The 144179-nt window shown below is 43.3% G+C and overlaps 3 protein-coding genes across 4 annotated transcripts; 1 reads left to right on the top strand and 2 right to left on the bottom strand.

Annotated features, from left to right (window-relative positions):
- Window positions 1–15350: 15350 nt before the first annotated feature.
- Window positions 15351–27899, bottom strand: CDCA2 (cell division cycle associated 2). Its single transcript, XM_065659277.1, has 16 exons — window positions 27700–27899; window positions 26070–26660; window positions 25438–25568; window positions 24718–24871; window positions 23713–23906; window positions 23515–23593; window positions 22478–22692; window positions 22025–22109; window positions 21303–21520; window positions 20749–20827; window positions 20067–20122; window positions 19090–19230; window positions 18709–18880; window positions 18048–18262; window positions 16862–17695; window positions 15351–15972 (listed from the first exon to the last, which is right to left on the bottom strand). Exons 2-15 carry the CDS (start codon window positions 26593–26595, stop codon window positions 16892–16894), a joined length of 3069 nt encoding a protein of 1022 aa, XP_065515349.1. The 5' UTR covers window positions 26596–26660; window positions 27700–27899; the 3' UTR covers window positions 15351–15972; window positions 16862–16891.
- Window positions 27900–28055: 156 nt separating this feature from the next.
- On the top strand, window positions 28056–36891 carry KCTD9 (potassium channel tetramerization domain containing 9). Of its 2 annotated transcripts, XM_065659285.1 has the most exons (12): window positions 28056–28196; window positions 29602–29723; window positions 30366–30409; window positions 30572–30668; window positions 31111–31169; window positions 31760–31888; window positions 32526–32593; window positions 32697–32792; window positions 32889–33038; window positions 33394–33499; window positions 33753–33886; window positions 34648–36891. In XM_065659285.1, the coding sequence occupies exons 1-12, from the start codon at window positions 28149–28151 to the stop codon at window positions 34762–34764; spliced, it is 1170 nt and encodes a 389-aa protein (XP_065515357.1). In that variant the 5' UTR covers window positions 28056–28148; the 3' UTR covers window positions 34765–36891. The 2 variants fall into 2 exon arrangements, with proteins under 2 accessions (XP_065515357.1, XP_065515358.1); XM_065659286.1 differs by lacking the exon at window positions 31760–31888.
- Window positions 36892–42512: 5621 nt separating this feature from the next.
- DOCK5 (dedicator of cytokinesis 5) lies at window positions 42513–116700 on the bottom strand. Its single transcript, XM_065659056.1, has 53 exons — window positions 116631–116700; window positions 101875–101958; window positions 95369–95409; window positions 94308–94363; window positions 93545–93641; window positions 90011–90159; window positions 89059–89194; window positions 88758–88915; window positions 88000–88081; window positions 87113–87242; window positions 86376–86448; window positions 85465–85607; window positions 84726–84851; window positions 84126–84250; window positions 83679–83777; window positions 83456–83528; window positions 82850–82953; window positions 82142–82334; window positions 81494–81591; window positions 80755–80844; window positions 79535–79635; window positions 78842–78976; window positions 78029–78140; window positions 76838–76908; window positions 75920–76026; window positions 75356–75492; window positions 74549–74644; window positions 73792–73890; window positions 71263–71357; window positions 70344–70422; window positions 69725–69825; window positions 68616–68674; window positions 67984–68138; window positions 66296–66381; window positions 65604–65760; window positions 65042–65082; window positions 64843–64933; window positions 64130–64249; window positions 63348–63437; window positions 62146–62250; window positions 60944–61085; window positions 58486–58567; window positions 58201–58285; window positions 57396–57482; window positions 57039–57215; window positions 55059–55142; window positions 54191–54328; window positions 53916–54082; window positions 53054–53231; window positions 51090–51228; window positions 49557–49672; window positions 47365–47822; window positions 42513–42948 (listed from the first exon to the last, which is right to left on the bottom strand). Exons 1-52 carry the CDS (start codon window positions 116671–116673, stop codon window positions 47724–47726), a joined length of 5631 nt encoding a protein of 1876 aa, XP_065515128.1. The 5' UTR covers window positions 116674–116700; the 3' UTR covers window positions 42513–42948; window positions 47365–47723.
- Window positions 116701–144179: the final 27479 nt, after the last annotated feature.

Consider the following 144179-nt stretch of genomic DNA (forward strand, 5'->3'; position numbering starts at 1 on the left):
TTTGTGCATTTGTGTACTATTTCTTTGTGCATTAGAAGCATTTCTAATGGCTTCTCATCAGCAGGCAACAGAAATCCTGCTTTTTTGTAGGATTAAGCCCTAGTTCTGCAGTGAAATCCACACAAGTGCATCCTTGTATCTATTTAGAGCCCCATTAATTTTAGCAAACAGAAAGTGAGACAAAAGAAACCACTTTTGGAGATTCACCCAGAAGTTTTTCTCATAAAGGAGTTCCAAGTTCAAACAGAGCACACCAATCCTGTGATAAGTGAAAAAACAGGGAAGTTTCATTGACTACGGAGCATGTGTCATCAGAGCTGGGAGCTAAGTTACATGTTACAGATGGAAGCCAAAGAATTGGTAGGAATAAAGATTTGATTCTCATAATACTTGGACAACTCTTTAATAAAAAGAGTATTCCATTAACTGCATCGTTTCTAAGCAGCTTCTTGTCATACTTGGTGCTGAAGTAGTTACTGCAGAAAGATCAAGGGTTAAGCTGCACAACAGCACAATACTTGAAAAGAAATAAGAAAAAAAAAAGCTTCATCCAATTTTTTTTTCCAAATTAAATCAAGAACATTCATAATTAGTTTTTACACCGGAGACATCTAGTGGGAAATGAAAGAACTGAAAGAGCCATAAGCTGCCTTCGCCCTTTCATTAATATTTGCTCCCAAATGCAGGTCAAATAAATCTAACTCACAGTTTGATATGAGTAGCTTTAAAACTGATGTATTACTTTCTGCTCGGATTTATGCCACCCATTTTGGATAATTACTCCCAATGCTTTTTCCCTATTGTATTCAAAGCTTCTTCATCAGAATGAAACGAAGTTGGGTTCCCTGAGATCTCTTCTGCTTTTAATAACTTTTCATTCCCCTCCACCCCTCCCCATCCTCAAAGATTACTTCCACCTTTGCAATTTTAAAGCAACTGGATTTGTGCTGGCAGACACCTTGCACTCATTTGTGGATGTGTTTTGTTCCCTGCTATGATAAATCGCATTGTCCAGGCACACAGTAAAAGACCATCCTGCCCTGCACCCGAGGCCCTGATCCTGTGAAAGTGTACCCATGTGCTTGAGTTTATACTCTGAATAAATTCACTGCAGCACACGTGTAAACCCTATTCTCACAAGATTTATGCACATCAATGGGGTTACGCATAGCGCATAACGTTAAGCACGTGTTTAAATCATCATGGGACTGGGAACGAAACATGCGAAGGGTGAAAGGGAAAATAGCTGGACAGAAAGGGGAATTAACATGCCATGTCATGGCAGTCGCATTCACAGGGCACAGTGCAACAACCGCCCAGATACCTGAACTAGTTCTAGTTCTTGCTGTTGCAGGAAGTGGTTTAGTCCCCACTAGCAAGCCACTCTGCTTAGCCTAATTTACCTACCAAAGCAAAGGGTGAATTAGCCTGGGCAAACCAAACACCAACACAGCTCCACAGCTTTTAGAGCATGCTACCTACCATTTACTGAGAGGTAACAATTGTGTAACTTTGGATCTGCTTAGTGCTTAATCTTCCACTTCATAATTTTCACTTCCCAGATACATCCAATTGCTTAATTATGGCCCTTCTTCTGTCGAAGTTGTTCTCCATAACCCGTGTATCTGCTCACTGCCCTCTGGCTGAAAACATCACTCAGGTGCCTCCAATCTGCATTAACAAACCCCTCACAGCTGGTGATGTGCAGCACAAAACGGGAATGAGGGGACGGACAGACAAGGTGGTTGCCCTAGTTCAGCTTACTCAAACCCAGCAGTGTCCAGGGAAAACAACCTTACCCGATTCTCCAAGTTTTTATACTAAAATCAAAACCCAGCCCTCTCCTTTTGCTCTTTTACACACACCACAGAAGCAAAAATATGCCCTCTAAGGCCCTCAAAGCTCAAATTACTGTTTGAAATTCATTCAAAGCCCAATGTCACGTTTAGCTTAGACCTTTGCTGACCAAACACCCCAATACCCCATTGTCCTAATTGCAAGCAGAGTGAAATGAGACCTTGGATTGAAATCTACGGAGAATCTGAAGGCTGTGAACCCAAGGGGAATTAAACCAGGACTACAATGAGTAAAGCCACCAGAGACTACTTAAGGTACTACTTGAGAGACAGCTTATCATGGCTGCAGACAGCATCTGAGAGTATTTTAGACCACAATTTTTCCTTTCCAGTACATGGCCAGCAAAACTTCATAGCTTCTCTAGAACCTCCCAGGAATGAAATAAGCCCAGACAGCAAGGTGAAGCCAAATGAGACTCAAAGCAGGATAAGGGCAATCTTGCTATCAGGGCTAGGGTGTTCTTTTATTTCAGGCATTATTTATTTAGGAGAATCACTTCAAGGAACAGATTCCATGAAAAGCCAAACAGCCCCACTCATTCAGAGAGCTTTCAGCACCCACTGAGCAGAGCCATTATCATTATCACCCAAAACATAGCTTTCTTCACACACAAAGCAACACCTTGCCCTATTCCTCAAGCACAAAACAGGATTTACCCTAAGGCAGCTCTGGGGTCACAGTTTCAAAACTACATTCATTACATCACAAAAACAGGGGAAAAGTAAATATAAAAAGAAATTTGAGGGGAAAACTTACCTGCCCTCTGCAAAACCCAGCACCACTGAGCCGGTTCTGAGGAGGAAGCTGCAATCAGGGGGAACTTAAAGCACCTGAGAGCAGACTGCTCCACAGGTGACCCATCAGGTCACCACACCCCTGCCCTCTCTTGAATTCCCTCTGGCTTGGCTATTCCTTTTGTTTAGGAAGAGGTTTGGCTGTGAAAGGTTGGATAAGGATGGATAGCAACATTCAAGCAGAAAGAAGGAGAAAATTAGAAAAAAGTAGTTTCTTTTCTGAATTTTAGCATGTCTGGAGTTAGAACCACCTTATTTTTGCGAAAGGGAGAATGAGAAACTTTAATTTTTTGATATTTTGGGTTTATCACAGTAATTTAATTCTTACATTACTGTTTTCTATGCATGTCTACTCATTTCTCTGTGTGCATTGCTCTGTGTTCAATCTCTCTGAAAGGGACAGGCCAGCATGCCCCAACGTTCTTTTTCTCTATGCATAGGAAGTCCTAAACCTTTAAGAAGCTCTTGTCTGCAGAGATTCAGTGTTTTGAGGTGTGGCTTTCCTGCAGCACATCACTGAGGAAGTGCACACCCTTGGCAACCATGGCAGTTTGATTTCTAGACTTGTTTATTTCTTTGCTTCCCTTCAGCACATTCAGTGAGTAATTGTGAAGGGAAAACTTGCCCTCTCCCAGAATTAGAAGCTCTAGGATATTTGAAACACTATAAAGACAAAACAGCAAAACCAATCTCATTTGCTTACTTCTCTGGAGAGATGCACTGAAGTCCTGCCAGCTGAAAAGAAAAATAACCCTAACGATTAAGAAGAGGCTGCATGGAGGGGAGGACAGGAGCATACACTTCACTCAGGCAGGCAGACTTGTTCCACCTGCTGAAGAGAGGAAATGAAATTAATTCCTCTTTGTTTTGTTTCTTCCTCCGTTACAGTAGAGTTAATGTCTTGTATTCCCCATCCCCACCTGCTGGTAGCAGAGAATTACCTATTTTCTAGGCTGGATCATAGAAGAACATGTTTAAAATGAAAACCAAAGTTGTGTGATGATGGGAAGAAGGGGGAAATTCGAGAAAGACAGAGAGATACTAAGTACTGCTCCAGTGCAGCTTTGGCTGAAGCAGGTAAGATGCATGTGGCACTTGGGCTTAATCCTGAGTCAAACTGGCCATTTGCCACAGGCCAGTGTGACTTGCAGCTGCCCTGAATGAAAGCAGGAAATTGCATTTTTGCTATTTATAAACTGTGAGAGTGAAAGAACATGAATACTGTACGCCTCTCCCAATCCCATCTGTGGGGTTTTAAGTATCTTATAAGCCCCACTAGATTGTACTTCTCAGATCTTGTAAGGGCATTCTCATCATACCAACCCGTAATATGGTTCAGCATAATTGGACCATTGTCTTCCATTATATTAAACTGGATAAATTCCCTTTTGGGTCATAGCTCCTCTACAGCTCAAACTGAAGCGGTTCTTTATTTCAAGTAGTAGGAGCCAGAGCTGGTTTATCTGCATTGACTCTGTCACCACATGGCTCATTGAATGACAGTCACAAAATCCTAATAGGGGTTACAGGGCTTATTTTCTCCCACATTTATTCAAACTTTGCACTTTAATGTGCATCAAAAACACAACATAAGAACAAAGCATCCAATCTCAGGCAAAGTCAGCCTAACACAGCAAGGTTTCTCTCTAAATCAACCCAGTTTCTATGCAGCCTAATAAAAAGATGTCTCAGGAAAAAAGAAAATCTACCAGCCACTGCAATATAGGTGTTGTGCAACACAAAGGAATGGGTCTGCTTCCACTGCAAATGTGGGCTTACTCCACCAGCTGAAGTTTAGTACCAAAAATCGCTTCTTGCTGCAAACATGAAACCTAGGCTGGCTTTATAGTAAGATGTATTCATACAGATCCTATGCCTTGTAAAGGGGTAGCTCGAGTTGCAAGCAAGACCCTTTAATCTGTAGCATTCCTGTTCATTGCAGTTTCCCAGCTGAGCCACCTACGAGGGTTTACAATGAAGCACTAACTTACCCAAGTGAGTTGTTCAAACAGATTATGGCTTGTCAAATTTCCCCAAGTAGAGCACTGTTAACTAGAGACGCCGGTGCTGCACTACCTACCAGCTGGGAAAAGAATTTAGTTTCTACTAGATATTGTGTAGTTCACCTTTTCAGGGCAGGGAAATTCCCCCAGGGATGGGAAAAGCTACAGCTGATGAGCACATCTATCAAAATAATAAAAAAGGCACTTGTGATTGTACCAAGATAATGACAGGAAATAAAAAGATTTCATGCACTGAACACTCCAGTATATTTAATCAAAGAGCTGCTCCAAAGGGGCTTCCTAACTAAGAACTTGCTGTGGCATTTTGGAGCTTCTGAAACGGGATCCCTCCTGTCACTGTTGTGTTTGGTAATCAACCCTATAACCTTTGTAAGCCTCAAGTCCTTCCATGTCCGGTCCTTTTGCCTTGTCTAGCAGAGGCTTATTAAGACTTGTGTCTCCAAAGCAGCTAAAAAAGGGACAATGCCATTCAACAATGCCATTCACAACACCTTATAGTCAGATCCCACAAAACATGCAAATGTACTTTGTAAGCAAATTAAGAGATCACCATCACTTAAAGAGGTTGGAAACTAACCTCATGTTTTTCATAGATGGAGTGAAATGGGAAGAAGGCACAAAGGAAAGGAGTTGCGAGAGTCTATCATCTGGCTCCATCCCTGGCAGTGGTCAAGGCCAGGCTGGACAGAGCCTTGGAAGAAATAGTCTAGTGTGAGGTGTCCCTGCCCATGGCAGGAGGCTGGCACTGGGTGATCTTAAGGTACTTTAGAACCCAAACAATTCTATGATTCTATGAACTGACTTCTGTCCTTTTCATTCTGGAGGCATTCTTTTAAGGGAAGCCTACAGGTATCTACAGTCTCTTTATCCTCTATCTGGCAGCATCCACTTTCAAACTGTATGGCCCCTCTGCAGAAAAGACCCAGAAAACTTTCCAGCCCGGACTCAAACACTGCCTACCAGAACAATAGAGGGCATCAGGCTGTGGCTGAGCATGCTTGATGCACCTCTGAATGGGCTAGAACAGAGTCCAAAAAAGGAATGATTACCTCCCTTCACTTAAACATCCATTCTTTCTTAATAAAGTATCCCAGGCATTGAATTTCAGGCCCAGTGTTTTCAGGGATATACGGGTTATTTCCAAGCCGAGCTATTACCAGTGCATGCGATGACATTAATATGAGTAAATGCAGGAAAAAGGATGAAATAAAACATATCCTATTGAAGGAAATGAGAGCTCCTTAAGAAAGAAAAACACACATAGGAAAGACGTGGGCATATCAGGATACAAATGGGACACTGGGGAGTGCCGGATTCCACAAGCATGATGTTATTGAAGTGTTTGATACCAGAGTAAGCACCTGCAGATATGAATTACATCCTTGTTCAGACCACTAACATCGGAGTACTGACATCTCAGGAAGTGCTTATGTTATATTTCAAATACCACTGCCAACTGCATAAATATCAAATAAATCAATCATAGATATAAAAGACATTATCTTAAGGACTTTAAAAAGCTGAACAAGCCACCTCTCTTCTCAAAGTAGTACCACCCTTAAATCATTTGGGCTTTTTCTGTCAGCTGCACCTGAAGAGCAGGATCATTAGTGCTGTTGACCATCAGACATTAAATGCTTCACTTCTGCACATGGAGCTAGAATTGGTATAGAAATAGTTAAACCCACTAACAGTTCAGTGATCATGTCAAAGCTTTTGCACATTGGAAATGTACTTTCCACTGCCTTCAAGAGGTGCTCATTTCATTTGAACACATGTAGAAACTGAGGCACCAAATTATGAAAAGACTTGTGTGATATCGAGAGAGCTCTGGAGCGTCATGAGCAACACAAGCTCAGGACCAGACCTCCTACTGCTTATTAGACCTCACAGTCTTTATTTTCAGTGTATTTTCAGAAGTTATTTACTACTAAAGATGATGCAATCTAGATAGATTCTTGTGATAGAAGGGCATTATCAGCTGCATTTATTGTGTAAAAAAACTATTAGACTCTTAGTTCATCTCATTTTAAAGAGATCTTGGGAGTTAACTGAAAGCGTCTATTCTGTGCCAAAAAAAATCAGGCTTTCAGTTTCTGCTCCAATTTTAAGTATTTTTAAAATTAAAAGCTACAAATTTGCACACAAATACAAAAAAAAAAAAAAATAATAAAGGATTGTAATAATTCCATGAGCTTTAATAAACAGATTTTACCAGTGTTCCAGAATTTTGGATTTCTTTTCAATTTAAGGGCTCCCCATAAGCTCTTATTAGATTAATTTGTTATTTTTGCTTGCTTGCCATGGGAGTCTTAATTACTATTGCTTCAAATACAGCTACAATCCATCTTAATCAAGCAGGGACTATTTGGCCATAGAGCTAAATCATCTGGTGCAATCAGGTTTTCAAAGTTTGTTCTGCAGTGAAAAACTGGCTGAGGAGGGAAGCAAAAGTAAATCTATCTTTCTACATTTTGTTAGCAGCAGCAGGAAGATGAAGTGGCCATTCTACTAGAGATGTATAAGAGCTCAGAGGTTTTAAGCAGAAGTACATTCTGAGCCACAGAATGTGGGAGATGTGAAGACAAAAAAAGGGCCTGCTTCAAAGGAATAGAATTGGAATGAGTCTGTGAATTAAAAAGGAAGCATCAGTAGAATCGAAACTTCACTACTGGTGAGAATCTCTCAAACTCCTAAGAACACCAATTTTCCACCCCCAAGTAATTTCCAAGTAGAAACCTTTACAGGACTACTATTTTCCATGGAGTACACAGGGAATTCCAGGAGAAGTTCTGGTCCAGCCTCATCGCTGTTATGCTAAGCTTTGTTTTCAGAGAAGAACACTAACATGACTTGTCAGTCACTCTGGAGATAGCAGAAGTATTGCAGACCAAGCAGCCCATCTGCTGCTTTAAAGGCTTCAGATGCTCTGGGAATTGCCAGTGTCAGAAGTCTGCACTATTATTGAGTTTGCTACATTTGTTCTGTGGCAGAAATGAAACATCTGAAGAGGTGGTTGCATCACAGTTCTGGACAACAGTTCCAAGGGCTGATCTTACAATCACACCTTTTTCCCCTACTGAAATAATACAGTACCACTTGGATGTTCCCATCTAGAACCCACTGCAGCCAACAGGAGGATTTCCTCTGATTTCAGTATGCTTCAGAACAGTCCCTCTCTTCTTACAATCTTATATAGCTACTACACACTTTGTTATTAAATTATTTCATAACCTGAATGTAGCAGTAATAGGCACAGTGTATTTAGTGTGTGTTTAATATGATTACATAATTTTAATGGGTTTTGGCAAAAGTCTTTTAAAATCCTGTGCCAATTTCCAGTCACCAGTTTCAGTGCCAGTCCCTCAGCAACTGGACAAGCTTCAGGATCCTTCTTGTTAAGAACAGAGTCTGCCTGGGACAAAACACTTCCTAGAAAGATTAGATATCAAATAGGAATAGAGAAAACACCTGTAGGGATCAACCTTCTTTTATGATTATAGAGTACCATAGCCTTTGAGTGAGAAAACCAAACTCAATTAAGCTTTTGCTTGGTTTTGTTTTGCTAAGGAGCGACTGAAGGTGCCAAACAAAAGATTTTAGATATAAAAAGTCTCTCTTTGCTCATCAAACAAATCTGGGGCAGTAGAATGTGGTTTGCCCAAAAAACCAATGGGAACATGACTCAGGAGGCTCCTTTCTAATTCAGCTCCATGGTCCAATTCAAGCCACTCATGAACCACCAAGTGTCCTGCCCTGGGGCATATCTGTCCAGGAAGTTATTCTTCTAGGGTTTATTACACCGGGATGTGTTTTTATTTTATATCCTGTAAGGTAATTGTGTGAATTAAAGATGAACAGTTCAAAACTTGCCAAATCCAACTTGCTTTTAGCTCCTTAACTGTCTGTCTGCAAAACAAACTGTGCACCTTTGTGAAACCGCAAGCTCATCAGCTTTTACGAGAGCAAGGAAAAAACTCAATCTGCTGATCTGCACTACTAAATTTAAGGATTATACTTCTCTTTGTTCCGAGATTTTCATTTGATATAAAAAAAACTTATCAAGTGCCTCCTTCATTGATTGGGAACCAGTCCATACACAAGAGGAAACACAATACTGTTAGAGCTCAGACATTGTTCATATGGCTGCTGTCCCATTGATCCACCCAAATCCCTCCATCCTCTGGTCTTCTCAGAGTTTTTTTCTCCTCTTAATCCTCAAAAAAACCCCTAAATTCAGAGTTTCCAAGGAAGCTTTCATAATTAAGATTTCATTAGCAGTTTGCATAGAAAACAAATTCATCTTTCTGCAGCTTTACTGTCAAAAATGAGACATTCCACTCCTAGAGTTCAGTTCACAAGATACAATAAGAGTGGGGAAAAATGTAATGACAAAAACAAAGGAGGTTCAAGTTTCCTTAAAAAAAGTCAAAGCCCCCCCTCCCCTCTGTTCAGCTGCAGTAAGGTGAAAGGCTAAATGTGGACAGAATGGTAATATGTAAGCGGTTTCTAAGCTTTCTGGTGGGAATACTTAACAGCCTAAGTATGTTTCCCCTGGAGACCTTCTCCACCATTTGGTCCAATTTCTTACTCCAAGAACTGAACCAATTCATGATGTAATGCTCCAGGGAAAACATTCCTCTTGAAAAAGAGTATCTTCCTAGGGAGAAGTTTGAAGAAAACATCTTAATATTGTTTAAACAGCTTTTGGCACGGTCATAGTAGTTGTGCTGCATTCAATACTGAAAGCAGAAGAAAGGCAGGCTAAAAATATGGAAAAGGAAAGTTTCAGGATTTGGTTTAAGGCTTTTCCTCAACTACCACCCCAGCTCCCAAGCTCTTGCTGATCCTTAGTGGAATGAGGGAAAAGAAATGTCCAGAAGCAGAGATTTTCTTTGCTAATAGAAGACCAATTTAAGACATTGGCTATTCCGTGTGTCAGTGTAAAACCACATATTTAATTCTGCCTAAAGCCTTATCATTTGCTTTAACTCTTATACAAAGGTGCAATTCCAAGGCACTTAACGCCACAGATCTGGCTGTGACAGAGGCTCTTTGTGGCTCTATTAAGAGGCACTATGCCAAACATTAGAAAAAGCTCCTGGCAGCAATGCTCTCATTTGCTTAGCTCGCAGTATCTTGCACACGCAGCCATTCTCTGTGCTACCAACTGCTCTGCTTCCCCCTTTGGATCCTCACTCTGTGAGGCAACTTGTCATTTCTGTGACTGGCAAGAGCTGGACATTGGGGTATGGAGCAAGAGGAGGAAGCACTGGAATGAGAGAAGCAAGGTAAGCGAGGCAGAGCAGAGGGCAGAACACTCCAAACCCGAGGCAGTGGAAACACAGTGCTTCTGCACTGGGAAACTCCACGAGGTACAACAGACCTCTTCTCCTGTGAGAAGCAAGCAGCAGGAGGTACAAAAGAGAAATGTAAAGTGAACATTTGGGCTTATATTCCATAGCTTATATTATGTAATGCTTGGAATTAAGATAAGCTACACGTACATTACCTACTCCTTATATAAACCTTACAAAGCTTTCCTGGCAAAACACACCATGGGTACTTAAGATTTTTTTCTTTTTCTTGAGGGGAGAACAAAATGAGCTTTTTATTCATCATTCATATTTGTACCCACACGATTACTTTTTCCTCAATAGCACACACGAGGATACTCAACCTATCCAAGGCACAGTTCAAATGTGAATTCCCTTACAACCCTAATAGATTTGCATTAGTGAATATTATTTACTACCAGAACTCAGCATTACTGACCTTCTGAACATGGAACTAAGTGCATTTGTTTGTCCAAACATTTGTGTGACATAGGCAGGTTATTTATGACAGAGTGAAACAGGGCTTCAAAAGTGTCTTCAGTATAACTCAGTTGAATTAATGGATGGTGATATTAGATCCGTATTTTTCACCCTGATGTTACAAGTGCTGGCAAATAAATAGAAGACAAAGAGCAAGGAAACTGGGTAACAATTTAATTCAAGAACAGAACAAAACCAAACCCATATCACAGAGGGGACAAAAAGCCCAATTTTCTGATTCCTACCCTTGTTTATTCACTACATCATTAGGGCTTTGAAGGAATGATGTCTATCCACTCCTGCAACTTCTCTTTGGACTTGGAGACCCTGTTTGTAATCTTTAATGATTTGATCGCAATGATGTAAAAAATGAGGCTCATTTATGTGCTTAAAATATTAAGAGTTTTGCATATTATTTGTTCAAAGGGATTTTTGTTTGCAGGGTGGGATTGTGAGAAATAACAGCTTTGGTTGCAGGGTGGAGGCTGTCTGGGCATGGTGGCTGTTCTGATCATTTAGTTTTACTCCTTCACAGCCTAAATTAAAAATTGTTATTATTAATATGGCTCTTCGGGCTATAAAACATGTTGCACAACGTGAAGTATCCCAGTAACACAGTGCAAGGATTTCACTGAACTGCTTAGCAATGCTAAAACCAGCAGTAAGCCTGCACCATAACAGGGTATTTAAACTAAGCTTTAGTGGAGCTGGAAGCCAGTGCATAGCAGGCTCCTGTCAGGAGGTTTTACTGCTGGTTTGCTGGGTCTTGTGTTTGTACATTTTTCAGTTTCTTGGTAGACCCTAAACTTTTAAAGCCTTGAATCACAGCTATTTATCACCCATCAGGGAGCTCCATAAAATGTATTTTCCTTCAGAGAGACTATTCTCATTAAAGAAAAAACTAATTTTAAAAAGAGACAATATGTATTTTTTGAACTCTCCAATCTAGCCCAGCTAAGAGGGATTCTTAAAACTAAATACTATGAGCCACAAAAAAATTAATGCCACCTGCAAGCTGTAAATATGTGTATTATTTAATTTTTTCCAAGTATTTTCTTTGGCTGTTACATTCAGCTGAACAAGGCCTAAGAATTGTCAAACTGAATTCTTGTTTCAGAGTAGAGCTCTAACTACTGCCAGTTTGAGTGAAACACACATCCAGGTTTAGGGAATATGTTTTATTTATTTTGGCTGCAGTGCAGGGTAGAACATTTTCCATCCCATCCGAATGCAGTCAAAAAGGTTTTGAAATATTGCACAATAAAAGCCATTCATTATATCTGTCTCCTCTCCCTTCCAAAAACAGAACTGGCTGACCAGTTCCAAATCTGTGCAGGGGGCAGGAAGATGGGAGTCAAGGGGTCACTGGAAATAACCCAAGACTAACACCAGGTTTTTCAGGTTTGAGTTAGGGAATATGTTCCATGCCCTCATTCCCAGTGCGCACAGGTTTTTCTTCTTCCCCCTCCAAAGCCTGGCTAAAGTAGTTCATTGGTCTGTTATGCACAATTTACAGGACTTAATTACAAAACTAATACATTAGCCTTCTTGTCTGCAAGTCACAGGCACAACTTCATCTTTCCCCCTGGGACACAGTGAAATTAGACCTTACCTTGTTTCAAGTGAAAGCATTTTGATTTGCACTGTTTACCTCCTCCTCTTAAAAACGTGCAATTTGAAGGAATACGCAACTACACTTTACTGTTTTAGATTGATTTCCATTGCCCACCTACCTGTTAGCAGCTTGAAAACAGGATTCTTTCACTGCCCACTCCTGCTCTGTGTGCTTAAGCTACACTTGACATACTTCAGTGGTGCTTTTTTTTCCTTCCTCTCTCCATTTCCCTGTACATGGATCTAACAATGCTTTTCTGTTTGCTTCCTTGGGCACAGATCAGTTCATCACTAAACTCCTTCCAGGTTTAAGTGAAGTATCAGAGTGCTAAAGGATTCAGAGTGAGAGGTGGAAAAGCAGACCACAATTCTTTTAGTGCATTTCTAAACAGCAGCTAGAATAAAATAACATATAAGTGTGAAATTTATATGTCACACTTAGGCGGTTCAGTATGCCCTTCTATGGCCCAATTAGTCAGAAGCAAGTAGAGAAGAATAAGCTGAAGACCAGGTAAAGCTTTAGATACAACTGACGTTTAAGAAAAAAAGCAGAAAAAACCATACAATTCTTGTTATTTTCTTTCCCCCACTTACCATGACTGTCAGGTTGGGGAAACTACTTCCATTAACTCCCATGTGAGAAAACTTGGTCATATCCTCTCCACTTTTGTGCATCTTCCTTGTGGCAAAATATTGGCATAAGACAATTCCTGGAACACACTAACACTTTCCCTTTAAAATTTCCTGAAATATTCAAATGTGGGTATTGTTGTTCTTTGTATCTCCACCTCACATTAAGCAAATTGAAGCAAAGACCATGCCAGCTGTGAAATACTCCTTACCACTCAGAACTCAGCTGAGAATGTATCAAGCCTGCACTTCACAGGATAGCACAAGTGATGTGTAATTACTCTTCCTTATTAACAACATCATAATTACAGAGCAGCAAAATAATCAGTCTTTCTAGGAGCCACACTTGTCCTTTCTGTCAGTCAGAGCATGATAATTACACAGCAATCTGGTAAATTCAATTATTGGGCAATATCCACTTAGTGCTATTATCCTACTTGAAGCCATTTAAAGCCTATACAATACAGCACTTAACATCAGTCAAGTACTTTTTAAACACAAAGTAAGCTTTGTAACAATCTTCTAAAGAGGAAAAATACTCCCTTTAGAAGAGTAGAGACAGTAGATGAAAGATGAGACTGGCCAACACCATTGGTTTGTTTAGATGCCACTATAATACACAGACTGACATGGAGCTCAATAATGCACAAAGGTCAAAACAGTGATGCAAGTCGAAGGTGGCAAAGACTAGCACTGGAAAGCACACCAACAGCCAAAAAGGACTCCAAACTTAAAATATCTCAACACATGTCTGCAATTGGCACACAATATACCTTGAATTTAATTCCTACACCCCAGTATGGCATTGCAACCAAGAGATGTCTTCAGAAAGCTCTTCTGTTGATTGAATGGGGATAGTAAAGTTGCTGGTCACTCAAAGGTTAATGTTAACTCACTTGTAGAAAAGCAAACCTGTAAGTGGAACAGCTTTGTTTATTCTGCTGCTACACTTCCTGTATAACAGCAGAGACACCAAGTTGTAGGTTACACCACTTCAGGAGTCTATACTCTTCTGAGGAAAAGCAGTGAGTCGCTCAAGATCTGAATGTTTCAAGTACTAAGAACATTTTGCTAGCCTTGCATGAAGAGCTCTCTCCCAAGTGCCCCAGTTCCTTCCCATGCTAAACAGCCCCCAGCGTTAGCAGTCCTCCAGCTCCCTATTCCATGACAGATTCTACCTCAGGTATTAGCTATTAGGCAAGTCCCAAATCACCTCTTGCAACCCTAATCTCCAGCAATCAGAAAACACAGCCAGAAGAGACCTCAAGAGGCCATCCAGGCCCTATCCCTACCCCTAGGAAGGATCATATGTCATTCCTGACAGATATTTGTTTAATCTGTTCTTAAAAGCCTCCAGTGATGGAGATTCCACAACTTCCCAAGGCAATGTATTCCCATGATCAACCATCTCTGCTGCTGGAACTTTTTCTTAATGTTTAACAGAGGCATTTTTTCTTCTAATTTAAACACATTATTTCTTGTCCCATTCAGTACAGATATGGAGAACAGATTATTACCTCCCCCTTACAACAACCTTCTGCATAACTGAAGACTCCTCTCAAGTCCTCTCCAGGTTAAGTCCCATTCACTGCAACCTCTATTTCTCTGTAGGATCCAGCTGCATCCCCATGCAAGCCATGCAAACTGCCATCAAGCATCTACATTTAATTCCTAACAGTCCTTTCCAACCTGGCAAGTTCTGCCAGGAAGAAAAGCCAAGCTTTGTTTTCTTCTCCTTATCCTTGCTCTTCTCTTTCTGACTTGACTTCACATCTGCAGTGCACTTAGCCTTCCCACTCAAGAAACCTCAAGAGAGAATTCCCTTCTAGGGCTGCAGCAACTGATGCATAGGATAGCAATATCAGGAAAAGCATGTTCTAGGCAGCATTTCAGGTTAAGCCCTCAAGCATCACACACAGCTGCAGTGCTCTACCATGTTTAAGAGCACAGCGTGATTTCTCTATGGAAAGTCATACCTGAATACAGGACAGCAGTTTCACTTTTCCAAATTCATTTCAATGTGCAGCACAGTTGCCGGCTTGATTTTTTAAATGTTTGAAGTAGCAGCTATTCTTCGTTTTCATTTCAAGGAGCAGCTATTATTAGCTTTAATCTCCAGGAGCTTTAAAGTTGAACCTTAGCTAGTATGCTATGTGTACGTTATATTAAACCATAAAAGGTCATGTCAGACTGCCCTCTCCTGGTAAACCAACAGACTGCGCTGCAACCGGTTCAACTATCACCCTTCTGTCTCCCAGTCTAAATCAGTCACTGAGACACAAAAGAAACACCCAAAATAAAACATCAAGAAAACTGGGTTTGGAAGTATTTAGATGTTTAGATGTGACACTGAGGGACACGTTTAGTCGTAACTTGGCAGCGCCAGGTAACAGATTTGATCTTACAAGTCTTTTCCAACCAAAATGATTCTGCAGCAACTTCAGTAACATTTCTAAAGCGGCATAAGATAAACAGCATTTAGGTAGTGAAGTTTCTTTCAAGTTGCCTTTAGGAGTTCTTGTCTTGGGACAAACTGATGATGGCTGCAGAGAAAAGTAAAACATGCATAAAAAAAATTAAACTGCTCTGTTTGCTTTTAACCATTATAAAAGCAGCCAAGCACATAAAGTATTTTATTCCACATCAAGAATGTTAAAAGCAAGGTCACAGCAGAGATCATTTGCAATGGAAAGCTATTTCCTTCAAGCTGGCACAGGTATTTCACTACGGCTGAAACACAACAGGATGACAAATGAAAGCTACAGCAAATGTGCAAGGAGACCACCTACAGTCATCACTTTATATTACACTGGTCGGACTAGAAAAATGGAAACAGCAAGACAACAGGTCAACTTCTGGAGGATATGCACTGTTCAGTAACACACACACCAAAGCTTGGACATAGCCAGAGATGGAGCACAGCTTTACTGTATAATGAATGTTTCACTCTCCATAATGAATTTATTTTTTTTAAATTAGTTTTAAATACAACAAAGATTTAGTTTTTTTCTCCTAATGTCCAACCTTCACAGCAGAAACAGAATTCATTAATTCTAACACAAAACTCAGCCTTACTTATAGGGCCTCTACTCTTGCTTGTGCCCGGAAGGTAAAGCAAAGTCTTTGCAGAAGATGGTAACAGCTTCCCCGCCTTCTACTCCTCTCCTTCAAGCCAGAAGTGATTTCTTTCTTATTTGCAGAGCATCTCAAGGGGTCTTTTTAGGATAATTTTGAAATCTGGAAAAAAATTCATGCAGATTTCAAAAGCAATTTATAAAGAATGCTCAAGCACATGGGAAACATCAACACTTCAAACAATTCTAGCTGGAGGAGCATAATTTACAACAGTATGATAAAACAACTAAAGACAAAGTCACATTTTATCTACTTCAACTTCAAATATATAGCAAAGGCTTAAGCTTGAATCCTGTTCTTTCAAAAGAAAGAGCCCTATCTAGAAAATAACTTGTCACCACAGACTGTCTTTTTGAACTATCAAGTTCATTCCTCTTTACTGAGAGTCACACATTTGCTGACATATCTCCAGTTTAGCAGCTTCCTACACTTACTGTGCATTTGAGTGGAGCAAATGGAGCAAGGTGGTCTGCTAAACACATCCAGTCTAATCATCACAACCAAGTTCCAAGGGCTAAAATTCCAGCCTGCTGTGCAGGTACCACAAGTGTAAAGATTAAGCAAGAGAATCCCAGACTACAACAAGCGTGCAAATGCACATCAATGTTATTTAAATTCTGTAGATTGTCTTACTTGAGGTTTTTTCTAATACTAGCAGTGTTTCATTGCTATTGGCCCTGTAGACAGCACAAAGTCTGAGAATATGTAAGCAAGGATGGAGACTATAGCAAAGGGGTGACATCAAATTCAGTTCATGACAGAAGTTTTTTATCCTCCCAATTACCTGCCATGACTGTCTGCAAGAGCAATGCTCTCAGCCAAACTAGGTCTTCCACACAGTTTTGATCTTCAAGCATTTTAGGCATCAAGACAAGGAAAATCACTTCTAAGTTATTCAGAAAAATTAAGAAAGAAATAGTAAGTAAGGAAACACAAGTGGGAGAGAGAAGAAAACAGCATTTAAGAGAGAGAACATGAGTCTAATACTGACCTTCACTTTAGACAATCAGATGAAACCTCACTAAATGTTATTTTCAAGAAGTATTTCTACTTCATCATCATGATTCTGGTTACTTCTGTCCTTCCTGTATACAGAATGTCTTCTGCTCCTTCTCCGGGTTGGAGAGTAAGTTCTTGTTTCTTGAGCTGTGAGTTCATACATGCTTTTCCTCCTCCATCTTTTGGAAGGCCTATCAGCAAGATTAACAGAGTCATTGTTCTTCCCTGGTGCTGAAAACTGGAGAAGATTTTGTCCTTTGTGGTGAAAGTTCTCAGATTCTGTAAGGGTGGATGTGCTTATTGTCCTTCTGGTTTTGCAAGCAGAAGCTACCAGGGGAGGGCTCTTCTGGATCTCACTGGGTACTTGAATCCATGCAAGTCCTTCAATTTCTGCACCTTCATGTAGTCTCATGCTGCGCCTCACTCTCTTTCCACCACTGTTATCACTCTTTTTTTTTTCTAGATGAGGAGCAGAGAGGATTTCTTCCACATTATAAGAACAAAATGGAAGACAGTTTCCAATGGGAAGAAAACACATGGCACTGCTGCTTCTTCTTCTTCTTCCTCTTGGTGGACCACTTCTTGCAGAATCCTTTTGTGGACACTGAGTTCTTTGGGCATCTGCATGTTCACTCATGTCCTGTTGGTGCAGAAGCTCCAGCCCTGTCAGCTGCTCTGCCTCTTTGAGGAGATTTTCTTGTAGTTTCCAATTTTCTATCAAGAAACCACTTTCTTTTGCCTTTTTTATACAGGCAGTCTCTTCACCTTGTTGGAAATGGTCAGATGTATCAAAAGCACACTTTGCATCTGGCACAGCATTTGAAAACTGGGGAAAGAAATTGTTTTTGTAAATATAGGCAAATGTAACCCACAAAAACCTGGTTCCAAAGAGCTGACAACTAAACACATGCAGCTGTTTTCCTGCTAAGTCTCATGATTCACAAAACACCTCAACCAACACACTGAATCCTGAAGGTTGAAATGTGGGACTAAACTTCTACTGAATGAAGCATTGCTAAATTCTGAATACCTCCTTCAAACGCTGAGGGTTCCACAGCCTCTCCGGGCAGCCTGTTCCAATACTGAATCACCCAGGTTTTTAATTCCCCAAAATATTACTTGTTTTATCCAACAACATCAAGCACAATTCTGATTTTCTAGCAGTATTCTTAAGTTACCTCCTTTTCATTGCCAGACACAGGCTCCAGATCACCCTCTGGCACCTGGAACACTTTGTCACTGGGGCTGCTGGCTTCTCCTGCATCCAGGTCCTCAGAGCCTGAGGATGTATGAACCACATGGGTGCCTTTCCCTCCTATTTCTTCAGCCACCAGCTTCTGTTGAACATCCTTGCCAGCATTTCCAGATTTGGTATCCTCTAAAAGTACATCCTCTGGATTGGAATAAAAGCATGTGGTTACTTGATTCTAATGGTGAATGGACAAAGCCTTTTGTTAAATATTACAACAAAAGTTTTATAGTATTTTATTTACATACAAGTAACCCTCTAAGCAACCATCCCACAAAAGCAGTGTAGAAACACTTCACTATTCATGCTCAACGTACTACTTTTAAATACTACGAAAATACCAGCATCAAGTCAAAGTCAGCTTTACACTGGAGTCCAACAGGAGCTAAACTTACACAGTTGGAGATTAGCAATCTGTTAGATCCTCTGTACACTACTATTACAAAAGCAATTAAAACTAAAACATGTATTCTGGGCCTTTTACCTATGCACAGAACTCAACCCTCAACAGTTTTTCTATGTAACTGTTGAAATAAAAAATTAGAAAGACCATGAAGAGTAAGGCAAAACAAAACTCAAAACCGTATTACCTGAAAAAAATGCAGTTGCCTTTGTTGAGTTTGAAGATGAGGCAGAGAAAAGCTCTGGAATTTCAGGGATAGGGCTGAGAAGAGGTTTCTTAGAAGCCATCTTTCTCTCCCCGTATAAAGACTTTTTTACTTTTTTCCTTCTTCTTTTCCCATAGCCTGTATATTTTACTTTCTGAAAAGATGGAGAAAGCTGAATAAAACACAGTGTAATTATAACATTCCTGTACAAGAGAATGTTGGCAGCAACAGGAAACAGCACCCTTTAGAAAACCTTTATTAAATCAAATTAATCACTAGAACACACAAGAAGAGACACTTGGATTGAGTGTCCAAATTCAAAGATAAAGGCAAAATCACCAGCTGCAACTGGCCAACACTTACTTGTGTCTTTTTGGCAGCAGACGTGGTTATGTTCCTTTGTCTTTGAACTTTGTTCTTTCCTGGATTTTGAGTATCCTTAGCATTCTGTTTACTTGTGGCTTTTGAGATACTGAAATCTGTCTCCTCTGAAATGGTGCTACACTGTTGAAGAACACGAATTTGAAGTTGTTGGGTGCATGTGTGTTGTGACACATGAACCATGTTTTAAAAATAAGCACAAGAATCACATTGCAATAGCCTTGTTATTTCACAGATGATGCTGTAAGAACTAGACACTGACAACTGGAAATCAAAGCTTTATAGAGCTAGTCTTCTCACACAGTACAATACAGCCCTGTTTGTCCAAAGAGGAGATTCTAATGAGAAAAGCAAAAATGTTCATTTTCAGCTATAAGAGATTCCCATCTGATACTGTGTCTGCCTTATGGCTAACAGCCAGGGTAACAGGAATGAAGAGCTTCAGCACTCTGCTGGGAACCACATTTTCAGTGACACCTGAAGTCATCACAGGCTGCACAATCACTTTGATTTTATCAGCCTCCACCTCATGTTCCCAACTCAAAGAAATTCAACCACATAGAAAAGTAGACATAAAACTTTTTGTCCACTCTCCCCAATTTTCTGTGATTCTAAGGTTTTAGATTCCCATGAATGAAGACCCTAATCTTACGAATGACTGTCTATGCACAAATCCTCTAAATATTGTCAGACTATTTAAGAAAGTTCCTGGAAAATTCAATAATAAATATAAGCATTAGACCATAACAAAAAATGTTTTTAATAACTGGAAAACGACTTTCACTCAAAAATGAGATTTCCTTAAGATATTATCTGCATTAACATGATATATCTCCATATACCTGGATAAAAACAACCATCATACCTAAGCCTGTAAAACTCTTAAAAGCATCAGAAGCTATAAATGTAACAATTCTGCCTGAAGAAGTTAAAAAATAAACCATCATCACTAAACTCACCTTCCTTTTAGTAGAAGAAGGAGTGTTTGTCGTATCAGATTTGTCACTTTCTGCTACTATATATGAAGAAAATAAGATTATTGATTCAGTTTCAACACAAAAAGTTAATCACATTTTGAGGAAAGTATCCATATCACTTCCAACATTCTGCACAGCATGTTTATTCATCTTAGTCTTGATTAACCAGCAACAATCTTAAGCTCTATCAAACATGGCAAGATTAAAAAAAAAAAAAAAAGCATTACAGCTTGCTTTACAAAGCAGAGGAAAACAAATGTGGTGAGGATTTGATAACAAAGTCCTTGCACAACTCGCATTGAGATATATACATACACATGCACAATCCCCCTTCAGCTTTCTGTTGTTGTCTTGCTGTTAAAACCTCCAAAATTACAATACCAGAATCAAGACAGTAAGCCAAAATATTTAAAGCACGAAGTCTAATTAGATCAGCCACTTTCAGAGAAGAATATAAAGTCAAGTAACTTCCAGTTAACCAAAAGAACACGTAAACACTGCAGCTACTGTAAAGACCACTAGAAGAAAGCAAGAGCATTTCCATTTTAGCACAACTGAAATAGACCCCTTTGTATGAAAAAAACCCCCAACCCTTGTGTCATATCTCAGTTTTCAGAGACAGAAAGATGTATTCGCTAATGACAAAAAACCAAGTTGGGGTTACCTTCTGCAGTTTCAACAGGTAAAAGGTCTTCTGCAGCAACAGAAGCCTCCAGTGACTCTTGAAGAGGCTCAATACATTCCTTTAAACAAAAGGAAAGTTAATTTTAGCAATATACCATACCAGATATACACTGAAAAACACCTTTTCTATCAGTGCTTCAAACAGACAAGTGATTTTACTTTCTTTACTTAAAGAACATGACAGCTCACTTGCCGTATATGGCAAAAAGAAATACAGTTATCAAAAGATAGCATCAAAAGTATATGAACTAGTGAAGTGAAAAATATTTCATGTGCTACCAGTACTCAACTTTAAACATAGCTCTACAGGCCAAAATGCTACTTAGAATTCAGAAACCAAAAGCAAAAGTTCTCAATGCCATTCTAAAGCTTCCAGAAGGCTCGATTATAATATTTTAGCAATTTCTTTTCAAAATGAAGCAGACTGGAGAAAAAAAATAAACCAATCCTGAACATTCAGAGAGACCAAGAGGCTGGGTTTATGGCTTAAAAAAAAAAAAAAAAAAAAACAAAAGACTCCAACAAAACCCTTACATTGCTGCAATCAAAGTTCAGCTGCGGGAATGGTTCCTCAAGGAGACTTGACCTTGCAGAAGGGCTGTTGCTTTGTAGGCCTGGATGTCTGACCGGGGTTGCTCCTTTGCGCAATGGAGTATTTGCGGGTAAAGCTTCATCAAATATTTCTGGGCTCAGGACTTCTCCAAAAGTGACTCTCTTCTTTAGCTTTTTGGAGCTCCATGTTTCTGTTTTCTCTATTGTAATAAAATACACTGGCTGCTTAGTGGGCTAAGACTGTCAGAGAGCACACTTTTCAAGGGCTTTTTATGGGTCTTAACATTCTCTTAAAAATCAACACCCCCCAAAACAAACAGCAAAATACCACCTTTTCATGTTTTGGGGATTCCACCAGAATTTTCACTGTAGCTTTACTACAGTACCAAGAATTAAGGAAGAAAGAAGACTAGGAATGACTGGCTGTTCCACAAGTTCCAGCTGACAAGTGTGAGATATCTTGAACACCAGGTGATTCTATTCTGGTGTTAGAGGTCAAGTTTCAGAGTGTGATTTTTTTAGTTTCTTTTAATAGACACTATTTTTCTTGCTCACCTTATTTTCTCCTTCACACAGTAGGACGCCACACTTGAGCTACTTCAGTGGTGGTTAATGCATATCATTCTTCAGAATTAGCAAAGAGGCAAAGCCTTATGATGCCACAAAATACTTCACCTATTTAAAAACCAAAATGTGAATCTGACCTGTTTGCACTGCTTCAAAGGTTTCTGCACAACTGGAGACTGCAAGAGATTCACCTCCTCCTCTGTCAATCACACTTGAGTATTCCTATCAAAATCAAGTAGTACAATCATCTATTCAATACCATTTAATTAAAATATTGTCTTTGTGCAAATCAAAGGAGAAAATATCTTCTATAAGCAACATTTAATAATCAGTCCTAGTGCTTACAAAAACCTACTTGTTTCCTAAATGAATAAAACTCAGCAACATAATATGGATCTTCTCTCACCATGAAAACTTCAAGCAAAGCTTCCAAGATGACCAAACAGCAAACAGATACCCACTGAGAGCATTAAATTATTTCAAAATGCATTTTAATTAGTAAAAATTATCTTCAACAATTCAACTCCTGGCAGTTCAACGATGACTGCAGAAGTTCATCCTTAGATCTCCACGTGAGTCAGTTAACCTACCTTGGTCAGCGTTTTCTTCAGCACGGATCGCAAGAGGGAGCCGCTCTCTCTGTGCTCAGGTAGGGTACCCCTTCCTAAGTGCTGTGGTGTGACTGCTGCCTTGCTTTCATCGCACATTCCCAGGCTGGGTTCTTCTGCAAAGCTGACTATCCTTCTGCTTAGATCTGACATAACATTACTTGTAATGTCTTTAGTGATGTGCTCACAACTGGAATCTTTAGAGCAAGTAGACAGATATGACAATTAAAAACTGAAGTAAAATTGAGAAGACTATAGCATTAGCAACATCAAGTATAAGTGTACACATGTCCATAGAGTCTGCGCATCAACATCACAAAAAATCCATGTTTCTAAATCTCTGCTATTATTGTGCTACATTTACATTTCATATTTTGAGAAATTTACAAACTATACAGAAGTAGAAAGGGAGCCCTACAGAAGGAAGGGGCATTTTACACAAGGATTTCTCTCTCATCCATGTAAATTGGGGGGGAAATACATATGCTCTAATGTACACAAAGGGACTCTCTACATTAACATCCCTCTCTCCCTCATAAGCATTAACTATGCTTTTCCCTATAAATGGCCTGACTAGCAAAACTAAGGGAAACTCCAAACAACTATCCCCTGACTGTGTGTCAGTTTAAGCTCGCTTTTCCTATCAGAATCAAACTGCCAACACACCACCCACAAGGCCCTACCCCACCTTTCAAATAGTTCCTCCCCTAAAAGCTATTTCCTTCCTATGAATTGTGCTTAAGTAAAAGCATGTTTAATGCTAAGTTGTACTGAATGAGCTCTGCATTCAGTTTTAAATTTTGACTTGAGCCTCCTCTGTAGCAGCACTTGAAAAAAGATCACTATTTTCAGTGCTATGCCTTTATGTCAAAGCTGGATCAGGTTTCTACTGCATCACTAATTGTAGACAAGATGACAGACATGGAATGACTGCTTGTGAAACATTTCCTTGCAAATATTCTAAGTATTTTTACTTTCTAATAAGAATATAACATTGTAATAGTGATGAATCCTCTTACCATGGCCTGTTTCTAAGACATCTTTAGTTGCAACAGTCTCCAACGACTCACTAGGATTGTGTTGCTCATAAACCCATTCCTAGAGAAAAAGTTACAGTATTTTATATGTGTGTATATATATATTCATATATATACACACACATATATACACACATATATATATATATGTTCTTTGCCCATACTTATATAATAAAGTACCTTTGAAACAGCAGGAGCAGGCTCAGTGACAGATGCATCTTGGCATGAAGACAAGATCTCGGTATCAGGCTTACTGCTGCTGGTCAAATTTAGTCTTGGATTCTCTTTCAGATCAGCTCCATTGTCACCAGACATTAACTTTTCACCGCACTGATCCAGGTTCTGCTCTTCTGTAAAACATACTTTGTTCTGAGCTGTATCAGACAAAAAACAAACAAGAAACCACAAACTTTAGGTTTGTGAATGCTCTTTTTGTGGCTCTTCACCCATAGGGTGGTAAGATTCAAAAAGCTTGGTAGCTTTCTAGTCAGGAAAAAGAAAAAAACCACGCATTTTAGGTTCTACTTGGAAAATAACTTTACCAAATCTTTAAAACAAACCAAGTTTGCTCTTTTCATAGAAATGTTACTAGGCCCACCAATACCAGAGAAGCATTGTAGTTCCTGCTACCAGAGCAGCATTGTAGAAGCATCCACACTACTATTTTCTCACAGTAAAACCGCAGTACTGCCCTGACTTGCTTTTGCAACACTTGCTATTGTCGTTAATAAGGATGTCACACCTCAGTAATGTAATTGCATTTCTAAAATTACTGTACTTGAAAGTTATTAAATAAGTCTGTGCATCGTGATTAAGAGAGATAAGTTACCACAGCTAAAACCAGTCATCAGGAAAACCATTCTCAGTTTCACAGAAAAAGTGTGAAAACACTAACTTATTTTTCACTAGGCATTAAAGGGTATAAATCTAGAAAGTAACCCTTAAGAAAACAGTTCCCCAAAAATACAAGTGTTTGGGGTTTTTTTCTGGGGCTATTCTGAGAAACCACTATTCAGGATGCACTAAGAAATGACATGGGTTTAAACAAACAAAACCTGTGCCAAACCTTACAAAAGAGCATTTCTTTTGCTGTTTTTATTAACTGTTTGTAGTTTAGTACTTTTTGGCCTAAAGGCAGACCTCACGTTTAAAATAAATCATTGACCGCAAATATAACCAACTTACAAGAGCCTGTTCCCTGGGAAGCAGCATCCACTTGTGACAGTCCAGAGGAGCCAGTTTCTGCTTCAGCTTCTTGTACTGATTTAAAAGATGTTTGAAAAGCATCTATCTTGTCCTTTAATGACCTGGCAGGTTTGTATTTTAAAGGACTAACCTGCTAAAACAAAATTAACCACAAGATGGTTTGTTTTTTTCCCCCAAGAGAAATGGTCCTATTACTTTCTATTTGTACCTTGGCACAAAAGAAACTCTGAGAAGAATCGAATCTTGTATTTAATCTGGCTTCAATTTGAGTTGTGTGATACAAATACACAAAAAAAAAGGAATTGTACTGAGAAATCTGTTAGGTTTTACTGCCTCTCAAAATCTGCCCTCTAGATCGGATCCATAATTTGGTTTCTGACAGCCTATGCTTACTTTAAGAACGTCTGATTATAAACCAAGTCACTTATGCTAGCATTTACTTCACTTTAAACTATTAACACTTTAGTCAAAAAAAAACAAGCATGGCAAAAACAGGTTATAGTGCATACAAGTGAAAATATACAAGCAAGCTGGGCATGAAGAGAAGACTGCAAACACTCAACAAGCAAACCCTCTAACATCCCTCTATTCCAACATAAGGTATCCAAGGGAAGTCAATAAAATGATTGTTCCTCCTCCTGGCTTCTTCCGGACTTCTCCTGCTGCCAGCATATGTCGATATTTGAGAAAGACTCTCACCTGTGCAAAAGCTGCTTTTTTCCTGTTGCTTCTCTGCTGGGCAAGATACTGAATAAGGGTGTTATTTTCTGGTGACCCCCGTACTCCAATTGTTGATCTTCTGCGAAATTTTGATGGAGTTGGAGATTTCCCTGAAATAGAAAAAAAATAATAATAAAAAAAAAAACCTAAAATTCTTTTTGGAGTAAGACTATCTAAAGTTTTAAAATGGCATTTTTGTTTGTTTAAGAGTGATTTTTGTTTATGAAAACTTCTAAATAACTGCTCAGCTCAAGAATCCTTCCTGAGCAAAACCAAATTAGCTTCCTAAAAGCAAGTTAATATTTAACTAAGCTACATACCAAGGAGCTCTATTTCACTTTTCCCATTGGTAATTAAGGAACTGTCTCCCAATATTTGCAGGATTTGTCTTAATACTGCCTTGTGAAACTCACTGACACCTCATTCACCGTACAGAAAAACATTCAATAGGGAAATACAGCAACATCATATCACAGTCGTATCCTTAGGCATATTCCAACTCAGCCAGACAACCTGAACCTGACCTGAATTGAAGCTTTAACGAGAGGTTGGACTAGATGAACCCTAGATACCCCTCTGAGGAAGACAACTGTCAGGCACTCCAGCCTTACCAAGAGATGGTACAGTGAAGCTTGCTTGAGTAATCCCAAATTCACCAGTTGTTACAGCTGCAAAAACAACATTTTTTCCCCGTTTCTCTGATATTCCACAATCAGATTCTTCTGCTTTGTTCCTATTAGGTGTCACGTAGCATTCACCACCCAAAGAAACAGGCCTATTTCGTGACAAATTTTCCTTGTTGTTCAAAGGCAAGGGAGGTTCAATGACCACATCCCTTGTTGGTGCATCAGGAAAGCTCTTAGTATACGGACAGCTACCATCCTCTTTCTTGCTGTGGCACGATTCCTTCCCAAGGCCTGTGCTGTATCTCAGGGTGCATTCTTGCAACTGCGCTTGGTCCCAGTCACTGACTTTCTCCTTCTTGGATGCCTTGATGACTTTTGATTTAGTCACTTTGCAAACCTTCCGGCCTTTTGAGAGATCAGGGCAAACGGCCTCCTCCTTCTCTTCAGGACAGACACTCTCATTTTCTTTAACTTTCAGGGGAACATTTACATTCTTAGGTCGCCCGCGCATTCTTAGTGATGTATTCTAAGGAACATTCAGCCAGCCTTTGCTCTCCCGTAACTACACGTACCCAGCTAAAAGGAAAAGAAGATATTTTAATAGGTATAGAGTAAGAGCAAGAGTTGGCCACCGTTCTCAAACTTCTACCCAATCTAGGTTTTTACCTCCAACCAAGTGTTTAATGGTGGGGTGAAAGGAAGAGCCTTATCTCTAGACAGCTCCACAGAAAGGACACAAAAAGACACTATAAATATGCACAGCAGAAGTGCTTCACACTACACATCCACTGCTCATCAATTCCATGTTAGTATGAAGCTGTTAAGCACAAAGTATGTGTGAGGTGTCCCTGCCATGGCAATGGTTTGGAACAAGATGATCTCAAGGTCCTGTCCAACCCAAACCATGATTCTATAATCACACTGTGATCGTTTTGCTGTAAGCGTTGCACCAAGCATTAGCAGTTTAATATGAAGCAGAACATTTAGGACGTTAAGTTTTCTGCACGTAGCTCCTTGGATTTTAAGTTAAGCATGTAGAACTCAGCAACGTCAGTCTGAAACTTCGGTTCCACATAAACTTTGGTTCCACTTTGCGCCTTTTCCCGCACTTAGTCTAACAATTAAACCCTTAAATACGCCGTGCACAACTTGCTTTAAGCCCACACTAAGAAACCGGTGCCTTCCTCTACCCGGTTGTACCAAGGAGACGCGGCTGCGCCAGGGAGAACCTCCCCGTGCGGACTCATCCCCATTACCTCAGGGCCCACAACCCCCTCAGCACCCCCCCAGCGCGCAACGCTCGCCTCTCGAGACCCCTCAGGTACCCTCCCAGCGCTCCCCACTCCCTTACACCCCCTCACCAGCGCTCCCCACTCCTTTACATCCCCTCACCAGCGCTCCCCACTCCTTTACATCCCCTCACCAGCGCTCCCCACCTCCTCCAACTTCACCTCCGGCCCGGCTCGCCCCACCTTACCGCGGCCCCCCTCACGCCCGCCCCAACGCTCCCCCTCAGCCACCGGCTCGGTCCCGCCTCAGGAGTTCAAACCGAGCCGCACTACCGCGTATCCCTCCGCGCCTTCGCCCCTCTCGTCCTCTCGCCCCTTGCGCTCACCGCCTCCCATGGATAAAGGCGCACAGAATGAGAGCGGGTCGCGAGGAGAGGCAGCCTCGCGCCGGCTCCTCCCCGGTCTCAGGCAGGGCTCCCCGGGACCGGGGGACTCTTTGTCCTTTTACTCGCGGAGGGATCACAACCGTTAGCGGCGCGCTGAGACGGCATTTTCAAATCGCGAACGACCCGCGCCCACGTGACAGCCCGCGACAAATCAGGGGGCGACTCCGCCGCGCCTCAAGCTTCATGCAAATAAGGGGTTCTACTCCTCCCTTGATTGGCTGCAGCCCGCCCCGGGGGGGGCGTTCCCCCGCCCACCCTCCTCCCCGGCGGTGCGCGCTCGCTATTGGGCAGCGCGCTCGGGGCGGCGCGGCCGCCATTGGCCGCGCTCATGTCGGTCAGCGGCCGCCGCCTTCCGGGTTCGGCAGGAGGAGCGCGGCCGCCGCCGCAGCATGAGGCGGGTCACGCTGTTCGTTAACGGCAGCCCCCGGAACGGGAAGGTGAGGGGCGGGGAGGGGAGGGGGGGTCCCCTCGCGAGCCCCCCCCCCCCGCTTCCTGCGTGGTTCCCTTCTCCCTTCCCCACCCCTCAGGCGCCGGTGCCCGTGGCCGGACCCCCGCGCCGTGAGGAGAGGCCCTCAGCCGCCCGCTCCGGACCGCGCTGAAGGGCCCCGCGGCCTGCGGGTGCTGGCCCAGGGAACGCCGGCCCCTGCCCGCCTGCGGGGCCCGGGGGCCGCGGCTGCAGCCGCCGCCGGGTCGCTGTCGCGTTGGGGGTGCGGGTCCCGCCACGCCCGTGCTGGGGAAGGGTGGGAAGCGAGCGGGGATTGTGACCGGCCCCGAAATGTCGCTGTTGAAGCAGAAGGAAGAATGGCTTCGCTGTGCAGCGCGTTAAGTGCGTGGATGGCTCAGCTCCCGCTTCTGCACGGCTGCCTCACAGAAACCTGCAATGGTTCGGGTCAGAAAGGACCTTGGGATCATCTAGTTCCAGCCCCCAAATGAGGTGCAGGAATGTGCCCACGTTAAAGCCTTCTTTGCTTCTGAGCTTCTGATTATTACATGATACGACACAAGGCTACTGAAAGAATAGACCTTTAGTTTCTTATGATGGGCTTTTGCTTGCTGCCCTTGCAGCCTGTCATTTCAGATAGTGCAGGATGTCCTGCCTTTCTGGGTGGTTTTATGTGTATCTGGTAATGTGAGAGCTCAGTTTGATATACTGCAATACTGCGATATAGTCTCAATTTACTGCGATATATTTTCATTCTACTGCAATATATTATCCCTCAAACAAAAGTTACTACGTCAGACCCTAAGGAAAGTCTTCATCTTGCAGGATGTCAGGCCTCTGCCACGTCAAACTAACGCTGCTGGAGAGCCAGCAAATAATCCTGCTTAAACTCTCTTTGTGTGTTTCAAACCTATGAAGTAGTGTTTCAAGAGGGAAACTAGTGATGTTTCTAGGCACAGCCAGCATAGGAAAAGGCCCTGTGGTTCTACTAAATGCTACACATGGTCTCCAGTTCTTCCCATCCATGTCTGGAGCGAAGACAGTTAATGGGACTGTAGTTTAACCTTTGGTTTTAGAGAGGGAAATAAATTCTGGAGGGGCTTAGGGCAAATAGCAGTATTTCTTCAGAGAAATAGAGAACTGAATCATAATATAGTACAAAGACTCATTCCCTCACTGCTTCCTCAAGCACCTTGACTTGTGGTCACAGATGTGCAGGTCACCCTCTTCTAAGGCAGGTCTGCTTCTAACATCAAAGTTGTTGTGTTTGTTTCCTTTTAATAGTAAAGATGTGTACATGATCTCCCTCCCTCTATAAGAAGGTATTGATAACCTGGTAATCAGTCGGCACTGACAAGCCATACGAACACAGAGCCTGCAGCTACTTCTCTCTCCCACAGGTTGTGGCTGTGTATGGGACTTTATCAGATTTGCTGTCTGTGGCTAGTAATAAGCTTGGAATAAAAGCGACCAGTGTTTACAATGGAAAAGGTGGACTCATTGATGATATCGCTTTGATTAGGTAAGGCTTAGCCAATGGAAGTCAAATCACGGGTATGGATGAAGAGACTCACTGGCCTGTTCATCCTCTGACTTAATAACCAGTGCTTTCCTTAAAAACAGATAGTATCATTCCCAGGCAGTAAGCCCAAAAGTGCTTTCATGCCTCAAGGTAAAATAATACTGGCTTTTGAACTTAAAAGCATTTCTACCTTGATGAATCAGAACTCGATACTGATTGAAGCTGCATTTTATGCCTTTTCGCATCCCCCTGTGTTGATTCATGGTGTGATGTATGTACCAGGAAAATCCCAGTGTTGTAGCCTGAACTTGGATGAGGGTTTTCCAAAAAGGAGACAAACTCCAGCATTGCCTGGGCTTTATAGAATAAATACTCCCAGAGTGGGGAGAAAAGAAACTGTTTTGTAAAACTGAACTGGTTGAGTAACAGAACTGATGCCTACCTGGTTGGTTCAGATAACATCTCCAGTAACGTCAGTCACTTTACAATCCACTGGACCCTGCAAAATAGAGATGGAAATCAGAAGCTCTAAATAATGGCAACTGATTATCATTGACCTGAAACAAATCAGGAGGGGTTCCCACTGTGAAGGAAATGAAGAAGAAATTATGAGTAATCTTATTTTTCCTCTTTCTCTCTCAGGGATGATGATGTTCTGTTTGTCTGTGAAGGGGAACCATTCATTGGTAAGTCTCCAGTTCTTATTCTCTTAGCCTTTTGTTTAATGGAAAGAGGTTTTGTTTTGCTTGAATGTAGATCTAGAAGTTTATTTTCTGGTGTTTTTCTTACCATATGGAGCATTCAGAAATGAAACCATTTCTCTAAGAATGACTTTCTCCTCCGTGTAGATCCTCAGACTGATGGGAGACCTCATGAAGGACTGACAGGGTCCCACACGGACTGGTTAACGCTTAATGTTGGAGGCCGATACTTCACCACTACACGGTAAAACTGCAGCTCATTGGGTTTGTTCTTAAAGACTCGAGTTCAGTGAATAGGTTATAAGAGTTGGTGAGGCTTCAGGTCCTCTTGCGAAAGAGCTAAAACATAACAGCATGGAGTTGGAGGTCTTAGACTTCTGATGCTTTCTCTGGTTTTTGTATTTAGTTTTGCATATGAAGTAAAACTGGTGCAAAGGCTTAACAGGCCTGGATTTATCCTTGGAGTATTTCAGTTAACCAAGTGCTTTGTATTTAAAACATGATACGTCGGGGCAGAAACGTATTTTGCTATCCCACTATATGAGTTAGTAGCATGGTAGCTGTTGGAATGTGTATCACACACCAGCATTGCCTTCAGGCTGTCAAGGGCAGAAAATACACACGAACCCCCAAGTTTGTCTTGTGAGCAAAACATTCACTCAAATTGTGCTGCCTTTGTTTTCTAGGAGCACTTTGGTTAACAAAGAACCTGACAGTATGTTGGCCCACATGTTTAAAGATAAAGGTTAGTATATTGAAATAAGCTTTATTTGTTAAGGAACAAATTAGCAAAGTAGGCCAAAGGCACTATCAAGTTGAGACTCTTGTTCATAATTTAAAATATCAAAAGTAATGAAGTATCATAGCAGAACATAATAACCTTTTTCAACTAATTATTTCTCCATTGCCCATGGAGCTTATCTCCCAAACTGGAAATACAATTTCCATCCATAGTTAAGATTTTGGGGTCTTTGATTTTAAGTTTTCATCTTATTGTTGCATCTTGCTCACTTTTGTCAACGAAATCAATGAGCAAACACTGCACAAGAGCCTTTAGGAAATGGGGACAAACTAAAATCTTAATTCTGCTTTGATTTGAGCAAAAATTCTTATGTATGTGATAAAACATTTCAGTTCTTTATAGCAGGAGGAGCAAGTTCATTTTAAGGTGATTTGCCCCCTCACACTCCTCTCTTCCTTCCTATTCTCTAAGAAACACCCTTTCAAGTGGAATGTTTCATAATCCAGTTCCCTTTGGTAATAAAGTTCTGAAGCTGAAGCAAATGCTCTTCTATTACTACATCAAATTTAATTATATATATGTTGTGGAAACAGATGCTTGGGGAAATAAGCAAGATCATAGAGGAGCATTCCTAATTGACCGCAGTCCAGAGTATTTTGAGCCAATTTTGAACTATTTGCGTCACGGACAGCTCATTGTAAATGATGGCATTAATTTGCTAGGTAGGTATTACCTGTATGACATCTCCTAAATTATTACTCTTTGGAAGTTAAACTTTGCCCTCAGGTAAAGGTGGTAAAATGAGTGGGACTTTTGTATGCTCATCTAAGTGTTTGGGATTCTTCTCTGGTGAATTTATTCTCAAGCATTGCAATTCCTCATGCTTGGTTTAATGAAGATAGGCTGCTTAAACTGATTTCTCTTGAGAACACAAAAAATTCTCCCTAATGGATTAATATCTGGCTGTGATTCTGGATTTGATGTCTTTAACCTAATACTGGTACTGGAAACATCCTTTCTGAGTTATTTTTTCCTTTTAGCTGCAAGCAAGATCACTTTTCCTCTGTCCAGTTCCATCTATTGTAATGTATTGGTTGTCAGTGTGATGAGTTTATGCTTTTCTTTGAGACTCCTTAAACTTCAAGTGCTCTATTTATTCCTCTTTGTTAGTGTAGCTAAAATGTGTAAAAGGTGTGACAAGTAGGGAGAGTCAGTGAATGGATGCTTCTCCACCAGTAAAGACGGATTAACCCAAACTTTCTGGCATGTTCTTAGTGTGGCTTTCTCCAGTGAGGGAAGAAGAGTTCTGTCTTGTTTAACACCTCCCTGTGCATAACAAATGCTGCTTTGTTTTGGTAGGTGTTTTGGAAGAAGCCAGGTTTTTTGGTATCGATTCACTAATTGAACACCTAGAAATAGCTATTAAGGTAATTTGTTTTCTTTAATACACAACTGCACGTGCTCTGTCCTTCCAGGCAATATATAATGTTAGTCCTATCTATATTAGCTTTTAATCAACTCTCTCAACAGAATTCACAGCCAGCTGAGGATCATTCTCCTATATCTCGCAAGGAGTTTGTCCGATTCTTGCTGGCAACCCCAACCAAGTCCGAGCTGCGCTGTCAGGTAAGAAAATGCAGACTCTGTCTCGCTCTGTAGTGTTGATGTTCGGTGGGGAAGTATCCTGCAGCATCATTCTGGGGTTTCTTGCTTTGTTCTTAGGGTCTCAATTTCAGTGGAGCAGATCTCTCACGCCTCGACCTTCGATACATCAACTTCAAGATGGCAAACCTGAGCCGGTGCAACCTGGCGCACGCCAACCTGTGCTGTGCCAATCTTGAGAGAGCTGACCTCTCCGGATCAGTGCTTGATGTAAGAGCTGCTGTGTCTTGGAAAGTCCAGGCTGTCCTTTACTTTAAGGGAAGAGGAATTGGAACACGCAGATAAGTGTAAAACATGTAGTTCTTCAGTGTTTTCTAGTTAGATCACAAGCTTTTCGATGCTCTTAGGTAAGAAAGGGGGAAAAAGGGCACTGAGTGATAGCCATCTACCTTCTTGATGATAGAGAAGTAATTGTGTAGCAAGTTCTTGCACTTCCCCACAACAACAAAGCTATTGTGCTTTAATAGGATTCACTTCCAAAACAAATGAAAACTCTTCTCTGCTCATGCTTGGTACTGTTCATCTTTGAGCTTTTATCAATCTCACTGATGTGTCTCTCTACCAGTGTGCAAACCTTCAAGGGGTGAAAATGCTGTGTTCCAACGCAGAAGGGGCATCTCTAAAAGGGTGCAATTTTGAAGATCCATCAGGCCTTAAAGCTAATTTGGAAGGTAAGGAGGTTTTGTGGAAACTGAACCACGTGTTTGTAAAGCTACACGGCATGTGAAAGGTTTGCTGTGGTTTGTACAATCCATGTCTTCATGAAACAGGGCCACAAATACAGAAGTGTGTGACCATATAATCATTAAATTCCAAGTTCTACTTTGATCTCTATCAATTTACATGGTTCTGAGGAAGCATTGTTCTGGAGCTGCTGTGATTCTGACTGTTTCTCCTCATAAAACTACTCTTTGTGTGTTTTAGGTGCCAACCTGAAAGGTGTGGACATGGAAGGCAGTCAAATGACAGGAATTAATCTAAGGGTTGCAACGCTGAAAAATGCCAAACTAAAAAACTGTAATCTCAGAGGAGCAACTTTGGCAGGAACTGATCTGGAAGTGAGTTATGATTCAATAATGCACTACCTAGTCAACTGATAAAATTGGGGCCATTGCTGGCTTTTGGCTGGGTCTCCAGCTTCAAACCAGTTAGAGTGAACTGGTCTTTTTTCAGGCTTAGTGAGCTATAGATGATGTAAGCAATCTCATTCTAGCCTCACTTTGTCAGGCAGGTCTAATGTCTTGGATTTGCCAGCACCCCAAAGCCACAGGAATGGCTTGTCTCATCTCAAAAGTGATGCATGGAGATCATGCCATCACTGAAGAACTTCAGAGAAACTCAGTTGCTTGGGTTTGGGGGGGACTTTTTTGATCCTGAGCCACCCTTTGTAAAGCAGTGATGGAATCTTACCTGACTGGTGGTGTGTGATACACTGCTATCACAGTTAGAAAGACAAACTAGCTGGCTCTACAAGCTGTGTACGTGGCTGTTCTTCCTCGAGTCCTAGAGAAGTATCCAGAGTAATGTTTGGTGGGAGTGCAGGAGGCAGCTTCTCCCTGGTGGTGTTCAGCAAGCATTAGTAATGCCTGGAAGAGAATTTGACACGAAGAGTTTAAGTCTTAACAACATCAAAAATAACTCCAACTGCTGCTGTGGGAAGGTACTTGTCACAAGAAGTAAATGAAACGCTAAACCTGAGGGATGGAGGAGACGTTTACACTGAAGTGTTTGGAGGTAGATGTGGTTTCTGGGGAAATGTAAAGTTTTGAACTAAGTTCTGGGTGTATTCAATTAACATGGATTTCCTTCTACCCTTTAGAACTGTGATCTATCAGGTTGTGATCTCCAAGAAGCTAACTTGAGGGGATCTAATGTAAAAGGAGCTATCTTTGAAGAGATGCTGACACCTTTGCACATGTCTCAGAGCGTCAGATAGGGAAGAGAATATGCTGAAGAGGAAGGAATCAAAACCTCTGTTGTGACTTTCTTCACCTCCTCCCCTTGTTAAGTTAGAAGTGATGATTATTAGACAACTTACATTTGCAGTAGTGCCTAAGTAAACTCTTCTTTGATCACTTTTGGGGGAGGGAGGGTTTGTTTAAAAGATAGAAACAGAAAGTTTCTGTTTCTACCTTTATGAACAGAGTGAGGAAATGGGCTGGTTTGCGGGGGAGAGTTGAATAGATTCATTGTTTAGCATTGCCTCACTTTGGAATGCATTTTAATTTATAAAGCACAATATATGCAATTCTATTTATTAAATCTGTAGCTGCAATATGAATAGAAAATGTTATTCATGTATAGTAGCAACAAAGTTCAGGTTTACAGTTAGGCTAGTGTATTTACAATTAGTTTCTTCATTCATGCAGTGTGTTAAATGACACGTGGTTTAGACAATGTCCACAGGATGTTTTCAGGTACTCTTCTGGGGTGAAAACAGTAGTTAACTGTCGTCACTGTCATATTGCCTTGTAGTAGTTTGAATGCAGGTATAGAACAGCTTTATCATCTTCTAAACTGTGCAGGGGAAGCTGCTTCCACTGCAGGGATCTGCCTACACAGCAACTCGAAACACCCCCTGCTCAGAAATTGGATGTCTTCTTTAATCCTTTCCGAATTAGTGTGAAATTGCACTATCAATCACAGCTGGTAAGAATTCTCTCGCTTTCAGATGTCCTAACCACTGCAAAGTGGAGTACCTGTAGAGTTTTCATTCTTTGTGGGGAATTAAATGTACACAGGAAAATACAGTACTGTCACCAAAGTAGAGACAAGCATTGTGGCCACAGCACTTGCTCCATCCTCCATTGTTACTCCAGTATATGAATATATAGCACCAGTTTCCCCTTAATGTACTATGCAAATACTCCTGTACACTGAATCCTTGAAAGCATGGGCATAACCCTTTTCCCAGCCAGATCTTGTGTTCCACTTCGGACCTGCTTAATGTGGCTTTAAAAGCATCTTGTGTAGGGCAAAGTACCCTTTCCACAGCTGCTTTACCTGTGAGCAAATAGGGAACTGTGTGACTTCTGCAGTGCAGAAAGCCTCACAGCATCTCTTTAAGTGGTGGGGCACTTCATTTAATAAGCTGTTTCCACTGTAGTGTCAATCTAGTTCTCATCTAACACGTTTATTTTATACACAATCAAAAAGCACATGAAGAAACTATACCAAAAAAAAAGAAGGTGCATCAAGAACTCTTACCTCAGATGCTTACTTAAAACACCCCAAAGTTGAAACTAACCTTGAATCTAAGCAAATACAGCTACTACTGGGAGTTAAGAACCAGAGTATCCTAAAACTTACAGAATGTGACACTGTTGGCAGTAGCTTGTCACTTTGGTGGGTTGTCTTTTACTTGCAGTGCAGATTTCCTGTCCTCTGAGCAGAATTCTTCTTGTCTCAGTAGTTGTTGTGAAAATGCTGCTTTGCCATTGATCTAGAAAGATTAGTTCAGGACCAGCATATGATTTGTTGGGGGGGGAATTGCTGGATTCTCCCTTATTTTCAAGTTGGGTTGACTCAGGCATATGACATGAACTTCTGGGACTCAAAATCCCAGTGTTCTGTGGGTCAGAATTGGGATTTTCCTTCCTCAAGATTCCCAGACCTCTTGATCTGGCTCCAGGACACCACCAAATCCATGGTGAAATACAACTATAGATTCAAGAGGAATATTTCAGCGTGAGTTCGGAGTCCTTTCTCCCACCTCATCGCTTTCATCGAGAGTGATGTGTCTGTTGCAGTAGAAGAAGATTCCTAGGGCTAGAGAAATAAATGAATTATTTTTCTTTATCATATTTTGTAGTTAGCAGAAGTAAAATATTGTATGGAAAAAAAATCTATATTTTCATAATCACTGTGTATAAACTATATTTGAACTTCCACTGATGCACTATGTTTGGAATAATCACAGCACGTGGCATCATTCATTCACAGCTGAATTGAAGGTACCTCTTTTGCTATGACAAAGCTGTACGAATAGCCCAGGGTGGCCTATTCAGAACGTGCAGGTTCCAGCCTAATTTAAATTGCATTAATAAAAGTGTGAAATCTAAAAGTGTCTGGGTTGTCTTCTTGTAAACTGGGAATCCGCACTTTATGAGCTGTCTGTGGTTTAGGTGTCTTTACTTCTGCACAGACAATTGGGGTTTTAACTTGTCATTCGTCTGCAACACTTCTCAGCTTGCCTTTGATCCCACCCTTCATAGTTGGTTACTAAAATAGCTGGAGTCAGAATTTACACAGGTATGGGCACCATTCAGAACACTTGGAGATGATCATCACACAGCACCAGCAGCTCAACAGGGAAGTGATAAAGCACATTAAAATACCCTGTCCTTGATTTTGGTCTGGAAAGTGCTCACTATAAACTATGGTGCAACAGTAGATATGCAGCACATCTGCGTAAGTGCATGCTGTAGAGGACTTCAAGAACAAAACGGGGGAAAATCCAGTCTTTTCTTCAGTTTCTCACCTCCAGGACACATCTTCAATGCTAGGAATGCTGCCATATCAGAGGGGTTTACTACTTTCCATTGTACTGGCCCTTAAAAGTATTGGTGGGCAAACAAAAGCAGCTGTAATGTGTTCTTGAACCTCCCAGCTCCTTCATGGAAGTTAATAGCTATGGCTTAGAGTTTGAGAGATGTGCAGCAGCTCACTAGCACCACAATTACATGCCCTTCCTGCCGCTCCTTGGTAGGTCAGCTCTGGAGCTAGAACAGAAACCTGTGGAGAAACACAGCAGTAGAGAGATGCTAAGGCCAGAACATCATTAGACGGAGTTAAAGTGGTGGGTTAATAAGAGGTGCAATTACTGGGCTAAGCAGCCCCCTTCCCTCTTTAAACGCCACCCCTCAGGATGAACAAATCTTCCGTTTGCATTGAAATAACCTTAATTTTGGGGAGGCCCATCAGGGAAGAAAGGAGTTACAGGAAAACCTCCCTTCTAAAGCCATGTGCCTACGCAGGGGTGATGTTTCTCCTACTGAAACCCACTATTTTCACAGCTTGATCAGTTTATCAGCTGAAGTTAAATGTTGGCCACTCTTGCTGTGAGTAGGAGGAGCATTAGAGCAGGAAGGATTATCTTTGCTAGTCACTAAATCCTCCTGAAATGATTTACTTTTTAAATGACTTTGAATCCATTAATGTCAAAGAGGTCACGGGAGCAGGAAGAGAGGATGTTTGAAGAACACTGACCAAGAGAGATTCAATTCTGCATAAAACAATGCAGAGCAAGTAAAATAGCTGCCAGGTGGGTAAAAAAATACATTTCTGCAGGCAAAAAACATCTTTCCGCAGGCAAAATTGCTGACTTTAACTCCTGCCTGCAAACAGCTACCAAGTCCATACAGCTGCAAACATTCTCAACACTGAAGAGCACGCATCCTTAAACACACACACAAGATCTTGGAACAGTCTTCCAGTATTTAAAGGGGTGACAAGAAACCTGGAGAGGGGCTTTGGGCAAGGGCCTGTAGGGACAGGACAAGGGGAATGGCTTGAACCTGCCCAAGGGGAGACTGAGATGAGCTCTTAGGCAGAAGCTCTTCCCTGTGAGGGTGCTGAGGCGCTGGCACAGGGTGCCCAGAGAAGCTGTGGCTGCCCCATCCCTGGCAGTGCTCAAGGCCAGGTTGGACACAGGGGCTTGGAGCAAGCTGCTCCAGTGGAAGGGGTCCCTGCCTGTGGCAGGGGTTGGAGCTGGAGGAGCTCTGTGCACATGTGCAAGCCCAGGCTCTTGTTTAAGCACGGAAGGTTTCCTTCATGCCTGATACACAGGGGTGGGCTAAGCTGAATTCCTCACCCATTTCAAGACCTCCCCAACAACTTCCAACTTCACCCAAAAACTTTTACTTACAAATTAGAACCCACTGCAAGAAAAGATTTATTTTCCATGGGGCAGCAGCAATCAGCTGGATTTGAATGGCAGCTTTACAGCCTCTTAAAGAAAGGCTGTTACTTTCATTGCTCTTTGAGAAACCAGTTGAATTTAATAGCTGCACAGGGGTGTTCCAATTATGTGCTTTACTCCCGCTGCATTACAGCACTTTTAAGAACAAAATTGCAGCCTGAGGGATAGAATTAGGTAAAGTCACCTGCTGTGAAGGGTTTGGCCTTGGGATGGTTGTGTATAAAACCTGAGAGGACAAGAACACTCACAGGGCACTTTCAAACGGAGGAGAGTTGGAGTTCCTCTGCGACCTCTCTCAGCAAGCAGGTAACGTGACTGCACAGCGTGCCATGCTCTTTCTTACCTGTTCAGCGCTTGCAGAGGCTTGTATTAGAAGAAACTTGTGTTAGAAGGGGCTGCAAATAGCACTTCTTAAGGAGCAGGGATAATAGAACAGAAACTGGCTAAACTTAACGCATCTGTCCAACCTCCACAGGGACTCCCATGGAACCTTTGAGGTCCAGACATTCTGGAAGCTCTGAAACAGGGATCAAAAATCCTAATGTAGATCCTCATCCAGATTTTTCAGCTATTAAATCTCTTTATAAGCAGCTAATCCACATTTGGAGAGGCTCAAAAGCCAGCTCCCACATCAGCACAATGCCACTGGGGTACAGAGATCCAGAACGGCAGCATCTCCCTAATTCTGTAAGATCAAAATGGAGCTGTGATGTTGTTATGATCAGAAAGATGCTGTGTTCTCTCACAGGATGGAGAAGTCCAGGAAGATCTCTGTCAGCATCCTCCTGTTTGTGCTGACTGTGGAAATCTGCTCAGCTCAACACTGGTCCTATGGCCTGCAACCAGGAGGAAAGCGGAGCGCGGAAAACATGATGGGATCATTTCAGGAGGTGGGTAAAACCCTGCAGCTTTAGCTAAGATCCCTTGTCTGTAAAAGATGCAAGCAAAGAAGAGGTGACATAGCTTCACTGTATATATGTCTATATATCTATATATCATTATGTCTATATATTTATCTATCTATACATATGTATATACACACACACACTTCTTTAAAGTAGTAGCTGGAAAGTAACTGTTAGGGTAAATGACATTTGCCAGCTTTACATGAAGATGGAGAGACCTGGGCAGGCTGCTCCAAAGGAGAGATGATGGAGTCTGAATTCCAGGTTAAACCTGATTTCATCCTCTCCCTACATTTCAGCCTCTGATGGGCTGTTTCAGACAACATTCATCCAGAGATGTGGCAGGGGGTGGCTGTCATATGGCAATGAATTAGAGGGTAAGCAGTTGGATGACAAAGCTGATGTGGAAGGTTCTGTCCCCCAGTGACTTTCCCATCCTTTCTAGTACTTCCTATGTAGTCCCTTGTAATGGTAGTCCCAGCATCCTGATTTGAAGCTGGCTGTGGCACCTGGGAAAGAGCTGAATGGAAGTTGTGCAGTGGAACAGTTTCCTCTTCATCTGTACTAGGGCAGCGTTGCTTTAGCAGAAATAAACCTCCTTTCTCCAAGGCTGTGTCACTTCCCACTCCAGATTGCAAGTGACATGGAAAAAATCGGGGAAGTGCAGAGGACGGAATGCCCAGGCTCGTACCAGCGGTCCAGGCTCAGTGCTCTGAAGGAAGCCGTGGTGAGTAATGGATGTAACTCTATCCCTATGGGGAAATCAGGGGATGGGTGCAGGCTGGGAATGTACATGGAGGGAAGAGAAAAAAGGCTGGCAGAGGAAGAGGAAGAGGCGTTAAGTTCAGTTCATATGTGGCAATGCTGGCTCTGCCCCAGTGTCTGCATCATCCTCAAGTACCTCAGCCCTAGGACGGGGCTACGTTATCCTTATGCTCCGGTGTAGCAATGTCATTACCCACTAAATCAAAACCAAGTCAAACACATTCCACCTTAATATAAATCTATGCAGCATTCACAGATGCTTAACTTCAAAAGGCACTCTTTGCCAGCTGAAGGATCAAGCCATATGGAAGCTGCTGCTCCCAAGGTCCCTAGGCTGGGAAATGGATTTTCCATTAGATGCTCTAATGCCATGACAGCAGAGACTTCGCATCCAAACTAACTGCCACAGAAAGAATACTCTCAAGCCAAAATGTGCTCTTTAATTAATACAGCAACACCTTGATGGGGCCAGATGGTCACCACTTCCTGGGAAGTGTCTCTGAGCTGTCCTAGAAGTTGAAACTCTCAATCTGTACTTCACTTGCGAAGCCAAGAGCAGAAGTTTCAAGCACGCACTGCAGCTTTCACTGAGGAACCTGGCCCGAATGAAGGCTCATGAATTGAGTACCAGTGCTGCAGGCAGGGCAGAGCTAGGCTGCCACTGGATTTGCATGCAGGAACTACCTAAACTACCTAAAAATGAAGTGTTTTTTTAGGTTATCTTTAATCCTATTTGTCCTGAACATAAAATGGAACATGCAGGTTGCACGGGGCTTGGAGCAAGCTGCTCTAGTGGAAGGTGTCCCTGCCCGTGGCAGGGGTTGGAACTGGATGAGCTTTAAGGTCCCTTCCAACCCAAACCATTCTAGGATTCTTCTTCCAACTTAGTTCTTAGGCTTGCTCAGAAACTGCTGCTGATCTTGCACATCAGTACAAAAGCTCCTAAACCTCAGCATCAAACCCTTAGTTTGCATGTCTTACTCCTGTAGCACAGCCTGAACGATGCGGCCTTCTTATTTCTAGCTGCTTAATGACACTGAAAACAAAGTAAAGCTTTTTCCAGATGCAGCTTTTCCGATGTAACACATTCCTGGAGTTGCTACAGGAATCTTGTGCAATGAAAGGGGAGGTGTCTGGAAATGGTCCACCCTGTGGAAAAACACTTCCAATTACCTTCATCATTTCCTGGAGAAGCTGGTAGTGAGCACAAACAAGAATACACCTAGCTAAGACACATCAGGGCATCCATCCAAAACACATCAGGCTTTTGACTCTGAGGCAAGAACATACAGAAATAAAGAGATACGAGACCAGATCCAGCAGGATGTGACACAGGAACACAGTTTCCATTCAAACAGCACTAAGCTACACACAGAATGCTAACAGGGCAACTGTGCCACTCCGTAATGACCCTGTGATGCTTTTGCTTTCTTGTCTCTGCTCTCTTGGCCAACTGCTCAAGCTCACAGAGGTGTTGCTTTGTTCAAGTTCATGCTTCTTGCCCTGAGCTGCTGTCAATGTGTGGTGCTGAACAGCTGCTGGGTTACACTCCAAGAGCTGCTGCGGTGCTGGACCCACCAACAGATGTAAAGTTGGTCACGCACTTTGGGATGAAAAGGGCCATTATAAGTGTCAGTTACATTATACTGGATGATCAGATCCCAGGGCAGGTGGCAGAGAGATCATGTCAGGTCAGATTTATGTCATTCTAATCCTCCTCCCATGTAGACCATGAGCATTTGAGCATCTGACCAAGCCTTAAAATTCCATTTTAAAGTTATTTCTTCTCTTCAAAAGAAGTATATGATGTGTGTGTCTACAGGAAAGTCTGATGGAAGAAGCCAGACGAAAGAAGCCTTAACCCGTGAAGCCAAAGGGAACAGACCCAGAATAAAATGTCAAAGCTATCAAAATTCTCTCCCCAACCCCCTCAATTCTCTTCAAATGGACTTTGCTCAGATTGCTGTGTGTGAATAAATCCTCTGCAGTTGCATGTAAATAGAAGGAGATAATTGTTGTGTTGATTACCAGCTTGCATGTAAGAGAGAACACGTTCCAGTCCAGTGGTGGGGACTCAGCAGCAGAGGGTCTGCTTTGTGTCCTGCAATGAGAACTTGGACGTGACAGCTTTTGTTCCCCATATGCAGACAATGCCTGGCCAAGGGCTGTGTCTGATCTCCCTGGTCTCTGGATAAAACAGTAATGCAACATTAAAAACCAAGGCTAAACTTACAGTTGGGATGTAATTCCACTCGCGCTTCTGTACTCCTTGCATGAAAGACCTTTGTATGCTCTTTTTTTACTGGTTCACTCATAAAAACTACATTTATTTTAAAAAGGTATTTACAAACTTTACAACAGTTAATACATTTTAAAAACCACGAGAATTTATACACCTTGCTTTACAGACTTAGTGAATCAGATGTCATTTACCCAGAGAGACGCAGACTCCCTTTCCAAAGCTTAGCTCCTGCTCTTTCTTCAGAGCCAGTTCAAAAGCTGTATTTTTTGCTGATTCAATTGCAGAGAACTAAAAGAAAGAGGAAGAAGAGAAAGGTCTTTGCAGTCTGCAGAGGTGCGTTTTGGAACTGAACCATCACACCCAGGATCTCAAACCACTCACAAAATACTGTTACACAACATCCATATTCTCCTGAATTCAAGATGAACAAGTCCCAAGGTTTATCATGTCATTAAACCTTTGTAATGCCAACAATGAAAAACTACATCAATTAATACCATGCACGTTGGGGCTCAATTTCAGAGCTGCTGAGGATTTACACCTCTGCTGAAGGAAACAGACAACTGCAGACCACGCATGTGAAAACCGGGTTTGAAGTACGCAGTCAGGCACGTCCAGGGGTTGACAGCCTTAAATCAGGACAGTCAGACCAATACAGCATCAACAGATGCTTTTCACCTTTATTAAGCTCCTCAATACTCCTTTGTGTACCCTCTGTAGTGCCACAAAGTCCTAAAGGTGCTTTCATGTTAACAGGAGCAGAGTTAAGTGAACCTCCTGTGCCTTTGAATGAAATCACATTATGCCTTTTCTTTTTCTTTCCTATGTAGTCCTAGGAAAAGCTCACCCTGATCCCCTACGTAATTGGGTCTGCAACAGTAAATATCAAATAGAGAAGGTTTTTAATGACAAGAATTAAAAGAAGGCAGCAGTACTGGGTCAGGAATGCTTTCACCATAAAAAAGCTTACAGTTAAATTACAGACATCTTAAACTTGCTATTTCCATTTACACTTATAAAAATAAATAAGGAGAGAAAATCTGAGCCATCATCACTCCAAGTCTAACTCACTGTTCATGTGTGGAGCACACACTGGGCTGCACAGTGTGAAGGTCATTAGATGCAGGTTCTCCAAACCCACTGCATAGACATGACGGTGTTGTCTGCCACTGCAGATCACAGAGCTGCTCTCACTGGAATCGGTGTCCTTTCCTAATCCAATAAGCCACTGCAATGGAAAGCTGTCTGTTTCCCTCCTCCCTGATGTGGATTAGAGCCTGTATCATTTTTAAAGGAATTTATCACAGCATGACAAGTTTTAATTAAAAGCTCCAGAAAACAAGTGTTGAGCATATTTCTCCAAAGCAAACCAAAATCCTCTAAGACTTGACATGTAACACTAGCTTTGAAGAGCACAGCTATGAAATGGGATTAGAGTTTTGTCTTCTCTGCAGACTCGGTATTTAACTTGGAGGTTTGTTTTATTCAAAAGCCATGAATTGGGTAGAAACGCTGCTGTTTGCTTTCACTTCTGGCGTGCAGAGACGACAACGTTAATGTTCTACTCCCATTTCTAGCCCTCCAGTTTAAAAGGCAGTAGATGACATTTCCAAAAGCACCTAATGGACATGGAAAGATGATGCTGATTTTGAAAATGAAACAGTGAGACCTTAAATTGACTCTGAAAGTTAAAACCTCAGCATTTAAGTCAGGGAAGTACCATAGCAAAGAGCAGAACACTTAAATCACCAGTGGTCTGGTGGGATTTCTCCTAAGTGTGGGCACTTAATTTCACTTAATGAAAATGAGCCAGGCCCCATCCTTATTCACGCACTTCAATGCCCAACTGCCTTGAAGAATCTGACACTTAGAAGACAATGCTCTTTCCTGAAACTGGCACAAAGCCCCAAAGCATCAGTACAGAAAGTCCTTCTCGTACCTCTAAGCAGCCTGTGCTGACTTATATCAGCTAAGAACAGAACTCCTCACACACCACAATGTGAATAATACGCCTGTCAAAACGGAACACCTATTTGTGAGTTAGTTTCCCAAAGGCAAGAAGGGGAAACAGGGAGAGTTTACAGCACTTCAGACTGGAGAACAAAACTAATGCTAAGGAAGGAAAAATCCCCCAACCTTAAACCCCTTTCTGGCAGATTTGTCAATGAAATGCCCAAAATATACCAGGAAGGAAACTCTTGCTCTGTGCTCTTTAGGCATCAGCTATTCCTTTCCTTCCAGTTTCCTTCAGCTATAACAGTCTCCAACTGGCCAGATAACAGAGGCAGCAAGGGGAAATGCCTGACCTGTGCGGACAGCACACCAAGACTGAGTTTGAGGAACCTGCCAGGTGAGGCAGTGGATTGCAAGGCAGAGCACACAGGAAGGTAACACCTGCACTGCTTTTTAAGGAGTGGCTCTACAGTAAAAGCCAAAGACCAAAACACAAATGAAAGGCCTGTTCATAATATATAAAACTGCAAAAGAACACCCGAAACAGTGAGAACCAAAGAGCATCAGGAAAGGGTCACTGAAGAGCAGCTGAACAGCTCCTCCCAAGGTCAGACTTCCTCCAGTGGGGTTTTTTTTGCATGGACTAGTTCCCTCCTCCAGGGAAAGAACCCAATGTATGAGTTAAAGTGATTAAAGCAGATCAGAAGAGTAGGGAAATAAGACTCAAAAGTCACTTGGAACCAGAATCCCCACAGGTGACAGTTTGTATCCCCACAACAGACAAACCCTTCGCTGAGATTCCTACACAGAGTCCTTTGTTTCTGCTGGCTAACCACAGGAGTTAAAAGCCAACCTGCTCTGAAAGAGAAGTGCACCCAAGGCTGAGGTAACAGGCAGATGCAGAATGGGGGAAGGCACTGAATTAACAAGAGGTGGAGTTAATACCCACTTTGCTACAATTCAGACCACATCCTGATGTTCTGCCTCCAGCAAAAGACACAAAGTTCTTGTTCAAGTGAAGAGTTTCAGAGGACCTGAACCTTTAGTTGGTGTGTGCAGCAGAAGGAAGACAGTGGTTACAGAAGGAGGAAGTGGGCAAAAAATGAAAGACAAGAAAACCCTGTGGGCTTCAAGTCAAGCAGCACCTATGTCCAAGACCATAATGTGGAGCTGACAAATCCTACAATGCACCAGAGAGAGGGGGGGAACCATGGTCAAGTTGTCCGGGAAGGTCTCCAAGATGTCCCCTGAGAAGGCAACAACGCAGAAGGCAGTTGTATGTGTGCTAAAGCAACAACAGGGCTGCAGATGTGTGTGATGCGACTGCAACTTCCAAATGGCTCCAGCCTGTTCTGTGATGTGAATCCAATAGGATCCTTCCATGAGAGCGATCTGTTCCACAGGGCCATGCAGGCACCAAAGCAAATGCAGCTTCTGCAGGTTTCTTTAACCGCAGCCACACTGAAGCCAAAGGAATGTGTAAGAACCAAAGAAAGGGCTACTTCAGTCTGAACAAAAACCACCCTGGGGTTGCTTTGGTTTTGCTTCTCCATGAACAGAGGAGAACTGCACTGCAAGGGAGTTTGAGTTGTCTTCTGGCTTCCCACCTCAGGGCTGCAGCACAGAGCAAGCAGCCCTGAAAGGTGCCAAAATGAGGAGTATTGATCATAAATGGGGATGTCCTGGTTTGTACCAGCCAGAGTCCAGTGTGTGCTCAGGCCCAGAGGAATGCTGTGTCTAAGGCCCATCTGGTGCCATTTCTTGTCTATCCAAAGACTGATGCTGATATTCAGACAGAGCAGGAAATAAATAAGTAAAAAAGAAATTAAACACATTATCTCATCCTCCAAGGAAATAAAAGCTGCAGAGAGCCAGAGGAAGCAACAAGAAACTAAGTGGTGAATAGTTAAGTCTTCCAAATGCATCCCAGATCTAAACAGCTTCTTAAAAGTCCAGTGGCTGTTAAAAACCCAGATCAAGGGAGGCTGGAAAACAAAGTGAGAGAACTGCCACAAATGGGTGCAGGGAAAAAACCAGGATGAGAATTAGCTATGGTTTTGTGAATTTACCCAGCCAAAGGTAACTTTCAGACTCTGGTTCTGAGCTCAGGATGAGGTTAGACCTGTGCCCTCCATCCTCTCAGGTGCTGGCACCAGTACAGTGCTGGTCTCAGTGCAGCTTCTATTCTTCTCACATATTCACTGGTGTGAGGCGCGTTTTTGTACCCTATTAAAAAGCACAAGATGAAACATTCTACCAAGTCCCAGACGCAAGCACAAACCAGGGAGGTAACACAGCTCAGGGTGGAGTATCGACTGCTCTGTAGTGTTAAAACCAGAATCAACAGGGAAATGATGACAAAGTCCTGGTATACCTAAACTCTCCATTGGGAATGAGCAACTGCCACTACTCAGAGCAGAGACGGTAGATGTACGTATGTATGTATGTAAGGCAGAATGTCTGCACTTCATCTTCAATACATATGATGACTAGCAGAAAAAAAAGACCTTATTCTGCTAACAATGCTCAGGTCTCTGCCTGCAATCAAGAACCTTTGGAGACTGCACATCATACACCAGCACCTGACATCCCAGGAGCTGACGTTTCACAACTCAGGGCTGGCTGTGATCTGTTTCACTTCATGCAAATCAGGGCTGGGCTATGCCACAGGGACAGGAGGAGGGAAGTGCAGCTGTGAAGCGTAATGAACTTACGTGAAAACGCTGCAGGACACACGCTGGTGTGGCTTACCTTGTTCCAAACACTGGTGCAAATCACTACTGTGACAGATCTACACTAGGAATGAGCTGCTGACATTGCATCAGTGAAAGAACTCGGGACAGACAAGACTAAGAGAATTCCAGCAGGGTGACCTCTCCTGCGATGTGATTAGTGTCTCAGTACTGGAAAGGTAAACCAGAGATTAGGGCATACAGTCACAGTATCAGTTCCTTTTGGTATATCCCAAAGCAAACTCCAAAGGGAGTGAATGGAATGGCAGGCGAGATCACCGGGGGGTTTGGGGCAGAGAGCCCCAGCACTGTCAGTAAAAAGCAAGCAGGCATTTCACTCGGGGTGCTTGCTGCTGCGCCAGCGAGCGCTGATCCTCGCTACAAGCCTTGCTCTGAAGAGACAACGCTGGATTTCCTGGTTTTTGGGGGTGGAGGGGGAGGTTTGGCTTCACGTCTGCTGGGGAGTGGTGGAGCAACCTGAGAAGACAGAACAAAAACACACCTTAAAATAAACCACTGCCAGCAAGTTAAGGCATTCTGCTTTATCAAACCAGAAAACCCAAAGGTCCCGTACTGCCTGATGCTTCTTCCAGGACCAAATCTTTGAATTCAGCCTCTCGGTACTATGTGCAGTTGACCATAAGGACAAACAAGGACAGAGGCCCAGGAGCTAACAGAAGGTACATTTTAGCTGCAGACAGACTTTAGCTGCTTCTGACCTGACTTCAAGTCGAAGCCCTCTATCCCTCTGTCCCACTCCTGTTTATCAGTAGAAAGGCAATCAAATCATTTCCCTTATGGTTTCAAAATTCACCTATGTTTATCTTGCTGGCTGCATGAGTTCCACCAAGTAGGGGTCAGAAGGATGCAAAATGCTTCCAAATCAGAAAGGTATAAGGAACTGCCTTAAATAGCAGCAAGTGGTCTACTAAAGCAAGCCACAGCCTCCTGCCCAGCACAAGGGCTTGCAGGATGCTTCTTGTGCTTTGCTCTAGTGGGTTCTTTCAAGAAAACCCTTCAGAAAATACTTTTACAATCTCTCTTTAGTGCCTCTGCATCCTTTTCATTGGGCTGCAAGCCAAGGTCAATGTTGCAAGCCAGAACATGTCAGTAATTAGTTTCCTTACAAGACTCAAGGGAAGGAGGGTCTTTTATTAATCCTCTTGAACCAGTGACTTCCACAGCATCCCTTGAGCTGTCATAGTGCCACCATTCACACCACCTACAGCAGCTATAGTGCTGCTTCTCAGTCAATTCTGACCAAATGAAGGGCAAAGTAGAAAGCCCTCCTGTTTATCCCATGCTTCAAGGCTTTATGGCAGTGTTGTATTTCTCTCTTAGCAGAATTAAGTGATCAGCAGGTTTGCTGTCTTCCTGTGCTGTCAGAGCAATCATTCTTTACATTCTTTTTGGTCAAATTCCAGTTCATCTCACTGAAGTACTCCATAAATCCTCTTGGCAAATTGGACTGGGGAAGACATCCAGCCCTTGCACAGTTACAAAAGGATGCTTTCTTTTGCTGTGCACTGGTAAGCAATTACAGTCTCCTATTAGGAGCACCAGTTCAGGGGCAGATGAAACGATTCTGACACAATGATCAGAGTATTTGAGCATGAAGTATCTGCAAGCTGTCTGGAATCCCGTAGTATAAGAGAAACATTAGTTGAGAGCATAAAAAAGGTGGCAATTTGATGTTCTTAGAAGTAAACCAACTTCATGAACTGGAGAAAAAGGCTGTGACTAAGATGGTGATATAATACAGACTGGTTTCAGTGACTAATACACTGACAAATTAGATTATTCTGAGCTGAGAACTCAACAGCAGACATTTATCGTTTCTGAACATGTGTGAACTTTTTTCCCTTCTCTTCCAGGACCGGATTGCAGTGCTGGGTTATGCTGATCCTGGTTTTGAAACGTTTCAATCATTGTGCTTGTTTGTTTCCAATAGATCTTCCCACCCCCAGACACAGTTTGCCTAACCCAGGACAACACAACTCCTGCTTGGAATCCAAAAACAAGGGATTGCATTTGACAGCCTCCTCCTGAAGCAAAAAACCCTCTTATTCTTTTGTGGTTTCAGGGAGTGCACCAGTAAACCGAGGAGACAAGTTTCAAGTAGCACCACCCTAGAAGCAGCTTGGAAAATTCCGCTGGTGTCTCTGTCTCAAAAGCTGCTTTCCAAAGAAATGTCAGCTCTCATTTCCTTACCTCCACAGAATTCCTGGGGTTGCTGTTCTCATAGGGCTTGCTCTTGGGCGGAGGGGGAGGTGGGGTGCTCTGTAAGCCAGCACTTGCCAGTCCATCAGCTTGCAAGGAGGGAAAACCTAGAAGCAACAACAGTAATGAGAAAAGACATTCAAGTAGGTGGAAAAGGAACGGGAAATGGGATTGGCCATGAAGAATTTTAAGCACAAGGTATTAAATGAATCTCTCTTTTGGTCCGTATACAGTTCTCCGCTTTAGCAGCTAAACCTGAATGGGTATGTCAGAGTAGAGGCACAGCTGGATCTCCCTTAAGTTCCGAATGCCCAGAAGAGTTCCATCTTCATCCAGTGCATCTAAGCTTCTGTGAAAAATGCATGCCTGAGAGAAAATTGAATCCATTATCACATCTGCAATGTTCAGTGGGGTTTCCTTTCAGCCTGGGCCTCAACCTGAGAATTCACTTTGATTTTAACTCCAATTGATGGAGCAGATAAGGACCAAACTTCAGAAGAATTCCTGGGAAGCTGCCCTGCTACTGAAGGCAGTTAAAACCGCCTGCTAAGTACAAGAGTGAGGTTTCAAATTCCTTTCACAGCTCTTTCTTCACACAGTACTCCTGAAGTTGTTTGTGTTTCTGGTTGTCTCCCCACTCCATCCCAGCCTGACATGTATTCTTTGGTTTTAATCCTCTCATAACAGTTTGAGGCTAGTTCAGTTCATATTCTACAAAGGATGTTGAGTTACATCCTTCTAGGAGGAAGGACAGTCAGGTCCTAGGTATGAACTTCAAACAGAGCAGTAGTGTGAGAAAGGCAAGAGCAAGCAAGGAAGCTGCCAGTGGTGACACGACAGCTGTATTTTTACCTTAGCCATGTTGCTCTGTTGTTTCAGAACAAACTACAGAGCTCGCTGGATATGCAAGGAAGGGAAAATGCTCATTTTGCTAATGATAAACTCCACCTCTTTCAGGTATCACATTTATCAGCTGAGCCTCCGAGCTGCAGAGCAGCTTCTCCTGAAACTTTCTGCCATGTGATGGGAGTCCATGAATTACCAAAGCCTCCAGGGCTTGCTGAGAAAATCCATCCACAGAGCTGATGAGAAACACCATGCTGGACTGATGCAGTTCCACCCAGGGAATCCACAGGAGACACTCCTTTAGTATGTGCTGTAACCTCCTGACCTGATGCATTTACAAGCGTCTACATTGACTGCATGTGATGTTCTCCTTGGGGTTTAATATACCTTCCCTCAAGTCAATACAGGAGGAAACAAGAAAGAAACTGGAAAAACTGTTCTCTGGAGTTCATCTGATATACTGATTGCAACAAGTGATACGGAAGTCACAAGTATGATTGTAGTGCCTTTGATAGCACTGCCAAACTCTGTTATTCGACAAAAACGTCTGCACATATTAGGAGCCCAGAGTCACTTTCTGCGAGGTACTTCAGAGCAGTTCCTCCCTCCCTCCCCAGTGAGGTTACCTCAGCAAATACACAGCAATTCCTACTACTGCCCTGAAATAACAGAACTTACTTTGGGTTCTTGGGGTTTTGGGAGTGATGGGTGGTGGGCTTCGAGGTGTTGATTGCTGGAGCGAGGAACCCTGAAGCAAAGTCAGTCTGTTGTCTCCTAATTGAAGACTCTTTGGCCTTTGTGCTTTTCCTGACGTGCCCTGGTTGAAACAGAGAGTAAACAAACCCCTTAGAAGTCAGCAAGGTTGCTGCACACGCATGGGATAACCAGACCTGTCACAGAGGCATCAAGGTGCTCCAGAAAAGCCATGCATAGAGAGAAAGGTGCAGTCAGGTGAAACGTTAAGAGTGAAAGCACTGCACGAGCTGAGCCGTGTCAAAAGGCATTCACTGTGCTCCTATGACACGTCCAGTTCTCTGTGGGACCTTACTAACTGCGTAGCAATAGTAAACCGCTTTTAATGACCTTAGTGTATTAACCGAGAAGGGAAGACGTCAGGCTAAAGAACTGCTGCATTTGACCTGCAGTTCTGTGAACAGATTTGGAAGGGGGTAAGTCTTTCCAAGAAGAAAACACGGATGAAATCTGGGCGCAAGTCAGGACCATCGGTATCATCCAGCTCCTTAGGGCTGTGACTGTTTCAGGCTTCACAGAGCAAACCCCTTGCGTATGGGACTTCGGAGATATTGTCCCAGTTCCTCCCAGTGTCACACACGCCCTCTGTGCTCTTCACTCAAATAATGAGGTCATCTGAATATGGCCTCAGTGTCCCAGTGAACTGGTTGACACCACGGGCATCCTCCCAGATCTTTTCCCTCCAGTTTTACTTCATCAAGTGATCAGCAGCTGATATCACAGTTTGTGGCTTAAGCCCACTGAATTCAAGGGCAGCTCTTACAGAGGCAGAAAGCCAGGTCTCACGAACCACTAACATTAACAACCGCAGGCTTTCCTCTGGGGTTGAAAGCCTGTCAATACCAAATGACATGATTCTAGAACCACCTTCCCCCTTCTTATAAATATTCTGCAGGCTCCAAGTGCTGGCAGCACCACTCAGATTTGACGAGAATTCCTGAATATATAAGCAGCATAACCTGTTCCTGCCAGATTCAGCTGAGGTCTTGGGAGAAAAGGGGAAATGGAAGAACTTGTGTTTCTCATTGTTTATGCAGCCTGTGTTAAGTCAAATCAGCATCACTGAATCATCAGGTTAACTACTCAGGTGCCCAATTCTCCCATGCTCTCTGACAGGGTAACACAGTCTTTGCATCAATCAGGATAATACTCCAAGGTCAAACAACTCTAGTTCTGGGCTGAAACTTATCCGCTTGTATTAGGTGTTCATTCTAAATCCCACTGTCAACCTTAATGCCAAACAGCCTCCACCACATTCCCCATTACAACACTCCTGGGGGGATAGAGATTCTCTTTTACTCCTCTTGCAAATGATCTGCTCAAGGAGTAAACACTCCTGCCCTCCCGCAGGAGGTCTGCAGCAGAGTACGCACTGGAAGAACCAGTTTATCCAAGTCCCAAGCTGGTGACCTAAGTACCAGACCTTCTTTATTCAACTCCCCAATCTATCAAACCGATCTTCACTGCGCACTATGTCTGATAAGTGCAGTGGTGCTGACTGATAGCAGCTGAACATCTGGTTTGACAGCTGGATTCTTTGAGTGGGCTTGCACTGTCTGCTTGCTCCAACAAAAACAGAACAATTCTACATGGGGCTGAGCACATCACAGAGTCCTCCACTCCTACAAGAATGGAGGGCACTGAGCACCTAGATGAAACATCAGTGTCTCATGCTTCCAGTGTGTACCTAAAGCCAAACTGCAGTTGGGTCTGTGACACAAGTTTTCCACATAAAAAAGAAAGCCAGAATGACTCAGATGACCAAAGCTTTTGGTATTTGAACCCCTCCCACTATTTAATGAAGTTCCCAATGACAAGCATGGCTGATGGAAACACTAAAGGCTCCTGCTAGGGATTTTACTATTGATAGGCTTAAAAGGCGCTTTTACCATTTTGGAAGTCAGTTCCATTTCTCGCTCTTTCTCGACAATAACCTGAGACCTGCTAATGCTCCACTCCTTCCGCTTCAGTTTGCTAATCCGGTTATCACCATCATCTTTCACGGGCAGCTCCTCAGCTCTGGAAGCTGTTGATATTCTTCTCTCCAAGAGAGGTTCCAGAATAGATCTGTGGCCCACACCGAGAGTGAAAACACATGAAACGTTAGTCCGTCAGACATGTAAAGTGCTGTCTGCTAAAAGCTGTGATCTCTTAGTTTGAATAACAGATTACTGCCAAAAACTCAGCTCTGACCAAGGCATTTTCAGTGAGATTTGTGCTCCAAAGTTACTCCAGCTATTTGCCAGACCTGCATTTTCTTGCGACCTTGAGCAAGTCACCCAGACCCCCTGGCTCTCACAGATGCAAACTAAATGCACAGAGAAGTGACATCAGGAAATCTTTCCATGTGTGGCAGCTACAAATAGGTAGGAGGAACAAGTACTGTACGACTGTGCGTCTCTTTGCAGACCCCATCAAACTAAATCACCTTGCAGTATCTTACAGCTCTGTTTCTCAGCATTCCTGGGGAAGAAACATAGTGTGCATCTGAAATACACTGCCTCCATCCCTCTTCAGTATCATATAGGCAACTGGGACTTCAGAAACAGTCAATTCCCAGAACTATCCCTAGCTGAGCTTCAAACCCCCTTTCTGTAAATGGGAATAACAACATTAGCTTCCATTTGAAGTTTGACATGTGTAAGAATTCCTACAGTGTATGGAATAAATCTTCTTTTTAAGAGTAATCAATTCTGGCAAACGCATATCCCCACCCAAGTACACCCCATGTAAAAGCTGATGATTACTAACCCATCTGAACCCGGTCTGGAAGAAGTGCTATCAGATGATGTGGAAGATGAAGAGACCACAGAAGAGGCCACAGATGTGACAGAGAGCCGTCTCAGCGTGGAGGACATGATATAGGGCAACACCACAGAGCCTGACCTGCTCGGCTTCCTTTCGGTGAGGGAGGGAGGCTGCAGACAAACACGCCTGGGATAAGTCATGTAACACTCACTTGCAAGTGGGCAAGGGGAGAGTTGTGTTTCGTTAAGGCAGGACACTAAACACCCAGGTATGCTCACCAAAGTGATCACACCATACTGCTTCTCCACCTTCTTCTTCAGCTCCTTGAAGCAGGCTGTCAGTCTCTCATGCAGAGGCTTCAGCTGCTCTGTCAGCTTCTCACCATGGATCCTAATCCCTTCTGCCAACAATGGCATCTGAAAAGAGGAATAAAAAGAAGCTACAAAAGGACAAATCAGGTCTCCCATTCCAGGAAGGAATTTTCTATGCATGTTCCACATCTCAGATACACTTAAAGGACATAAATCAATGTGGTTTGAGTTTGTAGAGGCAAAAAAAGCAGCCACACAGTAAAGAAGCTAAGCCACTGGCTCGTATCTTGACTGTTCGAGCTCCATGTGTTCAAGAAATGTGAACACTTTCCCCACCTACACCTATGGCTCTCTCTTCCCCACTCAGATTCTATATTCTGCTTTAGAAAACAGAGCATGTTAAATGTTGGGATACCACTTCACAGCCCCTAAAGCTGTGTGACTGTGCGGTAGCTTTAACTGGGCCCTGTTGTGTAGGAATATATAGGGTTGCATGTGGAGTGCAAGAAAACAGGGCAGTTTTTCATTGCTATGCAGGCCAAGAGAGACAACATTCAGTGCTCAGACTGACAGAACATCAGGTCTGATGATTTCCTGAAAAGGTAAAAGCTATTTTGTTACACTCATGAGGGAAGAATCTATGCCACAGTGGCAACTATTTCAGAACAGGATTTTAGAGCAAGGCAAGGCACATGGAACACTCTAGGCCACAATTTCAGAACACAGCAGCTTCCAGATTGCTCTTACAGCGTTATCTCCATTCAATCTCCAAAACAAATGATGCTGGAAAAACATCTGCACATACAGTGCTCCCCCTTCTTCCCCACTCCAGTACCTGTAGAGCAATGAGTTGCTTGAGCAGTTCAATTTTATCTTGATCTTCAGGATGTTCTTGAAGATACTTCTCTGTGAAAAAGGCCTGAAAGCAGAGACAGAAAATGAGACAGACACTACATTTCTTCAGTTCCAGCTCCTCATAAAACAGCACTGATGTGAATAATCCACGTTACATCACTTCTTGCACAAGTGCAAGTAGCAGAACCCATCTCTTGAGTTCTCACTTTCAAAAGGCTATTTTTAGCACTCAGTGACCTACAGTACACACCAACCACCGCAGCAGCAGAAAGGTGAACAGGGCATCTCCTGCCTGCAACTTCCTTAAGCTCTGTGATTAAGCTCTTAAGTCCAATGTTATCACATGAAGCTTGTCACAAAGGCACAGCAGAAATACAGGCTGCGTTGAGATTTTTGACTCATGGCTTGCTTCAACAAAGCACCTTTAGTCCGTGCTTCTTATGTGTTTAACCTTCAATCAACAGAATCTGCTCTCGGTTTAAAGTTGGACAAGCACAAGTACACTTTTCCTGGATTGAAGCCTTAGAATGGTGCCAAGTGTACATTGAGTGTATTGAAAATGTATCACAACTCCTGGTCAGAAGAATTGCATTTTTCTTTTTCCTAGATAAAACTCCTCATAATTTTTCATCTGGTTTGAAAACAGTCTCTGATCTATTTCAGCCTCTGCGTTCCATTAACCGGACTGTATGTACCAGTGTTTATAGGCCTAGAGGTACGATTCTGAAAGAGGCTGATGTCAAGAGGAGGTCAGCCTCTGGGAGGACTGCTGGGTAGGTCCCAGAGGATTCTTCTTGAAAGTGTTTAATTATTGCAAGAAGAAAGTGCACGTTAGAAACACAGACTTTGGCTTTTGGCTACAATGAAACAATTAAAACTCAAGATTTTAGCCGCCCACAAAAGCCAAAAGTTCTGCACTGATCTGCAGCTGAAATAGGAAAATATGAAGCAGGAATGAGTATTTCCAGATGTGGTTGGGATACTTTGTGTTTCCTCGTTTTAACTGCTTTCCCACTTTCGTAATTCTAAACTTTATGTCAACCTTAATTCATAAAATGGGAGGGTTTAGGGCCAAATTCAGCCCTGGCAAGGCATATGCGACTCCTCTGGAGTCAGCAGAGTTAGACCCCAGATAAATCAGACCCTCTCTCATACAACTTTTGCACTTCATTTCATGTGACTGGAACACATCTGAGTGGAATTAAATGTGTTTTAACACCATCCACTCAGTTTATGGAAATAAGCAATGTATTTTGTGCTGGGAATACCATCATCAGATACTGGGAGTAAACACCTTAAGCTAAACATCACTGAAAGGGAAGAACACACATTGTTCAACTGAAGTCAACTGAATCATAGAATAAACCTGGATAGGAAATACTGCTTTTTTCCTGAAATATCTGCTCTTTGCTGCAATACACCAAAGGCAGATTATCTGCTGGAAAGAGACATCCTCATTTGCCTCACCACCCTATAACAGTTCTATGGAGAAACACGAGCTCTTTTGCCTTCCTTTGTTACTTGCGATTGTGCATTGGGCTGACCAAGCACCTCAATGCCCCCATGAGGTAGGATCATGTTATTAGCACTGCCATAAATGAGGCCCAAAAGAGCTGGATCATTCATTTCTGTGGCAATGCACAGCAGTAAAAACTAAGCACTAAAGACGTGGATGTTTTCCACCTTGTAGTCTAGGGGAAATCTCTCATCTTTGTTCTTTTCTCCTTTTCTTTGAGCTCTGAACACACAGATACAGCTACAGAATGCACTGAGTAGTAGCTGAAAACTGAACTTGAAATCTTCCATAGAATCATAGAATCAACTAGGTTGGAAAAGACCTTTAAGATTATCAAGTCCAACCTTTGCCCCACCACTAAGCCATGTCACTAAAGGCTTCAATCCAGGTCTTCACCACTGCAGAGGTCAACTGACTGCGCTACAGATAAAGCGAAAAAAAGACCTTTTCATAGTTGGTATATCCTCCCATCACTGCTGGGTCCACAATCCCATTCAGGAGCATAGAGAGAGGATGTACAGGAAGACTCCGGTCCCAGACATGCTGCTGCACGATGTTGCTGATTTTCTCATTGGTTAGCTCCATCGTTTCAATGGCGTTCTCCAAGGGGCTGATCTCTTCCTGATGGAAAGAAGAAACAGAATAAACCTTCATTTGTCTCCACTGAATATGAAGTTAAGTAACTCCTCGTATATGAATGGCAGCCTAACAGTGGAAGGACTACTTCTCCTCACTGTTGCAAGACTCTTTGCTTCATGAAAGATTAGAAGGGATTAGACCCAAGCCACGGGCAGAACTCACCGTTGTAATCTGTTTGACTTCAAACCACTTGAGGATGCCGGGAAATGAATACGCTGTTGTGTAGGTTGTCCTTTCTATCCACATGTTCTAGTTAGAGAAGGAAATAAAATTCCAAGATGTAAAGAAAATATTGGCCTTGCAATTTAATTCTCTTCTGCAGCAGAGCACAGAGCCAGGCTTCCAGAACGAGCTGGCAGGACTTACACAAATTCTGGGGTGGAATCCAGGGGTTTTTTCAAGAAATACCAACTCTACTGCAATGGTGTCAATGTTAGCAGCAGTAGGCTGTTACCCTCCGTGTGGACCACTACTAGCAGGACTGCTACTATGGCATATTTAGTGAGAGTTACATGCAACATGCCCAAACACTGCACATGAACAACAGTACACCTCATAGGCAGCAAGGACAAAGGTGATGACACTGCATCCAAGGCTCACTCTCCAATTCAAACCTTAGAAGTTGGCCTGAAGTTGAACTGATCCACCACGCTTAGTGGCTGGCCTCCCCATGGATGGTTACATCACTCACAGCACAACAGTTACAGATTCCAGATCAAGGAGTTTGAATGTTATAACTTCAGCTGTGGAGCCCCTTGACATTATCACATTGACTTGATGTGATGATTGCCATGTGAAGTACAGCCCTTTGTTTCTCCTGCATTTTTAATACCAAAACTCCATTGCCCAGGTGGAGGGGGGAAAGTGATAGTGCTGCTCAAAACGCCACCAACAAAATACAGGCATAGAACTGTCTGCTCATAGCTCAGACACTCAAGACAGCTGGCATTGAAAGCCAAGGACTCACAGCAAACTCGTTGTCTGGATCTTTTTCTCCTTTCCTGACTGGTCGGGAGTGTGTGAACTGCTGCACCTCGTTTGCTCTGTAGTAGCTAGAAAAAAGCAGAGTAAATGGTGAGATTTCTCACCTCCCATCCTCCTTACATAAATGCTCTTCTGCTTCCTCTCAAAACCAACCCAGTTTAAACTGGGCAGTGAAGAGATTTACACAGGACACCAGGCACCTCCTCCTCTGTGCCTGGGCTAGTTGAGAAAAATACAGAGGAAAAGAGGGAAAAGGAAAAGAAATTACTTTAAGATCTGTTCAGGAACAGGTTTATCTTTATAATTAGGTGGCAGGTTCATCACAGGCTTCACAATAAAGCATTGCACATCTGAGCAGCTACAGTTAAGGATGAAAAACTACTGGAAACCAGGAGAGGGAGGGAAATACCCTCCCTGTTTTCCTTAAATGTCAGAGACCTCTCAACAATTCCCTGTGCTCTTGTCACATTTGAAGAAAAATACTTCCTAGCTCATCAACAACCATGAGCATCCTATTGCTTCTCCTAGTTTGTCCTCTACTTGTGAACTAAAAGCCACAAAGATAAGGGCTGTACGAATACTTCCAACTACTGAAATTCCCTGGCAGGATGCTTGGGAAGCCTGGGTGTTACTGATTTCTGCTCTGGAGACAGGAAACAAGATTCTGTCCTAGGTTCTGTAATGGGTGCATCTGTCTCTCTTCTCTCCCTCAGCACCCCATGGTTATTTGTCAGATTCTTCCAGAACAGTGAAGGAGCTCCTCCTTTCCTCCCACTTTTTAGATGGATAAAGCTAACTGAAGAAGTTGGCTGGTCTGAGTCAGTGAATATCTACTTCATCTTCAGCTTTTCCACCTGTGAACCATGACAGAAAGCAAAAATAAATTAGCAATAGCATCCCTAAACACAACAGCTTAACAGTGTTGTTCCTCCAGAGTGGAACTGAAGGCTTTGCAGAAGTAAAAACCTGTATGGAAAAGTAAAGCACGAACAATTTGATTCTCATTCACAGATTATTCCTGTGAATCACCTGCCAATTGCACCCTGAAGTGGCACTGATTTGCTGGTGGGCAGGGTAGCCCTACACATCGTTTATTTCACTGAGGGTAGCTCTGAACAGTATTGGGAAAGCGAAGACAAGGTCTTTCTGCCCACACTGATGAGCCAGCTGGATACCAGGCAAATCAGAACCCAAGCCTCATAGCCATGCTAGATCAAGCACTGAGCCCAAGCTAATACATTCTTTCTCTCAGGAGAGTTTATTAGCTTGGGCTTCATGCCATGCGAAGTGTGCTATACAGCTTCTAGTTCAGAACGAGTGGAATACTCCTGTTTAGGTGAGGAGGCATTCCTCAGGATGGTGCAGAGCCCACTTGGTATCTCCAGGACCCTATTCTGAAACAACCAAAGGAAGAACGAGACATTTGATGGCAAAGGAGTGAAAAAAGATTAGAAGCAAAAAAAGCCTGAGGCAAAGGAGGTTAAAAAAGCATGAAATTAAACCACACTGCAGAGCCACCAACGCCTGCCTAACACAACAAGAGATTTGGGCACTCAAACTCCTCATCTTTTCTGAAGGTGTTTGTAAGAGTCTGAGAAGAACCTGTACCAAATCCAAACTATGCAGCTGCTCCCCTTTATAATGGGGCTATGCCAAAGACCCGGAACCAAACACCCCCAAACTTTTGGAAGAGTTCAGATCTGGATCCAAATTTTGCAGTTCAGGTTCATCTTGAGCCAAAACCATTACAACAAACACAAACAGATGCTAAGGAAGTAGCTGAAACAAAGCAGCAACAGAAGAGGCATTTTTTGATACCAAGTTTGGTCTTGAATGACTTTTAATTTCCTATGTGGATTTAGTGCTTGGCAGGCTTATTGCAAGGGAAGCATCTGGTATCACTGCTTGAGCTGTGCCTTTGTGCACAGACTTTTAAGGCCAAAATGGACCATCAGATTCTCTAGTCTGGCCTGTGTAACACTGGCCTGTATAAGAGAGGCTGGAAGCCCAGTAACTTGGTTGTTACTGATACACAACTTCCAGGAGCACGCCTCCTGTCAAATGGAAGTCACAAACAAGCCTCTTGCTAGGTTGTACTTGGTCATGCTCACAACTGGGAGAAAGAGGATCTTAAGCCTTAAGTGTGCTCTGGGACACACAGTCTGGAGTCCCACCACCGTAAGGAAAAAATAGTAATAAGATCTTTAGAAGTGCTGTTCATCCAGCAACTTCCACCAGCAAAATCACATCACACTGCTTACAAAACGGCTGTGAGGGAACCAAAAACCAAACCAAACCAACAGCTACTTCCTAAATGCTACTTCACCACAAGCAAGAAGAGAACATACTTCCATGTACTTTACATCTCACTTCCACTGCCTGTATTTCACCTCTTAACCTAGAAGGACCAAACTGGACCACAACTATTCTACAGGAGTGAACATCACCTGCTTGGGAAGGTGGCATGAGAAATCCTGACCTGCCATTTGTTAAGGTTTCATCCTAACAGCAACTTGGTTGACAATATCAAGCTGTCTTTCACTATGTTTTAAGGTCACTACTGCAATTCTGGATAGTCTTATTTTCATGCCAGTCCCTGCCTTCAAGGTCCCCCTGGTGCAGTAAATTCCCTGCTTATTATTGTTTTTTACCAGTTCTAGGAATTGGTTATTCTAGGCAAGAGGCAAACCATGACTGTGCCAAAATGTATTTGAACCAAAAGATACACTGTTTAGGAGAAGACTTGATCTCTTCTCCTGGAGGGGCAGTGCTGGTCATCTTCTCCGCACTAGGGAACTGGGTCAGTAGCTTCAGGTTGAAGTCCTCCCTTCGTTCATACTCTTTGCCACGATAGATGAAAATCTTATTCTGTGGGTAGCAGAAGAAAAAGAGAATTAACAGGAAACAAAGCCATGAGCAAGAGCATTCCAAACACACACAGAGAATCTCAGGTCTAGTTTATATGAAGGGCGCTCTCCCGGCTTAACAACCAGAACACCTGAGAAGAAACACAGGCTGGAGTGAGAACAGGAGCAAGGCCCTGCAATGGCAACCTCGTATTTGCATAGGAAGTTCACTGTTCCATACACGTTACTGAACACGTTCGTCCTTTCTAGCACTCTAAGCACATTCAACGCATGAAATCTCAGTCAGAGGGCTGATTTTAGGGAAGATAACGTGTGGTTTCTGGAAGGGATGGATTCAAAGCCATGACCTGGAGATGAAAGCCTCCAATGCCATCTGGTTACACAGTTCCAAGTTAACATATTTCTTTTTTATTAAGCTTGGCTTCCATTTAAGGCCAATAACTTCTAACAACTCCAGTCTGAAAATGGGAATGTTCCTTCATTTTAAATCATAATCAGGAATATTTTCTAGTGTGCTGCACCCTGCCCATCTGACTCACTTTGGCTGGATTCTTGTATTATAGCTAGCATAGATCCAGCAATGCTTAGCAGCAATTTCAAACAGGAAGCACCTTTTCTTTTAATCCTTCTGCGTGGGACAGACTCTCACTAATGTGCTTGAGCACTGAAATGATCCCTGTCCTGAAAATAAGGTTGATTCAGGCTGAAAAGCAACAGGATAAATTCTTCACAAGCTACACATAGGCACAAATATGTATGTATGAATGGCAACAATCATACTTCTGAAGAAGCCTCCAGGGCACAAATACAAAGGTAGATTCTGTTTAAGTCCTTCTAAGAACATACCACTCATCTAACAAACCCTACTGCAACACGCTAACTTTATTAAAGCTGGTAACACAAAGATCTGGTCTCTTGCTTGTCTCTTTTTATGCACTGAAGTGTTTTTAAATACTTCAGGGATTTCTCTCGAAGGAAAAGGAGTTTGCATCTTGGAAGCTCTGCAAAAGTACTTTTAGGGTACCCACCAGCGCAGAATGTGAGTGCTGAAGAATTCTTACCCGGAGGAAAGAGGGGAACCCCTGACCATAGTATCCAACAGCGAAGTACTCTGGCTGAGGCCTCATTGCCTTCATGATGTTCTCATAAAAAGTAGCTCGTTTCTTCTGAAAAAGAAAAAGGCCCCAGCGTTTTCCCTTTGGCGTATTCAGGGACACGGCCAGACTGCAGCAACATTCCCAGTGGCAACTCCTGATCTCTTAGTTCTCCCCTCCGGAATACGTTTTACAACCGTGCTTTGATACAGTGTCTCGTACTTATCCATTTACTTGGTTAAATATTTGGTTTTTCTGGGCCAGAATCAACTTCATCTCCTGGTGTGCAGACATGAGAGCAGTGCCATGGCTTTCAGGACACCAGGAGGATACTGGAAACCCTGAACTACAGCAGCACAAATTAAAACTAAATATGTTCTGAAACTGAGCAGGCACAAATGGTGACAAATGTCAGAGAACTGGCAGAAAGAAACCTGGGCAGATGACTCTCATATGAAAGAACATAAAGACCATCTGGCTTAACATCTTTAACTGCTAAAAAACATCATCCAGAACCAAGACAATTCTATAGTGCTGTGTTCATGCACAGCAGTTTTACCACAGAACGAACGAGGTGATGAGATTTATGGAGGCTGAAAATACACCGTGCAAATGTTACCTTATGTGATTAACACCAAAAATGCCAAACATCTGCATATGATGTTGTCATGCTAATTACGAGGTCAAAACCACACACTGAAAAAAGAGTAAGAAAATATTCTTCTAATACAAACCCATGGAGATTATGTTGGTTTGTCATAGAATCATGGTTTGGGGTTGGAAAGGACCTACAGATCATCCAGTTCCAGCCCCCTGCCATGGGCAGGGACACCTCACACTAAACCATGCCACCTAAAGCTCTGTCCAGCCTGGCCTTGAACACTGCCAGGGATGGAGCATTTACCACGTCACTGAGCAACCCATTCCAGTGCCTCAGCACCCTCACAGTAAAGAACTTCTTCCTTATATCTAACCTGAACTTCCCCTGTTTTAGTTTAAACCCATCACTCCTTGCCCTATTGCTACAGCCGCTGATGAAGAGGCCTTCTCCAGCATCCCTGTAGGCCCCCCTCAGATATTGCTGTCTTTAACATAATGTATTTTGGGCTTATCCTGCTCAACAATATTAATTTAAGCAGTCAGCAGAAAATGGAGAAAAAAAGTCTTACCAGGAGATTCCCAAGTCCCTCATAATCAAAGACCTTGTTTTCATACATGTCAGCCAGCTCTTTGCTTAGTTGAATGGCTTTTTCCCACATCTCCATGGAGGGTGAAGGGAGGCAGGTGGGGGAAGAAGAGCACAAGCAACATAAAAGGCTCAGTTAAAAGCATTCATTACCAGAGATAGGTAAACAAAGCATTCAGCTGATTCTCATTCAGGCAGCACTTTCATGCACTGCCAACTTTCCCTCAGCCTCCACGCTCTACGTTTCTTGCAATCATTACAGTCACACAGCTCTTTTGATTTGTAGATCTGAAAGCGATTTACAAAGGTTTCCACTGCTACTCCTGATAGAGAAAACGGAGGCACAAAGAGGTGGAAGGACATGTCTAAACTAAACAGCAAGGGAGAAAAGCCCAGGTGGTCTCCTCCTACACTAAAACTTCATTCACTGCATCACGCTTCCTTGTGTTTGTCTCATTTAGCTCTGGTAGAACCATCTATCCAAAACGCAACTAGCGTAAGCTCAGTATCAGCCAGACAAGCCATTCTTACTGCAATGCAAAAGCCATTACCCAGAAAAAGAAAGGAAAACACCAGTAGGTTTTTTTCTCCTCTCTCCAGTATCTTGAACAGGGTTTTCAGTCCCTATTAAAAAGCCAGCCCTAAGCATCAAAGGCCCATAATGGAACCACGTTTGCTTTTACTGTTGAAACCAGCTTCAGCCAGCTACATTCCCCAAGGCAAGGATTTACCGGTGAAGGGTAAGAACACTGCAGAGACACTCACTTTGCCCCTGTCGAAGAAGGAGATAATTTCTTGGTAGAGTTTCTCCTTGAGTTCCTGCTGTGAGTAGACACAGTAGCTGTCCCTCTGCAGAAGGTGAGCGACGCACGGCTCTTCAGACCACTGGTACAGGAGAGAAAAAGGCAAAGCTGAAAGAACCGGAACATTTTGAGATCAACAAATCCTCGCAGTGGAGAGACTCTGCAGGGATGCATCCAAGACAAATCCATCAGCAATGCAAAGGGAGAACAAAGAACTTTCGCAGTTAAATTCTATCTGCAAAACTGGTGTGATTTTGGCTTAAGGTTTTATGCAGAGCACTAACTAGATGTGTATGCTCGATTCATCTGTGCAAGACATGAAGAGGTTGACAAATCCAAATGAAGACTGCTTAGGCTAATGCTTTTTGCAGTGTTCACACAGAAGTGGGAAAAAACCTGTACTATGACCCCAAACATGGACATTTTCTCCCAGCTCACTACAGCACTCTGTTGCACCAAGAGTATGGAACAAATTGATGCCAGTAACATCTTTATTTCATCCCTTTAGCTATGTAGTCAGAACATGTGAGAGAAGAAACACAATGAACATGAAGACCCTAGGGAATGCAAACTCGCGTTAACAAAACCAGGTGAATTGTTTATTCTGAGCTATTTGCACTTGGTTTCAAACCCGTACCCTGACAGCGGAAACTAAAACTGGCTTCAGTGTAATACCTGGAGCAGCTCTGCATGCAGGAGGAGAGTGTACGCTGCCTCTGTGTAGTTCTCACAGTCTGTGTGCAGGTCCCGGAGTTTATACAGGTACCTAAGGAAGCAGAAAGCAGTTGTTGATGTGAAGGACACTGCATCAGTGTACAGGACACCAAGAGAAAGAAAGGCTACACATAGAGGCTTCTGGAGGGAAACAGCCTACCTGATATAAATGTCTTCTCGTTTCTTCTCCTTATAAAAATTCTGCCAATAGAAAGAAGTCAAACTTTCATGATGTGAAGCACCATGGATTTGTGTGATCGTCTCTAGGTGAGTAACTTACGCACCAGGTTTAGGTATTGCAAAGGTCTTTGCTGTCATTTTGCCTACTTTCATCTATCCCTGCAACCACCCCTTTAACATGAGGTGGGGCTACTATCACCTCTAGAAGAGGGGTGAGTCAAAGAGACAAAGTGACTTGTCTGAACTTATACAGGCTCTCTGTAGTGGAATAGCGACTAAGCCCACATTTCCCAAAGTATCAGCTAGCCATCTTTCCTGCCTGTATTTCAGGGCTTCAGATTACCATGTAGACAAGGACTTGATTTTGGACTGTATTTCTTTATGTTTTACAGCTGTCGATAGCTGGTAGCCTGATTTGGGCCCATCATTAACCAGAAATGGCATAAAAAATAACTTAAAATCCTACAAAAATACAAAAATCCTCCAGAAGCCACAAAAGCCACGTCAGTAAAGCAGCACTCCAGACCCAGCCTTCCCCATACCAGCACATTGACAGTGCAGCTCATGCGGTTCTCCTTGCTCTCATCATGCATGATGGTCCTGTAGTCCAGCAGGTTCTCCAGGAGGCTGCTCACCAGCAAAGCAAACACTTCTCCAGATGCAGAGAGGTATTTATGCTTCCGACAGTGCTCCAGGAGGCTGCAGATACACCCAGAGGGACAGAGGGGTAACCTCAGGCAAGGGTTTCAGTGATGGTAAGTAGAACTTCAGTGTAAATCACCCAAACAGGTACTCAGCTACGAGTCAAATACAGTCCCTTAAGAGAGACTCTTAGTGCCGAACAGCACATCACACCCACAGACCTGAGGTACCCAAGTCAGGCAGGTCAAAGCGTGTCTTACTGATCAAAAACCTGGGTTCTACTCTTGGTGTTAAAAGAAGGCTCTGGTTCTGCTTTAACTCCAAGCCTCCTGTTCCCAAGCTTTTCCACTTACAATCTCCCTGCCAGTTTGGCTCCTGCCTCTGGGCTTTCAGCACCAAGTTTAGGGTAGCTGTGCAAGTTATTGCTCCAGAATAAAAGCATCATTTTAAGGCAATCAGTCTCAGAATACCCACATAGCATTAAGACCACTGTCTCCCTATTCACTGCAGTAATGAATTAGAGGGTTTCTGCACTAGAAAAATAGCCAACTGAGCTGTGAGAAAGTGTCCCCACATGCTTTATAAGACTTACAGTTTCTCCAGCAGAATCTTGTACTGTTCATCCCCTCGGCCACCCTCCACTTCCTGGTCCAGCTTGGTTATCAACTCATTTTCGAACTGAAAAGACAAAAACCCACGGTCCAATAGAGAGCAGCTCTCAGGAGCGTGGTCTGAGCATTAGCAGTGCTTGTGGCTGGTGTCTCTGAACCGCCCCACCATAAGATGCTGGTGTTACAAGCCCAGCTAGAGGACGCTTTCATTGCTGGACCACACTAAAAATGGTAAGAAAGCAAGATAAGATTGGACCAAAGAAACACAGTCCTCCCTTTCTCATCCTACAGTCACCAGGAAGTCATACTCTGGGGTAACTCTTCCTCTTCTGCCCCACCATTAACAGTTCAGTTTTGCTAGGATGGAGAAGCATTCTAACAGCCAGCTTACAGCATGGTCATTCCCTCACCCTACAGGAACTGAACTACCACCATCAGCTAAGGGCAAGTCACAACTCTTCACCCATCATAAACACTTGTAACTGCTAATTAAAGCAACCTCTTATGATGCAAGAACCAAGTCCTGTGTGACAGATTGTCTAGCCATGAAGGTATGCCCTGTTATGTGCAAGCAGTCTAAGTACACAGTCCCAGTTGTAGCTGTAGCTAGTATAGAAATAGCACTGGAATGGAAAATCCATGCCACACACATCCTGCTTCCTTCTACTGATTCCAAAAACCCCCAAGACCCTGGGGCCAACCACACCAAAGACGGATGACCCCAAGGGAAGAAAGATCCCACATGCAGACTGAAGCTGGGGTCTAAGCCGGTGTGAGGATAGTGCTTAGGGAGATGCACATCACATTTGACAAGAGTCTGAAATGCCAAGGTGGCTGCCTTTTGGATGGATGGCTTCTACCCATCTCCAGGGAGAAGACTGTCTACAGCATAACTACAGTGTCCCCTGCCTGCCAGTTGAGATGTTAATGTCTGATATCCCCAGAGGAAAGCTGGAAGAATAAGTCCTTCGAAACTGCAGTGAAAGCTTAACCTCAGGGCAAAAGTGAAGCTCCTCTTTCCTTCCTTACTTTCTGGTGCTTTCTCAGTAACAGTAAAAGGTAACTTCTGAAGGAATTAGCACAGGGTTGGAACTCAGGGATCCAGGTCCCGTTCCCTGCTCTGTCCTTTTACTTGTGTATCCTCAAGCAAATTGTGTCTGTCCTTTGTACCCCTGTTCTCCTTTCCATAATGATGGCATCAGTATTCATAAATGTTCTGTCAAATCTGAAGTTAATGAGGGATTAGTCAGGACACAAGCAACTATGTAGTCCTAACACTTGCCCATCCAGCCATTTTCTGTAGAGTCACATTTACTGCCAAAGATCTGTCTTGGGGGAATTCATACTGTTATTATAAATGGAAATAGACATTATCTTTTAGAGCACTCTCTTAGGGGCTTCAAATTGCTTCACAATCTAGATGTGGGCATTCACACATCTGCAAATGCAGAAAGTTATGGAAAACAGGAATTCATTCATTATCCAAGTCATGCAAAGGTAGTCAGGGACAGAAGAATCCTGACTCCTACAAACCACAGAACTTCCCACAGCGCTTGGCACAAGGCTTGTTTTGTGTGGGGTTTTTGTACTTGGTTTCTTTTTTGTTTAAATGTTCTCTTCTCCTCGCCCAGTGCAAAACATCTGCACTGAAAATACCAGGCTCCCTTACCATATGGAAGTTTCCGTTGCCACTGAAGTTGAACTCGCACTGCATCATATCAAAGAAGATAGGAATGGTGGCTTTCCGTAGCTCAGGCTCTGGGACCAGGGTTACCTCCAGGATCGGGCCTACCATTGCTGGGATGAACTTTATTTTGTGGGGACCTGCAAGAACGTCAAAGGCAGACACATCTTAATGGCAGGATTTGGATATTCAAATGTTTAAGCACCTTATTCCCATAAAGTAAAGCCCATAAACCACAGACATTCTACTTGGAACGTGTATTTTATGTGGATAATGGCTACTTAAGGTAGAATCAACATGTACAGCTCTAAAATTCAGCAGCAGTCCAAGGAAATAACTGAACTGAGCTGCGCAGTGCTGCAAATCACAAAGGCTCTCTGGAAAATCATACTCCTGTCATTCACATGGCAGCACATCCTTTAAAGGGAAGCTAAGAAATTCTCTCAGCAGCTTCTGCAAGCTATTCACAGAGAAAGGAAAGAGATTTTGTGTGCTGGAACAGCTGAACCTTCAGTGTATTTCCCCACATTGAACATGAGCAGCTTTCATAAAGTAATAAAGGATGTGAAACACAGCTTGGGAGCTTGGATAAAGACAATTCTTTCGCTGGAACTCACCCAGGTTATACCACATATCCCTTATTTTGAAGCCAATTTCTTTTCTCATGTCCCCATACCTAGAAAAAAAGTGTTAGAAAAAGCTGAAAGAGGCCTGAACACTGAAATTACCTTTCAAAGCTGCTGAAGAAACGAATGGCAAACCTGAAGATCTATTACCCTCTCCTTAAAACAAACAGCACACACAAACCTGAATATGCTGAATAGCAAGGGGTCTCACAGACTGTCTTCACTACTAAAGGTCTACCAAGAAGGTCCTCATTATTACAGACCTTTTGTCAGATGTTCACCTCATCCTTTTAATTCCTTACCCTGCCCAGCACTAATGCACAGGGAAAGAGAATGGCCATGTGCCAATGTGACAGAAGACTGCAGAGTCCCTGAGAGCAGAAGAAAGCTGCAGCCCTGCTGCTCCGTGCAGTTCTACTGAGAATTTTGTTGTATTTCATGGTTTTCTCTAAAGCCTTAACTGCTGTTATTGAGTCAATGCAAGAATATTGAATCACCAGGCATCCTAAAGCTGCCATTACTGCAGGCAAAAGATGGCAAGCATTGACTGTGTATGCCCTAGCAAAATTCCATGTCAAGTCTACAAAGACATTTAGGCACTTGATTCCAGCTAAACGCAGAAGGAACAGCTGCTCGGCGTCTTTGTGAATTTGGCCAAGTTACTAAAAATGACTCCTTTTGGGTTGATGAATGACTCTGAAGTGCTCTTCTTTCAAAACAGAAAAAGCAAAGAGAGGGGACTAAGAAGTTGCAGAGGATTCTTCTAACCTACCTCCTGAAATGGAGGAGGAGTTGCACAAGGCATTGCTTTGGGAACTATGGCAAGACTTTTACTGCAGACCTTACAGTGGAAAGAATCCTTTGGCAAGGTGCTGAAGTTCAGCTCAAACAACTTAGGATCTGCCTGACCAGACTGATATCCACAGTGTAAAGACTTGATACCTGTCCTAGTCACACCTCCTCCCTTTACCATTATTCATTAATCAAGTATCTACAACACGCTTCATCTCATTGTAAGGTTGTACGGGTACGTCTGGAATGGTACCGATGAAGCTCCTTCAAAGCAAAGAGATCTGGCAACTTTGTACACGGAAACTCACTTCTTGATGATTTTGTTGCGTTTGGCTTGGGAGAAGGTCTCCAGCTGGAGGGATTCATGAGTGAGAAAGGCCACTGCCAAATGGAAATAGTTGTTCCAGAGCTGTGGAAGAGAAACAAATCTAAAAGAGGAGAAGACAAAGGAAAAGCAACAACCAGCTACAACACAGCTACACAGCCCCAGATGCTGTAGTGTTAATGAGGAAGGGTACCCACAGTGAGCTGGCAGATGAGTGTGTTCCCAGTCATCGCAGGCAAGCCACAAGCACACAGCAACTTCCACTTTCTCACTCCTTTTAGCTTGTACTTGCCAACTAAAGGCAGCGACAGTGGTATCCCCATACAGTCTTTTTTCTTAACTAGTCAAGCACAAATCAGCTGTAGTCAGCACAGTGCTAAACTTGACCTTGGAAAGCCTGCAGCAGTTGCATTTGCTTGCAACTTATTGCTGCACTAACCACAGTTCTGTCATTCAGAGCTGCTTTGCATTCTCCTGCTTCGCTGTGAAAGACTACAGACATTTTCCATCTCTACATATCTCTTAACAGGGGGGTTTATTTGTTCTTCCTGCCTTTCAGGACCAGGGTCCATAAGAAAATCCAGACACAATGGAACTACTACCTGGAGCTCAAAACTGGTTTGATCCAGAAAGAAACGGTTGAGTACAGAGGTAAACTGGTTCACTGCCCGCAGGAAAACCCTGGAAGAGATAAAAACATCAAGTAAAAGGTGGCTAACATTGGAGCTCTGGGTTTAGGACTCCTGTGTAAGCTCAGGAGACAAGAACAGATGCTCACTACTGTCTCGTTGGATAGCAGGTTTGGGCCGTGCTTTGCTACCCAGCACAGCAGACAGCGAGGCAAAGCCATTCAAACTGTACAGACTTAGCAGAAGAATGACTCACAAAAGGCCAAACAAAGCCCACAGCAAAGGGCAGAAGTGAATCTGCGCAGTTCAAGTTGGTGAGGCACTGGAATGGGTTGCCCACAGAGGTTGTGAATGCTCCATCCTGGCAGTGTTCAAGGCCAGGCTGGACGAAGCCTTGGGTGAGATGGTTCAGTGTGAGGTGTCCCTGCCCATGGCAGGGGGGTTGGAACTGGATGATCTTAAGGTCCTTTCCAACCCTAACCATTCTATGATTCTATGATTCTAAGTTCACAGGTAGCACACTAAACCCTAGAACACTCATGTCCAACTCTAGCTTTATGATTCCCATGTGATTCCCTTAGAACTGAAACCAAAAAGGCTTCTCTGGTTTATGTTGTGCTCTTCAGCAGGTAAGTGACTGGCTGAAAGACTGCATGGTTTTCATCGTGTGCCTTTGGGCAGGAGAAGAAAGAGCTCCAGTTCCAGCAACAGAAATGGCAGTGCAGACACTGCAATTTACTGAAATCTAATTTAAATCACCCTGAAAGTGTAAAAGAGAATAAGGCTTTGTGACCCCAGGGACTCACAGGCCTGCTCGGGTGAGTCCCCCCACCTTCAGAAGAAGAAAGGCTCCAAAGCAGTAACAAGACTTAAAATAGCAGCAATTTGGTACCTGCTCTGCATCATATTCATGACCATCCAGTCAGCTGCGTAGACATTTTTTCCAATCAGATCCTTAAACATAATGAATGTTTCCATCAGGAAGTCCTGTTGGAAAAATAAAACCCACAGCCCATCAAGTTGAACATGGTACTCTTTTATCCACAGGAAAATACAGGGAAATGCAGATGTTTCAATTGCATTGATGAACAACTGCACTGATTAGCAACCAATATGCTGTACCTCCTAAGAAGAAGCTCTTATTGTGTGGGTATATCCCAATAACTAAATTATTTCTGACATCTCATCCATTCAATTACAGAAGGAGGAATAATTCCACAGAACATGTTCAGCCGTTTAATTAAATCTGTCTTTACTGTTTTGCATTAAACTGTGTTGTAGGGAGTTCTGGTGCACAAGTCAGATTAAAAAGCAAAACTAATATCCAAGGACTTGTTTCCAAATGGCTGAATGAGGACAGTACAACAGCCCTATGCAGTATCTTCCACAAAGATGGAAATCAGAATGTATTTTCCCTTCCCAATCAGTTAAGTGCTTTCTGGTCCAGCTTAAGAAGGATCATTTAAACAAGATAGAGAACACACTGTCAGACACATAGTTTAGGACATTACTGGAGGAAAAGACTTGTTGCACAAACACTAAAGTGCTCCAAACAAAGCTATATCCCACCTTAAGACTGGGCAAGGCAAGGCTGAATTGCAGAGTAAGAAAACAGGAAAAGGAAAAAGAAGAGAGATAAGCAAAAGGAGGTAATATCAATAGTATTGATCTCTATATTGTGGTTTCTACAGATACAAATGGTACCTATGAGCATATAAATGGATTCTATTCCTTACAAAGACATAAGCATTCAAAAATGAGAGGGCCACAGACAAGGTCAGATGAGACATCACCACCTTGCAAAGATCATCAGGAAAATCAATCAATCAATCAATCCATTTGTTGAGCTGGAAAGCTTTCTCTAGAGAATGGCAAATGACATCGATGTAGAGAGAGAAATGGGCATTTGGTGCTGCCTCAGTAAAAATCCTTTAGGCACTATTAAGTCAGAGCTTGATGGAAAGGTTTGGACCTGACATGGGGCACCTTGAAGGTATGAATTAACTTCTAACAGTGTCAAACCAACCAAGTAACGATGCCCTGGCAGGGCTGAAAACACCAGAGCAAACTCGAACCAGCAACAACAACAAAACCAAGCCCAAATATTGCAGCAAAGCCAAACGCAACGTTCTATTGGTGCTCACAACACATGGGCTTGCTTCAGAAGATGTAAGATTTCACATTTCAGAAGGCACCCATCTAACCTGACACTGGATTTCAGTTATGATGGTCTCCTACCCAGAACTGCTCTTCAGGAGAAGGAAAAGCTCTGAACTGAGGCCAAATCAATGTGTAATTGGTTTTCATTCTGCCTCGAATCCACCTTTATCAAAGTCCACAAAGGATCTGACTTCCTAGCACCCTTCCTCCTCAGACACAGTGTTTCTACAGACCCCCACTGAAAACCTTCTCACCCATTTTCTTCATGAACACTAACAGAATTCCTAAATCAACTTGGTTTTGTCTGCTCTTCCTTCACAAAAAATTACTTGGGTAATAGAACAAGCAAGTCTAAAACTGGATGACGAGTGCTCTACAGACAACGCAGCTGAGCGGCCTTTTAGATGCAGAAGTGATAAAATGTGTGTCCTGTAGGTGGCTATGTTGCCCAACAGATTGCAGTTCCAACTGCACAGGGAAACAGAGATCACCTTGCCATCAAAATGAATGACATTGTGAGTTTTGGTCTGGCTTTTACAGTAAGAACACAACTCCAGGCCCTCCCTCAGCCTGTATTTCAATAAGCAAGCACTATACTAAGCTGCACAACAAGGAGTAAGGGGACAAAGAAGCCAAAGAGTTGCTGTGTCATGCTTCACAGACTTGCATAAATACTGGGTTTAGTTCTTGTTCTGGGCAGTCTGAAGGCAAATCTGGACACAGCTGTTAATTCTGAGGGCTTCCAGAAACATAAAAACTGAATGTCTCACCTGGTTTCATACTGAAAGTCTCTGGAGACATGAACTGGACACAGTTTTCAACACAAAGGGAACTATTTGCATTGCTGCCCACTAAAGCATTTAATTAAAATCTAGAGGAGCAGAAAGAGGTAGATAAAGAGAAGAGGACCACAAAGAGACACAGTGAGAGCAAGAGAGGGGGAAATGCTTTTCCTCTTCCATCTTCATGCACTTTTCTGGTTCCTAACTTCTTACTTGCACAGACTTAGATAGTCACTAAAGATATTTTTACTCAATGCTACAAACGCTGTTCTCAGGCTGCACTGAGTCAGCAGCACCCACTGTGTATACCCGGTGATGTCAGTGCACCCGCAGTGGCAGAGGCACTAGGTGCCCATAAGTCATTGCTGATGAATTCAGTATAATCACTCCAAACTGAGCACGATAACTTGAAACGACCTTTCAGAAACAGAGTGTAATGCTTTATAAACTGAGCTAATTCCCCAGCCAGGCTGACTTACAATAATGTCCTGCCTGGTTTTGAAAGTATTGATGTAATGGCTGTAATGGAAGTCATCCATCTGCCTCAGGATGGCTGTCATGCAGGCCACAAAAATACCCTGGAATAGGAAAAACAAAACATTGGATTATTTTCCTACATGAACCACTTCATCGTATCTTAAGGGCCGTTTCCAACCTAAATGATTCTATGATTTTCAGATTTACTATGTCCAGCTGTAGTTCTCATGGCTGATATTGGGAATAGCATTAACCTGACCTTAGAGTTATTAAAAATAAAACATAGTTATATATGCCCACCTCTTGATTTTTCTTTCTGTAGATGAAGCACAGGGTAAATTAGAACATACCAACTTGCTTATATGTTCTAAGATGCCACATAGTGGCCAAAAAGGCCCCTCAGAGATGCTTCATTTACTCCTATTCAGCCAAGGTGACAAAACAGCATTTTTTCAGCAGTGACTCCTTGTGTATTAGAAACTGCACTGAAACCAAATTCTTTGTGCACAAGCACCCAAAAGAACTTGAAATCACAGCTGACTGTGACTCACTTCAATCTGCTGCTGGAGTAGGACAATGTGTATCCTAATACCTGGTCTCAGAAACCCACCAAAAGCCATGTTTTAGTGGCACAGAAGCCCTGCAGGATATGGAAAGATGACTTCATAAACCACTGCTACACGCTGAAATCTCCCAGGAGATTAAATTCCACTACAACAAATGGTAAAGTAATAAGTGAAGCAAGTAAAAGGCTCTCACTATGTGCGGAGACTGTCTGCTCATTCCAATCACCGTGCGGTTTATTCTCCTCAGCAGGCGTTCCATGATCAGCTGGATGTGGACAGCAGTGGGCCCCTGGGGACAGGCAGTGAGGAAAAGCTGAGACAGTTCTTAATGTACACTCTTCTATGCTGCCCTGACAGGGGTTAACTGTTATTAGAGGATGCATAAAAGGAGATCTGAGAACACAGAAGCAATCAATTTGAATACTGTAGGTATACACTTGGTGGAGAGCTAGCACAACCGAGCTATAGCAGCTTCATTAGTTCATCCTGGCACAGCTAAACCAAAGCTGGTGCTTTGCTCTGGCTTTGCTTCCTCTTCATTTCAAACTATTCTTTTCATAGCAACTTTGAATCAATTTCCATGACTAATGTGAGGTATAACTGTGTTCTCCTAACTGAATAATGGTCTTTGTCCCTATTTCATTGCAAAATCCAAGTATTTTTACAGCTTCCTCCAAATAGTTCAACAAGCCACCAAAATACCCAGGAATAACATTCTGGTTCCTAGAAAGGAAAGTAACTGCTTTTTATACTGTGTGATACTCATTAATTCAACTTTTCATGGCTCCTTCTCAGACACAGCTACTTTATGTGCAAAGAGATTCAAAGAGCTCTACAGCAATGCAACCCAATTTCTGCGAACATCAGCGATTTGGCAGTTCCTTAGAGTTCTTCAGAAAACTTGGTAACTCTTCAAAGCATAAGCTGAGAACACTTCTTTGCCATAACTTCTCAAAAGAAGAATTAGCCTTCATTCGCACCCTTGACAGTTGATGCTCACCACATCTTTCCGATCCAGGACTTCAAGAACATTGCTAAGTAGCTGTGAGCAGGCCTCATGGTCAGGCTTGTTTGAGTTGTCATCCAACTGGCCACTTAGCTGATCTATTAGGAGTGGCAGAAGAGCATCTCTGCACTCTAAAAAATGAAACAGAGCACCGCATCTTGTTGGTCTCAGCATACTTGGGTACCACACAGTAGCTTTCTGCTCAAAAATTTATCCTGAACACCAAAACATGCTTAAATCTGCCTAAGTTACCACTAACAGACTAAACAGTCATATAAAACCTGTAATCACATGTACTGCTTCAAACAGCACACTCAGGCCTTCTGCCTCCTTCTAAATCAAGAGACTGCATTAGGATCATATAGTATTAGGCACTATATAAAGACTGAACAGCAAAAAAGGTTTTGGCTGTTCCATGGAAAGGAGCATGTCTAAAGGGGGATTTATCAGTAGACTACTGCTGATGACTGATATAAAGGACATGGGAACTTGAAAGACATTTCTGGTTTTATGGGTGCATGGCCCCATGCAGAATCCAGAGACTGATTTGCTACTTACCAGCCTGTTTGAACAGATCACTCTCGACTATCTTGGTCATGCAGTTCAGCTTCTGTCGAACTAACTGGTTGTCAGGAATACTCTGGATAAACTTGCTGAAGAGGACACTGGTGTGCAAACCACAGAGCAAGCAGATGGTCAGCGTTTTCACCAAGGTGATTCCATCCTACACTTGTGCTATCCTGCACCTCGGCAAGTCAAGTAGTTTTGTCACTGTGTGGATATGTTACCTGCAAGTGGGCTCCAGACAAATTACTACGGAACCCAATCTTTTGCAGGCTTAAACCTCCTAAAATGAAGCTTGCATCCCAAGACACATTAGAAATGAAAGCAGAATTGTGCAAAGCTTTACACTTGAAACACTGCTATATACAACAGCAAAAGCGCACCCTTCCAGATGCCCCTTTCATCAAGAGTGATGACTCATTTCAATCTCAGATTCCATTAAATTAAATTCCATGTACACTTGCTGTCTGTCTACTGTTTAGGAGCAAATTATTTGTGTCAGAACAAGAGGCATGACTTGGAGGTTCTGGGCAAAGCTATGAGCACCAAAGAACAGAAATCCACATAGTGCTATTTCCTCAACAAATACAACTTTTGTTTTCCTGACCAAGGCTTTGCCTTTGCCACACGCTTCAGTTTACCTCAGAAGGACTCATTAAGAATGGAACCTGCACATTCCAATCTGTCACTTCTCAGGCCTCAAATCTGAGTTTCCAGTTAAATCTCGAAGTGTCAAAGAGATGCACAGATTCCTCTGAACTAAAGAGACTTCCCTTAAAGCCCTGCAAGTGCCTTCTCAAATTCACACAGAGTATGTGCAGCATCATGTCATAATCAGAGTGGCTGTTCCTAGGAAAGTTTCCAACATTCTTTCTGACAGACAAGCAGGGTTTAGAGGACAAACAAAGTTACCTGAGCTCAACAGGGTCAAATACTAGTTTGACATCATTTATGATGCTTGGCAAATACTTTAAAGCTGCACCCTGCAAGAAGAAAAAACAAGGACATAAAACACACACAGAAACTGAGTTAGATGAGTCAGTTCATTCTAAAAGGGTGTAAAGTCTCATCAACAATGCCCATAGTTCACATAGCAAATCCAGATTTTGTCAAGAGCAAATATGTGGACACCTGTAGAGAACTGGCTTAAGATCAAATTTATGCATCCAAAGAGCCTCCAGCAACCAGACATCTGCAGCGCAGGGCGGAAAAGGTGACAAAGGAAGGACCCAAAGCCAAGTTCTTTTGTTTCTGCAAACATCCTGCAGTCCCAGGGATTAAGCTCCCTGCAGCCTCACATGAAAAGCACTACTCAGAACTAAGTGTTCTGTGTATTTTAGTACGTACACATACACAGTAGTAAGTTATGTAGGTAGTAGTATGGCTTCCATAAGTGTAGCATCCAGACAACTAGGTGCAACAGCAACGAAAGGTCTCTGTTCTATGGCTGCTGCTGGATACTCTGACTGCCTGCGAATCAAAGCTGGGCTTTAAATTACCCAAGTGCTAATTAAAAGTTTAGAATCAATGTTTCCTTCAAGCAGAGAAGAGCAGGTTGGCTACAAGAACTGAAATAATGCAATCTAAAGGCCTCATTGCCTTTAGCAATTTAGCAGCCTCATTGCACGGCTGCTCTCAGAGCACAAACAGAAGGCTCACAATCCAGTTGACACCACATGAACAAGGCTAAAATCTAAAATAAATTTAGGAACCATTTGGTTTTTCATTACTTTCATTCCCAGCATCACTACTTTTTGCACTAGTTTCACATTTCTATCTCCATCACCTTCAAGCTTGGTGTTACTGGTTGAGGTGTCTTGCGCACTGCAGTAGATGACATCTTCACAGGCTGTTAGCTTTCACCCTAGCAGGTGCTGAAGGGCTTCCAGCAAAGCCATGGCTCTCATCTTTATTTGATAAACTTTGGGGCTTAAATATTCCTTTCCTGCCACATACAGCTCATTAGAACAGACAGTCAGAGGTGGGGTGTGACTCATCTGAATGGGCTTTATGTGCCTCAAAGCTTGTCCCTTCTTCTGGCCCCGCTCCCCCAACTGTACCCATTAGTAAAAGCTCTCCCCTTGCCCTGCACATCATGCATACCTTAATCTTGACAGCCTCCTCTAAAGGCCGGTCCATGAGGACATTGAAGGAGAGGAAGAGCTTGCGTATTGCATCATTAAATTCATCCCCAGCTTCGCTTTTCCCATAAAACCTGCAGAGACCAGCAAGGGGTAGTTACACACATAAATCTAGGCTAACAGTGGCGTAGTAGCTGAAATATGATTTTATCCTATGGAACAACATCTTAATGCAGTCTCCTTCTACAAAGACATGGGTGTAAAAATGGCATTAGGGATTCTGCAGTGATTTCCTGCTGAAATCTGTTCTAAGGGAACACTGCACTTTTCAAACTGCCATTGCATCACATTCTGCATGGCTTCCAAGAATCAAGTAGCTCATTCTCTATGAAAGAAGAGCCAAAATGAACATGAGCAAAGGATTCCAAACATTCACGGTAAATCTCTGAAAACATGTTTTGAGGCGACCGCAAGAACACTGTCATTGCCCATGCCCTGCTTGGACATGGTATCATCACCACCTCTCAAGTAACTGGGGGGCATTTGTTTCTCCAAGTTTCTTAAAATGAGGAATTCATTCTATGTTTTGATTATTTAATACAGAATGGGTTCCTTTTCAGCACTACCAAGATGCTACTAGAAGGATTCTCCTCTTCAGATTAGGTATTTCAACTTTTATTTAACTTACTTTCTCCAGCTACACAGGGCAGAAAGATACTCTAAATTCAAGGATAGAGGATATGCTCAAGAATATCCCCCTCCAATGGTGCTGACTGGAAGCAACTCCACTGACTTCCAAAAAGAGACATAAGGATGGCAATGACCTTGGTCTCACCTCAGGTACAATATTCGGGACTGCACAATGAATCGGAACAGGTACTTCAAGGCTTTCAGGGCAGCAAACAGCAATTCTGTCTTGCTGGAGTCATCAGCATTTCCCACGTAACAGTTCAGCACTTTGGTGAGTTTCCTTTGGAAATAAAAGAAAAAGGAGAACTCATACAGACACAGTGAGGTTTCTGTGGAAGTCCAGCTTCCTTATTCCAGAGAGGAACTGCAGTCTAATAAATCAATAGCAGACAAGGGTTCCTCTTCACAGCCTATTTCCTTCCAAAATTCTTGGCTGTATGGGATGCCAGATCTTCCAGCAGCAATACTAGACCAAAGCACTCAAAAGTCGTAAGGGAGAGATGTACAAAAACTGCACTAAACCTGTTCCAATAGGAAATCAAGCTGAAAAACATGAAGATGCTTTCTGCATCACAGACAGAGGACTATGGGTCAAAAGAAAGTCTGAATCACAGAGTCTGGGACAGGATTTTCCACAGTAGCTGTGTTTTTTCCTCACAGGAAAAAAAGGAATCCTGCAACAGAAACTTCTTACAGGGGAAAAAGAGTAATTATAGAGTTTCTTTCTCTCCTGAAAGCAGAGAAGAGGGTGGAACACTCTTGTCTGGTCAATGCTGCCTTCATCACATCAGCGTAGTTTACCAAAACCATCTGTGGGCTTGTGGCTACCAATACTTACACATATGCCAGGGTTGCACTGAAGTGCTTGTAAATGTAAGTTTCAAGTACAGGGTTGAAATGCTGGAACTTGATGTCTCCAATCAAAGAAATAATAAATACCTGCCAAAAACACAAAAGGAAACAGATGTACAGAGCCACAACCTCTAACTCACTCCAACAGAACTCAGGCTCTCATTGCCTGTCATCTATTTTGCTGGCTCATGGGTTTTGTTTGTTTTCCTAAAAGCATTAATGCTGTAGATAGTGTTATTCATATATTATTATTTTATTATATTATATATATAAATATATATATTGTATTATTCTGATAGTGACTGAATACTGTGGTGTGTGTGACTGCATCATTTCTCAGAGGGAAGGCAGGTCATAGCAGCTACTTAAAGGGAGCTGCTTCTCAAAGCTACAGCAGTGATACAGGAAGCAGCACTACTCACAGCCTAGGTAACACTGTCATAGCTGCTATGCGCACAGCTGCTGAAGGCTGGTTTTCACACTAAGAAATGATACTTCTCAAGCTAGACCTTGAGATTCTGATGATCATGGCAAACACTCAGTCCTGTTACTTACAACGACATGCATTAGAGTCAGGCCATTCTGTTCCCCTGTATTGCTCCTCTGACCAATGCCAGCTGGATGCATCTAACTTCATCTTTCTTCCTGAACTGTCAAGTACGTTTGTTGATCAGCATGAAACAGCTCTGTTACTGAACACCAAAGCTGGTGCCTTTCACACACACAGCACACAGCCTCTCCAAAGGCACAGAAAACTCCCTGTGAAGTCTTTTACTCAGTCATTACAATCCTTCTCTCAAGGTTCTCAGGAGCAGTCATCCCTACTGCCTAAACCCTGGGCTAGGATTTAGGGTGTAGAGGTTGCAACTGCAGCCCCAAGTCCTCCACCATCATGACCCCGAACGTTTCATTTAGGGCTTCAGACAGATAATAGGCTCTTCTCTGCTGTAAACTGCCTTAAATGCAGATAACTTAAAAGTTATCTGAAGAAATTACTATGAATTATGTAAACATTTATTCCTGTTTTCACTGCGGTTACTAAAAAGCTCGCTGCGTATCTCAGTCCTTAAGATGCCTTAGGAAATGTTTAAATAGAATTGATTTCTTGGAGCAAATTACCAATCACTCATCTGAAGGAAGTACCAGGAACAGCCTGAAAACATGGCTGAAAACCAACTACTCTAAATGCACAACAGACTCACTCACCAGTGCATCAAACACGAGGAAGTCATAGGTTTCATTCTCTGACATTTCCATCATGATGTTGAAAAGTGCATCGAGGGTGTCTTGCAAAAACTGGAGAGGAAAGAAGTAATAAAAGGGTGGGAAAAGACAACATGAATCCTGCACAAGAGCCTACTCTTCTGGATGATATTCCCACTTCCGGCCTAGCTCAGCTGATCTGTAAAAGCTGACCATGAATGAACACTGAAAAAAGGATCCTAGTCCTGTGTTCATTCACATTCTTGTCACGGTCATCACACTATTCTCTCTCACTATAGCAAGCAGGATCTTTTCTTACCAGCTCTGAGTGGCCCCACTTTTCTGTTCCATTCCCTTTTTATCTAGCAAGAGACCTACTGCACACAATTCTTTATAGTTTAAGCTTGCACTGGGCCAAATCAACCACATTACACTGTACTAAGGCATGACACTGTACATAAAGACTGGCTTTCAATGACACAACACTTACTTTAGTTGTTCAGAATACAGGGGAAAATAAAGTCACCACTATCACCCCAATCCTGGTAACATTTAACTTGTGTAATTCCACTCAGGAGAGCTCTTGGGGCAAAGTATAACTTCTGCTCTATTGCTCAGCAGCTAGAACGGTTCTCACAGCCTATATAGAGAGCTTTCAGATACAGCACAATTACAACCTTTAAGGTCCACATCAAGCACATACCTAAGTGCATAACAAGGAGACTCACACCTCTCTGCATACCTTTACAATTTCTCCTCCTTCCACCTCCATTAGCTTCCTTAGGTTGTGAGCTATGTTCTGGGAGTTAGAACGCCAGTTCAACAAACCCAGCAGGTCAACTAGGAAGACAGAACATCAGCACTTAGACACAGATTACAACACCACAGCTGACTTCATGGCTGCACAACAATACAGAACAAGGACTAGAGGTTATTTTTAGAACCAGCTTACAAGGAAAACTCACGCTGATGTATAGAATATTACCTTGAGATGGCTCTTTTGTCTTGGCAAGAAAGTTGAGTTTGGCTAGGAATGGAAACCTTGGTGTAATTTGGTAACACAAGGCACTTGGTGGACAATTTTGCAGGCTTCTCATGTACTCAAGAGAGTAGGAATTTTACTGGAGTGTGTGACTCTCTTAGTAGTGCTTGTGTTTACCTTAGAGCAGTCTCCTGGAGGTGGTTCTTATAGTTAAAATTGAAGCCTCTTGTATAAATGACATTAAGATGCGGACATAGTTTCTAGTGGCTGTGTAACATCAGCTTGTGCTGGCGACATGATTCCATTGGCACATGGAACAGCAAGATTAAAGCTAATTGCATAAAGAAAGCATCCTCCTTATTTCAAATATCCAGGATGATACAGCTCGGCTGCTCATGCAAGACCTACCATTCTGGGTAAGTTTGGTGGAGCAGATCAAAGTGGCAATCTGGAAGCTGTCTTTCGTACTATCTTTAGTGGGTGTGAAGTTAGTTAGATGGTGCAGATTCTTCCCCGAGGGGGTCTCCTTCTCCTCCATCTCCGTTTTGGTACAAGGAAGAGTTAAGTAGCATTTAGCATCTTCCATTTTCTTGTTATCACCCTGTTGTTAAACACAGCAAAGGCAAGGGTTATCTCTCACTGAGCACACCTCATCTGAACTCTTGCAGTTCTCATCTGCAGACACACTTCAAGACAGCCACAGGGGGCTTTAAACGCCTTTTCCTTCAAACACCTTATCCAGGCCTCTAACTTTAGGGAACAGAAGTTGCCCATACTGCCAATGCACTCAGCTCTTTTCAGAGCTGAGCCACAAAGTTTAGGAGGGCTCCTGCTCCCCTCACTTTCTATTGCAATGAATTAACTTTTTCCTCTTATTGTGATGCAAGGCACCAGATCTTTCTTCTCATCACACACTGATCCTCCAAAGCAGGAGTTCACCTGCCCGCTTGCTGCACACTCTTAAGGTGAATATCTATGTATCTACCACCCTATTATCCTTGAAAAGTTATTTAAGATCTCTGCAATGCTGGTACCTACATGGCTAGGAAAAAAGTCAGCCAAGAGAATTGTTTTGATTAGTCAAACAGAAGTGAAGGCTGCAAATGCCCGAACTACCTTATAAACAATCAAATTGTGTTTGCCATCTTGCAGTGTTGTTCCATCTGCATTCATCAACTTCACAAAGCCCATGCCAAAAGCTCTCTCAGACTTATCCCTAGCTGCAAAGAGAAGGGAAAAGCTTCATTAGGAATTGTCTTATTTATGCTCATACTAGCTATAATGCAGCTCTCTAACTACATGCAGCTTCTTTATTTAACAGCATCACACATGTGTCTTACATTGCTGACCTTGTTTCAGGACTCTAACTTTCTCATTGCCTTTCATTACCCTAATGAGAAATCCTCCTATAGGAAGATCATTAGAAGCCCACCAGACTTGCACTGAATTTTGAAATGAATTAAAACCAACACCACACACACAGAAGCCAAAGCAGCAATGAACAGTGACAACTGGCTTTCAATGGGGCTAATATGTTCCTCCCCATCTCATTTCAGGTTTAGAACAAAACCTGAACCAAACCTTTTTTAAAGGCTGCTTGAAAGAAAATGCGCAACACTGGAAGCAGGTAGACATGCAAGAGCTACAGCTTTGGTGGATGCTCAGAAAACCTTAGTGAGAGTAGGAAGAGGACAGGACTCCTGCAGATCCTCTGGTACTTACATTCCTGGGACGACCGATGACGAAAAGTGAATCTCAAATGGCAACGACTGACTTCTTCTATCGCAATGGACACCTGCACGTGATAACACGGGGAAAAATGCAGCACCAGCATTCTCCACCTCCAGTCAATTTACAGGACATTCTGTTACTGATGCACATCCTGGTTTTAAACTAAGTCCCTTTCTACATGAAGGAAGCAAGACTGTAAATTCCACACTCCTACCTTCACAGTTTCATACCAGCAAGGTTGCTTGACTTGATAATAAACAACAGACTTGTATTCGGAGACACCTTCATAACCAGCACCAGGATGGATAGCTTTCTTTGGACAAAAAGACAAGGATGGGGGGGAAGAAGAGGTAAGGTCTTGAGTGAAACCAAGAAGTATCTTGGGTCTGAAATTTTCAGAGCCAGAGTTACTCAAGTCTGTGCTTTCTGGTCAAGGGAGCTCAATGCATGTTAACTCTTTGAAACTTTAACAGAATCTCTAAAGATCTGCTTACACCTCATTGATTATAAAAAACCCAAATCAATACCAAAGCAAGTATTCAAATTGGGTCACTGAGATCACCTATAATCTTTCTTGTTTGTTACCAGACAATTCTTGGATACATACAATACTTAAGATCCTATGGACTGGAACTAACATCTAGCAAAGACCTCCTCCTACCTCTTGGAGATTTCCATCTTCATCATGGACGGACATGGTGACTTCTACATTCTTGGGAGTCTTCTTCTTCCCTTTGTCAAACTCCCCTTGTATCAGGGTGACATAGATATCATTTCGAACATCACCTAAAATTCACAGCCCTTCCTGAGTTGGGTTTTCTCATACAGTTTGATGGGTTTACAGAGCCTTTAACCACCCCCAAACATCACACCATTTCATCTTCATCTCAAATGATACAAAACCTTTTAAAATCAACCATTCTCCTTTTAATAAACCTCTGTCTATGTAACTTCTATTCAATGTACTGAGCTCTATAGGGCTAAATCCACTTTGAATGGATTAAATAAAGCAGGGTCAAACCTATATGCAACAGGAATGTCTCTCTGACTAAAGAGAGGTTTGCTTCCCCAAAGTGTACACACTATCAGTTCTCAATACAAAAAGGAAGCTGATGTTTTCACTTCTTTGATGGAAATAAAAGATCAGCTGGAAGTTCAAACCAAAATGAACACAAGTTTTCAGACAGCTTTAAAATAAGTCTGTGCATAGCAGAAAATGGCTCTTTCACCCCATGGCAGGGGAGAGGCACATGGGACTTACCAGGAAGGATTATCTCAGGGAATCCCATTTTGCGAGCCACAGCAGTTGATCTGTCTACAAGGTGGGAAAAATCCTTTTGAACCTGTGCTAGATCACCAGGAAGCAGCTTTAGGGAGACCCAAAGACCTAAGAAAAGAAAGGCAATGCTTGCTTACTGAAAAACAGTATGAAAACATGACATTTGAGGTTATGCTTAACAGAAAACTTGCTTCACATGATCTCCATGCAAGAATGCCTTAAATATCCCAGGCTGGTTCTCACTTGCCCACTTCTCTAGTTCCTAGAATAAGACCTTACTGTGCAAACAGATTCTCTGACATAAAATACATACTTTCTGAGCTGAATCTGCTAGTATATTTGAATAAAGTCCAGACACACAAGAGCAGAAGAATCCTGAATAATGCAGCTTAAATCCAGAGCCATGTTCACTTAAAAACATCTGGTGTCCATATAAAAAGTAGTATTGCATTAGTGGCAAATAAATCATAAGCAAGAGAAGCTGTTCTCACACAAGTCAGAACAGATCATAGAATCATAGAGTAGTTAGGCTTGGAAAGGACCTTAACATCATCTAGTTCCAATCCCCCTCACAAGCATTACAAAGACCATCCACTGGGCTCAGGGAAGGGAGCAAACTCCTGAGTTCTGGACTTTCACAAGCCATTTATTTGCCTCTGTATGCCAGGGGAACCCTTCCCTGCACCAGTTTTTCCATTAGCTTCTCATCCAACTGCTATACCTTGCCCTTTGTGATTCACTTCCTTTGCAGCGATGACTTTGTTGAAGACAGAAGTGAGGGGCTCATTTTCTCCGATCACATGGGAAGTTATCAGTGGGGACATGATGAGCTGTCGCTGCCTGATGTATGTTTCCATGGCGATCCTAGAAGAACAACAAGAGGGACCAGGAAGCAGACAGACTAACAGCCAACATGTGCTCTGCAAGGAGAGGGCTGGCAACACGGGCTGTTTTCCAAAGAAATTTATTCTTAAAGGATTCCATGGGAATCTTTTTACTTCTTCACCTGCACAAACCCAATGAAACACATTTAAACTCTCAAACTAGGAAATGCACCACAGTGCTAGCTCAGGCTTAGGATAACTAACACTGACCTACAGACCTGGTGACTACATTTGTCTATAACAGCTTCCAGGACAAGCATAAACCCAGCCAGCTCCACAGCTCTTGTTTTCCATCCACAGACCTTGCAGACCTGTGAGAGCAAATCCAGCTGCGGGACTCACACAGGAGCAGCTCAGCACATACTCGAGCTCTAAGTTCAAGTGTTTCTGAAAGTCTTCCCTTTCAACCCCCTAAGAGTTTTGAAGGTCCCATCCCTCAGACCCCACAGCGTTCCTCTGTGCTCTTCTTTCTTACCTCAGATGATATGGGTACCTAGCAATTTCAGCTGCATTGCCACAACTCCCTAAGCAGTTTCTCCTATCGTGCAGACATGCAAACCAAGGGGAACAAAGGCTTCAGAGGACTGACAAAAACCTTTTCCTTCAAAGAGCTGACTACTGCTGTAAGCTAATCTATTTGTAGAGCCCCTGGTACACTGCCAGGCTCCCATACAAATCTGTCCTTCTCCAAAGGACAACTGCTTTAAATAAGCCAGACATGCGATGAACTCTGAAGTCCAGTACTTACTGCTGAAATGGAATAAAATGCTGCTTTTCCTCATCATCCACCTTCCCATGTATGATATCAGTTATGTCCATCACTGCAATGACACAAGTTCATCCCATAGTTTTGCCAAGTTGCTAAAGAATACAGAGAGAACTTTCTGCTATGAGCCCTGAAACAAGAATTGCTTATTTTGGGCCAATGCCACTCATAACAGCATCACTCTCATCTCAACTATTTAAAAGGCACTTTTCAATGTGAATATACTCTGATAAAAACCTGGTGGGACTCAGGCATTTCAAGGCAAAGAAATTACACTTAGATTTCAAATGCTGGTTATATTGAATTTGTTTTCCACCACAAATTTCAAGCAGGTCTCTTCACAAGATATCACAGGAATTGAACCGGAACTGGATGTCTCATTCACCAAGGCTCCTTTAAAACCTCCAGCTTTATCCCATTAGTCCTGAGGAGCAAATCCCTCCTTGATAAGTGTCTGAAAAAGTCTACTGTGCTGATGGCAGTGAGTTATCATTCTAGGGAGTGACTGAAGAGAACAGGAACAGTATTTCATCTTCATATACAACGTTCATTAAAAGGTCTCAAAGGGGTACTACATCCAGCTCAGTATCAGCATCTCCATTTGGAAGCCAGAGATGCTGATACTAAGAAGTTAGCAGGCTTTGCTGACACACAGCACACTTCCCAGTTGAGAACCTATTGTCCCTTGCTCTTTTCTCCAGGGACGGAATGTGTCATACCTGCCACACCAAAGGGCCTCCGGAGTCCACAGGTATGTTTCTTCCCATCTTTCAGCTCCATATGCCCCACCCTCACAATCTGGCACACCAAGCTGATTTTCGGCCTGATCAAGTCAGAACTGCTTAAATCCTAGAAATCATTTAAAACCCAGGTTACATCAGTCTGCTTCAGCAATGGAAGCGAAGAAGACAGAGGGAGTTTGACAGGTTTTGTTAGACTACACACACATATAAAAAGAAATCTATTGGGTTTTTACAAGTAAAAGCTGTTCCCTTTGAGCCCCAGTGGAAAAAACAACAAAACACTGGCAAATTTCACACAGCAATTTCTAACCCTCTCATTCCTCTCTGATAACACAGTACTGGAAGGAGAGTAAATGATGTCAATCGCCAAAATACCACATCCTGATGACCAGGCAGTTAGTTTGTGCCACCTCTGCTACTTGTCAGAAGTTACTCCATTCATGTACAATTCCTCCATTAACATCTTGTTGTAAGTAACAAACTCCAACACAGAAAAGGATCAGCAAAGCAATAGACTGAAAACCAAACAACTGTGATCTCAAGCCTAGACTTTCATTGCAGTTGGGCTCCAACAGAGAAGGGCTTAATAGGATTTTCAGCAATGAATGGGTGAGCAACACTCACTGGGAGTACTATGCAAAATAATACACCTTTACTGCTGCTTTGACCATACATAAACCCCCAAAATGTTTCAGCATTTCTCTGAGGCCACCTATAACATCTTAAGTGTTCATGAAAACACCCCAAAATGCTGCATGTGACCCTGTTCCTGCTCCATGGGAAGAGGGGAGAGGCAAAGAACCCAAAACTCAGATGTCTGCAGGATGGGAAAGAATCTCCAGGGTGTAAATACAGTAACTTACAGTAAAGACTGCTTGAAGGTTGTTCAGTTTCTCAATTTCTTTAGGCATCCCATTACTGCCCCAACGAACCAGGTAATTTTCACTGCAAATAAAGGAAGAAAGTTAAATCAAGCAACACCTGAAATTCCCATTTCCTGGCAAAAGCTCAAAGGCATTTGGATCTCTTGGGAATATTTGAAAAATTCTACCAAAAAATCTTCTATCTCAAAGTGGTTCTGAAGTGACTCACTGCAGCGAAGGCAGCAGGCAAGCAGGATGTGAGCTACCTCCCTACGGAACTCTGACTTCATGTCCACTCCTGATAACTCCAGTGATGGAGACAGAGTGTGCCTGACACACACACGCTTCTCTGATAAAGTTCTTCATATCTTCCCCTACTGGTAAAAGATGCCCAATTCTTAGGTGTGAACATGCACTGACTCGACAGCAAACATCACGCATATATACATGATTCAACTGGAAGCAAATGTATCAAGTCTAGTGACAACAGTAGGGATAATTAAGAATATAAAAAGAATCTGGGATGTCGACTAAATAGCCCCAAAATGCCCTGTTCTAAAAGTGCATGGGCTCAGAACCTTGACTTCTCCAAAATCTCATCTGAAATTAAATAACCCCCTTCCAAATCTCCACTGAGGCAGCAACCAACAGAACTGGAAAAATGGATCTGCTGGATCTTCCTTTCTAACCTCTACTTGCTTCTTTAGAATGACCCCCGTGATGCCTAAATTACTTCTGCATCTACAGAAACCCCTCACCTGATGAATTTGGAGAGATCAGGATCATAGAGGCTCATTAACAGCTCTGCATCTTCTCCAATATTGCAGACAAAGTTCTTGAAGTTTACATACAGGCTGTATGTATGTGTCGTGTTGAATATCGGCTGCCCTCGGAGGTCCAAATTCTGTTGCAGGGACTGCAAAGGAGAGCATTTCCATTAAAAACAAACAGAAGAGTTTAGTTCTGCTGCCAAAGTAGCACAATCTCCTTAAGAGAAATGTAAAAATACAGTGGGTACTAGTTAGTTGAAGAGGACAAAGCCAATGACAAGAGATGGACCTTCTCTTCCTGGATCCTTTCATCGATCCTCTTGGATGCAGTTTCATGGGACTTGAAGAGAGAGATTGTGCTGGTTTCATCTGGGTCCAAGATGTTCCCATTGTCATCTCGTACAACCAGGTCCAAACCTAGGATCCTGAATAGCACACAAGTCAGAAGACAAAAGAAATGACAGGATCTAAGAAGCAGAAGCAACTGAGAGAGCACAAACCAGAGCTCCAATTGTGGACTGCACCAATGCAAACCAACTCCATTCACACAATAACCACATTGCTGGTTTTCCTGCCTCAAAAGAGTTATTCTCCATTTTCCTATTATAGGGAAAAATAATTCATCAGGTAACTTAATTTTAAGGTGACAACTCCTTTGTTCTTGCTTAAAGGCTGTTTTTTAACAAAACACTACGTGTACCTATCAAGCTTATAGATTATGGCTGATTATTATTCTTTACCATAAGCTTTCTTCTTAATTGACTTAGTTGACCTGAATCAAGTCTGACAGGCAGATAAATGAGTTCTGGAGACAATCCCTGTTCCCTCCAAACTAATGAAAGGTGGAGTTTTGGTGGCCTATAGAACGACATCACTCAGCTGCTGAGAAAGCAGTTCACTTCATTGCCAGCATCCAAATCCCAGCTCCTGCCAGCCAGGCACAAACTGTGCTCCATGGGAAATGCCATCATGTGCCAGCAGTTATGCAGAATGAAGACAGGTAAGGTCTGCCAAGTCAAAGAGATTGCTGGCATATGAAGAACCAACTGCCACAAGCCCACCTGCCAGGCTAGTTACATTGTGATGGGAACTGGAAGCTCTAATCGTCCCCCTTTCCAGTGGACACTTCATTCAGTGCTCGCCTCATGTGGTCATTTCCATTATTTTCCATCAGCAGCCATCTATATCCTTTCCTGGGATTTGGATTCTCCTCTCCCCTCCAGACCCAGTCTGGGGTTTACCTGTTGCCGTAGTCAATCTTAGCAGTGACTTTCTTCTTGAGCTCAGCAAGCTCATCTTTGGGGAGGGTTCCAGACAGGATCTGTGACCTCCACTCTATCAGGCTGTAAGTCATTTGCTGGACATGCCGGAACTGTGTTGTCTTGTTAGTCTAGAGGACAAAAAGGGACACTTTTAAACAATGAGCTCAGTGATCCTGCTGAAAAGTGCTCAACTGAATCTGTCATACGAGTTGTATTTAACTAGAACTATCTGAGAAACTGGCACCCTAAAACACTACAAGATGAGAGCCACGGAACAAGTATTTGCACTGCCAAGGTTTAAGTGTCTCAAGATTTGGAGTCTTCACCTTTTCCTCAGGACATTTCTTCAGACAAACTTCACAGACAAAACCAGATTTCTGGCTCTGATGGATGATCTCAATACACAGGATGGATAGATGATGTTAAATGACTGCAACTGTGCTCTAGCAGACTGAGACAGGAATGCCAACGTCATATACAAAGGCTTTCTCCCCACCTCTGCCGTTCCCAGAACATGTGGCATTCAGCAAATCAGTTCTCCTGTCTGTTCCCAGGCTTTTTTGTCTATTTAGTTGTAAGACTGATGCAAAAACTTGATTTGCTTTTGCAAGTCTAAAGGTGATACCAACACATAAATATTAACCACAGATGACCAACACTGAAGCCCACATTGGATTCTTCTCATGTCTGCTCCTCCTCCGTTTCCATGACTGCCTGCTTTCTTATCCTGTCCCATCACACTCCCAAAATCCATTACATTAAGAAAAGTGGTAGCAGCACATGCAGCAGTATCTGGGATACACTGCTTCCCTGCCAGTATGCACGTTGTATGTCAAGGTTCATACTTTACCTGCTGGGAACTCACACATGAATCACTGTGCGCACGTGTGATCTGCAGACGAGAGTTTCATGGAGATCAGAGTAGCTCTGTAGAAACCCTATAATCTCTCTGGCTGGTGTCTATCAGTGCATAAGGCTGAATATCACCTTACACATTCGTACAGAACGGAATGAAATCAGTCTTGTCTCATCCCATGCTTTTAAGCACTACTCCACCAGCAGTTGCTCAGCATCTACCATGCCAGAGATTGCCCACGAATGCAACAAGAAGTTCATATGACCGGATTACCAGGCACCACCTCCCCAGTCCACCCAAGTACTCGCTCCTGTTTGCTGCAGTCATCGGGCACTGCATTTCCATCTTGTGCTATAAATGCAGCATCTGTAATTAGAAAGCACTGACTGAACAGGACACCAAAACCTGCTTCGTGAAGAGTTTCCTCCTGCCATTCCAACTGCTATCATCTTTAATTCATGGAAATACTTCTCATGCTGTTTATTGGTTCCACCCTAATGAAATCACTCACACCTATCACCTCTTTCCCACAGTGTCAGGCTCCAAGGCTGACTCCATAATTAAAATGTGGATGGCTATGTGGTAACCTGCCATATTTATATGCACTTATGATAAGCAACTAAGCCTTTGGAAGTGTCACCTAAATCATTTATACCACTCAAAAGAGAACCCAGCCCCTACCAGCACACAGCGAGCCAGTTATTGGGATGATTCTGACCTGCACTGAGTGCCAAGTGCAGCTCATGTCCAGAGGGAAGTGCCACAAATCAGAGGACATTAAACTTTAATGTTTATAGTTATGCAGCTCCAAAATGACCGTCAAGAGGTTCTTGACTCTCACATCTCACCCAACCGCCAGCAGGAATTGGCCAATGCTTCAGGCAGCAGCTGACTGGTGTCACTTCCCTGTAGCAAAGCTGTTAATGTTTAACCATGAACCCCAACTGCTCCCACGCAGCCAGAAAGAGAGGCTCACTTCAATTATTTCCCCACTCTGCTCTCTGCAAAGAACATGAATGATATCAACTACTCCTAATTTGCCCCCTGAGAACACAAATCTAAAGGGAGTTATAAGTAGTCATCTTCCTTTTGATTTGGGCCACGGTGCTGACAGGGGCAAGATGAGCCTTTTACTTCCTATGGGGAAGATGTTAGAGACATTTAGCAAACAAAGAAAGAAAACATGTCCTTAACTTGCATAAAAATAATGATAAAGAGAAGGCAACCGGTGTTAGCTTCCAGGGAAACACAGAGCAGGCCTCACTATGACTGCTGCCTAAAGCTGAACTATCTCCCCAGCTGTTTACATTACCTGGCTCCTATGAACTACACGAAGTTAAAAACTCTCACCCATTTTTACACCTATTTTTGCAGTGGAGATAATACCCACTGGTGTTAGAAGCGGGTTGTGAAATGAACAAGTGAAATGCTGCCAAGGAGAAAAAAAAAAATCAACCGTGTTTCCTTCTTCTCCTCAAATACCTCCTTCCTCCTTTAGCCTTTCTTATTCCTCTTTTCTTTATATACATACTGCAGGGGAAAAGAAAATAAACTCAAATCCATTTCTAACCACAACATTTTCCAAGGCTATTTTAAGACTTCTGTTGGTTAAGCACAGGGACATGAAAGATTTTTGCTCTTAAGAAAAATAGATTCTGAGGCTAGGATGCTGAAGTTACCGAGGAAAAAAGAGAAGCCAGGAACAAACCTCTCTTTTCACACAGTAATACCCTCACATACAGCTTCTCATTAAATTAAGAGGGGGGAATAAATTCTTGTGGTTTCGTGGCACACAAGATGTACTTGTGGCCTGGTGAAGTTCTCAAGAGGAAAGCTTGCTCTGGGTAAACTGAATGGTTAGAGATCATTTAAACCCATCCCCTCATCACAGAGCACACACAACACAGGCTGAACTCTACTAACCCAAGAAAACTCAAGTTTGATTCTCTTTAATACGCCTTAATAATCACCTTCAAAAGAAGGCAATTCATTGTGAACTCCAGTTGAGTTTCTTTGACCAAGAATGCACCTACCTCAGCAAAACCACCCATTCTATGTGTTTCCTTGGCTTCTGAGTTCTATGAGATGACTATCATCTGGCCAGGCTACTGAACAGACTTAGGAGACAAGAGGCGTCTCTGCTGCCTTATTGAGAACTAAGTATGTTATCGTGACTTTGCCCTCCACACATGGCCCTAATCCTCTTCCCATCCTTTGGCCATCTTGCCTGTTTGAGCTGTAGGCACTCTGGGGTGAGGATCAACCATTCTGCTAAGTACCTACAATACATCTAGAAAAGCAGACCTCATACTTGTGAAAGGTTCTGTTAAAAGAACATCACACAAATTGCCCTCAACAGGACAGACACACAACAAGGCAGGAACCTTTTACTAGTGAGCTGTGACACACACAGAGCCCCAACCACCTGACATGATGACGAGTGTGACTTGTGCCAATCAATGCTGCATCACTGCTGTGCCATCACAGTTAACGCAAGTACATGGATTAAAGTAGAACATTTTTAGCCTCTTAAAACCAATTTGACAATACTTATAGTTTTACAGTTCTGCATAATGTTCTATTCCAAAGCCTTCAAAGCCCAGCCTCATCTCATCTGGGGTCATGTAATAAAACAGCAACCTCTAAAGAAAACTTACCACATATAACTTGTGCCAGATAACTGCCCACTCCCTCAGGGTAGAAGTGAGCTCTTGTCCAAGGGGCAATTCACTTGGAATCACTGTTTCATGTTGTCTAGATAAAAAAGAAGACGACAGAAACAAAGGTGTTACACTCGAGATTAAAACTTAGTGGTAAAAGATCCGGTTTTGATAACTATGTAAATGGAGTTTGAGAGGTATATTCACACAGTTCACACGATGCTAAATTGTTCAATTGGTTCTCCAACACATACAGGCACATTCATTATCCATTTTTAATGCAAACATGTTCAGTTAGTGAAAGTACTTTCTAAAGTCTCTTCCTCTGCAAATGCTGTTTTCCTTTCACTATAATGATCACAGAATTAGCTGAGAATCAAATGAGGAGTCATTTCCTCAAGCGTTTTCCAAGACAGGAAGGAATCCACACTCCTGTTGGCTACTTGGCTGTGAGCAGGAGCCAAGTTATGACTTGCAGCAGTCCCTAGAGGAGCTAAATGTAGCTTGATTGACCTGCCTCCCTACTAACTTATCTAGCAGAGCTCTCTCATGCTTGCATATAATATTCTCCTGCACCTATACCTACAACTGGCTTGGTATGTACAATGCTCTGACAAAAAGAAGTTACACTCGCACAGGTCCTGTGCGCTGCTGCACACACAGAGCAGTAGCATTCATTACAACCACCACTAAAGTTGGTTGCTTGTTTATTGGTTTCTAAATGCTACCAAAAAGTACATCTCAGGAAGTGCCAACTTACCCCCGGTCCTTCACAATTGCCTCTTTTAAATGGATGTATGTTTCTGGGAAAATGCCCTAAAAATAAACACAGAAATCAAGTAAATCAACTGCACCCTAGGATATAACATGACAAAAATGTATTCAGCAGAAAGCAGGGAAAAGGGGTAAGAGCACGACCAGAACAGGAATTGTGACTGATGCTTGCTGTTTAAATGTGTTAGGTCAGACAGCCCTGGTATTACAGGAGAAAAGACAGTCAAGAGCATCAGGCTGCAAGCTTGAGTATTGTATTTGATATTAGCACCACAGAGAAGCAAAGTCTCTGTTTCACTATAGCAACCCTCATCTTCCTGACTATGAAATCCTATGAACTCTTGCAAACTATCACTTGTACTCATCTGCCCTTGCAGAACATTGTTGGAGTCATTTGTCAAGCTGCCCTGGACCTGTGGGTCTCTAGCAAGCCTCCTAAGGCACAACACCACTGGGAGACATTCACCTGCTCCAAGTTTCCTTTATTTAAGGGAAACCTTCTAGGAGTGCTGGAATCCTTTTCTGTTTTCTTTTCACTCCCTTTACACCTGAAAAATGGAGGCTGTGATGGATGTTACCACATGAGAGGTGCCAGGATCCCTATGGGAAACCAGATTTCCATGCAGTTTTCAGACTGGTTCCACAAACCTCAAGCAGTTTGGCTGAGATCCATGCATGCACAATTTTGGGGAATATTTTCCAAGTCAAATCTAAACTCTTATCTTAGCATTACATAGAACTAATGCTGGATGTGTACAGGTCCAAGACCATAATATTAAAGCAGTAAGCTAGTGTATGCCGACATGCAAGTCAATGTTGCTACTTTAAACTCCCTTACGCACACTTACAGTGGAAGGGTACTCAGGGAATGGTTCTGAAACGTTTAGCTCAAGGACGTTTCTTTCTATCACTAAGGAAAAAGACATGGAGATCAGGAGTCCCGCACATTAAGACAAGAAATACAGCAGAAGCACAGCTGATTCCAGCACTGGGTAGGGTCTGGCAAGGTGCGACATCAAAATCAGCTCCTGAAAAATGAGCTCTTACCTTCTTGGATTTATTCCGGAGCGTGTATCCACGGTACCAGCCTGTCAAAGGGAAACACAAACATTCAGACTTAGTTCTGCCTATCTACAGCCACTGCCATTCTCACCATGCTTCTATCTATTGAGCCTGCTTCTTTGAGATCTACTGCTGAGAAGCCACCTCTGCTCTATTTGGGTCCTCAGAGTAGGGCAGAAGGTGTCTCCTCCTAGCACAGACTGACACCCTCACATCTACTCTAGATATCCATTGGGGTTGTACTGACAGGGCACCCCATGCTATGTGTTTTGAAAGGGGCAATCCTTGCTCCATAAAGCTCACACAGCACAGAACTGTCTGATCATTTGACAGATGAGGCAGACACACAGACATGCACACAGAACTACCGGGCCAAGGTCATACAGCATCTATCTGGCAAAGAGAAATACATTCAAGTGTCCCAAGTTCAATTCCACTTCACCCCTTTGGAATCTTCTTTCTCATGAAGTGCATTTTCACCCAAATCATCTTCTGGATTGTGCTTGAGCTCCACTTCGTACAGGTTCTTTATTTTCTCCTGTGACTCAGTCTAAAACCTTCCTTCAAAGGAAGGCTGAAAGAGAATGTTTTATCAGATAAGGCAAAGAAAGCCCCAACCCTGAGCTGCTTGCCCTGGTACTGCCATTCTTCTATCTATTGAGCCTGCTTATTTGAGTATTACCTGGACAAGATCTAGTAAAGTATAAGGTACAGAGTAATAACTGTGGTCTCTACAACTCAGAAGCATCACTTTGAGATGCAGGCTCCTCTCTCTTCAGCACCCAGGTTTTGAGCAGTATTTCCATTTCAAGGTCACTGAAATGCGAGTGTATGGGACTTGCTGGATTTCTGCTGTCCTCAAGCGAGCTTTGCTTAATGTGCAGAGAGCAGAGGAGCAGAGCTATAGGCAGGGCATTCCCACTCTTCTTCCACCGCCTCAAACTGAAGGACAAAGGGGTTTTTCTCTCCCCCCTCACCGTGTCATTTGTCTGGGCCGTGTACGAGCCGTGCATGCTCAAGCACTCTTTCCGCTGGGTGCCTGTTCCTTGCCATAAGCAACAGTTTCGGTTCACCTTGAGCTCTCCAGAAGTTACTGTACTGAAAATAACAAATTGAACACTCTGGAAGAATAATCTGCTCCATTTTACATGCTGCTGCGCAGACATAATGTCCCTTGTACCACCCTGGGACCGGATGCAAGCTTGCACTTTCTCACTGACTCTCAGCCGCTAAAAACATCATTCCAAATGGCAGGATGCTGCAACCCCAGCTCTCAGTTAACTCTGCTCCTAGAGCACTGGTTTATGCCTCTTCTCCTAAGCTTCTACTTGAATTGCAACTGAAAACACTGACTCTTAGCAAACATGAAGGGTCTAGATTAAGGTCTGTAATGCATGAATGATATTCAGAGCTATCACAACAGACATCACCGATCCAAGACGATTACACTCAGCCAGCTGGCCGAGGGAGCAGCACCAAGAGGCAAAGGGATTTAAGGGAATAATCAGGCAAAGAGGAGGGGAGGGTGGGTAGTTGTTTGCTTGGTTTCTTCCTCCCCCATATATATATATTTAGCAAAGAAGGTTCCATGAAGAATCATGGATCTGAGACCCCTTGACCATAAATCACAGCTTAAGGTGGGACTTGTGTGGTTTTGATTTGCTCTGGGGTTTTTTTTTGGGGGGGGTCGGGGTGGGCGTTATTTGGACGGTGTTTGGTTTTGGTTTGGTTTCTTGGGTGGGGGGGTTAAGTACAGCTTTGTCCCCTTTCCCCAGCAACGAGAAAGTGAATCGGCCCAACCATACAACCCCAATTATTCCAGTGGTAACTTAGAAGCAGAGAAGAAATTCCATTCTTTCCACAGGATGAAGATGAGATTATCCATTGATCATGGACCAATGGATAAGGTACTGGATTAGGTATGAGAAGATTTAGGCTCTATTTTTGTCTAAGTTGTGATTAATTGAATGGCCAAGTACTGGTCATTTACGGTGTAATACAAAGCTCATGGAATTTAACAAGAATATTTTGCCAGTGATTCCCATTCCATCTGACACAGCCTCTCAGCTTCCTCATATTTAACGTGACCTCTCGGCATTAACCACATTCCTGTGTAATATTTTGCAATCATTGCATAAAAGCACGCTGTATATTATTACACAAAAGTCTTCCAACAAGGATCCCAGGCAATTCTTTCAGAATCCTGCTCCAACTTCCAATTCACTTCTTCAGCATTTCCAAAGGAACAACAGCTTTTGCTGGTGGGCAATTGATTCCTTGATTTCTTCTTCAAAAAGAAACCAAAATCTGCCTAAAGCTTCATGGGACTAACAGACTATTCCAGAGTTTCTCTGGAGTGTTTCCTGCAGCAGAGAGGTGCTAAACGGAGCAAGGCTCTTCAGTTGGAGATGACAGGGCAAGTTTTGGCTACTACAACACTCTTTCAAATGGAAGCCCAATAAAGAATGTAGGAAGAGCAGACTGTCTGGCAAAGAAATGTCACCAAGTTTGGCCTTTGGGGTTTGTTTTTAAATGGAACACTTGTCCTCGATTCCACCTTTGCATGTAATGATTCAGAAGACAACAGTGTAGGTGATGAAAAGTTATCCGCAATGATGCAATCCCACATCACGTGCTTAACCACAAGGTCTCTGCTCCTCTTCCACTGCGGTGTAGCCTCTCAGAACCACAACACACACCACTGCACTGAAAAAACAAGGGAATGTAAAAGGTTGAAACTGGGATTAAACTGAATGCAAACTTATTGCCATTGGGAGAAGAAAGTGCCAGGAAGCACAGCCATGTGGCACACGTTCCTTCTATCCACTACTTGGCTATTTCCCACAGCTTGCATGAGATAACAATATATAACTGCAGATTAGAGAAGATTCCCTGAAACAGAAATGTATCCTCCCCAGCTCACGGCTCAAGGACAGATTCCCAGTGCAGTAAACCCTGCACTGAAGCAGCCTTGGGTGCAGCAAGTTTCCTTCTTCCCTTGGATTCTGCAGCATAAGCCCAGTCTTAACAATATTTGGCAATCCTGCTGGACAAGCGCGCTCTGCTTATCTTATTATCAAGTGGATAAATTCATTTTGCACAAAGGCCTCATGGCCGCCTGCAAGCAGACGGCCAACCAGAGAAAGGAGGGGAAAAAAAAGCCCTTGCTTTGCAGTTTACAAGAGCATAGCACGAAAAAAAAACCCTAAACCAAGAAAACCATCCTTCACAGAGGGTGTATTTGTTTTAAAGGGAAGGCAAGTCTAAGAAAACTGGTATCCACTGGATCTCCATGTCTAATAAATACACCAGGGAGTTTCAAAGCGTGCTTGAAGCTCTGAGGTTGTCCCTGTACGGATCCAAGCTGCAGTGGGCATCAGCACATTATAGCTTGTACCAGAAACATCTGAAACCTTTACTTCAAACTGCTCACTCTGTGGTTTCAGCTCTGATGACCTTCACTTTACCTTTGTCCAAGCTGAAGGTACTGGGGGAGGTATGTAACTTCTGCTTATAGGGATGACCACCTTCTGATGGATCCTTGACACAAGCAAGCTGCAGTCCAGCAATATGGACAATCTACCACAGTATCACTCCCTTCTCCTTTGGTGCACTCACAGTGCCTAACTGTGTAGTTAAAACTGGCACTTATAAAACATTAGGCAAAGCATCTGCTTAGGCATGGAAAAGAAAGCTTTACCAACAAGTTACATGGCAGAGACTCACCTCAAATTCAGCCAGCTTTCCAAGGACTTCCAGCCTTTGCACCAGGCCTCAAACTCCTGATAGCATGCACTGGCATAAATGAGCAGGGAATTTGCAATTTAAAGGTGTTTTTTCTCATTGTGAGGCCATCAGGCAGTGCAACAGCACCTGACTGCAGGCAATCCACCTAAGAGTCTGCAAAGCCATGTACCATTAGAAGCTTGTGGCCTGCACCTAAGTGCATCCACACCTTCTGGCTTGCACTCTACTTCCTCTTTGCTCCTCACACATGTCTCCCAGTGGCTTAGCTGTATCAGTGTTATGTCTCAAAGCTATTCAGCTAGTTGAGAGTCAGATAACAGTTATTGTTAACACCAAAACCCAGCACAAGCTTCAACCTTGCTGCCTTGCTGTCAAGGAACAAACCCTGCACTTCAATTCTTACAGACAGAGCGGAGCCAGCCAAAACCTCAGATGCAGAATACAAAGAGCTTTCAGGTGAGGGCTGGCTGCTACACAGAGAGCCTCCCCTGAACTGAGGAATGAATACCTGCTGGCTTCAACCAGGAGGAAAAAGGAGGCACGTTCTAGATGACTGCAGAGCTGGAAGCAAACAGTGGTTCAACAGCACGGAGAACCTTCTGGTAACTCACAAGAGATGCTCCTGTGCATCCTGAAGTAGGGAACAATAGCAGGGAGTAAGATTTCCCAAATGGCTATTACCACTACATGACAGCATCTGGACAACCCTGGAAAGCTCCTCCTTAATTCCCTAAGGAATGTTCCGATAGCCTAAGGAATGCCCTCGCTGGGAGCTGCAGGGATAACATACACACTAAGGAAAGGACTTCACAAGGCACCCCAGAGCCTTTCTTCTTGCAAAGCCAACGCCCTGGTTAAATGGAACCTTTTTCTAAACTGGGACTTGTGTACCCAGATAAGAGCAGTGATGAGTGAACAAAACCCCACTTCTATCAGCCTGGAGCTGTATTTGGAAGTTCACATCATCAGCAAGAGAAGAAAGCAAATAAAGCTGCTTGTGGGAACACTAATCCTCAAAAACACAACCCACAGATATCTGGAAACAAAGCTGAAAGCTCATGTCCCAAAAGAAAGGAAAATAGACACAATGGGACCTAAGAATTTCCCCACAGGCAGACAGAGTATCAGAATTTGGAGTTCTAAAGATGAATTTATGGGAAACAAGACCAGAGCCACAGCAGAGCTGCGGTCTCAGAGGCAATCTGCATCTCTTACTCCGGATTCACACGTGTCTGGCCTGGATTTTTGGCTGGTCTTCCAGGAGGGGTATTCAGTTATAGTGCAGTAACTCCTAGGTGCTCAGTCACAAATGAGGATGTCACACTGATGGCTCAGCATATGAAAACAGTCAAAACACATTCATCTGCCCAAACAGTTTACAATCAGTCTTCTCCAGCTGAAGTTCCAAACTGGGATATTTCAGGTAGAAGAAGGGATGCCATTTGGGTATTCACTTTCTGTTCTTGACTGTCTCTCCATTAAACAGCCGATTAGAAACCAAGCAGTAAGACTGAACAACGATGTTGCTTTAAAAAGGGACAAAAAATTAGCTCAACGTTAAGGGAAGTACAAGATGCAGCCTCTTCATGAGGGCAATTTTCACCCCTGGTGCTCCCTCTTCCTTGTGTCTTTTCACAAATCCAGTCCCTAAGTTAGTATACAGAGTTTATTCCCTTTCTCCCTCTCTCTCTACCAAACACAGTCACCATTATCACACAAATCAGTGTAAAAACACACTTCAACACCACAATATGCTCTGACATGTAGGACTTGGCTGTTTCCAGTGTCAAGGTCAAAGAGAAATGGAAAAGGAACAGTTGGCTACGAACAAAATGCTAAACAAGCAGCCTGCTACTCCCAGCAGAGCTACTGAAGAGGTTTTGTACATTGAGTCCTGATGCTGCTTGTGAAAACAATTGAGTTTAGATTTTGGAAAGAGTGTTTAAATTTTGGAGAGCCTTCTAGTACATTCTGTAAAATAACTCAATGGCTGTGTTCCATTCCTAATACTGCAGGCTTCGTTCAACAGAAGCAGATCTGAAGCACAAGTGTGATTTGCATCTTGTTTAGAACAAGGCGGTTGTTTTCCTTTCTGCAAGATGTTTTACATTAAGGTATGTATCATGAAGAACTTCCCATTAAAGTACTGGGAGAAACAGCCTAGAAAAGGCATGGGAGCTCTATAACTGGAGGCATTTTAAAACACACAATGCCAGCTCGTGATATTATGGCTTAAACCAACATTCCTTTCAGAACAATTAGACCCGGCCTCTCCTCTTCTTTCATCCACTGCCTCCGCTGTCTCACATCAAAGCAATAATTGAGGTTAAAAGCTACTTTTCTTTTTAATTATTACTATTTTCTAGCTGGATCAGTTCATCACATGACTCTAGAAGGAGGCCTGGCACAAGGAGGAGCCAGGGTAAGCAGGTGTGGGGTGAAAACAGGAATGAACAGCCAGAAGAAAGTGTTTCTCTTGCAGTGCTGCCTTGGGATACCAGTGGCATCTTACCTTGACAAACCTCTGCCAGGAGCAGTGTAGATCTGATTGCTGCTTCTGTGGTTTATGCCCTTTTAATACAGCTTTAACAATAAAGTGCATCCAGCAAGCTTTGTGCTTTTGGACATACTGGAATTTGAACATCTAGATCTGAGATTTGTATTCTTTTAAAAGAATTATCTGAATTTGTTACATTTACTTTCAAAACCCACTGCAAAGTACTTGGAAGTGAGCTGCGACCTACCTTCATACATCTCCAGAATATGAACTGTATCACCAACTTGCAAGGAGAGCTCCACATCTTGCACAGCATCGTAATTGTAGATGGCTAAAGAGGAAGAGGGGGAGAGAGAATGAGACCTACAGTCATGAAAGCTGTGAAGTGATCAGATAATGAAAGCTGGTATCATGGCACGTGTCAAAGGCAGAACATGATTTTGACAAAGCACTCTGAAGTCCCCTTGCTGTCCTGTGTATATAATACACCAGAAAAGCATGTAGCAGATTTCCAGACCCTGTCATCATCTCCTGCAGGGATAATAAACATCATTTAACAGCCAACAAAGTTTGTCTTTTACCTTTGAGAACACAGATCTGTGACACTCCATGAAAAAGCTGCCTCCTGTCACTTCACTGACAACCCGCCCAGCGAAGGTCACCACTGCCTCACACAGAGGTTAGGGATCAATGCAGTAATGGTGATTTTCGATCAGCATTTCACAGCATTAACTGCAATGTAGCACTCACAAGCCCTGGCAAAACAAAATCAATTGGGTGTCCTATGGAAAAGTGGCACTATTCTATCCTAAATGTCTCCGACTAGTCACTGCTAAAGGCTCTTCCCAGACAAGAACCAATCTTAGCATGAAAACTTGAGATTCCCTGCAAATTTAATCCCTACCAAAGACAAAGCTAATCCAAATGCTTATCGGCTTCCCAGTGGGAATAGGATTAAGTCCAGAAGCCCAGGCTTCTAAACTGCCTTTTACTGGAACTTTCTTGAGGTGCACAGATTCACTGGGCAAAGCAGAAAAGCCTTCCTCAGAGCTGCTGCAGGCTTCTAAGGTGAGACAGTTTAATCTGAGTTTGCTTTCAAACCAGTGCAGGTAAAAAGAGAGAGAAAGCAGATGGGACAATGCTTTGCTATGGTTCAGTGAACTGAATCAGAACACTCCACTCCTCCACCTAAATGAGATTATCTTACTTCTTTCTTTATAACACTGCTTTAAGCACAGTTCACATCTTAAATGCAGCAACACAACCCCCTCACACACACAAGTGCCTTATTTACACACCCCAATCTGTTTCCTAAGGAAACCTAATACTGAAAGAAGCACAAGTGTTAAGAAGGCAAATCAATGATGCAAAAGGTTTGCAGGGGGCTCTGGGAAAATCCTGCAGATTCAGAGGAGCTGTGCTTGAAGAACTCTGAAAATTCAATAAATAAATTCAATAAATGGAGCTCTTCTGTCAGGAAATTCCCATCCAGTGCCTATCATTTCCATCAGGAGGAGGTATATTGCCTCCTGGAAAGGATCCAGCACAAACAAATGACTGTGGCTCACCACACCGGAAATTCCCTCACATACACCAGCTTCTAACTATAAATAATCCCAGCGAAGCAGGCAGGAGACGTGAATTCCCTGCAGGATCTGAAATAGACCCTGATCACAAACACATACTTCTTTTCTTACGCTGCAGGGGCCGTGTTTGTTCTCAGTGGCTCTAACTCATGCCTACTATAACCCCAGTGCCTGCAGAGATACACACAGAGGATGTGTTGAATCCATGATGTTGTTTTCCAGTGGGTCACAGGAATGTTGCTGGACTTCTGCTCCTAAGGCTTTGACATCCAGTTTCCTCTCCCTCCCTGCAACAGTGTCATAAGCCAAGATATAAAAACTTGGATAAGTTTAAGAAATGAAGAACTTGGTAATCTGGATATTCAGTTTAGACATCTTAAAGGCCACAGAATAGGCCCAGAAGTAAAATCCCATCAACATCCTTGCACAAAAATCAGGATGTTTATGACCAAAGACAACCATGAACATACACAGGAGTAGGTCACAGTAACCCATTAAAACGACCTTGTTTTGACAGACGCCAACACCAGGAATGGTCAGAAGCAGTTAATATTGTATTTGGTCCAGTTAAAGGGAAACTGTTCTGCCAGACAGAGAAAATAACCCTGCCAGGGTTTGCAGGAGTCAGCAGGAAAGTGCAGCGCCCACCCCAAAGGGAAGTGAAGCCCTGTGGCCATGCCTTCCACTGCAGCAAACCTGCCAAATCCCCAGCACTAAGGAGTGATGTCGCAATCCATGACTTGGATGGGACATCTCCAAACCTCCCCAAGGTGCAATCCAGGCTTCCTTTGGAGTCACTGCCGAGCTGCTGGCTCCTGGGACGCTACACGACCCAGAGGTGCCATTCCCCAGGTGAAGTCCAGGCATCACACACTCTATGGACATCAATAATCCCCCAGCACTGTCAACAGGCTTCCAAGATTTAAAGGAGAGCATCTTTGCCAATTTCTAACTCGGCTGATTACACTCTGTCTCCTCCTGTGGTTACAGCTGTCCTAAAACACTGCTTGGGATTCCTGTCCTCATTCTCCATGAGAAACGGCTCCTGGTTACAAATGCATGTGTGCTTGTATGGAGAGCGATTCCTCCGCTCAGTTTCTAGATGCCTTGGGTTTCTGTGGGACAAACAGACATTATATAAATACCAGGCTGTATTTTTCCATAAGTTACTGTTTCAGCCTCAGACAAAAGCAGTCTGAGCAGCACCCAGTGTCCCACGGAAAGGTGGGCGGCCATCAGACAAGCCTTTCTTTTGAGAACACACAGCTAATTCAAACCCCAAGCGCACAACAGCCCCAAGAAGAGGGGGAACTGAACAGTGCAGTTCCCTTCCCCAAAGATCACAACAGCCACAAAACAGAACTGAACACTGCAGTTCCCTTCTCTTTCCCTTCTCTACCCGAAAGGTTTCAGATCCCACGTGTAGCACTTAGAAGCTAAAGGAACACGGTTCTGCACATCCAAAACAAGGCAAGACTGGTAGTATCTTGCTTTGCTGGACTGAATTAAGCAAGAGCAGAGGGTCACTGTATATAAAATCTCCTACCCAATGGTTATGCACCAAGGTCATAAAAGACAAATTGCTGGCATATTTTCCCTGGGAGCTGTACTGATGCTTCCTGCTGCCTGATGTCACTCCTGTCCCAAAGAGTCCATCTGCAGTTATTTGAACTGCTTCGCCTCTTCTTCCTTGTGTGTATTTAATCTGACCTCTCACAGACTTGAAAGGAAAAGGAAGCTGCACGTAACAAGCATGGTCGTGGCATGAAAATACCAAAATCCTTCATATAAATCCTGACAGCAACAAGAATGGAAAAGGGAAAAAAAAATAGAGACTTTTGTCCCCAGATTTGCAGGAGTATCTGAAGTTAAGTCTTTCTGCTTCAAGCTAAACTTCAGTTGAGACTGTCTCCTTTGAAATTCACTTTAGAACAGTGATTCCTTCCTTTTATTATCCTGAATGAAAAGCAGCACTCAAGTCTAGCAAATTCAATACAAATAAAGAGGCAGAGGTGGAGAACATGATCCACGAGAAGGAGATAGTGGGTTTGTTTGAGAGATCACTTTCTTTTCAGCGTAACTAGAGGCAATATAAGGAATTATTTCATTTACAGTCCCCAGTTTGATGAGTGGAAAGTTTAAGAAATGGTTTTTTCTACAGCGCATCCAGCCCATGGAATTCATTAGGAGGGAAGGTCAGAGGAGTCAACACTGGGGCTGGTTTGAAAAGGGCAACAGATAACTTTATGACTGATGACAGCAGCCAGAGTAATGGAGGTGAAGATAAGGAGAAGCGATTTTCATGCTTCAGGGCAGAAGGTGATTCCTCAGAGCAGATGGAGAAGGAACTTTAAAGGCATTGCACAACAGGGCATGCACGCTGCATGTGGGGGTACACTGCTCTCCTCTGAAGCATCACACAACAGTCATCCCAGAACCAAGGGCTACACAAAAGGGAAGCAGAGGCAGGAAACCTGGGCTGGCAATGACTAACCTGGGCTCTGAGCAATGACTAACGGTGAGCTGGATGTTTCTGAGAAGGCACGGAGCATGATGTGGGCTGGCACACAGCAGTATTACGATGGGAAGAGCAGGTTTAGATATGCCACTCCCTCCAGTTGCATGAAGACAGCAGATTACCCACAGCCCATTTCTGTGGAACACCAGAGAGTGGCACTTAAAGCCCCAATGTCATGCATAGGGTAGAAAATGAGAAGCAGCAAAACTGTTACAAAGAAACCCCAAAACCGAAACACACTCTGAAAACCCATGGTGCTTCACTTTGTCCAAGAGCCCTGGGAGGAGCCTTCATTTCCAAGAGGTCTGTTAAGCAACTCATGGAGCCTGCTCTTGTTTTCAGTGAAACCAGATCCCACGAAAGTCAGGCTCTTTTCTTCAGTGCCTGCCTACAGCATCCACACGGAAGGAAGGTGGTGGTGCAGTGGGCTCCAGTGCCACATACACATCTGGCTTTAGAGAGCCAGCACACACCTGGGTGAGCGATCGCCTGCACTCATACAGTGCCTGTCACACAGTACCACTGATGCAGGGCAGAAAGCCAGCGACCGGTCCCTTCTGCATGCGGAGAAACTGGGGGCAGAAAAACTGAACATCGTCCTGTTCATCTGCAGCACACTCAGAGGTGAAAATCAAGTATTAATTCCTAGACCCATTTTAACCCCAAGACTAACTCATTTTCAGGACAGTTCTGAAAGCGAAGTGAAGCTAAACCATCTGAAACTGAAGTGAATGAGGCAGAAACTGTCACGTACTATTTTGTGCGTAATTCCGAGCAGAATGAAATGGAATCTTCTCCTCAATAACTTGTTCAAATGCATTTCAAATGTGGATTATTGGCCTGAAAGCAGAGCCACTGCAAGATCCATTATCTCTAACTTGGCTCAAAATAACCACCCCTCCACCCATCACAGACACGATAACCGCTTCCAAATACCATGTCCCACTTCTCTGCAGCCTGCCCTCACCACTATCTGATAGGAGAGGGCTGTGCCTTGCTTCCTCTGAACAAAGAATCACATTCAGAGCTCTTGCAATAACCAGACTTTGTCCCATTACATCTTTCAACTGAAGAGTCAAGAACTATTGTACAGAAATAGAAGTATGTGCTTTTCTGCTGCAGACCCCTGTATTAAGCCATGGCATTTCTGCTGGACGCCCCGTTTGGAGAAGCCTGGTATGCTCTCTGCTGCCAAGATGTAACCAAAAAAACAGTGGCTTTATTTAAAAGACAAGGAACTGCCCAAGGAATTAATTCTTAATAGGAACAAAGGCTTTTTGATGTTGGAGCAAAAATGTTCTTGTAGCTTCCCAGGAATTTGTGTCTGAAGAATTGAGAATAACATAATGAAGATTCAGATGTCAGATGACTTCAAAACCAAAAAAGTAAGCCACAGTTCACCACTGGAAACATGCACATTAACTGGTTATGAGAAAAATCACTCCTGAACGGGTGGATGCCGAGTTCCACACAAAGTTCCAAGTGACTGCTTAGCATTCTGAATGCAAATAATGCAGAACAGCAGGATTACACGGATGGAAATGCTCTCATTAACAGCCATCATGAGACCTCAAACACATGATGAGCTGGAGGTGGACCTTTAACATCTTCTGTACTTCAAATTTCAGGCTGGCCTTACACACAGGAATACACCTGGAAAGACTTTTACTTATCCTTAAACTTGGTTATCCCATCCCTGGAAGTGTTCAAGGATGGGACTTGGAGCAAGCTGCTCTAGTGGAAGCTGTCCCTGCCCATGGCACGGGGTTGGGACTGGAGCTTTAAGGTCCCTATCCCATTCAAATCATTGCAGGGTTCTTTGATTTTGAAAAAGGGCATTAAATCAATGGAGAAATCATACCACCTGCCTATGCAGGAGGATGTGGCATCATCGCCTGTCTAATTTGGGTTCAGTAACTATCCAGTTTGTATATTCATTCCTTTCCTTTGAGAACCAGGAGAGAAGCAGGAACAGACTGTCCCTGACATGCTTCCTACACTTGCAGGTCCCACCTAAACCTATTCTAATAACCAAACCCAAACAGGGTGCTACCTGCTTATGTGCCCAGGACAAGGACGGGTATCTGCCTTCCTTCTGATGCACAGTGCACCAAAAACCTGGTAGGGTTTTCCTGATTTCCTCTGAATAACAGGATATTACCCTGGGGATGGGATGGGCAAATAATGTTTTGCAGAGTGTGCCATGCACAGACTGATTTCCAAACTTGGGACTGAGGAAGACTCTCTCTTTCAGTCATGCCATCATCAATGTGTGGATACTCGCATCTCTCCATCACACACCATTGGATCAGATTCTAGGATCAATGGTTTCAGCTCTTAAAGCCTGAATTGCTTTAAAAAACCCCAACTGAACAAACTCAGCCCCTGGGAATAGGGATGGCTTCACAAGCATCATCCAAGTGCTCCAACTAGATGATCTAATGGTCTCCTGTGTCTTTAATCTCTACAGACTCCAACCGCAGTCAGTTCCATAACAATGCTCTGGAGCAAGTGGCAGACCCAGTGACAAATTAGTCCACATATTTTAATTAGAGCTTCACAGATTCAGATCAGGCAAACTGAGATGATTCAGAACTGCTGAAGCAAGAGACACACTGATTATAAAGGAAAAAGAAATAATGTCCATCTTTTCATGTCTGCAGAATTCCCATTGGTCATCTTCTCCTTAAATATTTATTGCAGTGTTTATACCACAGTAGCTATACGAAAATAAGGGAGATTCTGTTCTCAACGTGCGTCTATACTGCAATAAGGACAGAGATATACACCCGAAAACAAGTCTCTCTAAATACACAGACACCCTGGGCAGAACCCACTCTGCCTTCACCCTGAATCAACTCAGAGCTTCCAGGATTTGCAATAACCCATCCTGCCCTCAAAAGTTACACAGCAGCCCCCATCTCCCAAAGCTCAATTTTCCTTTCTACCCATCTTAACATGGAGTTAAAGCTCTGCTGTTTTTATACACACAGACCATCTTACTGCAAACGTGTGCCAGAATAACGCACAGCAGAGCCAGAGTACACAACAGTTAGTATGCATTTACTGTACATATGGGTAACCCACACACAAATCGTTGGCTGTGGCATCTTCTTCACTAGGCTCTCTACTTCCTTTTCATATTTCCTCTCTAATGGCCCCTTAGGGATTTTAAGCTCAGATAAAGAATTAATCTACATTATCTGTCTCAGCTTATGTCTGGAGTAAAAGGGAGTGCTGTGAGCCAATGGAGAAATAAATCAGTACTAGCAGTGTAAGAGCCAACCTGCTCCTGAATATACCCAATCTGGTGCTTCACAGAAGAAAACATCAATGAAACCCCCCTAGGCCTGCAATTCCAGTCTCCTTGGATCATGAAATGTCCCCTTTTGCAGATGCACAGATGGAAAAAGAAAACAGCCCAGCCTCTCTACATGAAGATTCACATGTTCATGGACTTTTATCAGGCTCTCTTGATACCTCTTTACACAACAACCATGTAGGGTTTTCTGCAACATCACTTCGGCTGTGGTTTAAAGAAATGCCCTTGACTTTGGTTCCCACTGCATTAGCAGCCTCCATCTACTTCCTGCAGTCAGTGAGAACACTTCACAGTGCTCAGACATAAGAAGGGAAGATAAAACAATGAGGTGTTAGCCACAGTGTAAAAGAGTTTTTAAGGCTAGGGCCTGTTTCAGCTGTGGCTGATTCCAGCTAACCAAAAACGCAATAGCATGTCAGTGTTGCGGTGGAATGAACAGACCTAGGAGTACCCAGCTTGGAACTCGTGTGCCAAAAGCAGCTTCCAAGTGCAAAAGGATGACAACACACTGCTTGTCCAGTCTGGAAGGTGGTCCTGGACTTAAGGGTTCTCAATCCAGCTTGCTGGCAGATGTTGCAGTTTCACTGAGCCACATCCTCCAGCTGACACAGAAGCAGGCAGTGATGCTGAACTGCCATTCTGGGTTAGTGGTGCTCAAGGCTGAGCAGTGTAAGTTGGCTCAAGGAGGAAAAAGGTGCAGCCAGAGCTCCCAATGTTGCTTTTGCTACAGAGAAACCTCAGATCTGGTGCTATCAAAGCTGATCTTCCACCAGCTCTAATTTCACAAAACATCTATCTAGTGTGCTTAATCACTTCATTCCTTCACTAAGATGTACATTCAACTGCTTTCCCTGTAACACAGTGACCTTCTCAGCATGCAGGATACAAGACTAGACTGCTCCTTTTCATCTTCTGGCGAGGCTACAAGAAGTAGATACCACAATGACAGGAGCCTTATAGATCTTATTGGGTTAAAGGGTGCTTGATATTATTGTAAGGTGCATTTCTTCCAAGCCCTGGAGCTTTATCCTGCCTCTTTGAAATCTGAGCAGTAACATCTAGCCTGAATGATTAGTTTTCTCCCCAAAATGTATTAAATCATAGTCTTGTCTTTTAGAGCAATCATTTTAACCCCGTTCCAACTACCATTTGAGCAGAGAAATCAACAGGACTGCACTGGCTTCAGCTGAATCAGAATCTGGTTTGCATTCAGGCCTATTGGTATCATGGGAATTCAATAAACTTAAGTGTTATCCATCTTCTCTGTGCTGTGCATTTTAGAGGAAGAGATGCAGAAGAAAACAGGCACACAACCAGTCTTTAGGTTGTCCTCTACAGAAGAAGGGGTCCATCCCTTTGGTCTTCTGAGTATTGTGGTACTTACATTCTGGCTTTAACAACTGCATATACCTACCAGAGGTCTGAAATCCAGTGTCCACAAGAGTAACCTCTGATGTGGAACATTTCCATTTCTATGGTCTGTGAAGGAACAGATGCTCATTTACAGTACAAAGGCTGCAAATTAATTTTACCAAGTCTATCTGTAACAACCTTTCTTTTCCCCTCTAAGCCTGCAAATGTGCAACTGGTGTTCAGATACACGAAGTACAAGAACTTTTGCAATGAAATCTTCAAGCAGATTTGTAAGAGCAAAACCCCATCACTTGATAAATTGGACATCTCAGCTAATTCCCAACTTGAAAGCATGTGGCACTTTCAAAAGAATTAAGTAAATTTGCCACTGGCTTTAAATTACTGTCCTAGTTCTTACTGGGCAAAACATCAAAGGGAGTAGAAAGAAAACCTGGAAATACTACTGTACAGAACCAAGAGAGCTACTATCTAATGAGTTCTGCTGTTTGCATTCGTTCCAGGGGGGTTAGGGTGAAGAGGAGGTCTAACGAGTACAGCACTGGAGCATGGAGCCCAACTCTGCCTACAGGCTGCTCTTGGCTAGCATCACACCTACATGCATCAACTCTGAACTCAAGCTGATAGACCCACAGAGAATATAAAGCTAAGGGATCCCACTTCATCAGCTGCAAACAAATGTGACTCACCAGAATTCCAGCCATAAATCTTTGTTCAACTGTTCTCAGGCCTTCAACACCTTCCCCTTCCCATCCATGTGCTCAGAAAGAGACAGTCTGAATGAGAAGAATTCATAGCATGGCTTTGCCCACTGCAGTTTAAGAAACGTGGAACATGCTGCCAAGAAACTCTCCACCTCCACTGGACAGCACCTCTATGGAAACTAGCACTTGAGCTAACTCATGCTGGCAGGGCTGAGACAGGCAGGATTTCTGATGTCCACAGGGATTACAGTTGGCTTCTGTACCTCCAGTCCTTCCCATTCCACATAGGCTTCCTAACAGATTCCTCTCCCATAATGGATGCCTGTGGTTTCATTGATTCACGCTTGCAAAATGACACAAGCCCCACTCAGAGAGCTGGCACTGCACAGAGATGCACAGCTCCAGACACCTTTCATTCCAAAGCGGTTTTATCTTGCCACCTATCTCAGGTAACAAGCAAATGGCAAACAGGAGAACAGCGCTGAAATGAGGAACAAGAAATCTTGGCTGGGAACTAAAGGTCTTGCTCTGGAAGAAAAAAAGCCAAAGAAGAATATTGATCCTTTTGCCACCCAGAAGAATGAGGAACAAGCTACTCCCGATCTGAAGTAAGCACATCAGCTTTCATTAAACTGCACGAGATGCAAGGAGATAAAGAATTTGGCACTGCAGCTTTCCCTCCACTTTCTACAGCTACTTCATACCTTTCCATTAAGCTCCATCTCTCTGCAGCTTGATACCCCCACTGAGAATGGAGGCCTGCAAGAATCAGGTCTCTAATATTAAAGCTACCTACTCTTGCATTAAAAAAAGGAAAAGGAAAAAGCACTCTCTCAGCACTAATTGGCCACTATTAGCCCATGACTTTCTGAAACGGCATCAGAACTTTAGAGCTGAAGTGATAAACTGTCTATTATTAGAGGATCAAAGTACCAAGCTTCCCAAGAGCAGGAAGCTGTTATTACCTCCACTGTATCTCAAGGAATTTTTTGCCCAGATTCAGCACTTTCCAGAATGGGATCCACTTTAATTGCAGCAACACCTCCAGAAGTCACCAGACACTTCTAGAAATGCTGGTTTTCAAAGTAAGAATAGGAAAAGGAATGGTGACACGTCTTGCTCATGTCAGCAATGCCTTTGAAGTCCACAGGATTAGTTTCACAGGGAACTACTTAAGGAGTAGAGTAGTAATCACAAAAAGCAAGGGGAAATAGACTCAGGATAATGCGGATTAACAAAAACTAGGACGGACTGTGGAAGTGAGCAGCAGCACCGCTAACCTGGACATCAAATAAACCAAGACACAGCAGTAAAAACTGGGGAACCAAATCAGAAAGAAAGCGTTGCCCACTACTTTGAAGAGTCAAACTTTCTGCCGTCAGCAATGCCAAGATTTCACTTTTCCCTGACGGAAGCAATGTTGGGATTGCCATCAACAAGACAATTTGGACTCAAATCACAATAAAGCAAATGGAAGGAAAAGTGAGTATAGAGTGTTTCTATCAATAGAAAGGAAGACGCACACTTCTGCAGTAGGAATGGGCTCTTCCATCCTTCTAGAGCCCTAGTCAGGTCCCAGTGCACAACAGTGGACTTGAGTTAGAAGCATCCTGCAGGAATGGGAGGCACAAGGCAAGCAGCAAGTTGAAACAAATAGAGTTGTGCTCTAGTCTGACCTGATGTGCTACTGTCAGGCCTGTGAAACTCCTTTGATCAGACTGCATTGAGCCAGCTTTGCAGAAGATATATGAGGTTTGAACATGAAGCCAAGAGCTGATGCCTTCAGCACATCAGAAGTTATCACAAATCAAACCATTAGTAAGAAAATCGTATTCTGCAGCACTCTCTCTTCCTCTCTGCTCCTTTACATTTCTGCTCCCATAAATCACAAGTGTAGCTGGCAGGCACTGGTTTACATTTGAAAAATTACTGCCATTCCTAAGACATGATGCAGCTGATTGTAACTCAAGCACCACATGGTATTCTGACAAAGTAAATACTTCTTCATGATAAGAACAGTCCCATGCTCCGGTCCCTGCAGCAGGGGAAGAGGTAATGACTTGAAAATGACCATTAGGGGTAATTACCTCCTAGCTTAGCAAAAAAAAAGACAATTCAAAAAGGGAAAAAAACCCAATAAAACAGAAGATAATGGACTGAAACTCAAACGCTTTCTGCCACCATAACAAACAGTTTCTTTGGTCGCATGGCTAAGGTATTGCAGCCATAGTGGCCACACTTCTGCCATCAGATCAAATCAGGCCATTCCTTTTCTAACCATCACCCGTGTATGCAGACACTTGAAGGGCAAAATGGGAATCCCTGGAACAGGATGTGAAGAGGCCAGGAAAGAAGCTGTCCCAACATTTCTCAACCTTTCCCGACAGTATCTTTCCTTCCCAAATAAGAGGTGAAGCACATTGCAAGGAAGCTTTGTGAGACCCAGAAAATCCCACTGCTTAAAGAGGCAAGATGCTGCCCATCAGATGATCGCAGTGTTTTTGTCCCTCTACAAGGCTGAAGCTTCCAAAATCCCATCTGTTACTGGGTTGCAAACCCACTGCAAGTGAGAAAGTGTAAACCATTTGTCTCTCACGTATGCTTCCCTAAAAGTGCTGCAGCTCCCAATCTTGCACTCTCTGCTGTCTGCCATTTCAAACACAGTCCATATGCCATCTGTACTATCCATAGTAAAGGCTTAACCAATTGAGGACAAACAAGAAGGCAGCAAATCAATCTGAACTCACAATCAACAAAATGTGTAGAATATAATCCAGGACACAAACCATCCTGAACTGAAAAGCAAGGAGCAGACAAGTGACATTGAATCACACTGGAATCACACTTCTTGGAATTTCTTACTGCTTTGGTATGATTTACAGGGTTAGGTTTAAAATAAATGCAAGTAGTTCCACGTTTCCAAAGCACAGATCACTGACAGCCACAGTGTGTTCAAAAAGAACTTCACACTTCACAACTAGCAACTTACCCATACTACCAGCAAATATGAGCTGTTACCATCCCACGGCCTGTATCGTACAAACCAGAGGCATTACCCTCATTACAACCACCCTGCTAACTGGCACCAGTAGGTACCTTGGTCAGCAGGCAGATTACTGGCCCCAGCAGCTCACACTTCCCTCTCGATCCTCACCAACTGCTTTGAAGTCAGCACAGAATCAGCGAGGACTGGTACCTGAGCTTGAGCACCACACGGGATGCAACTGCAGACAGGAACCTGACAAGTCTGCAAGCCTTAAGTTGACAATCATAGCATCAACTGGGCTGGAAAAGGCCTTAAAGATCATCAAGTCCAAGCACTGCCCCAGCACTGCCAATGCCACCATCTCACTAAGGGCCTCGGCTACACTATTTCTAAGCGCTTCCAAGGGACGGTGACTCCAGCCCTGCCCTGGGCAGCCTGTTCCAATGCCTGAGCACCCTTTGGGGCAGGAATTGCTCCTCAGCTCCATCTAAACCCCCCCTGGGGCAGCTTGAGGCCGTTTCCTCTTGTCCCATCCCTTGTTCCTTGGGAGCAGAGCCCAGCCCCTCCTGGCTCCATCCTCCTGTCAGGCACTTGTAGGGAGTGATCAGGTCCCCCCTGAGCCTTCTCTTCTCCATCTGAGCCCCCCAGGTCCCTCAGCCGTTCCCCATCATCGCTGTGCTCCAGGCCCTGCTCCAGCTCCATTCCCTTCTCTGGCCCCCCTCCCACCCCTCAATGTCTCCCTGGGAGTGAGGGGCCCAGAGCTGAACACAGGATTCGAGGTGCAGCCTCACCAGCACCCAGTGCAGGAGCACAATCCCTGCCCTGGCCCTGCTGCTGCACTGGTGCTGACACAGGCATTATTACTATTCCATTAACGCCATATATCAAACGCTGCCTGATAAAGCCAGTCTCTGCATAAATACTTCTGTTGTCTGCCTGTGCATTAATCCTATCAGTTCTGGTTGCAAATTAAATGCATGAGCTGAAGCGTTACAGACTCTGTGTCAGTTTGGTTCACGTGTCTGCATACATGGGCAAGAAGTATCTGAAGCTGCCTGAACACACAGGTGTAAGGGGACGTGCAGGCAGAGGCAGTTTATCCTCCACCCTGCTTACCCACTAGCTGGGGAGAGGAGCTGTCAGCAGCAGCAGTTGGCTCAAGCCAGCACAAAATACCACCCCGGAAGCTAATAAAAAGGAAGCCAGAGGAGTGCCTCTGATTCATCCCACTGCCCAAGGCCATTCTTCAGGTAGAAGAGCCTTGCTCAAAGCTGTGCTTCAAAAACCCATTATAATCCAGCCAATCATACCAGCATTACAGAGTTTGATTCTAACAACCAAAACCTTTTAATTCCTGAAGCTCAGAGTAGCCTCAGCAAGTCATACAAACGGGCTCCCCTACATGAACAGCCTGGGCTGTTACACGCACAGAAGAAACAAAGTTCAGGGCGTACAATACTCCACACCCTCCCAGTTACCAGAGCAGAAAGCAGATAAGGTTGGGCTGTGTGTAATAGCTGGGAAGCTCAAGCCACAGTCCTGCAAGAAGCAGGCTGCCTCTCTGCAAACCCACTGTGAAATCACGTGGGGAACCCATTTCAAATGCACTCTGAAATACAGCGCAGGATGAGGCTCTTTAGCTTTAAACTCAAGGGCTGAGCTGGAATGACCAACCTCAGGGGAGCTGGGTGGTTAACACTTTGCCTGCATGAACATCAGCATTTTTCTCACATCAAGAAGCCCACTGTGGAACAAGGAGCACAGAAGATCACTCTTCATTAAAACAATCCTAAGTTGCTTGTGCCGTAAGTGGTTTCCGGTCTGTTGTTCTCTGCCCAGCCTCACAAGCAACCTCGAAATTGGGCGGGTTTCAATCTGTCAAACTCTCAAGAAAAGGAGAACTTACACCAACACCACTGGTTAGGTTCCTCCTAGAGGAAAACGAGCCAGCACCCAACAGTCTCCTTTTACACATGAGGCAGACAGGGCAGAAGGTGTCAATCAAGCTTCCACCATGCCTCGCCCTGTGTCAAGATTTCCACCCCCTGCAAAGGTCTCACCCACAGTCCTGAATTCACTCATTACTAGCTTCTTATCCTGTCAGCACATTTTCCGGCCACATCTTTACGAGAAAGCAGTCATTTTTTGCTGTGTTACAGCACTCCTCACTGTGAAACATGCTGGACAGACAAAACTCGAGAGGCCACTCCTGAACACGCATGATTGCAGCAACCCCGCGCTCCCGGGGCGCGACCGGGACACACAGCCCGGCCTCCATCCCTGCGGGCTCACAGTGACCACCCGCTGCTGACCCTGGAAGAGAGCACCAGCCGAAGGGCGAAGTGAGGAAGTGCGCGGAGCGAAGCGAGTCAGGGGCGTGCAGCGGCAAAAGAAGGGCTGGAGATGGGGGAAGGACCCGCGGAGGGACGAAGGAGCCGAGCCGCGGAGCAAGACGAGCGCGGAGCGGACAGGCGGCGCTTGGAGGGGGGGCCCGAGCGGCCCGGGCTGGCACTCACCGACCCCGTACTTCTCTCGCTTGGTGGGGATCCAGCGGGCCATGCCGGCGGTCCCCGCGGCGCCGCTCGGCTCGGCTCGGCTCAGCGCGGCTCGGCTCGGCCCAGCGCGGCCGCCCCTCCGCGCTGCCGGGGCCCGGGCGCCCCGCGCCGCTCCGCCATGGCACCAAACTTCCCGCAGCGCTCAACTTCGGAGCCGGCCCCGCCGCGCCGAGCGGAGGAGGAGAGGAGAGGAGAAGAGAGGAGAGGGCGGGCAGCAGGAGGAGGGGAAGGCGGCGGCTCTGCCCGCCCCGGCGGGGATCACCTGCTCCCGCCCCGCCCCGCAGCGCGGCCCGGCGCTGCCGCAAGGTGCTGATGGGGCACCGGGGAGAGAACGGCGAACACGGGGGAAGCGGTAACGGGGATGCGCCCCTCGCTGCTCCTCAGGACACGGGTGGGAAGAGGCGCGGACACTGCGCCGCTGTTACAAACACAGACCTGTAAAAGGCAGTCATTAATTACTCGGAACAGTCTTGCGATATCTAAAGGGGCGACAGGAAACCTGGAGAGGGGCTTCGGACAAGGGCCTGTAGGGACAGGCCAAGGGGAATGGCTTGAACCGGCCCAAGGGGAGACTGAGCTGAGCTCTTAGGCAGAAGCTCTTCCCTGTGAGGGTGCTGAGGCGCTGGCACAGGGTGCCCAGAGAAGCTGTGGCTGCCCCATCCCTGGCAGTGCTCAAGGCCAGGTTGGACACAGGGGCTTGGAGCAAGCTGCTCCAGTGGAAGGGGTCCACTGGGGGTTGGAACTGGATGAGCTCAGGTCCCTTCAACCAAACCAGGCTGTGATTCTGTGAAAACAAAAGGGTTATTTTAAAAGCACTCCAAGCGTTTAGCAAAATGGTCACAGGACGGCACTCTGCTAAAGACACAATGTTCTTGTTTGTAAGATTGACTTGGCACTCAATGACGTTAAACCTCCACTTGAGCGCGGTGCTGGGAACTGGGACTTGATGATAAAGTATTTTCATAGCCTGGGCTCCTGCAGGGCAGGGCTGGTGCTCTGACCTCGACCAGACCAGCTGGAGAGGGATAGCCACTAACACCTACTACTTGGGCCCTGAATTATGCAGCAGCATTGCAAATCACAGCAGCAGATGGTTCACAAAGAGTTAGGTCCGAGCTGAGCAGACCCAGGTTCTCACCAGATCTCTGGTGCTCCAAGTAACTACATCTTTTCTTAGTGCCTGGTCTCAGCCCACATCACTGGCCCATGTTCCATACTCCAGACTCTCCCGTTGTTTCCAGTAAGTTTAATTTGCCTTGATCTTCACTGGTGCCTCTAAGTGGCAGAGTAATCAGTAATATGTTACTTATATTTGCTCTAGCAAATAAACTTGTTCTTTGCAAGCAGAATGTTGAACATAAGGACACTTGATATCGCTATTAGCTACAGCATCATTGTATAAGGGTTTTTCTAACAATATGTGGTGATCTGTCATCTGTCAAGAATGTGTGGCCCATGAATATGTTACACACACAGCACGTTACTCATCTAGCTGTCATGTGCAGAAATGTTACACCCAGTTTCCACCAGAAAGCCAAACCCTTCTCTAAAATGATGCTTGGATCTTCTCCCAGGGCTGCTCATAACACGACTGAGATGCTCCCAACTGCATGCAGACGTGTACATCTGAACCACTGCACATGAGAACTCTACTGCTTAGAGGCTAAACCTGGGCTCCTCCACTACTGAAATGGCACCTGAAGCTTCACACAGTATGTCAATAAGCAGGATAAGAAAGTAGAAGAGATGTGCAACTAGTTAACTGGAACAAGTTATCTGTTATTTATAAAACACTAATTCAACCCAGCCAACCATGATCAGATGTTGTACTGGCACATATTTGCAGTCATTGTTCTTATGCACAAAACCCTGCAGCTCTAGCTAAAGATTTAGCACTGCCCCAGTCCGTGGGGTGGTTTTGTAGAGCTGGGGGCTCAGAGAGAGCACAGGGCACTGCCTGGAGCCCATCCCCTTGCCACAGCATGGGCACAGCAAATACTGAGATATTTTGGAAATCCTTTTACTCTGGAAGATTCACCCAGACTTTTTTTATGGAAGCTTAACATTGGCAAGCACTTTTGAGACGTTAACATGAAGAGCAATGTAGCCAGGCTAGCAAGCCAAGTGAACAAGTTGTTCTAGACCTCTCTGCTCTGATCTTGGACTGTCTGGATTCCCAAATGCTCCCTGCTATGAATGGGATATGGCTTTTCTGTGGCCCTTGCACAGAGCAAGCCATGCTGGTTTTGCATTCCATCCTGCTCTGGGAACACTCCATCCGCTCCTGGAGGGCTGCTCTAGTGATGCCCGAAGTGTTTCAGTGCTTCAAGCTATCCATTCCTCACTGCAATTCAAGGTGCTATGTGTGTGCTAACACTTCAAGTTAGTTAAAATGACACATTCACCAACTTCCCCTACTTCAGTGATAAAACCAGCTACTCTAGTTACTACTTGCCCATCTTTCATGCTTTGCTCTGGTTTTCATTTGCTGCCAAGAATTTGCTTTACCTGGGCTGGAAAATACTGGCCCAGCACAGGGAGCTTCACTACAAAACCAGGAATCCTCAAGTGAAATCAAGATTTGCAAATGTCAGGAGCAAATGAAGGAAGCAATCTCAGCTATCACTGAAAGGAGGGTTTATTTCAGAAGGCCTTTAATGTAATTTTATAGCACCAAATACATTTTTCCTTCTCTTTCTTTCTTTTATTGCTCAAGTGCTGTTTAACAGGGCTGTGTGAACAGCCTGGACCCTGTTCTTCTCTGCCCCAAACAGGAGCAGGAGATATAGTTAAATTCTAATCAGAGATTAACTCGCTATATATAAACCCCACATCAAAACCACAGTAGTGAGGTCATGTTCCAGATCAGAGCTGGAGAGAATGGGGGTGACCAAGGTCCATTCTCATTTTAAGTGCATTTAAGGATGTCATATTACTCCTGGGTGTTTTACTTCACAGTTGAAGGAACAGTATATTTGCAAATTATCAGTCTGATGAAGTAAAACTTTTATCTAAACTCAACATTTCAATACGTGAAGTTAACAGAGTCATCACAAAATCCGTGGCTTAGAAACAGTGCTGAAGTGCTTACTTTAAGACACGTAATTCTAGTGCCCTCCTGTGTTCCAGATAAGAACTACAGCAGCTAAAGAATATACAGACCTTCACTGAATGAATGGAAAAGGGAAGAGGTTTTTCCTATGATCTAACACTTCAGAACTCTCCTAGTCGCCAGCCTGAATACTATCTAGCTTGGATCTCTGCATATGCAAACCAGAAAGCTGGCACTGGAGTCAAGCGGTTTACTTTCAAAGCAAGAGAAAGGATGTGGAAACAGTGTGGAGAAAAACCTAAACTAATAAAACGAAACCCTAAACTAATAAAACCATACTGTTCAGCAGAACAGTAAGCGGGTTTAGCACAGCAACTACATAACTACCACTGCAACTAAAGCATCTGTTCATTCATTTAATAACTCAATCCCAGTAGCTGATGAATGATTGGCTCTGGATAAGAATTGGACTCTTGATCACCAGCAGAAACCATAAATACAAAGCAGCAGATAAGCCAGAGAAAGCAATTAAATATGCAAATACACACATGGACCACAAATAGGAGAAAAAAGTGGCTTTAGGCATCTGCCTGCACATGTTTTATCATGGAACAATATTTAACATATTATCTGAAGATCTCATATAGCTGAACATTTCACTGCAAATCCTTGTATAATAATGCCAGTTTTTTTGGTTTGACAGAACTGCTCACTCATTTTGTTGTTCTGTTAAAGTAGCAGATATTTCTAAACCATTCTTCAACAAACCCACTCTTTACCTGCACCAGTTTCACTGCACTCTTGTTTTTCTGGATCTTTCCACACTAGCACAGCAAGCATTCATTAACTGAGGTTTACACCTCTACAACCCACCTTCTGATCATCACATGGAGCTAAGGTATGACAAACTTGTACAGCTAAAGAGTAACCAAAGGACTGTGGAACCAACACCAGCTCATGTATTATTGCAAGATCTCTCTCTTGCATGCATACATACCAGTATGCTCCATCTTCCTACAGTGATGGAAAGAAACAATCTTTACTGGAAGAAATACATAGCAGCTCTGTGCACACTTCACTGACCCAAGGTCTGATGTGAATGGGTGTTCACTGTTTCTTTGGTTTATATGCAGTATAAATATATAAATATATAAAGTATAAATACATGCAGTATAAATTGCTTCTTAAGCAAGGCCTAGAGTATTTCTCTGAATAGAACAGAGGAGCAAATTCCCCGGGAGGCTGACAGCATATGATAACACACTGTTATCCTCCACGGACAGGAGATTTCCTGTCCAAAACTGATGTATGTCTCAGAGACAGATCTGCAAAGGTATTCAGATGCTTAATGATGCTGAAAGGTGCCTCATAGGAATTTAGAAGTAAGTCAAAAGCTAATTCCTGTTGAAATGAATCTCAAGTTTCTCAGAAAGCCATTCAGGCTTAGATGCACTAGTGTGTTATCTAAGTTAATAAAGACTTGAAACTGCATGTCCCCAGCACTGTGCCACACAGGTTTATCAGCTCAAATCCAGAAGCTGCATAGACACTGCCTTCACATGGTTTTATTCAGCTGGGTTCAGCAACATTCAAAGTCTTCCCAGTTCTAATGACTTCAGGATCTGCATTCAAGTAACGGGCAGGCACAGATTTCCTGGCGAGGTCAAGAGGACCTTCCTTCTCCTGAGCAGCACCAACTGCCACGACTAGTGTAGCATGGGACACGGCTGCAGACAGCACCACGTAGTTTCCCTGGATTCCCTCCAAGTCAGTCCTGGGGGGCAGAGCTGTTGATTCCAATCCAGTTTCACCGCTGCTGACTGGGGTAATCTGGTGCGGAGCAGGGTAACTGTTAGACAGGTTTATCACTATTTCCCAAGAGGAATTCTAGATGAAATACAACCATTTTTGTTTCATGATTTTGTGCAAGTATTTCCAAAGCCATCTGACTACTGAAACCTGACTCCTTTTCAATTGAGCAGCAATGGGGACTATAAGAACCCTCAGGCAGCTTTGGCAATTTCTGCCTTATGTATTCTTAAGTCAGATGAGCAGGTTCTGAGGAATCAGTTAGTTGGCTTTCCATTTTAATAGCGTTGTATTTTTATGTCTGAGTTTATTAACATTTCAAAGCTTAGCTTCTCTACCCCTCCTCCATCTGTTTCTTTTTAAGGCAAGATAGAAGAATCTTCTCATCTACTCTGCATTTTATCCAGATGGTGATCTCTCCCCTTTGTTCAGACATGAATTCTATCCATGCAAATGAAAGAATCAATCACACAATCAACTTGTGCATTAGTTGCAAAGCTCAGGAGGAGATTTGCTTCATTACAAAATGCAAGGAGTAACATCACATCTGCACCATTTCAGAGTACGTTCAGAGCTGCAAATGACAGCACAATGCATGCCTTCGTTTACCTGTCTGCACCACCTCCATGTGAGAAGGCCAACGGTACCTACAGGAGTAAGGTATTAAGTCCCAAATCCAATATTCCTGAAATGAACACAATGGGAAATGATACTCATGTAGTAAAACATTCAGAGATCTCACTTGTAAAACTGCTTTTAACTATCTTCATCATCTATAATTCACTTGAGCCCATTTCCTACTGCCACGTGGACTGAGGAAGAGCCTCACGGGCCAGCAGCAAATCCAACTCTTCAGCTCATGAATTACTGCTGGAGCCAGACTTTATTCTTCCTGTTAGTAACTCATTCAGTGCTCATGCTCCTCAAAACGTGTAAATCAGCACAGCCTCAGCGGAAGAAATCAGTTTGCTTGCTTCTCACATTCCATGCACCAAATGCTGGTCTCAGTAATGTCAGAAAGGGTTGTGACACCAATTTCTGCTGGAGAGCATCTGATTGATATATTTCAAGTCATGATGCCAAGATTCTTCCCAACAGCTGGATATTAAATGGTTTTATCTTGCTGTTGAGCTTCTTCTAAAGAGGTCAGCAGAAGGTTTAGGCAGAGGTTATCTCGCAATTCCCTTTGCCTGAAGGACTGCTGCATGTTTGATGAAAGGTTTTACAAGTCAATGGCCTTGGGTGAAATCCCATAATCAAAACTGCTGGCCTGGAATTTGTGGCTGTTTCTAGGGAATAAAAGAACAAAAAAGTTGGACAGAAATAGACTTCCAGTAATGCACACTTTTGTTACAAAATCTGTGATGAAGAAAGATGGAGATCTCTGACACCTTGTCCTGACAGCAACTGAGCTGATGAGGCAGGAGCTACCCAAATAAAGCCTGCCAGAAAACACCACAAGCAAAGTCAGCAGATTCAAGGAATCAGCAAAATACACACTGCCAGCTGCTGCAAATGAGCAGTTCTCCACCAGGGAGAGTGTTCCGACAAGGATTTGCACTAACACAAGTTCTGATGTGTGGCCAGAGGGGCAGACACAGGATTTCATCTGAGGCAGAACAGAAACTTCCACAAGAAATTATCATTATCAACTCATCAGTAGACCACTGGAGAAGGAAATCTTGTGCATGTGTTCAAGTCTGGTATCTAGGCAAACTCACCTATTGCTGTGGGCTTTACAAATGAAGAATGATGAAAAGCAAGGAGCAAGGAACTCTTCCTTCAGAAATACTGAAGTCTTTGTTGGTTTCTACTGAACTAAATAGTCACAGGGTTATAGTTCTGTCCCTTTCTTCTTAACTAGATTAAAAAATGTATTCACACACTTTTTAATAACGTTTTCTGTGGAAGCAATTGCTTGTAGCAGCTCTGTGAATGGTTTGGAACTGTGAAAAGGAAGCAGAGAATTTGGCTAGATTTGGAACAGCAACAAAGTGTCCCTAGGGCAGTATCTGTTTAATGGCACCATTCACACGGTGAATATGCCCCTTGTGCTCTCGGATGGAAAAATTACTGTGGAAATGAATGTTTTAGAGAAATGTATTGCTGATCAAATACTTCATTTCAATGCTAAGGTACTGTGGGGCTTATTATGTGATATTGTTCCCATTTACTATGGAAAATTAAAACTGGGCTTATAATCACGGAGATACAACAGAGCTCAGCTCATTTCCTGATAGCAGAATACACTTTGTCATTGCTGCCATTGTGGCTTTCTTCATCAATCTGTAAGAGACATTTCACTGCAAAAGAATGAAGGATAAAGGAAAAGGTTACTGAGTATGTAATTACAACACGTGGACCAGCAAGGAAAGCTGTGACGAAAGTTTAGCACTAAAAACAGATAGAAAGGTGTTTTGCCAGCACTTGAAGAGGTGAGATGAAATCAGTAGTAATGTTCAGACTAAGAAGATGAAGATTTCAGCACAGATCTGGGTATAGCAGCATGAGCTGCAGGTAGTGTTCATCACTGAAGGATACTTTTTTCTCTAGCCAATAGTTTAGTAGCTTAGGCAGAAAGTCTGCTTAATTACACCAGGAGGAATCCAGGTTGAGTTTTTCTTTTCCTTATTGCTGCTTCTCTGCTATCATACAGGCCACAACTCTCAAACAGAGCCACTACAACACAACTACACTGGAACAACAGGTAGCAAAAGACTTGCAGACTCTGAATTCATCTTTTCCTTTTGTGCCAGTCATCCTGCTCCTCCCTCCTCTTTGACATCAGGTGAGAGATGAAAAGGAGTTACTGCTGGCAGGCATTTTCATTAAGAAACTTGGCTAATTCCAAAGTGCCTGTTAGCAGAAGGCCTCGTGCAGTGCTGGTGGTATCCATCCATCACAGCTGAATCACAGCTATCGACTGCTTTATATTTAATGTACATCTTACATCTTTAATGTCTGAAGAGCTTGTTCCCGACAGTGTCCTCAGCAGGGGTGAGGTGGTCAGATTTAATCAACATTTCCAAGGCTGGAAATGAGCTTCCAATAAGTCTTAGGGGTTGTCTTCAGCAGACTGCAATCAATAATTCCTTTTTAAAAACCTGTCCTCTGTTTCTTCCTCTGCTCCTGGGAGTCTACATAAAAAGTATTACTACAAAAACCAAGCTAAAACCACCTATTTCAGTTGGAAGCCTGTTACATGCAGGAGTAGAGTGGGTTTTCCTAAGGAGTTCAAATGCATTCTATAAGAAAAGGTCATTGTTTTGCCTTGGTTCAGAGGCTGCTCCTTACAAGAAAAGTCACCATTCAGCTGGTGATGGAAGATGTAGATACAGGTGGACAGACAGCAGCAACAGTGGAAGGATCTGCCTCGGTTATCACAGGAGTTTGCCACCTGCTTGTCTCTGTTATCTGCAAATTCTTTCTCAAATAATAAGTCAATGCTGATAAAGAGAAATATAAAATCAAGATTGTAGAACTGATGAGCTCAAGCTAATGTTTAGTACTGCAGTTTCTAATCACAAACAACAAAGGCACTAAAGAAGCCCCCCAGTCTAATACCCAGACACATATTCTGTGACTCAGACTAATCTCCACTCAGTATGGACCAATAAAGCTGTGGTTTGTTGCAAACAATTGATGGTTATATGCACCTTGTCAGAAGCAGGTATCTACAACTGGAAGGTTCTGGATACAGTGTATTCTTTGCATCCTCAACAAAGACAATCCCCCTATACTGACTTACAAGGCTTGATTTATTTGCATAAGCAGCTTAGAGAACTCTATAGGGACTGCTCTGAACAAGCACAGTTTTATTAGGTGATGAGCACTTCAGAATAGAAAAATAAAGACTGTATGCTTGTGACTCAGTTCCATTTGCAGAGGAATAAATGAGCACATGAATGACACATTCATAGTCCTAAGAATTTCTCCATTCATCTAATACTGACTCTTTTTATGAGTTTTATCTTGCTAATTTTTCACCTTCATCTTTCTTATTTCCCTTTCCTCCCACTGAAAAAGAGGAAAGAGACAGATTCACAATATGGGGAGCCAAAATGAAGGAACAATACCCACACAATAATCCAGGGTACTGCCTGATGCATGCAGTACTGCTGATAAGAGACTCTGCAGAGCTTTAAATGGCCTCTGGAAATCAGTTCTCTCTGGCTTTCTTTTTAAAGGGAATTTATTATAAAGGCTCATTCAGTTTTGATTCTCCAGAGGTTGAAGACTTCTCCTGGGAACCCCTGCATTCTAGAAATCAAAGGTTAGATGACATTCAAAGTCTTGCACCCCTCTTGCATATGTAGACCTTCAAGAGAGTAGCTGGCTCTGTGCAGTGAAGCAGTCACATAATACATTGAATTCAGGGCTTTCTTCTTGTCTAAAGGGGAGCAGGAAAAAGGGCAGCAAAGTAGGCTTGGTTCTCACTGCTTGCAGGAATGGGGTAGAACAGACAACGCATGAACACAGACACCGTGTTTGTTGCCATCAAGGTTTGTTCTAACAAAGAATCCACTCGATTGTTTTATCCCCCCAGGGAAGCAAAACTTTTACAACTGCACTGGAAGGAAAAGAAATCTAAGGTAAGCACTGGAGAAGGAGGGAGTTAGAAATGGGTTCTTTTAAAGGTCGAAGCCCACAGCCCTCATGTGAGCAGATATTCTGCATGAAGAGAGATCTACATGCTTTCTCTCAGGAAGTCCTCAAGGTTACCGCAGGCCCAGCGTTTGCAAGAAGACGCTGTTACATGCATTAAACACTAGATGCCACTAAGAGATCAGCATGGAAACCAACAGTGCCAGCCAAGGCGCAGCAGGGAGAAGTCCAAGCTCTGCTCTTCACTGCGGAACGCGAACAGCCCTGGACCGTTTCATGGCAAGCCTACAGCACAGCCTGTGCTATTTGGGACCAACGGCTGGTTCCTTGGCAGCAGCAAGAGACAAGCAAACGAAACCAGCTCCACATGAATCCATGAAGGAGCAATTTGCACTGAAGAGTTAGTGTGCAGTATTTCCGTTTCTGCCAAGCTATCTCCTACTAAAGTCCTTGCCTGCCTCAAACACTTCTGCAGCAAACACCAACAACAAACAAGAAGAGACTGAATGTTCTTCTACACAAAAAACTACTGTAGATGAGAGAAAATCATCATTCAGTTATGCTCTCAGTATTTGCTTTGTGAGAACAAGTGCATTTGCAGAGTCATGCTCTATGAGGATTCTCTATAGGTGTGCACATCAGCTACAACCCAAAGCATCCTCACTTTCCAAAGTATGTATATATTTTTAGCAAAAGTTCATGTGAGAGCCCAGAAGAACCAGGAGTCACTGAGACAAGATGCTGCCAACTGGCTGACTGGTAACGCACTCCAGTAATGGCTCCACAAGTCCTATGGGAAGGAGGAACCGCTGCCTTGCACAGAACAGCATTTGGCTCTATGGAACACAGTGTCTCTGGCACATTGCTGTGCACAGAAGTTGTCATTGGGTGACAAGAAGTCACTTGTTCCAATAGGGAAACAGCTACTGCTGTGCTCAGACCCATGCCCTCAGCACATACCCACCACCAGCACTGTCTATAACCTCCCCCTCTAGCCAGGCCAAGCACCATGTTGTCATTTCTCTGTGCAGTGAGGCGGTCTGAGACAGTGTCTATCCCTGCACTAGCATCATGTAGCTCGCCTTCAGGAACACGATGGCACGTTGACTCTATTTCTGTGGCTCAGGAGTATGTCTGGACTGACGTCAGATCACTGTTGCCAGGCATTTAGAAGTATATTCACTGCCTATAGCAAAGCAGAATCAACCAACTAAGCAAAAGAAGATAAAATTACTTGCCAGCAACTGGTAAGTCTCTGTAGTAGGTAGGAAAAAAGCTTCCCTCTGTCTTCCTATTCATCTGGATTTTAACTACTGAGTTGAGTATAGACATCGAAGAGGAACAGATTGTCAATACCCTGCCCAAATACCACTCATCTGTTAATACAGCAGTCTAAAAATGTGAACTAATTTGTTCACCACAACAAAGGCAGAAGACTTAATTGTGTTATTGCTTTACTGACATCAAAGACTAATCAGAGTAAGACAAAGTGCTTGGTGCAACACCAGCTTTCAGGGTGGAGGATTAAGCACCGTGGGAGTTCGGAATCAGGCACACATTCTTTTATAAGCCTGTGAAGTAACAGAAATAGAGAGATGACAGGCTGGAACATTAGTTCAGTGCTGAGATATAAGCAAGACACACTTACAGTACTTAAGAAATGGAAAAACTCCCCTAAAACTACACAAGGATAGAGCCTTTTGTCCTTTGAGAAAACATGTGCATTTCTTATGCATGCTCATGTACAATCTGTAATTACTTGTCCAAAGGCTGCATTAGAAAGCAAATGAGGACGCTGAATCTGATGTACATCAACACCACTCTGCTGCCTTCAGTGACACACGGACACTGCTCAGGCCTTTGTATGTTTCCCACAACTCAAGATATAAATCCATCAATTGAAGGACCAGCTCTGACTCTTTTCAATGTGGTGATTCAGCTCTCTCTGGTTTCAGTGAGTACCAGATGGGATGGCTGATTCAGGAGCAGTTCCGTGTACTGTTTTATGGGAGGGGAGGCAGAAGCAGACTTGATCTGCAATTTGATGAAGCCATCCCCAGCCCTATGAACATGGAAATGTTTGTTTCAGCACTGCAGGGAACACACTGATCTCTTGGCGAGGAGCACGATCGTCTGCCTGAGTGAGGGGACTCTGCATTCTTTCCTCTAAGATGGAAATTATCTATGACTTGGCTACTTACAGTTTTCACCCACTTAAGAAATGTCAGTTAGATTCATACGCAAGTACTGAATAGAAAATACACCGTAGGGAACATTCCTCTCATGGGGTACAGTCCCCACTCTGAGAGGCATCTTCTGCAAAAGACTCCGGGGTATCTACTAATGCAGGTTTAATCTCTTATCCGAGTAGTCCAGTCTGATTAACAGGACTGCTGTACTAGAACAGCATAATTAGCCAGCATAAAACCTTCCCAATTTTATTCAAAAGAAATCAAGGATTAAAAAACCAACCCAGCTCTTGATAATACACTGCCAGAGATGGTGAAATTCAGTAAAGACCTAATGATGGGAAGAGAACAGCGAGAGTTTGTATCACCTGAGTTTAAAACCAGCCATTATTCCCTTCTCATAACAGAGCAGAAGGAATGCAGGACAAACCTGAATCACCTTGAGTGGTATAGAAAAACAAATAGCAGCACAGTGAGTCCTGGCAGATACAGTCCACTTGAGAATCAAAAGAGTATATAACTACAGACGTTCCAGCTCTCTATTTACGTCAGCTCTGCTTCTCCGGTATTACATAAGATTAATGCATACTAGTGTATTGTCTCACCCATCCTGGCTTTAAGGCTGCCACAATTTCATGCTAGTCTCCTTTCTCCTTTCCTTTTCCCTGCAGAACTAGCACTCCAGAGGCCTACAGAATAAGCTCCTTTCCAGTTCTTTCCCTGTATGCAAAATCCAGCCCAGCAGCCTCACATTTCAGGCCACCCCTTCATGTTTTGGCTGAGAAATCTGCTGACTCTCTGGCTTGTAAGGAAAAGGACATGGTCATGAAAACAGCACCTGGTACCGTTTGGGGCTAAACTGCTCTGTGGAATCAGTGTCTGGTACATTAACTATTGAACTATCAATTCTACCATTTCAGTCAACAAGTTTAAGCTGACGGTGTGGCTAAATCAGCTATTAATACCTACACTACAGTAAGTTTTAAGGCTTTGGAAGAATCCATTCTATAAGACCCAACTTTAAGCCTTCCTATTTCTATGTTTCAGAGATTATTTTCGCTCTGATCCTACCTGCTGCAGATCACTGCATTCCCTGAAAAAGCCCGCTTGGAAGCTCTTTATCAGGCAGGGCTGTTTCCTTCCTGCAGGCTGGCGCTTGGTGGCACCAGAGTTCACACAACGGAAAGTAAAGGTAGAGATGAATCAGCAGCATCTCGCTGCTCTGGAGCTGATGCAGTGTCCCCAACACCGCTCAATGCGCTCTGAAGGCTCTGCGCTCTCTCCAGACATGCATGTACTGTATAATTCCAAGTGAATCGCTATCTGCTTTGTTTTCTGCCACCTTCTCTCAAGTCTCCACAGCATTTAGAATTGTGAATTTTCACATCAGAGGAAATTGAACAATTTCTCTTATTTGCAGTGCCAAAAGTACAGCGAACACTTCAGAGACAGGCAGAAATTAGGTCTGCCCTGTTAACACAGGACTGCAATCAGTCTTTAGTATTAGCAGGAAGCCAGCTCCTTTTGATCTGGATTCCACATACTCTGCAGGAGCCCATGCATACACATGAGCTAGCAGCATTAATCTGTATGAACATGCAAGTTGCTATTCAACTTATATCTAAATTATAGTTTTGGCTTGGTTAAATATTACTTTTTGGGTTTAGGTTAACAAAATACCTGCCTCTGCTTTGGTTTCTTAGAAGAAAGAAGTCTTAGATGCATATTATCATCAAAACAGCCATTAAAACAGGATGAGCTTTGAGCACAAAACAGCAAGCACGTTTGGTGACATTGGAACTCTTCTTAGAGCAGCACTCTGGCAGAGTAGTAATAAATTACGAGGTAAGCTAAGAAAGAGTCTTCTTTGTACATCAAAATAACTGCAGACCCTGTTTACCAAGTTCATAATACACAAATTCACAAGATTTAAATATACTATTTCTGTTACAGATGGATGTTTTCATATAAACAAGCACTCAGGAGACTACGGAAAGCTTTGTGTAACAACTAATATGCCAGCAGCAACTGCCCAGCACAGAATAGCTGGCACTGCAGTTGTGAAGGCAGAGCAGACACTTCCAAAATCACTTCTGTCCTTTAATCCTCTAAAAACTGCTTCTCAGGACCTTTAAAACCCAGCATCTTTTATGACCTCACATAAAAGGAGTTTAAGGGACTGTCAAAAATCTCGAGGAAATTCAGCAGCTTCTTAATCTCCTTCTTGTAAGTGCCAAACTGATTCAGCAACATTCAGCAACCGCTGCAGAACATGCTTGATGACTGTGAAGTTACTAACAGGGTAACGTGCTACCGAGTGCTGAAATCTTTTTATATCCCACAGAACTTTTTAACTCACTAAAACACAGAATCAGGGAAAAAGTGTTTTTTTGGACAAAGTCAAGCCATGGGTGACCAAGTTTGGGGTGTGCCGTACAAAGGTTCCATCCTTCACAGGCTGGTTTCAGATCAACAGCCCATACTAGCACTGTGTCTGGACATGGTCCTACCTCCCATTACCAGTAAATCAAGGGGGTTAACAGTCAGAGCCCAGTATTAACCTCACTGCAGCAGAGACTGCAGCAAGTGGGTTGGACACACCCCATTAAAGATGCAGTACATCATTTCTGCCCTTCAAGCTTACTTCATCCCCTTTGCTGCAGTGCTGCAATGGGTTTGTCGACAAACACAAAGCTTAACTCTTTTCAGAGCAAAGTGCCTCAAATCTGTAGGTATCAAATTGTGCACTGTTTAAGCCAGAAACTTAAGATATAAGTGATCTCTATGCACTATAGATACCTTCTTTCCTCAAAACAATATTATAATACATACAGATGCATGCATACATGTCAAGAATAGTTTGGTTTGCTGTTTTTCACATAGAAGTGCTTGCTGCACAGAACAGAGTTTGCGAGCATCTGCTTAGGAATCTTAATTCCTGGTTCTTCATTGCAAAGACCCAATACAAGGCAAGCATGACAGTGCAGTTTTCCCAAACCCTTCTGGGTTAGATGGTAAACTGAGGCACAGGTTACACACAATTCTCTTACAGGCTTTGATTAAGCTTTTGATGAAAAAATCAGCTATTTTTAAATCCAGGTCAACCTCAGTGAGCAGCTTTGGTCAGGAGAATGCAGGAAAAGTGGAACTTCGCTGATGCTAAAGCAGAGAAACAGTTTTGGAAGGAACACTTTTGACTTTTCATTTCACAACTGAGCTGGATGTGTTTCCAAGATCCCGATTTTAGCTGTGTCAGATTACCCCCCAAAGCCATCAGTTACACACTAACACTCAGCTTCCACCGCTGCTCTTCCTTGCCACTGAATAAAGCTACTGTGCAGGGATGTGAGGAAACCGGGACAAAAGATCTAGTAGTTCATCTAGCGATGTCTGTCACTGGCTTGGAAAAGAGCTGCTGTAGACAATAAATTAGAGCAGTCCCAGAGGTTAGACCTATTTGAATTTGGCAAGAGCCAAACCAGCATTATCCTTACGCCCCTGTGAAGGGCAGCCCAGATTCCAAGCCTGAGAACACGCAGTGAGAACCTATGGGACTTTATTAATGACTCTGCAGTATGGACAGGAGGGATGCACTGCAGTATCACAGGGCTTGCTGTTCTCTGTCAGAGCCTGGATTTCTGCCTTCCTCCTACCCCTCATGTTAACAGCGTAATTGCCTGAGGCTGCAAGAAAGAAAAGAAACCCAAGACAAAATGTAAGTCCAGTGTGGAAGAAAGCACTGAAACATGCCTTTTGGAAAGTGTCGCGTTATAAAGGACAGAGGAAAAATAGATCCCCTGTGAAAACGCAAACAGAAAAGACATTGAGTCCTTACATATAAGCCAGACACATGAACCTAACAGTGAAAACTATGGTCTTTTGTGTTCACATCAATGCCTAAACCTCCTAGTAACAGAAAGAAAACTCTGTCAGTAGCTTTTCAGTGCCCATCCATAGCAGCAAGGGTGAAAGCTACTGTCTCACCACTAACAGCTGAAGCATTGAATCCTTGCTGCTTCAGTCAGAATGACAGCAAAGTACAGTGGGTTCTGTCAAGCAGGTGGGTCTGATTCTCCTTGTACATACAGGTAATTTATTGGTGGGTATATAAAGGCATATGCATGAGAGTGAGATTCAAAGCAGTCCGTGTCATACAAGACTGCTGTGCAATTTTTATACCTATATTTAGAGATACCTTTCCCCAAAACTGTGCCAATGAAAGCATACTCCTGTCTAGTAATACAGACTACTGGCTATAGGATCTAGTGTTGTAGGCTGGAATTGTAAGGAAACAACAGAGGGTTCCTCAAGCAATTGCAATCAGCAAGACGCACTGGCATTAAGGAGTGCAGATACCCCTGATCCTGCTCAGCAGGTATATTGCCTGCCCAGCTGCGGATGCTTTTCAATGCTCAGCTCCTGAAGTCTCAGACATGCAGCTCTTAAGCATTTTAGCCTTTTCCTTGCTTCTCCTTGTTCTAAAAAGCAAACAAACAAAAAAATAGTAATCCCACAGGAACTGCATGACATTCTGCAATTCAATTTAAAATGGGAATTGTTCAGGAAGAGGTCAGCTAGCACACAGAGGTGACTGGGACAGAAAGGAGTATATAGCAGAGGACAAGTACAATGAACTAAAGAATGTGGCAGAGAAAGAGTTAATCTGCATTGCACAAAATAAACCATCCTCTTTCCTATAAATCTTTTGTAAAGGAATAAAGGCAAAGGATTCTGCTCTGAGATACCCCAAGGTTAGGTGATGCTTTAACCCACTACTGGGTATTGGCCTCAGAACCTGGAATAAACTGCAGCAGCCTTTGGCTTCTTGTCCTCAAGAGTTAAGCACTGAAAACTGGAGGATATGTAGCTTGATTGTGAAGACAACTAAATCAAACCAGAAATCTCTGCATCACATACCAGTGAATCTACCTACTGAAAAGAAGAGAGGGGCAGGCAGGGAGAGGAGAGAACAGGGAAGGGAGAAAGAGAAGAATAGAGTTGCTTTGTTTATTGACATGCCTGATATATAAGGTCAATTTGTTTGCTGTTTTCTGCCAATGCACAAGTGTCATGTTCTGCTGTCGCTGCTGATCTCTAGACAATTCCCAAACACTGACACTTGCACTGCCATGCCATGGCTAGGCTGACAAAAGTGATCTTGTGAAGATAAAAGGCAGAATATCTCTTGAGCCTATCCTTCCAAAATACCCCTTGGCTAAAATAGAAGTAACCAGGATTTGGCCCTGCTTGGTACTAAAAGCGTAACTCCTATAGGATGATTCTTGATTTTTCATGTAATGTTTTACAGCCTTACTTACGGTGGTCCTGTGGTCTGTAGTCAGACATCCCCTTCCTTTAAAAATCACAGGATCTATAAATGCTTCAGGCTGACATGTAATGTATATTGGGACATGAAGGTTCAAAGCAGCTGTGGTTGAGAACGAGTATATTAGCAGCCTGGTATGAAAGAGACAACCCTCTCTTCCTCAAAAGCTTTCCCTTTCAAGTCTGTTAAGCTACCTGTTATTAAAATAAACATTCATCACAGCTACAGACTCTGCTCACACACACCTTCTGCCACTGTTCTGCATTTCAAAAGAACGCATTTGTTATAAATGTGAAAGAGTAAACTACAGCAAGGCTTCGCTGTGCCAGAGAGAGTAAGGACATGCAGGTATGCAGAAATAAGCATCACTGAACACTGTATTTAACCGACAGATATTGAGAACACAAGGTTAGTTTAACATCTGTGAGCCTCAGTTGCTGGTAACTGAAACCCACTGGCATCACAGCTCCAAATCTCCTAAGCATTTCTGATCCTTCCATAGGAGCACGGGGGTGCACAGAGATGTCCCCCATTCCACAGCAAGTCTCCTGCTAACTCAGTGAGAAGTTAGGGGAGAAACAGTCTTCAGAACTCGGTGGAATTGTTGACAAAGTTCCCAGTAACTAACAGATTCAGGCACGTTTGTGTGAGGACCATAGAAATCAATACAGAAAGTCCCATTTTCTTTAGCTACTTTAGGATATAGTAATATATTAGGATATAGTGCTGACAGAGAGGAAGTTAAACACTGAATGGGTGGAGTCTGTTTTCTTGTATAGATACTAGATTATTACATGGGGTTGCAAGGAGGGACAGTGGTTAATGGCTAACTGAAGATGACAGCCAGGTTCAGTCTGGGCTTCCTTACTGCACTCTGCCATTTGGGGCCAAACTTCTTCCATTATTTATCAATTTAAAACATTCTGTCTCTGAGAATCTGTGCTTGTATTGCTCCTCCTACAAAACTTCACAGCTCTTACTTCATTCTCAGCCGTTTAGTACCAGCTTAACATTGAAAGGACTCTTAGGAATACTACCAGAATGTCAAAATGTCACATATAAGAATGTAAGTAAGTGACAAAAGAGACAGTCACAAAAATGAAACACAGATTTTTGCACCTCGAGTGAAAGAAATCATTATTATGGCATGTAAAAAGATCCACTGAATTGCTCATCTCTGTTGCAACTGCTGAGTCAACTCTGCTTCCACCTAGTCCCTTCAGCAGGACAATTAGGCAGAATAAGGAGAGCTAACTGCTTTGCCAGTCTACATTAGCACAGTGTCCAACGATACTGAGCAGTGAAGGTGGGCTCAAGTAGGTTTTCGGATGGGAAACTCTTTTTGCCTTGTGGGAAGAACAGAATAGTGAGAACTGAAAGCAGCTCCTGGTTGTGGCAGGCTCACCACGTGAAAAGGCGTTTAAACAAACACATCCCAGCAAAGGCTGGAGTGAAACGTCCATTTCTGAAACCAGAGAGCGAGGTGCAGGGAGACTGGGTTATTTTTAAATCACATTTGCATGCAAAATCACAGCTTGCAGCCACATCTGCTGAGCCCACAATAGCAATTGCCCTTGTAATGGGATCTGCAGACTTCTAAACCCCAGCCCATTGATTAGTTGCAGGAGTGCAGGATGTGATTTTATTTATTCCTTTTGTTGTGCCTGCAGCAGCACGCTTCATCAATGAGCTGATCAGAAACACTGATGGGGAAAAAGCAGCAATAATCTAATAACGAAGACAATTTCTGTGCACAAACACTACTTATCAGGTCTGCCTTCACCTAGAGTGAAACTTAACCTGAAATGTACTCCAAGTCACTAGGAAGACTGTGAGTAATTATGTTCCAGACAGCTTCCATCTTGACAGTATGTATTATTTCTACTACAGAGGCACCCTTTAGTCTAGTCTTGAGCCAGAAAACTATAATGCGAGATAATGAATACTTCTTAAAAGAAAAGCAAGATAAGGTGGTCTGAAAAGAAGTCTAAACTGCACTGAAACAGTCCAATAAAAAGCTTTTGAAGGAAACAGTATCATCAAATAGCTAGAACAGGGGTCTGATGGCAAAAACTCTTTTTGAATGTAAGGACTAAGTTGAGGAGACTCAGAGCCCTTTGATGACATTTTGCTCTCCAGGCAGAAAGACAGAGTAGGGATTAGGCCAGTATATGGAGAAAGCAAAGGGACAGTCCTGACATCTGATGGGTACTTCTCAAGATGTAACTGTCAGTCATTTTAGCAGTCATTTTAGAGCAGAGGATAAGGTGCTGTAAGCCTAGCTTACCTTTCTGTGGAGTACTGACAAAAGCATGTGCAAGTGTGGTTACTGCTGGCTTTGCATCTCTTAAGAAGAAAAGCAGCAAAACTGGGCTCTAATGACATTACCTGATGTCTGATATTGGGCCTTATCCTGCTGTCTTTCCAATCAGCAGCAGAATTCCTGCTGGATGTAAAGATGGCAGATTGGGCTCATTAAACTTTGAGTAAATTCCCAGCAGCAGCTCAGTGTGCTCCTCTCTCCTCAGCTATTGTTCATGCTGTAATCAGGCATATCCATCACGCAGCCTTGCATCTGACTGTGTCCTCTTGCCTCGCCCAAACCTCAGCCTTTAGTCTCCAAGAACAATGGACGTGATGACCCTGTAAGTCTCTTTCATATGAGGTAACTACAAATGGGAATATGCCTTTGTTCATAACATAGTATGGTGTGGACAAGGCTGAGGTTAGCATATGGCATTTGCTAATGGTCCTTCTTATCCCACATTTCTCATAGGCAGGTAATTTAATAGAGCTGATGTCTATATCCCTTAAATTGAATTTAAAATGTTGCAGCAGCTGCACATGTGAGAGAATCTACATGCTCTGCAACAACCTATTTTATTATGGGCAGTAACAGAGCATGCACAAGCAAAACCACACAATTTAGGGCAATGGACAAGGCAACACCTTCCTTTTACTATAAAACCATATATAAAAACAGTTAAATGCACTTACCTAGTAGTACAAACATAGCCATGCAGCCATTTGTCTTCTCTCATGTTTTATTAGAGCCATTAGTTATACATCATAAGCACAGGGTATTTCTGGGGCAACAGATAACTAAATTCAGGTTTCTGTTTTCCCATGGACACCCTCAGAAAATCACTTCCAGCCACTACTACAAAGATCTTCAGAAGTACAAAACTGCTGAAGGATGTGTTGTGGAACCCACAGGAATGCACAGAAGTGTGTTATGGGAGTAGCTCTCTTTAAAGTGCCATGAATTTGTGTGCCATTCCCAACAGGGGAATGGGAATGTGCCATTGTGTGTAGAGAGGATATGTGCACTGACATTTTGTGTTCAGATATATTCCAAATGGGAGCCAGATGGTTCATGCTCCTATGATGAAAAACGATCAGTAACAGTTTGCCACTATTTTCCAAAGCCAGGCTAGTGCTTGCCTACCTCTCTAAACCAGGATGTGCATTGAGTTTTTCCAAGCTCTATTGCTAATATGACACCAGATGCACAAGGATATCAGAAAACTTCACCTCTTACACCCAGGTAATAACAGATTCTCTATGGCAGGATCCAGCAAACTTGCTACAATTTCAGCTAGCACACCACATCCATGTAGGTGGTCAGCCTATCCTTACAACAGCTTGTAACCAACTCTACTACCTCCTGATGCATCTGTTTCGTAAACCATTTTACTGTGGTCCGTAAGTGAAGCTGCATACTCACGCATTTTTCTCCCTTCATCAAAGCCTCCAGAACAACAAAGAGTTGGCATAAATAATTCACAGTGTTACCAAGAAAAGCAGCAAAGCTGCAGCACTTTCCTATCTGCTTAGACACAGCATTAGTCCAGTGATGTGACTTACAAGTGCTGGATCTTGAAAAACACTGGTTGGAATGATCTCATCACGGAAGACAACCTGTCTGAAACAAAACCAATCATGCTGAGTCTCTGTATTTATTTATTGCTATGCCAATAGTAAAATGAAAGATTTAGTCAGAGTCCCAAATGAACCCTCAGCTTCTGTGAGGACTGATGTACAAATGCCTGCCAGGCTCCCGGCATGTCTGGGTCATGTGAGGTCTAGCAGCAATGCTTATGCCCCTGTGAGGGGGTGCTGCTGCCTGGGAAGCTTCCCTATATAATACTGCTGCTATTCCCAAAAAAGCTGTTCATGCCTGGAATTTCGGAGGAGGATGGGTGAAAATTTGGTTTCACTACTCCAACTTGTAAAACTGCCTGTTCAGTGAGTGCCTGATCAGCAGAAATAAATCTTCAGTTACACCAACCTTGGGAACAAGTTCATTACCTTGAACTACTTACATTGACAGCTTTGGCTCTGAGGCTCACAGAATCAAAGTTTAGCCCTGAGCAAGGCAGCAGGTCTTGGATATGGATATGTCATATCCATAATGTATAGATGTTAATAAGTGAATGTTCTCCAACATGCTCATAGTCAGACCCCTGACTTTGTAGTGTTAGCTCCTGCTTCCTTCCTTTCCAGTGATGTAATTCCATTCAATCACCATGTGCCTCCTGATGCCCATTTATAACCTCCCCGATCGATAACCTGGATCATGCTTTCACACACGAAACATCTGGGCTCCAAGCTGAACCCCAGCACCTCTCTGACTCTTCTCAATTGCTCTTTGTATTACCTCATACAGATGGAGCACTGTAATTAAACTGTCAGAGCCACACACATGCAGTGAACCATCTTCAAATACAGTTCCTAGAGAGTGGTTCTCTGGTGTGTGGGTTGCAGTGGAGGCAGATCGTGAGCTAAATGCTTCACAGGGTAAAGTAACACAGACTGAAAGATATCCAGACATAGGTTAAATGTTACGTAGGTCCACGTGCTAAACATTTTATGGTATTAAGCTAAGCAATACTATTCTGATAAAGAGCTAGGGTGGGCCGGAGCCATACCTCAGTTACATTTCATATTCTCTTTCCTTCCTGACCATAATAATGGATTTATGGAAAACAAAGGTACTTTTTATTATGGAAATAAATGATTTGTGTAATGAAAAGTTATAATTTCTACATTCTTGTCCCATTTCCAGACCTCTGGTTCCCTAAAGTGTGAAAGCCAGGATGCTAAAGGGTACACGTATCTCCCCACCACACGTAGTTGATCATGTATGTCCTATTTCACAACACAGGATGCTGTGCACACAGAATCCTCAGACCCCAACAGAAGCTTTTTCTCAATAGGTGTAGATCAAACCTGGCCTGTTCTACCTCCTGCTCACCCCTGTTTGTGCCTGTTTTGCCATCCAAATGCAGGGTTTTGAGGAGGCCCACCTGTAATTCCCCAGCCCACAAACACCTGAGTCTGTATATGCAAAAGCACTTTAACACACGGTCCAGACAAGCCTTGCAAATCTCAGTGTGTACTAGTGGCTGCAGCAAGGGCTCAGATGGCAGATATACTCACTGCAATTACTCAGGGGATGGCAAGCCAATTTTGTGCCTTGTTAAGGAAATGGCTCCTTTAACAGGTTGGGTTTACAGATCTGGTGAACCAGTCTGGGGAAACAGAGCTGTTATTTTGCACATCACCATTCTGAATGTTGTCAGACTGCAGAAAAGACACAGCCAGGGTCATTCTCTTCAGATTCTTCACCAGAATCAATAATCAAATGTATTAACATCAGACACTAACAAAAATGCCCTCATTTTGGTTTCACTTTGCAGTGGAGTAATTTTGGAGCAACTCATGAGAAGCTGTGGTGACCATGGTCTGTATAATGAGCAAACACAATAGGACCATCTTTAGAACACATTGCCAGTACCACTCCAATGCTTTTTAACTAATATTTAGTGAAGACAATCCAAATCTCTTTGAAGCTGATTAGTATTTGTGATGCATCTTGCAGATTAAAAGCTCTAGAATAAGACAATGTTTTACCTATTATTAGTCAACCAAACATACAGAAACACCCATTGAAATTAAATAGCTGGATCAACCTTGATGCTTCCTCTCCCATTTATTTTCCTCTATCCTTTAATTCTCTTTCTTTGATAAACAATTACATTTCAAGAGCCCAGACTTTAATACTCCTTTTGTAGCTACACAGAGAGATTAGGAATGATCTACCTATTACCTATCAGAGAAGACTCACAAGCATCAGTTCCAAATGTTCTAAAGCAGTTTACCAGCCACAGAGACTTTGATGATGAGTGTGGGAGGAAGACAGAGACACACAGAGAAGGGAACACCATCAGCCTTCCTACACGCACTCCTTATATTAAGTTGAGTAATCCCCTTAAAGCTATTCAAATGAAATCTTGAAGCCTGATGTAACTGATGTTGCAGGCAGACAGAGAGATAATTCTGCCTATATAAATAATTAGGAGAATTGCAGGACTTGGCAAAAAAGATTCTTTAATTCCAAGCCTCCTCTCTAACCCTCTTGTCTCTCCACAAGAACAAGAACTTATTCATTATGCAGCATCTGCATACCCCTAAAGACGTGCAGCTAGAAGTGGATGAGCTAAAAACAGACTGGAACAAGGAAGCAATAAGTCTATGAGCAGATTCTGGAACATAGGCTAAGGAAAAGGCTTTTCCTGCATCTGACCAGCAGCTCAGTAGAAGCCAGAATTTCAGAGCTCAGAAATGAGCTTTCAAGTTCTTATTCTTCTAGAAAATCCTCCCCAAAAGTCATGTTCCCAAACAAGCCAGTATTAGCACTCAGTGACATTCAGAGCAGGTCCCTGCCAAGGACTGGATTTAGATTTGTGGCTACTGTGGCCACTGAACTAAAATAAATGCCAGAATTAGAAGCAGCAGGGACTAACGATCAAGCTTTTTTTTTTTGTGCGTAACTAATGTACCCAGCTAGCTCATGGCTATTTTTGAGCCTATAGTTAGGTTTCAGGCCAGGAAGAGCTAACGAGCCATATTTATTGTGGGACTGGCCACAATTAGCCTTGCTTTGTCCTAACACTTGGAGGAACCCAGCTTTCAATGGTTTGTTAAATGGAAAAATGTTTTATTTTTGCATCTCTTTCCCCATTTTATGCATTTTAGAATCAATTAGTGTGAGCACCATGGCAAAAAAACATATAAAAATGAAAGATATTCCCTACAGAATCTGGCTTGCATGCTGTAAGCAGTATAAGGCATTAAACACTACAGGAAGAGGATTAAAAAGAGATTCTATTAATATTTAAAATTTCATTTACTGTCTAAATCTACAAAGGTTCTGTGAAAAACCATGCATGATTACTTAATTAAAATGCTTGAAAATGCATCAGGATGAAGCAAGATACAACCATGCAGTGATGCTCCCCATCACTAAACTGCAAAACCCTGCTTTACAGTATAGGAAGGCAAAAAAAATCTCTGAAGTACAAGTTAGACTTGGCTTTTTCTTTTTAATATTAAATGTAGAAGTACTGAACAAAAGGAAACAGGATTTTAAGACAGCAAGAACGAGCTAATCTTGAAAAATGCAGTGTTAATGTCTCTTTGTAATAATACAAAGGAAGTAACATTATAGGATAGTTCAAGATAGAGCTGTAAGCAAGCAATCATCATTTACTGATAAGAAAGCTTGTTCAAACAAGTGCTTTGATTTAGAAGAGACCAGGACTCTTCATTTAATGAATTCCTATGTGGTACAGCCATTAACTGCCCCTGATGTTTGGGAAGGACAAACAGTGAAATGCTCTGGCAGTGTTTTCCTACAGCAGCAGTCAGTGTGCAGTCAGCACCGGTTTCCCCACAAGCCCCTGCCCCTGTGAAACCACCACAGTCCTTCACCAGGATTCATCTTTCCTATTTCCCTGCAGAGCATCCTCCCCAAAGCTGTGCACAGGGCGAGTTTATAGAGTTTAGTGCCATGTTCTGCAGCAATCCCGGAGGAAGAAGAGGTTAATGGAGTAGCTTGTACAGCAGGCAATGGAAAGCAGCAGTACACAGTGCTTTACTGCTGCCTATTCCAGCAAAGCATACACACAAAAAATCATGTTTCCCCGGCCCCAGCCCTTCTTCCAAGAAACGTCAGCCCGATGGATGATCACTGCTGATTCAGTGCCCAGGAGGGCTCCTTTAAAGAAGAAAATTGCTGCAGCACTCATTGTATTCATCAAATATTATTGTTGTTCTCTAGAGGAACAAGAAGATCCATTACCAAAGGAGAAACAGATTCAGTATCACCGTATGGTAGCTGCAGTGATACATTTTTATTTTAAAGCAATGCCTTCCTTTGGTTGGGACCCAGAAAGGGACAAAATACAAGCGAGAAAAGAGAAAGATAAGTCAGGCTAGAGGAAAAGCAGAGTCTGAGCAGTCTCTATCAGTCTCACTGCGGGAGATGAGGAAGAATGGGAAGTTCAAAAGGAGGAGCAGGCGCTGCAGGAGTGACTCAGCATCCTTCTGCGGCAAAAGGGGAGGATGGCAGCAGCCACCGCCCTCCCCGGGCTGCCAGCACACGGCAGCAGGACAGACACTGCAGCCACACCAGACCTCTTCCCATAGAGAGCTGGTCTCCTTCCCACAAACCTCCCTGCAAAGAACTGCAATAGTCACAGCTTCCTCCATAGCCACCGCATACCCAGAGCACCCATAGGACGCACTCCCTAGGGGCTGGGTCCAGGGAGAGCATCCACAAAGATGCCACGTTCCTACCTCCCCACTGCAAGCCAGAGACCACCAAGCAATGCTTTTAACTTCCACATCCTACCCACAGGGAGCAGGAGAGCAGCTGATCACTCTTCCTCTCCGGCACCCCATCTAATTTTCACACCACAATATACCACTGACTTTAATAACTGGCATAGGACAGGAAAGGGAAAAAGAAGGGCAAATCATACTGCATGTCCAGACCCACACAACTGAAGCTGCTCTCCCACATGAAGTGCATATGAAGGTGCACATGGGAAAAGAATCTCATGCTTGGTGTGCAAGGGCAGGCACAGAAGCTGACTCCTCTCATGCTGTCTAGAGTGGGAAACTGGGCTCTTCCCACTCCCACTGCGGAAATGGGCCCAGTTCCTGCAGTCTGGACTTGGTGGGGAGATGCACTTGGTGCCCACAACCACCACCCTGTAAGTTAGGGCTTGGCAAAGGCCATAACGAACCGAGGGAGAAGAGACCTAAGGCTGGTACAAAGCCCACTCTTGCTCATGTTCTGTTAGGTTTATCTTGATTTCCTATCTTACATTTCTATTCCTTATTTAACACCTTCCCCTTGAGTGTTGTGGATCTGGGCAAGGGGATAAATAAACATTTTCTACTCCCCAGACACCTTCCGTGGGAGAAAACAGTTCTGATCCCAGGGATACTCCAATCACCTGATTTTGTTACATCATTTTTAGCTACTTGAGGAGTTTTATGCAGTATAAACCACAACCATTAGCTCTTGGGGTGAGATCTGGAGGTGATAAGGCCACTGAAAGCTTGCTAACTATATGAAAGCTGGGGCAAAGCAGGCTCTGCTGCTAATGGGAAAGGGGAAGCTTGCTCTTTCCAAGGCTTTCCCTGCTTGCAGCAGTTAGGCTCCTGGCCAAAGGGAGCCTGGGACATGGTAGCTCCTCCTTTATGCGGGACTCTCCTCCTTTCTCCCTCCTCCTCTCTCTTTGAAAGTTGGTGCAGTGTTGAACTTTTGCCAGAAACTGGACCTGCTGCAGAAGCAGCAGCTTCCCAGAGGGAGGAGGGAAGAGGCAGACTGAGTAATGCCTGCTCTAAGCTCCTCTTGACAGCAGCTAGTCAGACAATCCCTTCTCCCTCTTCCTTCCCCTCCCTGCTTATATCAAGCCTCTTACCAATCCATAAATTCCCACTACAGAGAACACAAGTAGGGTAGGACCCCACTGCAGGGACCTACCATCACATCGTTGCAGTGACAGGCAGAGGACACTGCCAAGGGCTGACGCAAGAGAGTTTGCTTCTCCTTTTCCATTTGCAAAAGGTCAGATCCCTCTCTTCCATGCCCCATCCCTCCCTAAGGATGCACAAAGAAGCTTGTTTAAGCTTTTCCCTTGGGCTGCACCTGCCTCTTGCTGTCCCTGACACACCAGTCCTAGGCCCTTATTAGACCTCATGCATGCAGATTCCATCTCCTTCTCTGAGGAGTCCAGGAAAAACAAGTTTCTGCTCCCCTTCTGCCTTCCCTGGTTCCCCTAAAGTGCAGCTCCGTGGGGTACATCCCGGCAGGAGGCGCTGGAGGAGTACACGGAGCATCGGGGAACTCCAAACCCCGATTAACCCTTCCTGCAGCCTTCTTCCCCTGCATTTCTCAGTCCATTGCAGACTGTCCTGAGGCATGGCAAGCTTCCTGAAGGAGTTAATTTAGGTCAGATTATATGGATAGTAATTTTGCACCTCAAGGCGAACCCTAGATGCAGTTGTACAGTCTTGCCCAGCCTAAATGAAATCTGCAATGAGTGTTTTTTTTAGCTCTGACCACAGCAGCGTCAAACCTTGGGGGCCATCAAACTCAATAGGCTGCCTCCTGTCTCACTCATCAGGCAGCATTACTATAACAAATAACTCCTCCCTTCCTCTTTCCTCCC

Source organism: Lathamus discolor, chromosome 22 (genome assembly GCF_037157495.1).
Source record: "Lathamus discolor isolate bLatDis1 chromosome 22, bLatDis1.hap1, whole genome shotgun sequence".
NCBI lineage: Eukaryota > Metazoa > Chordata > Aves > Psittaciformes > Psittacidae > Lathamus > Lathamus discolor.

What these genes read in the sequence shown, in the direction of transcription:
- KCTD9 (XM_065659285.1), top strand. Translation starts at nt 28,149, where the DNA reads ATGAGGCGGGTCACGCTGTTCGTTAACGGCAGCCCCCGGAACGGGAAG. An exon ending in GCAGCCCCCGGAACGGGAAG is followed by an intron (nt 28,197 to 29,601) that starts GTGAGGGGCGGG and finishes TCTCTCCCACAG; the next exon opens with GTTGTGGCTGTGTATGGGAC. An exon ending in TGGCAGGAACTGATCTGGAA is followed by an intron (nt 33,887 to 34,647) that starts GTGAGTTATGAT and finishes TCTACCCTTTAG; the next exon opens with AACTGTGATCTATCAGGTTG.
- CDCA2 (XM_065659277.1), bottom strand. Translation starts at nt 26,595, where the DNA reads ATGCGCGGGCGACCTAAGAATGTAAATGTTCCCCTGAAAGTTAAAGAA. An exon ending in CTTTGAAGCAGTGCAAACAG is followed by an intron (nt 21,521 to 22,024) that starts GTCAGATTCACA and finishes TTATTACAATAG; the next exon opens with AGAAAACAGAAACATGGAGC. An exon ending in ACCTGTTGAAACTGCAGAAG is followed by an intron (nt 20,123 to 20,748) that starts GTAACCCCAACT and finishes CTTCATATATAG; the next exon opens with TAGCAGAAAGTGACAAATCT.
- DOCK5 (XM_065659056.1), bottom strand. Translation starts at nt 116,673, where the DNA reads ATGGCCCGCTGGATCCCCACCAAGCGAGAGAAGTACGGGGTCG. An exon ending in CATTTTATTCCATTTCAGCA is followed by an intron (nt 85,608 to 86,375) that starts GTAAGTACTGGA and finishes TTGTTCTTCTAG; the next exon opens with GATCGCCATGGAAACATACA. An exon ending in ATCCAGACAACGAGTTTGCT is followed by an intron (nt 57,483 to 58,200) that starts GTGAGTCCTTGG and finishes TTCTCTAACTAG; the next exon opens with AACATGTGGATAGAAAGGAC.